Source organism: Quercus robur, chromosome 8 (assembly GCF_932294415.1).
Source record: "Quercus robur chromosome 8, dhQueRobu3.1, whole genome shotgun sequence".
NCBI lineage: Eukaryota > Viridiplantae > Streptophyta > Magnoliopsida > Fagales > Fagaceae > Quercus > Quercus robur.
The window spans coordinates 32040702-32151355 of NC_065541.1; the positions used below are offsets into that span (position 1 = coordinate 32040702).

Here is a 110654-nt window from a genome sequence, read left to right on the forward strand (position 1 = left end):
ATCAGGTTGGATTTTATCCAAACGTAAAAAAAAAAAAAAAACAAAAACAAAAACAAAAACAAAATAACACAAAACAAATCTGAAGCTAGAGAATACATAATCAAAAAGAGGAAGTCATGGACAACACATACTAGTATACTACTGGACTACATGCTATGCAATTATTAAAAAAAATATGTATTATAATAGCACTTCCTATTTTGTATAGAGGAAGTCATATAACATTTATTAAGAATATATATAATTAATAACAACTTCCTATTAATCAAGAATACATACCCTCTAAATGTGTCATTAATTTTTAGAAATCAAGAAAAATCTGAAATTCATAGATTTCTAAATTTGTTCGTATAAAGATCTTTCCTTGAAATTCAAAATTTATAGATTTCTAATTTTGTTTGGCCAAAGATCTCTCCTATATATACATGTATGCAGAAGAACATCCACTTAATTGTTGATTAGTGGATTCTTGGGAGTGATGACCTTAAAATCAGTCGCTAGGGTTTTTGCCTTGCGAGCTTTCCCCATTTATCAACAAATCACCATGTCTAATTTATTTTCTGCTGCACTTAGTATTTTTGGTGATTTATTGGTGCATTCATGAGTTGCATACAATTGAATCTAATTAATCAACTTGGGTAATTGAATTAATTAACGGGATTAAACTATCTTAACCCAATAAGTGGTATCAGAGCAAGCACACTCTTTGCTGTGTGATTTATTGACTCCTGTTGTTATGGATCGTGGGCAATCCCTGATTGTTCCTCCTTTATTTGGTGGTAGTAACTATGCATATTGAAAAGTATGCATAAGAGCCTTTTTTCTGTCTTTAGATGAGAAAGTAAGGCTTTGAGGGATAGTGTTTTGAGGGATGTAGTGAGGTTTTGGTGTCTTTCTTTTCTCATTACATGTACCATGGTGTTGTGACGACTTTTGTTACATACATTGTATTCTTTGATATATATATATATATAAATATATATCAATATAATTACCCATTTGGTAATTGCCCTCTATTCCCAACAAAAGAGACTTAGTTAACAGACTTAGCAAAGCAGTGGTTTTCAGTAAGTTTGACATGAAAAGTGGTTTTTGGCAGATAGAAATTAAAGAGTCTGACAGGTACAAGACAGCCTTCACCACACCCTTTGGCCATTACGAATGGAATGTAATGCCCTTTGGTCTTAAGAATGCACCTTCTGAATTCCAAAACATCATGAATGAGATTTTCAATCCATTCTCCAGTCATATCAATGTGTACATTGATGATGTACTTATTTTCTCAGAATCCCTAAACCAACATTGGAAGCATCTTAGAACATTCTTCCAAACCATCAAACATAATGGTCTTGTTGTTTCAGCTTCAAAGATCAAACTTTTCCAAACCAGTGTCCGATTCTTAGGCTTTGATATAAGACATGGTGTCATCAAACCCATAGATAGAGCCATTCAGTTTGCAGAAAAGTTTCCAGATGAGATCCTAGAAAAGACCCAACATCAAAGGTTCCTAGGATCCCTCAATTACATTTCTGATTTCTCTCAGAATCTTAGGCAACAATGCAAGCTTCTTTTTGATAGACTTCGAACCAATCCTCCTCCTTGGACACCCACTCATACATTGGTTGTTCAAAAAATCGAAAAATATGTCAAAACACTCCCTTGTCTAGGAATCCCCTCAGAAAATTCCTTCAAGGTCGTCCAGACAGATGCCTCTAATTTATATATATGAGTTGATGTATGTTTTCTTTACCTTTGTCTCACATGTGTTGTTTCTTATTGTATACAACTTGTCTATGTTTCACACTTGATCTTGTTTAATCATTTCTGATAAGACAGGTTGCAAGTTTATCATGCCATGATCTCTCTATTTGCAAAGTTTTCAAGAGTTCATTGTAGGGCTAGACTTTTGTACTTTTGTAAATTATGGGATAGTTGTGTTAGACTTCTCTCATAATTGCTTTTTGTGGTTTTATCATGGATTTCCAAAGGGGGAGATTGTTAGAGTCATATTTTATTGTAATTGGCTAATCTTTTGACAAAATGTACTTTAATTGTAATTGGGTAGATATAAGATGGGTTTACTACTTCAAAAAACATGTTGTTCAAGTCAAGTATTAAAGACTTGAAGATTGATCCAAAAAACAAGTGAAGAAAAGCTGTTCACTAAGTCTCGACAGATAGCTCGATAGAAGTCTGCTATCAAGACTTAATGTGAAGCTCGATAAATAGCTCGACAGCAGCTCGATCTATCGAGAACTTTGATTTTAGAATTTCCAAATATGAAATTCGGCCTAGTCTTGTGCAGTCGTTAGGGTCTCTTATCTCATAACCCTAGACATATTTAAGGCTAATTTTAAGAGTCATCACACATGAATATAAAGACTAAGATAATTATTTTCTCTGTGTGAAGCTACTGCATTTGTGCGCCATAGAATTTTGTAACCAAGTGCTTCCCGATCTTCATTATTAATGAAGTGAAGAACTTCGCAGTCAATAACATCTGTTCAAATTGCTGGAGTTAGTCACGTACTCGGATCCATGCAAAGGGTTAGTCACAAATTGGAGGTTTGTGCATCAAAGGGAAAGAAGGCTACTACAAGATCAAGTCCAATTGGGTATTGGAGCGATGGTTCAATTGTAGGTTGGTATTTCGGGATAGGCTACGGTAGTTGGTGTTAGGTTCTAAAGTCTTAGGATTTTATGTATTTAGAACTCTAATTTGTTTTGTTGGCAAACCATGATCAAAATAATGTGTTTAGAAGTGTTTTAGTCTAGCTCAAAGTTGTTCTTTTATGTAAAGTTGGAATCGAGTTAAAGCAGGAAAGCATTGTGCCTTTCGACCTGGCTCGATCAATCGAAAGACAGGCTCGATCGATCGAAGCTCGGGCAGAATGATTTTCTGCAGATTTTTCCAACTCAGCCCTAAGTGTTTTAAAACATTTTTAGGGTTTCTTATTTTTCCTAAGTATAAAAGCCAAACCCTAGCCACTTTTAGTGTTGCTCATAATTACGGTTTGTGTAAATCCCTTGTGAGATCTAAAGGAGCTTTCCTTTACACAAACTTAGGTTTTTCAAGGAGAAGATTTATCTACGCCTTGATGATCAATTCAGTTACTGCCATTGAAGCTTAAAGAAAACACAAGCAGGTGTGCTTGTATCTGGTGGTGAATCCAAGAAAGAAGGAGTCCGTGGATTCGAAGTTTGCACGTGGTTTTGTCAGTAAGTTCTACTGGTTGGTAGCAATAAGAAGTCGAGCGTGGGGGCCTGTAAGTCTTATTGTATGAACTTCGATTCTTTCAAGATAGTGGATTCAAGTTTACCTTGAGGATAGCTAGGTCAAATCCTCCCCAGGTTTTTACCGGTTTGGTTTCTTGGGTAATCATATCTTGTGTTATTTATTTTCCACTGCTTTGCATGATTTGATCTTTATTATTGTGATAACCTAGACTTGTTTAATTGTGTTAGGTTCTAAAGTTTAAGGACTTTGTGTATTTAGAACTCTAATTTGTATTGTTGGCAAACCATGATCAAAACAATGTGTTTAGAAGTGTTTAAAGCTAGCTCAAAGTTGTATGTCAATGTAAAGTTGGAATCGAGTGTAAAGCAGAAAGCACTGTGGCTTTCGGCCTGGCTCGATCGATCGAAGCTTAGGCTCGACCGATTAAAGTTCGGGCAGATCGCTTTTCTGCAGATTTTTCCAACTCAGCCCTAGTTGTTTTAAAACGTTTTTAGGGTTTCTTATTTGTCCTAAGTATAAAAGGTAAACCCTAGCCACGTTTTAGTGTTGCTCATATTGCAGTTTGTGTAAATCTCTTGTGAAATCTAGAGGAGCTTTCCTTTACACAAACTTAGGGTTTTCAAGGAGGAGATATTTTCTACACCTTGATGATCAAAATAGTTGTTGCCATTAAAGCTTAAAGAATATATAAGCGGGGGTGCTTGTAGCTGGTAGGAATCCAAGAAAGAAGGAGTCCGTGGATTCGGAGCTTGCACGTGGTCGTGTCAATAAGTTCTACTGGTTGGTAGCATTAGGAAGTCAAGCGAGGGTGCTTGTAAGTCCTTTTGTATGAACTTCGATTCTTTCAAGATAGTGGATTCAAGTTTACCTTGAGGATAGCTAGGTCAAATCCTCCCCAGGTTTTTACCGGTTTGGTTTCCTGGTTGATCATATCGTGTGTTATTTATTTTCCGCTGCTTTGCATGATTTGATCTTTATTATTGTGATAGCCTAGACTTGTTTAATTGGACTAAGTAACAACTTGTCTAATTACCTAGGTTTAATCAATTGTTTAAGGGGTCTAAAAACTGTTAAGTGGTATCAGAGCAAGTAGCTTTTTTGTTGTTAATCCTTTGATCACTGAGCTGATCCTTGACCCCTGTTGTCATGGAACACGGACACTCTCTAGTTATTCCTCCTCACTTTGATAGGAATAATTATGCTTACTGAAAAGTAAGGATGAAAGATTTCCTGAAATTCATTGATGAGAGGGTGTGGAACTCCGTTGAATACGAATGGTAGAAGCCCACTACTCCTGTTAGTGAGTGGCAAACTTCTCAGAAAGAAGCAGCTTCGTTTAATAGCAAGGCTATGAATGCGATTTTTAACGCTATTTCTATGGAGGAATTTAAGAGAATCTCGAATGTTGAGATTGCTCATACTGCTTGGAATATCCTCCAGACTGTGCATGAAGGCACAAAGACTGTGAAAATAAATAAATTGCAGCAATTGACTTCTAAATTTGAAAGCATTAGGATGTCTGATGATGAATCTTTTGATGAATTCTATGCTAAACTGAATGATATTGTTAATTCTGTGTTTAACTTGGGTGAAATCTATGATCAACCTAAAATTGTTAGGAAGATTCTTAGATCTTTGACTGAGGACTTTAGACCCAAGGTGACTGCCATTACTAAAAGCAAGGATGTGGACTCCATCCCTGTTGATGAGCTTGTAGGATCTCTTCAATCCTATGAGTTGGCTCTACCCAAAACTACCAAATCCAAATCAATGGCTCTTAAGTCAGTTGATGATGTTGATAGTAGTGGATTTGATGATGAGCTCTCTGCTACAGAGATTGCCTATCTTGCCAAGAACTTTAGAAACTTTCTCAGGAATAACAATAGAACGGCAAGAGGCACAAACACTGCTGAACCTAGAAATTTTAGGAAGCATGATCCCACTAAGGTTAATAACAATGATAAACCTAGAGAAAGAGTAGGTCAAACTTCCAACAATTCTCTGGGCTCTCAATGTTTTGGATGTTAAGGGTATGGACACATGAAATCTGAATGTCCAACCTATTTGAAGTCTATGGGTAAGGCTATGGCTGTAACCCTTAGTGATGGTGAAGGTTCTGATCATGATTCTGATTGTGATGAGGATGGAAATTACATTGCTTTCACTGCTACTGCTGTAGTTGATGAGAGCATATCTGTTGAAGAGAACCCTTCTGATGGGGAACTCTCTGAAGATGCAGATTTTCAAGAGGCCTATAACGAACTTTGCAAAGTTGCTGCAAAGGATGCTATGAATGTTGAACTTGGCCTAAAGAAAATTGAATCTCTTGAGCTTAAAAAGAAAAATTTGCTTGTTAAATTGTTTGATGCTAATGATCTTTTGAACAATGTGAAAACTGAAAACATGCTTTTGCTTGATAAAGTTAAATCTTTGGAACTTGATTTATCTGTTGCTAGATCTGCTAGTTCTAAACTTGATCAAATGCTGAGTGTTCAAAAGTCATCTTCTGACAAAACTGGTTTAGGTTATGTTGATAGCATCTGTGTGTCCGCTCCCCATTCCACTAAATTTGTTCCCTCATCTTCTTCTTCTGAACCTTCAGTGAGTGAGATAGTGAGTGAAATTGTCAAACCCCCTGTGAGTGAGGTTGCTAAACCCTTAGAAGGTTCATCATCTAGGAAGATTAGGGTTGATCTGAAAGAATCTAAGCCTAAGAAGCCTACCCTAACTAAGGACAAGACACATGATAAACCTGCATGGGTTTGTCACTTTTATGGAAAGACTAGACACATACATCCCAATTGCTACAAGCTGCAAGCTGCTAAGAAAGCAAACAAACCAAAAGTACCTGTGCCTCAAGCACTTGATCCTATGGTACTTATTGGTGATTTGGTAAAGGCTTTAAACCTTTATTCCAATCCTGGAGTTGGTAATCATTCTCAAGTGAATAAGAACTCCAATGCTCGTGGTGCATCTAAAAAGTTTTGGATGCAAAAGACTCGACCTAACTGAGTCTTTCTGACTTGGTCCTTGTGCTTCATTGCTCTACCCTTTATGACCATTGTTCTTTGGTTGTATTTTTTTTTTTTTTTTTGTCTCTAGGATTTGCATATCATAACATTCATGCATTTCATTCTAGGTGTTTTTATTTGTATTAAAATATATATATATATATATATAAATAAAAATAAAAAAAAAGGGAAAAAGGAAGCACATTTTGTTTTGCACTATTCTTCTTGGTTTTTGAGAACAAGGTTGGTCAATTTATTTTCACATAACATGTCTTTTGTACCTTGTTTAGCTTTGATGAGCTTATTTATTGCACTTTACTAGTTGAAGATTTGTAGTGCATGTTGTGTGGGAAAGATGTGTATAATTTTTGATTACTATGTCTTAATCTTGAAGTCACATGTTTTTAAATGTTGGACTTGAACTTTTAAAGAAAGGCATAAATAACCATCTCACCACTGTTCACTAGCCAATCATGAACACCTTAGTGCATATCATAAGATTTTGTGCTCGAGAAAGTGTAGCACATGCACAAAAAGAACATAAGGTGAAGCCTCGGTAAAAGTGCTTAATTCTTAAAATCTAATTGGTGTGTACTATTAGGCTTGATGCCAAACTCACATAAACTTAAAATTGGAATGTATATTATGAGGCATAAATACAAGAAACTTACATGATTGCAAGCTTATGATCTAGGAGATGTGGGAGTTATATGATGTAACTCTTTAGGTGATAGTCTCTTTTAAATTCTTTGTGATGAATTTTGTAGACTTTGTGATTGATTGTTATTCACATATCACCTCACATGTATCTCAAGTCTTTGCTAGTTGCACACACTACACGAGTTACTCTTTGCTTAACATTGTACATGTTATTGTGTGTGTTTATGGTCTGATCAACCAAGTTTTTTGCAATCACTTTGAATTATGTGCAAACTAAATTTGTTGCTTGAAAATTTGTGAAGAATGCAAAATTTTGTTTGGAAAATCATATCATCTCATACTCATGCATTTTTGGTCTTAAATTTTAATGCTTTGAGTTAAATCAGCTTGTTTTTCAAAAATTGTGTTTTTCCTGAAAAATATGGTAAGCCTCTGCCTGATTCGATCGGTCCATTCTGTTTTTCAACCGATCGAAATTTTTAAAATTTTAAAATTTTTGAGAGAGGGAGTCTCTGTCTGTTTTGACCGGTCGAGGCTGGTTTTCGACTGATCGAAACTCGTGTATCAAGTTTTTAAAAAGCTGAATTGGACTTTTTCAAAGTCACTATTCAAACTTTTTCAAGCTTTTCTCTCTCTCCACGTTGGCTCTTGGCTCCACCATCAAATTTTTGTCGTTTTCCTTCAAGATTTTTGCAAGGTTTTTGTCCTTAGAAGCCGGTAAGACCCTTTTGCCCTTTTTTTTCAAGTTTATTTCTTGTTTTCATGCATTTTTCATGCATTCTCATGGCTATTTTCGGCATCTTCAAAATTATTGGGGTTTTTGATGATTCAAGCCTATTCTTGTGTAATTGATCAATGGGTTTTTGTGCCATGATGTTATATTGATGTTCCCTATAGTTTAATTTGATCAATTTTGTGGTTTTTGAAAAATTGAAAATTCTAGGGTTTTGAATTTGATCCGAATTGGGGATTTTGTCAAATTGGCTTAAATTGATGAAATTGGCTTCTCCAATTGATGTTTTTGGTTATTATTTTTGTTATTATATCATGTATAATGATCAATTCGTCAATTTTTTAAAATTGATCAAGCGGTTTCTATATTTTGGGGTTTTTGTGTTAAAAACCTTTATATGCTAGCCAATTTTGTAATTTGAATCTTTTTGACTTAATTCACTGCATTAGCACATGCATCATGACATTTAAACTTGTTCATGCATCATATAGATTTTGATTCTATTTTTTGTTTTTGTGCTAACTTACAGTCTGCCCTTGGTTTTTGGTTTGTGGTTTTGTTCTTTCGCTCTGTGTTTTGATCCTTATCTTAGCACCATGCCTAGGAAAACTAGAGCTCATAGGACCACTTCCACTTCTTCTGAGTCTCCACCTAGAGTAGAGCTGTTTAAGAATGATAAGTGTAGAGAAGCCTATGACACCTTGAACTGTAGGCGTAAGATCTGGTCTGAGCGAGCCGTTGTGTTAGATGCGCTTGATCCGGCCATTAGGGCCAATTTTGAGTCTAGGGGTTGGTTGCCTCTCGTAGAGATAGATCATCCACCTCCGACCGCCCTGATTAGAGAGTTCTACTCGAACCTCTCTTGCCACATCTATGATTCCAACACCCTAGTTAGGAGTTGGATACGAGGTGTAGAGTTCACCATTACCCCTCGGGTGGTGGCTGAGGCTCTTGGGGTGCCGGTTGTTCGGGATGCTGACTATCCCTATGATGAGTCACCCTCTTTAGATATTGTCATGTCTTACATCACTGGGTCATCTATCCAGTGGGGTTCTGATCCTTGGATCACGTCCGCTGAGCTTACCGAGACTGCTTATCTCTTCTTTAGGATTGCGTGTTATTCCTTGTGGCCTATCTCTCACTTCCACACCATCCCTTTAGAGCGATGTGTGTTTTTGTACGCCTTTGCTTCTGGAGCGTCCATCAGTTTTCCTCACTTGTTCCTTCGTTCTTTGAACGAGGTTCATAGGAGTTCTGCCGTAGGGCATGCGCTAATTCATCTTATTTTCATTCATAGGATTCTGCTCTATTTAGGTCTAGATGGTTTTCCGTCGGGTGAGCCTGTTCATGTGATAGCTCCCATAGGTGCCACCTTTCTTCGTCAGAGGGCTACTTAGTTGAGAGTTCCTCCTTCTCGTCCTAGAGGTGCGTCATCTTGTAGTGTTCCCCCTCCTCCCTCTTCTACAGGTACAGCTGCTGCTGAGACTTCAGGTGCTGCTGTTGATGCTGATGCTGTTGTTCCTCCACCGACTGCTACGGATGATTCAGACATTCGTCGCACGTTAGATCATGTCTTGACCATTCAGGCGGCTCAAGGACAGATTTTGGTGGACGTACTTGATGAGATCCGTGCCTTGCGTGTGGAGTTGGCGCAGTTTAGACCACCTCCCTTTTGATGATGGATATCTTGTTTGCCCTTTGGCATTCCGTCACAAAAAGGGGGAGTACTTGTAGGTTTTTGTTTTCAGGGGGAGACTTTTTGTTTTTGGTTGGAGCTTGTGGAGTTTTAGATTGTATCTAGGTGCTTCACTGTGTACTTAACATTTGAAAGTTCAAATATGTGTATAAATACCCTTGAACATTTAGACCCTCAAATTACAACTTAACCAATCCAAGCATTATGTCAAACAACTAGTGTGCGGAAAATTAACATAAGCTATAATATGGAATTAAAAAAAAAAAAAATATATATATATATATATATCTAAGCCAAATTAAAATCACAACCCACAACAGATAAAAAGGCAAAGATAAAAGGGAAGGAAGATGCAAACACAAAGACAACACGCGATGTGTTATCGAAGAGGAAATCGAAGCCCTCGGCTTAAAACCTCTCCGCCGCCCTCCAAGCGGTAAACAATCCACTAGAAAATATAGTTGGGATACATGGACAGCAATAGTCCCTCCAAGCCTAATCTACCCAGTGCACCTAAGCCCTCCAAGCTTCTTGCTCCAACGAGGTTGCGCCGAACCTTTTTCTTTCCAAGCTTCCCGGATTCCGCTACTAGACCGTAGCATCAACCAATGTAGATTGGTTCCTTCCTAACTGCTTCCCAGAAATCCAAACAGCTCTCTCACAGTGATGAATTTGGTGAGAACGAGGTTTGGTAAAATGCCTCTCAAGGATTTGACAATGGAGAGGAAGAGAGTTGAGGAATTTGAAGAGACTCTAATGTATAGATTGTGGGTGAATCAATCTTGTTTTTCTTTAGGGTTTCTCTCTTAAAATTCTCTCTGGAAGCTCTCTTACATTTGTGGGTAAAAGGGGTATTTATACTGGAGTGAGAGAGAAATGTGAAATGTCAGGATTTACAAAATAGGGGTGGCTCGCGGCTTGACCTCGCGACTTGACTGAGTCGCAAGATCCAGTCGCGAGATAACCGTATGGCCAGTTGTCCTGTTTTTTCCTATAGTGCTCCAGCTAGCATGACTGTTCACCTTCTAGTATGCTTGGTACGTGTGCTGCATCTGGCGGCTTGCAGCCGCGAGTCACCCGCGAGGCCAAGCCACGAGTCTCTGTTTTCTTGCACACTCTTGAGCAAACTTCACTCTATCTCACTCACTACCCTTACAACAAACCCACCTAAATACAGGGTTACTAAATGCTGAAATACAAGCAAATTTGGCATGGAATAAAGCCAATAAAATGGTTGATTAAATTCAACCTTACAATCTCCCCCTTTGGCTATTCCGTGACAAAACCCTAAAACAAACTCTAGACTTAACATGTGAGTTGGGAACAGTTGAACAAAACTCACTCACACCTAACTCTAGAAGTTGTGAAGCACTTGAATCATAAGAACATGAAACTCCTGAAACACAACAATACACCATGATCATTGTATGCAGAAAAAACATGAAATGTATATGAAACAAGCTTAAGGTGATCAAGCAAAGATGAAGTGAAGATTCAAATCAAGGCTTGATCAACCAAGTAATCACCACAAGGTAGTGATCACAGTGCTCATTCACACTTGGAATGAACACTTGAACATACAACTTAACAAGAACAAGGCAAGATACTTGTATGCTCAACACTCAACCAATGCATAATACACTAAGTAGATGCATCTAGGAACAATCCTACAAGGGCACAAGAGTGACAGTACATAAATCAAAATGCAAGACATTTAGATAGAAGTATTGATTTCAACATAGCATAAAAGGCTGCATTAAGCAAGGTACAAACCATAAAGCCTACAGACTATGCATAAAAACATTAACCCTAAAAGCTTACATAACCACATGGGTACAAATAGGTACAAAACACAATATATCAACTTAAACTGAATAAAATATAACAACTTAAACTGAAGAAGAATGCAAAAAACACTCCCCCTTAGGTAATATCCTCCCCCTCTGATCAGGCCTATCACTCAACAGTGAGAGAGTTGTGAGTTTAATTATGGAAATGCCATTGAAAACATAGTTATGGAAACTGAAAACACTTAAAATGTGTTTTCAGTTTCCATAACTCATCACTCAAAAATCAAAGAATTAAGTGATGGAAACAAAAACTGGAAAAAAAATCCAAACGGACTTCTCAGCCATGGGTCCCTTCATTTTTGAGTTATGAGTTATGGAAACAACAAATCCAAACAGCCCCTTAGTCACCCATGTAAGTTCTTGAATTGCTTTCTCATCTTGAGAAATCAAATTTGAATTATGCAGGATGCTTTTGAACAAAAGCAAGCAACAATGTTTCTTGCTTTAGATAAGCTGTTTGTCTTGCACAATGCCTTATTGCTCGAGTCACGATTAATCAAAGTTGCCTTTATGTACTCTATATCAATATTTATACTCGTGCTCACTAGTATAAAGCCAACTTACAATGATAGGACCTGGCTTTATATTGGTAAGTTTATTTACCTTTGTATTCTGAGGTATGTAAAAGTATATATATTTTCTTACAAGAGCTCTAATGTTAATGAATTTTTCTTATAGGTCTATGTGCTGCATTAATTCTTAATTGAATTTGCTATACTTCGATTTGTGCCAATGGGTATTGACCAACAAACATGGTTGATCAATCAAATAAGATCGTTCTTCGTTATTATTGCTTCTGTTCAGATTCTACATGCCATTTTTACATACAGGTACGTCAAAAAGGATTTGATGCAAGAAAAATTTAGGTTAATCCAAATTTTTGTTATGCATGTAAAGCAAGTGTCATCACCATTTTTCAGGGACTTTGAGAGGTTGAATTATGAGATGCTACATGATCTGATCAACAAGGATAAGTCTTGGGATGCAGATAGCAATGTTGGCTGGTCTCAATGGATTGACACTAAGATACTAAATGGCATAGACAATCTCAAGGATTCTAACTGATAGTTTTTAGACCCCTTAAAACACAATTAAATTAACCTAGGTAATTAGCCAAGTTGTTACTTAGTCCAAATTAACAAATCTAGGTTATCACAATCACAAAGATCATATCATGCAAAGCAGCGGAAAGATAAATAACACAAAGATATGATTACCCAGGAAACCAAACCGGTAAAAACCTGGGGAGGATTTGACCTAGCTATCCTCAAGGTAAACTTGAATCCGCTATCTTGAAAGAATCGAAGTTCATACAATAAGACTTACAAGCCCCCACGCTCAACTTCTTATTGCTACCCACCAGTAGAACTTACTGACATGGCCACGTGTAAGCTCCGAATCCACGGAATTCTTCTTTCTTGGATTCACTACCAGATACAAGCACACCCGCTTGTGTTTTCTTTAAGCTTCAATGGCAGCAACTGAGTTGATCATCAAGGTGCAGATAATATCTTCTCCATGAAAACCCTAAGTTTGTGTAAAGGAAAGCTCCTCTAGATCTCACAAGAGATTTACATAAACAGCAATATGAGCAACACTAAAACGTGGCTAGGGTTTGCCTTTTATACTTATGACAAATTAGAAAACCCTAAAGAGTTTTAAACAACTAGGGCTGAGTTGGAAATCTACAGAAAAAAAAACATTATGCCCGAGATTCGATCGATCGAGCTTAAGCTTCGATCGATCGAGCCAGGCCGAAATGCATAATACTTTCTGCATTAGCTCAATTCCAACTTTACATAAAATGTACAACTTTGAGCAAGACTAAAACACTTCTAAACATATTGTTTTGATCATAGTTTACCAACAATACACATTAGAGTTCTAAATATATAAATACCTAGTTTTCTTTGTTTTGAGTATGGATTTCTTCCACATGCTTCTTGTCTGTCTGTAGGGATCACCGAAAATGCCTCTTCCTTGTCGATGACTAGGGGTCGCCTCTGAGTCCTCACCACCATCACCATCACTAGCATCATCATCATCATCATCATCATCATCATCATTATCATCACCGAGATAAGCCAGTCCTCTAGGGTCGTACAAGTCCTTTGAATACTGAGTCACCTCCTACTTGAGGTTCCCAGCCAGCCCAACCAACTCCTCATGCTGCTTGATAGTGGGCTGAAATGTGAAGGGAAACAGATTAGAATGAGCAATTGAAAGTTGCAAGAGAAGAAGATACAAAGAAGAAAGAAATAGGAGAGAACTCACCGCTCGTGTGCTATCTGGAAAAGGATAGCCCATGACATTTGTGTTGCGAGGCACAGGACGCTCCCTAGCAAAGCCATCAGGGTCATAAGCATAGACGTCCAAGGCAGATAAGGAAGGTCAATAGGAACACTAGGAGCAGGGGCATCCTGGTACAAGCATTTTAGTTCAATATCACCATGTACAAGAATGCAAAAGAAGAGAGTGGGAATGGAAAGAATGGGAAGAAAGGACACTACCTCGATGGTAAGAATGGGTTAGTCACAAATTGGAGGTTTATGGATCAAAGGGAAAGAAGGCTACTACAAGATCAAGTCCAATTGGGTATTGGAGCGATGGTTCAACTGTAGGTTGGTATTTCGGGATAGGCTACGGTAGTTGGTGTTAGGTTCTAAAGTCTTAGGATTTTATGTATTTAGAACTCTAATTTATTTTGTTGGCAAACCATGATCAAAACAATGTGTTTAAAAGTGTTTTAGTCTAGCACAAAGTTGTTCTTTTAAGTAAAGTAGGAATCAAGTTAAAGCAGGAAAGCATTGTGCCTTTCGGCCTGGCTCGATCGATCGAAAGATAGGCTCGATTGATCGAAGCTCGGGCAGAATGAGTTTCTGCAGATTTGTTCAACTCAGCCCTAAGTGTTTTAAAACGTTTTTAGGGTTTCTTATTTTTCCTAAGTATAAAAGCCAAACCCTAGCCACGTTTCAGTGTTGCTCATAATTGTGGTTTGTGTAAATCTCTTGTGAGATCTAAAGGAGCTTTCCTTTACACAAACTTAGGTTTTTCAAGGAGAAGATTTATCTACGCCTTGATGATCAATTCAGTTACTGCCATTGAAGCTTAAAGAAAACACAAGCAGGTGTGCTTGTATCTGGTGGTGAATCCAAGAAAGAAGGAGTCCGTGGATTCGGAGCTTACACGTGGTTTTGTCAGTAAGTTCTACTGGTTGGTAGCAATAAGAAGTTGAGCGTGAGGGCCTGTAAGTCATATTGTATGAACTTCGATTCTTTCAAAATAGTGGATTCAAGTTTACCTTGAGGATAGCTAGGTCAAATCCTCCCCTGGTTTTTACCGGTTTGGTTTCTTGGGTGATCATATCTTGTGTTATTTATTTTCCGCTGCTTTGCATGATTTGATCTTTGTTATTGTGATAACCTAGACTTGTTTAATTGGACTAAGTAACAACTTGGTTAATTACCTAAGTTAAAATGAATTGTTTAAGGGGTCTAAAAACTATCAGTTGGTAAAATTCCTTATACTTGTAACCGCTTGATTGTTAATTAGTGGATTCTTGAGAGTGGTGACCTTAAAATCACCTGAGGGGGTTTTTGCCTTGCGAGGTTTTTCCCATTTGTTAACAAATCACCGTGTCTAATTTATTTTCCACTGCACTCAGTATTTTTGGTGATTTGTTGGTGATTTTTTGGTGATTTCACGATTTGCTTAAAATTGAACCTAATTAATCAACTTGGGTAATTGAATTAATTAACCGGGGTCAAACTATCTTAACCCAACAAATGAGACCTATGAATAGTAGCAAAAATAAGCTGAATACTTAAAAAATGTGGCTTTTAAGCAATCCTAAACGCACAATTAATGCATGAGCCTGGACTCACTAAGTTAGGGTCCAACCGATTCTTCAGCTCCTTCAAAACCTCTATATCCCCCTAAAATGTTTTTGATTCTGTTGTAAACGAATATCGGTAGGTGAAAGTAGAAGAAAGGGGAATTTTTAGGTAATAATTGTGCAATAATTGTTTAAAGATTTAGTTGAGCAATTATTGCGGTCAATGGTAAGCTTCAAAAAAAGGGCTCCAACTAAGGATGATCAAACCCATTGGGTAATGGGTATCCGACCCTACCCAACCCGAAAGTTTCAGCCGATATTATTTATTCAGTTTTTAATGAGTATAACATAATCAGGTTGGATTTTATCCAAACTCAAACCAAAAAAAACACACACACACACACACACACAAAAACACAAAAACAAAAACAAAAACAAAACAAAATAACACAAAACGAATTTGAAGCTGGAGAATACATAATCAGATAGAGGAAGTCATGGACAACACATACTAGTATACTACTGGACTACATGCTATGAAATTATTAAAAAAAATATGTATTATAATACCACTTCCTATTTTGTATAGAGGAAGTCATATACCATTCATTAAGAATATATATAATTAATAGCAACTTCCTATTAATCAAGAATACATACCCTCTAAATGTGTCATTAATTTTTAGAAATCAGGAAAAATCTGAAATTTATAGATTTCTAAATTTGTTCGTATAAAGATCTTTCCTTGAAATTCAAAATTTATAGATTTCTAATTTTGTTTGGACAAAGCTCTCTCCTATATATACATGTATGCAGAAGAACATCAACAGTAAGGGTGCAAAAGTAAACAAAAAAAAAAGCTTAGCAATTGTATACACAAAGACATAAGAGATGGAGAAATATTCCATCAAGTTGGCTTTTTTAATTGCCCTCTTAGTTCTTGGCTCTTGTAAGAATCTCATCCTATATTTTTACTTAATTTTTTTTTCTTATATGTATATAGTACTATATGGCCTTATTGTTCTTGCAAATAATTATAAACTTTGAAATAATTCAGTATTTTTAATAGGTTTGGTACCTCTAATATGATATAAATTTATGTAAAAATTAAGAAATATATACTTCTATTCATCACAAAAAATGAATGGTAATTTTAATGTTCTATATATATATATATATATATGCAAAATTATTCATTATTCAAGTCTGTGTCATAGGATAAAAAATTTTAATTCATTCACTCAAGTAAAATTTAGATTCCCTCTTACTCACATTATTCTACATTTAGGTAAACAATTTTGTATACAATTATTTAATCTTTATTCATTTAAGAGAGAAAATGAACATTAGTGTTTCTAACAAAGATTTGAAAAATGCATAATATTTGGATTAAAAAAATTAACATTAGTTATATCATTCACATAAGTGATTAATTTTTTGGATTTTACTTATTCATTTTTTTTTATGTACAACGGTACCTTGTTTTATATATATATAACTAGTATAATGGCACCATTTTATAATTTTAATGATTTTAAATGTTTCCTAGTTAAATAAAATTTATATAACGCAATCATTAACAAATACAATAATTGCAGGTTTTAAGTTGGATGTTGAAGGACTTAAACAAGTAAAATGCAATACTGTTAAAGAGTGCAGTGATCCACGATATTGTTATTGCCACCAGGTTTTGAAGTTGTGTTTCTGTGATCCCCCCGCTAAACAAGAATTTGTAGATAAAGTCTTCAATAATCACTTGGAAGGACAAAATGAAAACTTGTTGCATTAACTTCAACCCTTTAAGTTGTATTTCGGAATATATTGTAATTCTCAGGATATCCTATTATACAAGAAAAATAAATCAAGGATCCTGTTAATAAATGTAATAAGGGCACAATTAAAGATTAGTAAATCTTCAATTATTCAAACAGCTAAAAAATTAGCATTAAACTCTATATATTTGCACATTTTCTTCCATACTCTTTTACTTTAAATCATTGACATAATATGATGAAATTTGTTGATTTATACGATATAAGTTTTTATCTATACTAGGATCATGCATGTTCTAGAGAACGATCAAGCTAATTTCCCTAACAACCCCTCCCCCCTCCAAAATGGTAGATATATGAAATTGAATCATCAATTTCAAGTATCGTTGTTCAAAATAACAAGAAAACTATAGTTTAAAAAGTGTTGTTCAAACACGTGTTTAAAGTATTCATAATGCAAAAAATGTGTTTGGCACCTTGTTTTAAATAACATATTTTAAAATATAAAAAAGGATAATTATGTTTGGTATGAGTTTGCTTTTTTTTAAAAAAATCTTACAAGCAAAGTAAAAGCATATTTATTTTATTGGAAGAGAGAGAAACTCCCTCATTACCAATGCAAACCCTTTCCTTCTCTCCTTTCTTTTCTCCTCTATTGCTCCATCTTTCTTTTCTTTTCTTTTTTGTGTCCTCAAAACCCATTGCTCGACCCTCCCTCTCGATGGTTCTAGAAAATAAAACCCCGTTGAAATTTCAAAGGAGAGAAATTTCTTGGGTTTTGTTTTCACTATTGACATGCCATTTTCTCATTGATTTTTCAAATAAAATCTCTTCACTGATACAGGAAAAGAAACCATGTGAAATTTCAAAACGAGCTGTGAGATGTGGAACTTTTTCATGGGTTCTAATTGAGTGGAAAATATCCTTACTTGTTCAGTTTGTTCTTTTGTTCTCCTTGTTGACATGCCCTTTCCTCTTAAATTTTTTTAAATAAAAAGATCTTCACTAATACAAGAAGAAAAAATCATTAGAATTTTCTAGAAGAGCTATGAGATGTGGAAATTTTCTTGGGTTTTGTTTGTTTAGATCGATGGAAGAATTCATTGACTTGAGACGTTAAGGGAAGCAAGTGTGAATTGAAGGAGATAGTGAGAGAAAGGAGTGCTAGAGACGTGACAGATAGAGAAGACTGTTTAAGTGTTTTCTAATCAAGTGGGACCTGTGGGTTCCAGTTAGCTCAACTGGTAAAGTCTCTGATGGTTGAATAAGAAATCTGGGGTTTAATCCCCGTCTACACCAAAAACCAATTGGTGTCTTGGTCTAATGATAAAAGAGTTATTATTAGAAACAGACGTCATAGGTTAAAACTATCTAAAAAAAAATAATAAGTAGTTCCCATGGTTTTTAGCATATTTACAAAAGTGCCAATAAGTAATGTTATTTTAAAATTGAAAACTGGTAAGAGTAGGTTTTTAAATTCAGTGTTTAAACACCGCAATATGAGAAATGTAACTCAAACATTTCAGTAAAAAACACCCTTACCGAACGCTTTTTTTTTTATTAGGCCCACAATTCAGTGTTTAAATACTAAAAACTGTTAGGAAACCAAAAGTTGGGCATCCTTATTGGCCTAGAAACATATCCAAAAGAAAGAACTTGAAATGAGGAAGCCAAATCATGTAACATTGTCTCTAAGCTGATGGAAATTTCAAGTGTGTTTGTATAAGGTCATGGAAAACGGTGTTTTCAATTTAAAATTAGTGTTTGTAAAAAAAAAAAGAATTATAAGGAGTTGTGGTTGTAAAACAGAGTCTTGGATTTTAAAAATGTTCTTTTAAGCTCTCAAAACGCCTAACCAAACGGACCCTTCAAGAGATGATGTTTCTATTGATTGTAGCACAGTGGCGTTCTAGGATTATTATTTAGGGTGATCAATACGAAACATAAATTATACAAAATTTAAAACAAAAGAGAACTTGAATATATTGACATCACAACAAAAAAACAAAAACAAAAACTGAAATACATAAAGTTTTTACATTTGCTTTCTATGATGTTTTATATTTTGCATTATCAATCTTACAAGCTACATCTCTCTGGGATTATTGTTCCTTCTAAGCTATTGTTTCTCATGGAGATTTGAACCAGCGAAGATGGAAAAACCCATGGGATTTTGCTAGAGATGGCATAGCTGCTAGCATCTAAAAAGGAAAACTTTTTCAAAGAACCCAATTCAGGAAACTTGTATGTGATCTTGTTTGATTGGAATTCGAGTCTTTTTAAGCCCACAAGGTTGTTGAAATTTGTTGGAATTTCTCCCTCCAGCTTGTTGTTAACGAGGTAAAGCTCCTCAGGCTCAGTGAGTGAGCTAATCAAGGTAGGTATTTTATCGAAGAACAAGTTCATTGAGAGACCGAGTCACCACAGACGAGTCAGGTTAGGGAGTGAGTCAGGAAATGGATTAGAGAAGAAGTTGTTGGAGTGGTCAAGGGTGTCTAAGCAAGGGATGTTCCAAGAAATGTGATAGGCTAAGAATGTATTGGTCCCTTGTGATGAATTAACCAATTAATTTAGCCAAGTGAATTAATTAAGTTAATTAACATGCAAAGCGCGTGGTAGCACAAACAAATCACCAAATAACTAAATGCAGCGGAAATTAAATTGACATGATGATTTCTTTACAAATGGGGAAAACCTACACGACAAAAACCTCACCAGGTAATTTTAAAGTCACCATTCCCGAGAATCCACTATTATCAAAACAAACGGTTACAAGTAAGGGAATCACAGTAACTTATAGCAACCTACAGTTGAACCTTTACCCCAATACCCAATTGGACTCGTTCTGTAGTGACAATCTCTCCTTTTAATGCGCGGATTCCAGTACGCGACTTAATTACCAACTATAGAAGAATGTTGGCTGTAAAGTTCTTTAGTTCATCACACGATGAAGATCGCGAAGCTCCTTGGTCACAAAACCCTACAGTGCACAAACACAGCAGCTTCTTCAAGAGAAAGATGAATTTGGGAAAAGTTTTGTCTCTGTTCACAATTTGCATAAGCAAGACTTTGCTTCACACTTGTGCAACTTGTATAACCTTTGATGGCCCTTAAAATAATCCTTATATATGTTTAGGGTTGTGAGAAAAGAAAGCCTAAACAAATACTCATGGATTGGATGTAAAACAACTTTGAGAAACTGAGTCTCATAAACCTCGATAGATAGCCATCTATCGAGCTAGCTGTCGAGCCACGGGCTTCAACAGCTTTTAAACCTCGATAGATGCTAGCTATCGAGTTTTAAATTACAGCACTTTCTTACTTGATTCTTGGACAGACTTGCATGGCTTTAACACTTGAATTTGAAACCTTGGTCCTTGAATTATTAAACAAATCCTAGATCTATACAATTACAAGTAAAGTGCATTTTGTCAAAAGATTAGTCAATTACATAAAATAGTGACATATGTTCCTAACATTGAATCACATATGTCCTAACAAAATGGAAGAGAGTGAACCGTTGTAACCTGCCTGGTCATGATGATTTCGGTGACTCAGCTCATTTATGAGACATTGAGGTCGAAACGAAACCCACACATGAACCAGTTGTTGAAGAGGTTGTTGCATGGGTCAACATTGAAGTCCCAGGAGTTAGTGTCTATTTGGGAGTCTTGAAACTGGATCTCGCGACTTGCAAGTCGCTAGAATGGCACACGTGTAAAGCATGCAGGGGGAGCTGAAGGGTCACACTATTTGTTGCACTACAGGACAAAACTTCTAGTCTGGCCAGGCAGTTAGTTCATGACTCAAACTCGCGACTCGTTCCAGTCGCGAGCACGAGTTGCCAGAATGCCCTGTTTGGTTGTAATTGACTCTTCGCAATCCTCATACACCCTACTATAAATACCCTTATACCCATGAAATGCAGAGAGCTTCCAAAGAGAATTTTGGATGGGAAACCTTAGAGAAAAACAAGATTGACTCATCCACATTCTTCATCTTTTGATTCTCCAAATTCCTCAACTCTCACCCTCTCCATTGATATATCCTTGAGAGGTACATTAGCCAAATCCTTATCTCATCATACCCATATCTGTGAGAAGCTATTTTGGTGCTAGGGAAGTAGTTCAGAAGGGACCAATTCAATTTGGTTGATGCAATGGGCTATTGTGGGATCTGCTAAGATAGGGAAGACAAGGTTCGGCGTAACCCTGTTGGAGCAAGAAGCTTAGAGGGCTTAGGTGCATTGAGTGGATTAGGCTTAGAGGGTCTTCTACTATTCATATATCCCAACTTCATTCTCTAGTGGATTATTGACCGCTTGGAGGGCGGCGGAGAGGTTTTACGCCGAGTACTTCGGTTTCCTCTTCGATAAAACATCGTCGAGTTATATTTGTGTTTGCATCATTCTTCCCTTTCTCTTTACCTTTTAATTACTACTGTGATTGTGATTAATTATGGTTTAGAGTGTGTTACATGTTGGGTTTAGCTTATATTCATATTCCGCACATATACTGTTTGATTATAAGGTTGTATTGGTAATTTGTAAATTGGGAGTCTAAATGTTCATTGGTGTTTTCTACACTATTTGAACATTAAGGAGTGAAGGTTCAACTGTAGGTTGATATTTCGGGATAGGCCAAGGTAGCTGGTAAGATTCCTTATACTTGTAGCCACTTGATTGTTGATTAGTGGATTCTTGGGAGTAATGACCTTAAAATCACCTGCTAGGGTTTTTGCCTTGTGAGGTTTTCCCCATTTATCAACAAATCACCATGTCTAATTTATTTTCCGTTGCACTTAGTATTTTTGATGATTTATTGGTGCATTCATAATTTGCATACAATTGAACCTAATTAATCAACTTAGGTAATTGAATTAATTAACGGGATCAAGCTATCTTAACCCAACAAGTGGTATCAGAGCATGCACACACTTTGCTGTGTGATCTATTGACTCCTGTTGTTATGGATCGCAGGCAATCCCTAATTGTTCCTCCTTTATTTGATGGTAGTAACTATGCATATTGGAAAGTATGCATGAGAGCGTTTTTACTATCTTTAGATAAGAAAGTATGGCTTGCAGTTGACGTAGGTTGGACGTAGCCTGAAAAGCCACCAGCCATCTGGGATGATGCAAAGATCAAAGCTGCAAATTTTAACAGTAAAGCACTGAATGTTCTGTTTAGTGCTATGACCAATGAAGAATTGAAGAAGATCTCTTCCACTGACAATACGAAAGAAGCATGGACTATTCTTCAAAAAGATCTCTTTCTGTAGACTTCGCATCACATATGACAGAATCTATTATATATTGCTATCGAGACACTACCACATGTGATAAGCTCATCTTTCCATCAACTATCACGCACATTCTCACTCACTTGCACGTCACCATTCCTTTTTCTCCCCTCTTCTATGTCATAGGTGCCATGAGCAAGAAGTCTATTCGGAGGAGTGCAGCGCAGCTTGCTGTGAAGCAGCCTTGTGTGGAGCCTTCAAATGTAGCCCCTACAAACCTTGCAGCCCCTTCCTCTCAATCCTCTTCCTCATTTAGGGCACCTGTCTCCCTTGTGGAAGTCATGGAGCAACTTCATCATATGCATGCTGATTTTGGTAGTCATCTTGACCATCTATCCAATGAGATGTGTCAAATGAACATCAAAATCGGTCGCATCACTTGCCCGCTAGTCTCGCCATGGTGGTTTCGCACCCTCAGCTTCACCTGAGCATGTTGAGGAGTCCTCTTCTTTGGATGGTGGAGATGATGATGGTGATGATGCTTTTGGCTCTGAGTATGATGATGAGATGACGAACTCTCAGTGATACACCCTTTCTCACTTGTGACAAAAATGGGAAGTAGTTTTATAGATGAGAGTAGTCTTGTTGTTAGGGGGAGAGCTCGCATAGGATATACTAGATAGTGGGATAGTGTTTTGGGGGATGTAGTAAGGTTTTGGTGTCTTTCTTTTCTCATTACATGTACCATGGTCTTGAGACCACTTTTGTTACATTCATTGTATTCTTTGATATATATATATATATATGAGTTGATGTATGTTTTCTTTACCTTTGTCTCACATGTGTTGTTTCTTATTGTGTGCAACTTGTCTATGTTTCACACTTGATCTTGTTTAATCATTTCAGATAAGACAGGTTGCAAGTTTATCAAGACATGATCTCTCTTTTTGCAAAGTTTTCAAGAGTTCGTTGTAGGGCTAGACATATGTACTTTTGTAAATTATGGGATAGTTGTGTTAGACTTCTCTCATAATAGCTTTTTGTGGTTTTATCATGGATTTCCAAAGGGGGAGATTGTTAGAGTCATATTTTATTGTAATTGGCTAATCCTATGACAAAATGCACTTTACTTGTAATTGGGTAGATCTAAGATGGGTTTAGTACTTCAAGAAACATGTTGTTCAAGTCAAGTATTAAAGACATGAAGATTGATCCAAGAATCAAGTGAAGAAAAGCTATTCACTAAGTCACGACAGATAGCTCGATAGAAGCCTGCTATCAAGACTTAATGTGAAGCTCGATAAATAGCTCGACAGCAGCTCGATCTATCGAGAACTACGATTTTAGAATTTCCAAATCTGAAATTCGGGCCAATCTTGTGCGGTTGTTTAGGGTTTCTTTTCTGATAACCCTAGACATATTTAAGGCTTATTTTAAGAGTTGTCACACACGAATATAAAGACCAAGATACTTATTTTCTCTGTGTGAAGCTATTGCATTTGTGCGCCATAGGATTTTGTAACCAAGTGCTTCCCGATCTTCATTATTGACGAAGTGAAGAACTTTGCAGTCAATAACATCTTTTCAAATTGCTGGAGTTTGTCACGCACTAGGATCCATGCAAAGGGTTAGTCACAAATTGGAGGTTTGTGCTTCAAAGGGAAAGAAGGCTACTACAAGATCAAGTCCAATTGGGTATTGGAGCGATGGTTCAACTGTAGGTTGGTATTTCGGGATAGGCTACGGTAGTTGGTAAAATTCCTTATACTTGTAACCGCTTGATTGTTAATTAGTGGATTCTTGGGAGTGGTGACCTTAAAATCACCTGGTGGGGTTTTTGCCTTGCGAGGTTTTTCCCATTTGTTAACAAATCACTGTGTCTAATTTATTTTCCGCTGCACTTAGTATTTTTGGTGATTTGTTGGTGCTTTCACGATTTGCATAAAATTGAACCTAATTAATCAACTTGGGTAATTGAATTAATTAACCGGGGTCAAACTATCTTAACCCAACAAATGAAACCTATGAATAGTAGCAAAAATAAGTTGAATACTTAAAAAATCTGGCTTTTAAGCAATCCTAAACGCACAATTAATGCATGAGCCTGGACTCACTAAGTTAGGGTCCAACCCATTCTTCAGCTCCTTCAAAACCACTATATCACCCTATAATGTATTTGATTCTGCTGTAAAAGAATATTGGTAGGCGAAAGGTGAAGAAAGGGGAATTTTTAGGTAATAATTGTGCAATAATTGTTTAATGATTCAGTTGAGCAATTATTGCGGTCAATGGTAAGCTTCAAAAAAATGGGCTCCAATTAGGGATGACCAAACCCGTTGGGTAATGGGTATCCGACCCTACTCAACCCAAAATTTTTCGCCGATATTATTTATTTAGTTTTTAATGAGTATAACATAATCAGGTTGGATTTTATCCAAAAAAAAAAAAAAAAAAAACACACACACACACACACAAAAACAAAAACAAAAACAAAACAAAATAACACATAACAAATCTGAAGCTAGAGAATACATAATCAGATAGAGGAAGTCAGGGACAACACATACTAGTATACTACTGGACTACATGCTATGCAATTATTAAAAAAAATATGTATTATAATAGCACTTCCTATTTTGTATAGAGGAAGTCATATACCATTTATTAAGAATATATATAATTAATAACAACTTCCTATTAATCAAGAATACATACCCTCTAAATGTGTCATTAATTTTTAGAAATCAAGAAAAATCTGAAATTCATAGATTTCTAAATTTGTTCGTATAAAGATCTTTCCTTGAAATTCAAAATTTATAGATTTCTAATTTTGTTTGGCCAAAGATCTCTCCTATATATACATGTATGCAGAAGAACATCAACAGTAAGAGTGCAAAAGTAAACACACACACACACACAGACACACACACAGTAAAAAGAAAAAAGAAAAAAAAAAAGAGCTTAGCAATTGTATACACAAAGACATAAGAGATGGAGAAATATTCCTTTAAGTTGGCTTTTATAATTGCCCTCTTATTTCTTGGCTCCTGTATGAATCTCATCCTATATTTTTACTTAATTTTTTTTCTCTTATATGTATATAGTACTATATGACCTTATTGTTCTTGCAAATAATTATAAACTTTGAAATAATTCAGTATTTTAAATAGGTTTGGTACCTCTAGTATGATATAAATTTTTGTAAAAATTAAGAAATATATACTTCTATTCATCGCAAAAAATGAATGGTAATTTTAATGTTTTATATATATATATATATATGCAAAATTATTCAGTATTCAAGTTTGTGTCATAGGATAAAAAATTTTAATTCATTCACTCAAGTAAAATTTAGATTCCCTCTTACTCACATTATTCTACATTTAAATAAACAATTTTGTATACAATTATTTAATCTTTACTCATTTAAGAGAGTAAATGAACATTAGTGTTTCTAACAATGATTTGAAAAATGCATAATATTTGGATTACAAAAAATTAACATTAGTTATCATTCACATAAGTGATCAATTTTTTGGATTTTATTTATTCATTTTTTTTTATGTACAACGATACCTTGTTTTATATATATATATAACTAGTATAGTGCCACCATTTTATAATTTTAATGATTTTAAATGTTTCCTAGTTAAATAAAATTTATATAATGCAATCATTAACAAATACAATAATTGCAGGTTTTAAGTTGGATGTTGATGGACTTAAACAAGTTAAATGCAATACTGTTAAAGAGTGTAGTGATCCACGATATTGTTATTGCCACCAGGTTTTGAAGTTGTGTTTCTGTGATCCCCCCGCTAAACAAGAATTTGTAGATAAAGTCTTCAATAATCACTTGGAAGGACAAAATGAAAACTTGTTGCATTAACTTCAACCCTTTAAGTTGTATTTCGGAATAAATTGTAATTCTTAGGATATCCTATTATACAAGAAAAATAAATCAAGGATCCTGTTAATAAATGTAATAAGGGCACAATTAAAGATTAGTAAATCTTCAATTATTCAAAAAGCTAAAAAATTAGCATTAAACTCTATATATTTGCACATTTTCTTCCATACTCTTTTACTTTAAATCATTGACATAATATGATGAAATTTGTTGATTTATACGATATAAGTTTTTATCTATACTAGGATCATGCATGTTCTAGAGAACGATCAAACTAATTTCCCTAACAACCCCTCCCCCCTCCAAATTGGTAGATATATAAAATTGAATCATCAATTTCAAGTATCGTTGTTCAAAATAACGAGAAAACTATAGTTTAAAAAGTGTTGTTAAAACACGTGTTTAAAGTATTCATAATGCAAAAAAGGTGTTTGGTACCCTGTTTCAAATAACATATTTTAAAATATAAAAAAGGATAATTATTTTTGGTATGTGTTTGCTTTTTTAAAAAAATCTTACAAGCACAGTAAAAGCATATTTATTTTATTGGAAGAGAGAGAAACTCCCTCGTTACCAATGCACACCCTTTCCTTCTCTCTTTTCTTTTCTCCTCTATTGCTCCATCTTTCTTTTCTATTCTTTTTTGTGTCCTCAAAACCCATTGCTCGACCCTCTCTCTCTCTCGATGATTCTAGAAATAAAACCCAGGTGAAATTTCATAGGTGAGAAATTTCATGGGTTGTGTTTTCACTATTGACATGGCATTTTCTTATTGATTTTTCAAATAATATCTCTTCACTGATATAGGAAAAGAAACCATGTGAAATTTCAAAACGAGCTGTGAGATGTGGAACTTTTTCATGGGTTCTGATTGAGTGGAAAATATCCTTACTTGTTCAGTTTGTTCTTTTGTTCTACTTGTTGACATGCCCTTTCCTCTTAAATTTTTTTTAAATAAAAAGATCTTCACTAATACAAGAAGAAAAAATCGTTAGAATTTTATAGAAGAGCTATGAGATGTGGAAATTTTCTTGGATTCTGTTTGTTTAGATCGATGGAAGAAATCATTGACTTGAGACGTTAAGGGAAGCAAGTGTGAATTGAAGGAGATAGTGAGAGAAAAGAGTGCTAGAGACGTGACAGAGAGAGAAGACTGTTCAAGTGTTTTCTAATCAAGTGGGACCTGTGGGTTCCAGTTAGCTCAACTGGTAAAGTCTCTGATGGTTGAATAAGAAATCTGGGGTTCAATCCCCGCCGACACCAAAAACCAATTGGTGTCTTGGTCTGATGATAAAAGAGCTATTATTAGAAACGAACGCCATAGGTTAAGACTATCTAAAAAAAAAAAAAAAAATCAAGTAGTTCCCTTGGTTTTTAACATATTTACAAAAGTGCCAATAAGTAATGTGATTTGAAAATTGAAAACTAGTAAGAGTAGTTTTTTGAATTCAGTGTTTAAAAACCCTAATATCAGAAGTGTAACTCAAACATTTCAGTAAAAAACACCCTTACCAAACGCTTTTTTTTTTTTTTTTAGGCCTACAGTTCAGTGTTTAAATACTAAAAACTATTAGGAAACCAAAAGTTGGGCCTCCTTATTGACCTAGAAACATATCCAAAAGAAAGAACTTGAAATGAAGAAGCCAAATCATGTAACATTGTCTCTAAGCTGCTGGAAATTTCAAGTGTGTTTGTATAAGTTCATGGAAAACGGTGTTTTAAATTTAAAATTAGTGTTTGTAAAAAAAAAAAAAAATTATGAGGAGTTTTGGTTGTAAAACAGAGTTTTGGATTTTAAAAATGTTCATTTAAGCTCCCAAAACGCCTAACCAAACGGACCCTTCAAAAGGTGATGTTTCTATTGATTGTAGCACAGTGGCGTTCTAGGATTATTATTTAGGGTGATCAATAAGAAACATAAATTATACAAAATTTAAAACAAAAGAGAACTTGAATATATTGACATCACAACAAAAAAACAAAAACAAAAATTGAAATACATAAATTCTTTACATTTGCTTTCTATGATGTTTTATATTTTGCATTATCAATCCTATAAGCTACATCTCTTTTAGTGTACATGGCCAAACAATCATTCATCCATTGATCTCCCATTTGATTGATTTATTTCAAATTTGTTAAGATTTGAATGAGTTCTTTTTTTTAAAAAAAAAATTTAAGATTAACAAATTTCTACTTTTGTTGTTAGGCTTTTTAATTTTTATTTTCCAAATTTTAGATTAAATTAGTTTATTATTAAGTTTTTTTTTTTCATTATTAAAAAGGCCAAGATATTGTTCAGAGGATCATATTCAAACTTGTGGCTGTCGAAAACTCAATAAAAGAAACACAGCTTGAAATCAGGTATGGCTTGCAGTTGACGTAGGTTGGACGTAGCCTGAAGAGCCACCAGCCATTTGGGATGATGCAAAGATCAAAGCTGCAAATTTTAAAAGTAAAGCTCTGAATGTTTTGTTTAGTGCTATGACCAATGAAGAATTCAAGTAGATCTCTTCCACTGACAATACGAAAGAAGCATGGACTATTCTTCAAAAACATCTCTTTCTATAGACTTTCCATCACATATGATAGAATCTATTATAGATTGCTATCGAAACACAACCACATGTGATAAGCTCATCTTTCCTTCAACTATCACGCACATTCTCACTCATTTGCACGTCACCATTCCTTTTTCTCCTCTCTTCTATGTCATGGGTGCCATGAGCAAGGAGTCTATTCGAAGGAGTGCAGCGCAGCTTGCTGTGAAACGGCCTTGTGTGGAGCCTTGAGATGTAGCCCCTACAAACCCTGTAGCCCTTTCCTCTCAATCATCTTCATCATTTGCCCCTTCTTCCTCATTTAGGGCACCTATCTCCCTTGTGGAAGTCACGGAGCAACTTCAGCATATGCATGCTGATTTTGGTAGTCATCTTGACCATCTATCCGATGAGATGTGTCAAATGAACATGAAAATCGGTCACATCGCTTGACTGCTAGTCTCGCCGTGGTGGTTTTGCACCCTCATCTTCACCTGAGCATGTTGAGGAGTCCTCTTCTTTGGACGGTGGAGATGATGATGGTGATGATGCTTCTGGCTCTGAGTATGATGATGAGATGACGAACTTTCAGTTATACACCCTTTGTCACTTGTAACAAAAAGGGGGAGTAGTTTTATAGATGAGAGTAGTCTTGTTGCTAGGGGGAGAGCTCGCATAGGATATACTAGATAGTGGGATAGTGTTTTGAGGGATGTAGTGAGGTTTTGGTGTCTTTCTTTTCTCATTACATGTACCATGGTGTTGTGACGACTTTTGTTACATACATTGTATTCTTCGATATATATATATAAATATATATCAATATAATTACCCATTTGGTAATTGCCCCCTATTCCCAACAAAAGAGACTTAGTTAACAGACTTAGCAAAGCAGTGGTTTTCAGTAAGTTTGACATGAAGAGTGGTTTTTGGCCGATACAAATTAAAGAGTCTGATAGGTACAAGATAGCCTTCACCACACCCTTTGGCCATTACGAATGGAATGTAATGCCCTTTGGTCTTAAGAATGCACCTTCTGAATTCCAAAACATCATGAATGAGATTTTCAATCCATTCTCCAGTCATATCAATGTGTACATTGATGATGTACTTATTTTCTCAGAATCCCTGAACCAACATTGGAAGCATCTTAGAACATTCTTCCAAACCATCAAACATAATGGTCTTGTTGTTTCAGCTCCAAAGATCAAACTTTTCCAAACCAGTGTCCGATTCTTAGGCTTTGATATAAGACATGGTGTCATCAAACCCAAAGATAGAGCCATTCAATTTGCAGAAAAGTTTCCAGATGAGATCCTAGAAAAGACCCAACTTCAAAGGTTCCTAGGATCCCTCAATTACATTTCTGATTTCTATCAAAATCTTAGGCAACAATGCAAGCCTCTTTTTGATAGACTTTGAACCAATCATCCTCCTTGGACACCCACTCATACATTGGTTGTTCAACAAATCGAAAAATATGTCAAAACACTCCCTTGTCTAGGAATCCCCTCATAAAATTCCTTCAAGGTCGTCTAGACAGATGCCTCTAATTTATATATATGAGTTGATGTATGTTTTCTTTACCTTTGTCTCACATGTGTTGTTTCTTATTGTATACAACTTGTCTATGTTTCACACTTGATCTTGTTTAATCATTTCAAATAAGACAGGTTGCAAGTTTATCATGCCATGATCTCTCTTTTTCCAAAGTTTTCAAGAGTTCATTGTAGGGCTAGACTTTTGTACTTTTGTAAATTATGGGATAGTTGTGTTAGACTTCTCTAATAATTGCTTTTTGTGGTTTTATCATGGATTTCCAACGGGGGAGATTGTTAGAGTCATATTTTATTGTAATTGACTAATCTTTTTACAAAATGCACTTTACTTGTTATTGGGTAGATATAAGATGGGTTTAGTACTTGAAAAAACATGTTGTTCAAGTCAAGTATTAAAAACATAAAGATTGATCCAAAAAACAAGTGAAGAAAAACTGTTCACTAAGTCTCGACAGATAGCTCGATAGAAGCCTGCTATCAAGACTTAATGTGAAGCTCGATAAATAGCTCGACAGCAGCTCGATCTATCGAGAACTACGATTTTAGAATTTCCAAATCTGAAATTCGGCCCAGTCTTGTGCAGTTGTTTAGGGTCTCTTATCTCATAACCCTAGACATATTTGAGGCTAATTTTAAGAGTCATCACACATGAATATAAAGACCACGATAATTATTTTCTCTGTGTGAAGCTATAGCATTTGTGCGCCATAGGATTTTGTAACCAAGTGCTTCCCGATCTTCATTATTGATGAAGTGAAGAACTTTGCAGTCAATAACATCTGTTCAAATTGCTGGAGTTAGTCACGTGCTCGGATCCATGGAAAGGGTTAGTCACAAATTGGAGGTTTGTGCATCAAAGGGAAAGAAGGCTACTACAAGATCAAGTCCAATTGGGTATTGGAGCGATGGTTCAACTGTAGGTTGGTATTTCGGGATAGGCTACAGTAGTTGGTGTTAGGTTCTAAAGTCTTAGGATTTTATGTATTTAGAACTCTAATTTGTTTTGTTGGCAAACCATAATCAAAACAATGTGTTTAGAAGTGTTTTAGTCTAGCTCAAAGTTGTTATTTTATGTAAAGTTGGAATCGAGTTAAAGCAGGAAAACATTGTGCCTTTCGGCCTGGCTCGATCGATCGAAAGACAGGCTCAATTGATCGAAGCTCGGGCAGAATGATTTTCTGCAGATTTGTCCAACTCAGCCCTAAGTGTTTTAAAACGTTTTTAGGGTTTCTTATTTTTCCTAAGTATAAAAGGCAAACCCTGGCCACGTTTTAGTGTTGTTCATAACTGCGGTTTGTGTAAATCTCTTGTGAGATCTAAAGGAGCTTTCCTTTACACAAACTTAGGTTTTTCAAGGAGAAGATTTATCTACGCCTTGATGATCAATTCAGTTACTGCCATTGAAGCTTAATGAAAACACAAGCAGGTGTGCTTGTATCTGGTGGTGAATCCAAGAAAGAAGGAGTCCGTGGATTCGGAGCTTGCACGTGGTTTTGTCAGTAAGTTCTACTAGTTGGTAGCAATAAGAAGTCGAGCGTAGGGGCCTGTAAGTCTTATTGTATGAACTTCGATTCTTTCAAGATAGTGGATTCAAGTTTACCTTGAGGATAGCTAGGTCAAATCCTCCCCAGGTTTTTACCGGTTTGGTTTCTTGGGTGATCATATCTTGTGTTATTTATTTTCTGCTGCTTTGCATGATTTGATCTTTGTTATTGTAATAACCTAGACTTGTTTAATTGGACTAAGTAACAACTTGGTTAATTACCTAGGTTAAAATCAATTATTTAAGGGGTCCAAAAACTATCAGTTGGTAAAATTCCTTATACTTGTAACCGCTTGATTGTTAATTAGTGGATTCTTGGGTAAATAATTGTGACCTTAAAATCACCTGATGGGGTTTTTGCCTTGCGAAGTTTTCCCATTTGTTAACAAATCACCGTGTCTAATTTATTTTCCACTGCACTCAGTATTTTTAGTGATTTGTTGGTGCTTTCACGATTTGCATAAAATTGAACCTAATTAATCAACTTGGGTAATTGAATTAATTAACCGGGGTCAAACTATCTTAACCCAACAAATGAGACCTATGAATAGTAGCAAAAATAAGCTGAATACTTAAAAAATCTGGCTTTTAAGCAATCCTAAATGCACAATTAATTCATGAGCCTGGACTCACTAAGTATGGGTCCAACCCATTCTTCAACTCCTTCAAAACCTCTATGTCCCCCTAAAATGTTTTTGATTCTGCTGTAAACGAATATCGGTAGGTGAAAGGAGAAAAAAGGGGAATTTTTAGGTAATAATTGTGCAATAATTGTTTAAAGATTTAGTTGAGCAATTATTGTGGTCAATGGTAAGCTTCAAAAAAAGGCTCCAACTAAGGATGATCAAACCCATTGGGTAATGGGTATCCGACCCTACCCAACCCGAAAGTTTCAGCCGATATTATTTATTTAGTTTTTAATGAGTATAACATAATGAGGTTGGATTTTATCCAAACTCGAAAAAAAAAAAAAAAAAAAAAAACACAAACACACACACGCACACAAAAACACAAAAACAAAAACAAAAACAAAACAAAATAACACAAAACGAATTTGAAGCTGGAGAATACATAATCAGATAGAGGAAGTCATGGACAACACATACTAGTATACTACTGGACTACATGCTATGCAATTATTAAAAAAAATATGTATTATAATACCACTTCCTATTTTGTATAGAGGAAGTCATATACCATTCATTAAGAATATATATAATTAATAGCAACTTCCTATTAATCAAGAATACATACCCTCTAAATGTGTCATTAATTTTTAGAAATCAGGAAAAATCTGAAATTTATAGATTTCTAAATTTGTTCGTATAAAAATCTTTCCTTGAAATTCAAAATTTATAGATTTCTAATTTTGTTTGGCCAAAGCTCTCTCCTATATATACATGTATGGAGAAGAACATCAACAGTAAGGGTGCAAAAGTAAACAAAAAAAAAAAGCTTAGCAATTTTGTACACAAAGACATAAGAGATGGAGAAATATTCCATCAAGTTGGCTTTTTTAATTGCCCTCTTAGTTCTTGGCTCTTGTAAGAATCTCATCCTATATTTTTACTTAATTTTTTTTTCTTATATGTATATAGTACTATATGGCCTTATGGTTCTTGCAAATAATTATAAACTTTGAAATAATTCAGTATTTTAAATAGGTTTTGTACCTCTAATATGATATAAATTTATGTAAAAATTAAGAAATATATTCTTCTATTCATCACAAAAAATGAATGGTAATTTTAATGTTTTATATATATATATATATGCAAAATTATTCATTATTCAAGTCTGTGTCATAGGATAAAAAATTTTAATTCATTCACTCAAGTAAAATTTAGATTCCCTCTTACTCACATTATTCTACATTTAGGTAAACAATTTTGTATACAATTATTTCATCTTTATTCATTTAAGAGAGAAAATGAACATTAGTGTTTCTAACAAAGATTTGAAAAATGCATAATATTTGGATTAAAAAAAATTAACATTAGTTATCATTCACATAAGTGATTAATTTTTTGGATTTTATTTATTCATTTATTTTTTTTTATGTACAACGATACCTTGTTATATATATATATATATATATATAACTAGTATAGTGGCACCATTTTATAATTTTAATGATTTTAAATGTTTCCTAGTTAAATAAAATTTATATAATGCAATCATTAACAAATACAATAATTGCAGGTTTTAAGTTGGATGTTGATGGACTTAAACAAGTTAAATGCAATACTGTTAAAGAGTGCAGTGATCCACGATATTGTTATTGCCACCAGGTTTTGAAGTTGTGTTTCTGTGATCCCCCCGCTAAACAAGAATTTGTAGATAAAGTCTTCAATAATCACTTGGAAGGACAAAATGAAAACTTGTTGCATTAACTTCAACCCTTTAAGTTGTATTTCGGAATAAATTGTAATTCTCAAGATATCCTATTATACAAGAAAAATAAATCAAGGATCCTGTTAATAAATGTAATAAGGGCACAATTAAAGATTAGTAAATCTTCAATTATTCAAAAAGCTAAAAAATTAGCATTAAACTCTATATATTTGCACATTTTCTTCCATACTCTTTTACTTTAAATCATTGACATAATATGATGAAATTTGTTGATTTATACGATATAAGTTTTTATCTATACTAGGATCATGCATGTTCTAGAGAACGATCAAGCTAATTTCCCTAACAACCCCTCCCCCCTCCAAAATGGTAGATATATGAAATTGAATCATCAATTTCAAGTATCGTTGTTCAAAATAACAAGTAAACTATAGTTTAAAAAGTGTTGTTCAAACACGTGTTTAAAGTATTCATAATGCAAAAAATGTGTTTGGCACCTTGTTTTAAAAAACATATTTTAAAATATAAAAAAGGATAATTATGTTTGGTATGTGTTTGCTTTTTTTTTTTTAAAATCATACAAGCAAAGTAAAAGCATATTTATTTTATTGGAAGAGAGAGAAACTCCCTCGTTACCAATGCACACCCTTTCCTTCTCACTTTTCTTTTCTCCTCTATTGCTCCATGTTTCTTTTCTTTTCTTTTTTGTGTCCTCAAAACCCATTGCTCGACCCTCTCTCTCGATGGTTCTAGAAAATAAAACCCGGTTGAAATTTCAAAGGTGAGAAATTTCTTGGGTTTTGTTTTCACTATTGACATGCCATTTTCTCATTGATTTTTCAAATAAAATCTCTTCACTGATACAGGAAAAGAAACCATGTGAAATTTCAAAACGAGCTGTGAGATGTGGAACTTTTTCATGGGTTCTGATTGAGTGGAAAATATCCTTACTTGTTCAGTTTGTTCTTTTGTTCTCCTTGTTGACATGCCCTTTCCACTTAATTTTTTTTAAATAAAAAGATCTTCACTAATACAAGAAGAAAAAATCATTAGAATTTTCTAGAAGAGCTATGATATGTGGAAATTTTCTTGGGTTTTGTTTGTTTAGATCGATGGAAGAAATCATTGACTTGAGACGTTAAGGGAAGCAAGTGTGAATTGAAGGAGATAGTGAGGGAAAAGAGTGCTAGAGACATGACAGATAGAGAAGACTGTTTAAGTGTTTTCTAATCAAGTGGGACCTGTGGGTTCCAGTTAGCTCAACTGGTAAAGTCTCTGATGGTTGAATAAGAAATCTGGGGTTTAATCCCCGTCTACACCAAAAACCAATTGGTGTCTTAGTCTGATGATAAAAGAGCTATTATTAGAAACTGACGCCATAGGTTAAAACTATCTGAAAAAAAAAAATCAAGTAGTTCCCATGGTTTTTAACATATTTACAAAAGTACCAATAAGTAATGTTATTTGAAAATTGAAAACTGGTAAGAGTAGGTTTTTAAATTCAGTGTTTAAACACCGTAATATGGGAAATGTAACTCAAACATTTCAGTAAAAAACACCCTTACCAAACGGTTTTTTTTTATTAGGCCCATAATTCAGTGTTTAAATACTAAAAACTTTTAGGAAACCAAAAGTTGGGCCTCCTTATTGACCAAGAAACATATCCAAAAGAAACAACTTGAAATGAAGAAGCCAAATCATGTAACATTGTCTCTAAGCTGCTGGAAATTCCAAGTGTGTTTGTATAAGTTCATTGAAAACGGTGTCTTAAATTTAAAATTAGTGTTTGTAAAAAAAAAAAAAAGAATTATAAGGAGTTGTGGTTGTAAAACAGAGTTTTGGATTTTAAAAATGTTCATTTAAGCTCTCAAAACGCCTAACCAAACGGACCCTTCGAGAGGTGATGTTTCCATTGATTGTAGCACAGTGGCGTTCTAGGATTATTATTTAGGGTGATCAATACGAAACATAAATTATACAAAATTTAAAACAAAAGAGAATTTGAATATATTGACATCACAACAAAAAAACAAAAACAAAAACTGAAATACATAAAGTTTTTACATTTGCTTTCTATGATGTTTTATATTTTGCATTATCAATCCTACAAGCTACATCTCTCTGGGATTATTGTTCCTTCTAAGCTATTGTTTCTCATGGACATTTGAACTAGCGAAGATGGAAAAACCCATGGGATTTTGCTAGAGATGGCATTGCTGCTAGCATCTAAAAAGGAAAACTTTTTCAAAGAACCCAATTCAGGAAACTTGCATGTGAGCTTGTTTGATTGGAGTTCGAATCTTTTTAAGCTCACAAGGTTGTTGAAACTTGCTGGAATTTCTCCCTCCAGCTTGTTGTTAACGAGGTAAAGCTCCTCAAGCTCAGTGAGTGAGCTTCAAGGTAGGTATTTTGTCGAAGAACAAGTTCATTGAGAGACCGAGTCACTGCAGACGAGTCAGGTTAAGGAGTGAGTCAGGAAACGGATTAGAGAAGAAGTTGTTGGAGCGGTCAAGGGTGTCTAAGTAAGGGATGTTCCAAGAAATGTGATAGGCTAAGAATGTATTGGTCCCTTGTGATGAATTAACCAATTAATTTAGCCAAGTGAATTAATTAAGTTAATTAACATGAAAAGCGCGTGGTAACACAAACAAATCACCAAATAACTAAATGCAACGGAAATTAAATTGACATGGTGATATTTTACGAATGGGGAAAACTTACACGACAAAAACCTCACCAGGTAATTTTAAAGTCACCATTCCCGAGAATCCACTATTATCAAAACAGACGGTTACAAGTAAGGGAATCACAGTACCTTATAGCAACCTACAGTTGAACCTTTACCCCAATACCCAATTTGACTCATTCTGTAGTGACAATCTCTCCTTTTAATGCGCGGATTCCAATACGCGACTTAATCCCCAACTACAGAAGAATGTTGGCTGTAAAGTTCTTTAGTTCATCACACGATAAAGATCACGAAGCTCCTTGGTCACAAAACTCTACGGTGCACAAACACAGTAGCTTCTTCAAGAGAAAGATGAATTTGGGAAAAGTTTTGTCTCTGTTCACAATTTGCATAAACAAGACTTTGCTTCACACTTGTGCAACTTGTATAACCTTTGATGGCCCTTAAAATAATCCTTATATATGTTTAGGGTTGTGAGAAAAGAAAGTCTAAACACATACTCTTGGATTGGATGTAAAACAACTTTGAAAAACTGAGTCTCGTAAACCTCGATAGATAGCCATCTATTGAGCTAGCTGTCGAGCCACGGGCTTCAACAGCTTTTAAACCTCGATAGATGCTAGCTGTCTAGTTTTAAATTACAGCACTTTCTTACTTGATTCTTGGACAGACTTGCATGGCTTTAACACTTGAATTTGAAACCTTGGTCCTTGAAGTATTAAACAAATCCTAGATCTATACAATTACAAAGTAAAGTGCATTTTGTCAAAAGATTAGCCAATTACATAAAATAGTGACATATGTTCCTAATATTGAATCACATATGTCCTAACAAAATGGAAGAGAGTGAACCGTTGTAACCCACCTGGTCATGACTGATTTCGGTGACTCAGCTCATTTCTGAGACATTGAGGTCGAAACGAAACCCACACATGAACCAATTGCTGAAGAGGTTATTGCATGGGTCAACATTGAAGTCCCAGGAGTTAGTGTCTATTTGGGAGTCTTGAAACTGGATCTCGCGACTAGCAAGTCGCTAGAATGGCACACGTGTAAAGCATACAGGGGGAGCTGAAGGGTCACACTAGCTGTTGCACTACAGGACAAAACTTCTAGTCTGGCCAGGAAGTTAGTTCATGACTCAAACTCGCGACTCGTTCCAGTCGCGCGCACGAGTTGCCAGAATGCCCTGTTTGGTTGTAATTGACTCTTCGCATTCCTCATACACCTTGCTATAAATACCCTTATACCCATGAAATGCAGAGAGCTTCCAAAGAGAATTTTGGATGGGAAACCTTAGAGAAAAACAAGATTGACTCATCCACATTCTTCATCTTTTGATTCTCCAAATTCCTCAACTCTCACCCTCTCCATTGATATATCCTTGAGAGGTACATTAGCCAAATCCTTATCTCATCATACTCATATCTGTGAGAAGCTATTTTGGTACTTGGGAAGTAGTTCAGAAGGGACCAATTCAATTTGGTTTATGCAATGGGCTATTGCGAGATCTGCTAAGATAGGGAAGACAAGGTTCGGCGTAACCCTGTTGGAGCAAGAAGCTTAGAAGGCTTAGGTGCATTGGGTGGATTAGGCTTAGAGGGTCTTCTACTATTCATGTATCCCAACTTCATTCTCTAGTGGATTATTGACCGCTTGGAGGGCGGCGGAGAGGTTTTAGGTCGGGTACTTCGGTTTCCTCTTCGATAAAATATCGCCGTGTTATATTTGTGTTTGCATCATTCTTCCCTTTCTCTTTACCTTTTATTACTACTGTGATTGTGATTAATTATGGTTTAGAGTGTGTTACATGTTTGGGTTTAGCTTATATTCATATTCCGCACATATATTGTTTGATTATAAGGTTGTATTGGTAATTTGTAAATTGGGGGTCTAAATGTTCATTGGTGTTTTCTACACTATTTGAACATTCAGGAGCGAAGGTTCAACTGTAGGTTGGTATTTCGAGATAGGCCAAGGTAGCTGGTAAGATTCCTTATAATTGTAACCATTGATTGTTGATTAGTGGATTCTTGGGAGTGATGACCTTAAAATCACCCGCTAGGGTTCTTGCCTTGTGAGGTTTTCCCCATTTATCAACAAATCACCATGTCAAATTTATTTTCCACTGCACTTAGTATTTTTGGTGATTTGTTGGTGCTTTCACGATTTGCATAAAATTGAACCTAATTAATCAACTTAGGTAATTGAATTAATTAACCGGGGTCAAACTATCTTAACCCAACAAATGAGACCTATGAATAGTAGCAAAAATAAGCTGAATACTTAAAAAATATGGCTTTTAAGCAATCCTAAACGCACAATTAATGCATGAGCCTGGACTCACTAAGTTAGGGTCCAACCCATTCTTTAGCTCCTTCAAAACCTCTATATCACCCAATAATGTTTTTGATTCTGTTGTAAACGAATATTGGTAGGTGAAAGGTGAAGAAAGGGGAATTTTTAGGTAATAATTGTTTGATGATTCAGTTGAGCAATTATTGCGGTCAATGGTAAGCTTCAAACAAATGGGCTCCAATTAGGGATGACCAAACCCGTTGGGTAATGGGTATCCGACCCTAACCAACCCAAAAGTTTTCGCCGATATTATTTATTTAATTTTTTAATGAGTATAACATAATCAGGTTGGATTTTATCCAAACGTAAAAAAAAAAATTATAAAAAAAAAAAAAACACAAAAACAAAAACAAAAATAAAACAAAATAACACAAAACAAATCTGAAGCTAGAGAATACATAATCAAAAAGAGGAAGTCATGGACAACACATACTAGTATACTACTGGACTACATGCTATGCAATTATTAAAAAAAATATGTATTATAATAGCACTTCCTATTTTGTATAGAGGAAGTCATATACCATTTATTAAGAATATATATAATTAATAACAACTTCCTATTAATCAAGAATACATACCCTCTAAATGTGTCATTAATTTTTAGAAATCGAGAAAAATCTAAAATTCATAGATTTCTAAATTTGTTCGTATAAAGATCTTTCCTTGAAATTCAAAATTTATAGATTTCTAATTTTGTTTGGCCAAAGCTCTCTCCTATATATACATGTATGCAGAAGAACATCAACAGTAAGGGTGCAAAAGCACACACACACACACACACACACAAAAAAGAGCTTAGCAATTGTATACACAAAGACATAAGAGATGGAGAAATATTCCATCAAGTTGGCTTTTATAATTGCCCTCTTATTTCTTGGCTCCTGTATATAGTACTATATGACCTTATTGTTCTTGCAAATAATTATAAACTTTGAAATAATTCAGTATTTTAAATAGGTTTGGTACCTCTAGTATGATATAAATTTTTGTAAAAATTAAGAAATATATACTTCTATTCATCGCAAAAAATGAATGGTAATTTTAATGTTTTATATATATATATATATATATGCAAAATTTTTCAGGATTCAAGTTTGTGTCATAGGATAAAAAATTTTAATTCATTCACTCAAGTAAAATTTAGATTCCCTCTTACTCACATTATTCTACATTTAAATAAACAATTTTGTGTACAATTATTTAATCTTTACTCATTTAAGAGAGTAAATGAACATTAGTGTTTCTAACAAAGATTTGAAAAATGCATAATATTTGGATTAAAAAAATTAACATTAGTTATCATTCACAGAAGTGATTAATTTTTTGGATTTTATTTATTCATTTTTTTTTTTATGTACAACATACCTTGTTTTATATATATATAATTAACTAGTATAGTGCCACCATTTTATAATTTTAATGATTTTAAATGTTTCCTAGTTAAATAAAATTTATATAATGCAATCATTAACAAATACAATAATTGGAGGTTCTAAGTTGGATGTTGAAGGACTTAAACAAGTTAAATGCAATACTGTTAAAGAGTGCAGTGATCCACGATATTGTTATTGCCACCAGGTTTTGAAGTTGTGTTTCTGTGATCCCCCCGCTAAACAAGAATTTGTAGATAAAGTCTTCAATAATCACTTGGAAGGACAAAATGAAAACTTGTTGCATTAACTTCAACCCTTTAAGTTGTATTTCGGAATAAATTGTAATTCTCAGGATATCCTATTATACAAGAAAAATAAATCAAGGATCCTGTTAATAAATGTAATAAGGGCACAATTAAAGATTAGTAAATCTTCAATTATTCAAAAAGCTAAAAAATTAGCATTAAACTCTATATTTGCACATTTTCTTCCATACTCTTTTACTTTAAATCATTGACATAATATGATGAAATTTGTTGATTTATACAATATAAGTTTTTATCTATACTAGGATCATGCATGTTCTAGAGAACGATCAAGCTAATTTCCCTAACAACCCCTCCCCCCTCCAAAATGGTAGATATATGAATTTGAATCATCAATTTCAAGTATCGTTGTTCAAAATAACGAGAAAACTATAGTTTAAAAAGTGTTATTAAAACACGTGTTTAAAGTATTCATAATGCAAAAAAGGTGTTTGGTACCCTGTTTCAAATAGCATATTTTAAAATATAAAAAAGGATAATTATGTTTGGTATGTGTTTGCTTTTTTAAAAAAATCTTACAAGCACAGTAAAAGCATATTTATTTTATTGGAAGAGAGAAAAACTCCCTCGTTATCAATGCACACCCTTTCCTTCTCTCTTTTCTTTTCTCCTCTATTGCCCCATCTTTCTTTTCTTTTCTTTTTTGTGTCCTCAAAACCCATTGCTCGACCCTCTCTCTCGATGGTTCTAGAAAATAAAACCCAGGTGAAATTTCAAAGGTGAGAAATTTCATGGGTTTTGTTTTCACTATTGACATGCCATTTTCTCATTGATTTTTCAAATAATATCTCTTCACTGATATAGGAAAAGAAACCATGTGAAATTTCAAAACGAGCTGTGAGATGTGGAACTTTTTCATGGGTTCTGATTGAGTGGAAAATATCCTTACTTGTTCAGTTTGTTCTTTTGTTCTACTTGTTGACATGCCCTTTCCTCTTAAATTTTTTTAAATAAAAAGATCTTCACTAATACAAGAAGAAAAAATCGTTAGAATTTTATAGAAAAGCTATGAGATGTGGAAATTTTCTTGGATTCTGTTTGTTTAGATCGATGGAAGAAATCATTGACTTGAGACGTTAAGGGAAGCAAGTGTGAATTGAAGGAGATAGTGAGAGAAAAGAGTGCTAGAGACGTGGCAGAGAGAGAAGACTGTTTAAGTGTTTTCTAATCAAGTGGGACCTGTGGGTTCCAGTTAGCTCAACTGGTAAAGTTTCTGATGGTTGAATAAGAAATCTGGGGTTCAATCCCCGCCGACACCAAAAACCAATTGGTGTCTTGGTTTGATGATAAAAGAGCTATTATTAGAAATGGACGCCTTAAGACTATCTAAAATATATATATATATATATATATATCAAGTAGTTCCCATGGTTTTTAACATATTTACAAAAGTGCCAATAAGTAATGTGATTTGAAAATTGAAAACTTATAAGAGTAGTTTTTTGAATTCTGTGTTTAAACACCCTAATATAAGAAGTGTAACTCAAACATTTCAGTAAAAAACACCCTTACCAGACGCTTCTTTTTTTTTTTTTTTTAGGCCTACAGTTTAGTGTTTAAATACTAAAAACTATTAGGACACCAAAAGTTGGGCCTCCTTATTGACCTAGAAACATATCCAAAAGAAAGAACTTGGAATGAAGAAGCCAAATCATGTAACATTGTCTCTAAGCTGCTGGAAATTTCAAGTGTGTTTGTATAAGTTCATGGAAAACGGTGTTTTAAATTCAAAATTAGTGTTTGTAAAAAAAAAAAAGAATTATGAGGAGTTGTGGTTGTAAAACAGAGTTTTGGATTTTAAAAATGTTCTTTTAACCTCCCAAAACGCCTAACCAAATGGACCTTTCGAGAGGTGATGTTTCTATTGATTGTAGCACAGTGGTGTTCTAGGATTATTATTTAGGGTGATCAATAAGAAACATAAATTATACAAAATTTAAAACAAAAGAGAACTTGAATATATTGACATCACAACAAAAAAACAAATACATAAATTGAAATACATAAATTTTTTAGATTTGCTTTCTATGATGTTTTATATTTTGCATTATCAATCCTACAAGCTACATCTCTTTCAGTGTACATGGCCAAACAATCATTCATCCATTGATCTCCCATTTGATTGATTTATTTCAAATTTGTTAAGATTTGAATGAGTTATTTATTTATTTTTTTTAAAATTAAGATTAACAAATTTCTACTTTTGTTGTTAGGCTTTTTAATTTTTATTTTCCAAATTTTAGATTAAATTAGTTTGTTATTAAGTTTTTTTTTTCATTATTAAAAAGGCCAAGATATTGTTCAGAGGATCATATTCAAACTTGTGGCTGTCAAAAACTCAATAAAATAAACACAGGTTGATTTTAAAATGGTTAAATCCCTAGGTAATTGACTAGCACAATTTATTTATCATAAGAACATGGGAAAATTTCACAGTGGGAAGCTCAAACAACTGACTTAATAAAGAAAGATTACAAAATGAGAAGCTGAGTAGCACAACTCATTTTTTTTTAGGTTTAGGGAGTTAGCAAAAAAAGAAGAATATAATATATCTCACACTCTCTCTCTTCTCTAGGCTTTTTACCTAATATTTCTCAACACCCTCTTTGTTACAACCTCATCTCCTTTTATAGGTATTTTCCCTTCCCTTATCTCTCCAGCTAGCCTACTCCTAGTCGGATTTTTTACGGATACATGTCCCCCCTTTCATTGGTTTCCCCCCTTTTTATCCTAAAACAAGACTTTGGGGCGGGGCGGGGGGGGGGGGGGGGGGAGGGGGTGTCTGTACTGTTCAAGTTGTCTTATATGTATTTAATGTAGAAGGGAGTGGGTAAAGAACCTTTCATTAATGCAGAGTTGATAGTCTCTGCGATCCTTATTCCTTCAGGGAGTTTCCCAAGGGATATCTGGTAAGAGTGGTATCTCGGCTAAAAGAGGGATTAGTTCCTCAGGATCCTTCCTTTGCCTACTATAAGGTCACCAATGTTTACGACCTCGGACAAGAGTTTCAATGTTGGTGGCATATCTAGAACTTCACGGGAATCGTCTGGGGATAATTTCCCTTTATTACCATTAATATTAGATGTATTGTAAAATATGGTAAAAAAAGATATAAGCATTAATATATTCTTCTAAAATATAAACGAATCTAGGAGCAAAAATAAGAGTCATAAAAAACACAAGAAGATCAATTACATGTCATATTATTTGTTTAAGGAATTACAGGAACAAAGCTCCTACATTCTGTCAATGATTTTTGCTGACCACCTTGACAGAAAAAGAAAGTTACCGGACACTATTACAAGTAGTTATCAACCAACCTCACGTTTACAGAACCGGGTTGGAGCCCCATTAGAGGATCCGGTTTGGGTCCGAATAAGTAGTTCCCTCCAAGCAACAGCCTCCTTAATGGTGAAATTTCGGGTCCCGGCATTATCGCTTTGAAGGTGTACTGGGTCGGTATCATACCCGTGAACTTGTTGTTCTCCCAGGACAAAGCGGAGAGCCTTGGCATTAACGCCATGAATGAAGGTAAAAAGCCTCAGAGCTTGTTTTTGCTTAGATTGATAGCTATGAGCTCGCTTTGTGTGCCTAAAGAAGCTGGGGCTTGTATGGAGGAGAACTGGTTGAATGAGAGAGTGAGTTGTTGCAGTGATAGGAGGTCGTAGAGAAGGGATGGTACTGAGCCACTGAGTCGATTGTGACTTATATTGATTACTTGTAAATAACCCAAAGTTCTGAAATTCTCTGGGATTATTGTTCCTTCTAAGCTATTGTTTCTCATGGAGATTTGAACCAACGAAGATGGAAAAACCCACGGGATTTTGCCAGAGATGGCATTGTTGCTAGCATCTAAAAAGGAAAACTTTTTCAAAGAACCCAATTTAGGAAACTTGCATGTGAGCTTGTTTGATTGGAGTTCGAGTCTTTTTAAGCTCACAAGGTTGTTGAAACTCGCTGGAATTTCTCCCTCCAGCTTGTTGTTATCGAGGTAAAGCTCCACAAGCTCAGTGAGTGAGCTAATCAAGATGGGTATTTTGTCGGAGAACGAGTTCATTGAGAGACCGAGTCACTGCAGACGAGTCAGGTTGGGGAGTGAGTCAGGAAATGGATTAAAGAAGAAGTTGTTGGAGCTGTCAAGGGTGTAAGTAAGGGAGGTTCCAAGAAATGTGATAGGCCAAGAATGTATTGGTCCCTTGTGATGAATTAACCAATTAATTTAGCCAAGTGAATTAATTAAGTTAATTAACATGCAAAATGCGTGGTAGCACAAACAAATCACCAAATAACTAAATACAGCGGAAATTAAATTGACATGGTGATTTCTTTACGAATGGGGAAAACCTACACGACAAAAACCCCACCAGGTAATTTTAAAGTCACCATTCCCGAGAATCCACTATTATCAAAACATATGGTTACAAGTAAGTGAATCACAGTACCTTATTCCAACCTACAGTTGAACCTTTACCCCAATACCCAATTGGACTTATTCGGTAGTGACAATCTCTCCTTTTAATGAGCGGATCCCAGTACGCGACTTAATCACCAACTTCAGAAGAATGTTGGCTGCAAAGTTCTTTACTTCATCATACGATGAAGATCATGAAGCTCCTTGGTCACAAAACCCTACAGTGCACAAACACAGTAGCTTCTTCAAGAGAAAGATGAACTTGGGAAAAGTTTTGTCTCTGTTCACAATTTACATAAACAAGACTTTGCTTCACACTTGTGCAACTTGTATAACCTTTGATGGCCTTTAAAATAATCCTTATATATCTTTAAGGTTGTGAAAAAAGAAAGTCTAAATACATATTCATGGATTGGATGTAAAACAGCTCTGAAAAACTGAGTCTCATAAACCTCGATAGATAGCCATCAATCGAGCTAGCTGTCGAGCCACGGGCTTCAACAGCTTTTAAACCTTGATAGATGCTAGCTGTCGAGTTTTAAATTCCAGCACTTTCTTACTTGATTCTTGGACAGACTTGCATAGTTTTAACACTTGAATTTGAAACCTTGTTCCTTGAAGTATTAATCACATCTTAGATCTATCCAATTACAAGTAAAGTGCATTTTGTCAAAGGATTAGCCAATTACATAAAATAGTGACATATGGTCCTAACATTGAATCACATATGTCTTAACAAAACGGAAGAGAGTGAACTGTTGTAACCCGTCTGGTCTTGACCGTGTTCGGCGAATCAGCTCGTTTCTGAGACATTGAGGTCGAAACGAAACCCACAAATGAACCAGTTGCTGAAGAGGTTGTTGCATGGGTAAACATTGACGTCCCAGGAGTTAGTGTCTATTTGGGAGTCTCGAAACTGGATCTCGCGACTAGCAAGTTGCCAGAATGGCACACGTGAGAAGCATGCAGGGGGAGCTGAAGGGTCACACTAGCTGTTGCACTACAGGACAAAACTTCTGGTCTGGCCAGGCAGTTAGTTCATGACTCAAACTCGCGACTCATTCCAGTCGCGAGCTCGAGTTGCCAGAATGCCCTGTTGGTTGTAATTGACTCTTCGCATTCCTCATACACCCTGCTATAATACCCTTATACCCATGAAATGTAGAGAGCTTCCAAAGAGAATTTTGGATGAGAAACCTTAGTGAAAAACAAGATTGACTCATCCACAATCTTCATCTTTTGATTCTCTAAATTCGTCTACTCTCACCCTCTCTATTGATATATCCTTGAGAGGTACATTAGCTAAATCCTTATCTCACCATACCCATATCTGTGAGAAGCTATTTTGGTGCTTGGGAAGTAGTTTAGAAGGAAGCAATTCAATTTGGTTGATGCAATGGGCTATTGCAGGATCTGGTAAGATAGGGAAGACAAGGTTCGGCGTAACCCTGTTGGAGCAAGAAGCTCAGAGGGCTTAGGTGCATTGAGTAGATTAGGCTTAGAGGGTCTTCTACTATTCATGTATCCCAACTTCATTCTCTAGTGGATTATTGACCGCTTGGAGGGCGGCGGAGAGGTTTTACGCCAAGTACATTGGTTTCCTCTTCGATAAAACATTGCCGTGTTATATTTGTATTTGCATGTCTCTTCCCTTTCTCTTTACCTTTTAATTACTACTGTGATTGTGATTAATTATGGTTTAAAGTGTTTTACACATTTTGGTTTAGCTTATATTCATATTCCGCACATATATTGTTTGATTATAAGGTTGTATTGATAATTTCTGTAAGGTTGAATTTATTCAACCATCTAATTGGCTTTATTCCGTGCCAAATTTGCTTGTAATTCAGCATTTAGTAACCCTGTATTTAGGTGGGTTTGTTGTAAGGGTAGTGAGTGAGATAGAGTGAAGTTTGCTCAAGAGTGTGCAAGAAAACAGAGACTCGCGGCTGGGACTCGCGGATGGACTCGCGGCTGCAAGCCGCCAGAAACTGCACACGTGCCAAGCATGCTGGAAGATGAACAGTCATGCTAGCTGGAGCACTACATGACAAAACAGGACAACTGGCCATACGGTTAACTCGCGACTGGATCTCGCGACTTGGTCAAGCCGCGAGCCACCCCTGTTTTGTAAAATCTGACGTTTCACATTCCTCTCCCACTCCAGTATAAATACCCCTTTAACCCACGATTGAAAGAGAGCTTCCGGAGAGAATTTTGAGAGAGAAATCCTAAAGAAAAACCAGATTGCTTCACCCACAATCTATACCTTAGAGTCTCTTCAAATTCCCTTACTCTCTTCCTCTCCATTGTCAAATCCTTGAGAGGCATTATACCAAACCTGGTTCTCACCATTATCATCTTCGTGAGACAGTTGTTTGGAGTTCTGGGAAGCAGTTAGGAAGGAGCCAATCTTCATTGGTTGATGCTACGGTCTAGTAGCGGAATCCGGGAAGCTAGAAAAGAAAAAGGTTCGGCGCAACCTCGTTGGAGCAAGAAGCTTGGAGGGCTTAGGTGCACTGGGTAGATTAGGCTTGGAGGGTCTATTGCTGTCCTTGTATCCCAACTGTATTTTCTAGTGGGTTGATTACCTCTTGAAGGGCGGCGGAGAGGTTTTTCGCCGAGGACTTCGGTTTCCTCTTCGATAACACATCGCGTGTTGTCTTTGTGTTTGCATCTTCCTTCCTCTCTATCTTTGCCTTTACATTATCTGCTGTGGTTTTATTTTGTTATGGCTTAGATAGTTTATAACCAATTTCATATTATAGCATGTGTTAAGTTTCCGCATACTAGTTGTTTGACATATTGCTTGAGTTGGTTAAGTTGTATTTTGGGGTCTAAACGTTCAAAGGTGTTTTATACACGTTTTTGAACTTTCAATTTGTAAATTGGGGGTCTAAACGTTCATTGGTGTTTTCTACACTATATGAACATTCAGGAGCGAAGGTTCAACTGTAGGTTGGTATTTCGGAATAGGCCAAGGTAGTTGGTAAGATTCCTTATACTTGTAACCACTTGATTGTTGATTAGTGGATTCTTGGGAGTGATGACCTTAAAATCAGTCGCTAGGGTTTTTGCCTTGCGAGGTTTTCCCCGTTTAATAATAAATCACCATGTCTAATTTATTTTCTGCTGCACTTAGTATTTTTGGTGATTTATTAGTGCATTCATGAGTTGCATACAATTGAACCTAATTAATCAACTTGGGTAATTGAATTAATTAACGGGATTAAGCTATCTTAACCCAACAAGTGGTATCAGAGCAAGCACACTCTTTGCTGTGTGATCTATTGACTCCTGTTGTTATGGATCGTGGGAAATCCCTAATTGTTCCTCCTTTATTTGGTGGTAGTAACTATGCATATTGGAAAGTATGCATAAGAGCCTTTTTTCTGTCTTTAGATGAGAAAGTATGGCTTGCAGTTGACGTAGGTTGGACGTAGCCTGAAGAGCCACTAGCCATTTGGGATGATGCAAAGATCAAATCTACAAATTTTAACAGTAAAGCACTGAATGTTTTGTTTAGTGCTGTGACCAATGAAGAATTCAAGTAGATCTCTTCCACTGACAATACGAAAGAAGCATGGACTATTCTTCAAAAACATCTCTTTCTATAGACTTTCCATCACATATGATAGAATCTATTATAGATTGCTATCGAGACACTACCACATGTGTTAAGCTCATCTTTCCTTCAACTATCACGCACGTTCTCACTCACTTGCACGTCACCATTCCTTTTTCTCCTCTCTTCTATGTCATGGGTGCCATGAGCAGGGAGTCTATTCGAAGGAGTGCAGTGCAGCTTGCTGTGAAACGGCCTTGTGTGGAGCCTTGAGATGTAGCCCCTACAAACCCTGCAGCCCTTTCCTCTCAATCCCCTTCATCATTTGCCCCTTCTTCCTCATTTAGGGCACCTGTCTCCCTTGTGGAAGTCATAGAGCAACTTCAGCATATGCATGCTGATTTTGGTAGTCATCTTGACCATCTATCCGACGAGATGTGTCAAATGAACATCAAAATCGGTCACATCGCTTGACCGCTAGTCTCGCCGTGGTGGTTTTGCACCCTCATCTTCACCTGAGCATGTTGAGGAGTCCTCTTCTTTGGATGGTGGAGATGATGATGGTGATGATGCTTCTGGCTCTAAGTATGATGATGAGATGATGAACTCTCAGTTATACACCCTTTGTCACTTGTGACAAAAAGGGGGAGTAGTTTGATAGATGAGAGTAGTCTTGTTGCTAGGGGGAGAGCTCGCATAGGATATACTAGATAGTGGGATAGTGTTTTGAGGGATGTAGTGAGGTTTTGGTGTCTTTCTTTTCTCATTACATGTACCATGGTGTTGTGACGACTTTTGTTACATACATTGTATTCTTTGATATATATAAATATATATCAATATAATTACCCATTTGGTAATTGCCCCCTATTCCCAACAAAAGAGACTTAGTTAACAGACTTAGCAAAGCAGTTGTTTTCAGTAAGTTTAACATCAAGAGTGGTTTTTGGCAGATACAAATCAGAGAGTTTGATAGGTACAAGACAGCCCTCACCACACCCTTTGGCCATTACGAATGGAATGTAATGCCCTTTGGTCTTAAGAATGCACCTTCTGAATTCCAAAACATCATGAATGAGATTTTCAATCCATTCTCCAGTCATATCAATGTGTACATTGATAATGTACTTATTTTCTCAGAATCCCTAAACCAACATTGGAAGCATCTTAGAACATTCTTCCAAACCATCAAACATAATGGTCTTGTTGTTTCAGCTCCAAAGATCAAACTCTTCCAAACCAGTGTTCGATTCTTAGGCTTTGATATAAGACATGGTGTCATCAAACCCATAGATAGAGTCATTCAGTTTGCAGAAAAGTTTCCAGATGAGATCCTAGAAAAGACCCAACTTCAAAGGTTCCTAGGATCCCTCAATTACATTTCTGATTTCTATCAAAATCTTAGGCAACAATGCAAGCCTCTTTTTGATAGACTTCGAACCAATCCTCCTCCTTGGACACCCACACATACATTGGTTGTTCAACAAATCGAAAAATATGTCAAAACACTCCCTTGTCTAGGAATCCCCTTTGAAAATTCTTTCAAGGTCGTCCAGACAGATGCCTCTGATTTATATATATGAGTTGATATATGTTTTCTTTACCTTTGTCTCACATGTGTTGTTTCTTATTGTATACAACTTGTCTATGTTTCACACTTGATCTTGTTTAATCATTTCAGATAAGACAGGTTGCAAGTTTATCATGCCATGATCTCTCTATTTACAAAGTTTTCAAGAGTTCATTGTAGGGCTAGACTTTTGTACTTTTGTAAATTATGGGATAGTTGTGTTAGACTTCTCTCATAATTGCTTTTTGTGGTTTTATCATGGATTTCCAAAGGGGGAGATTGTTAGAGTCATATTTTATTGTAATTGGCTAATCCTTTGACAAAATGCACTTTACTTGTAATTGGGTAGATATAAGATGGGTTTACTACTTCAAAAAACATGTTGTTCAAGTCAAGTATTAAAGACATGAAGATTGATCCAAAAAACAAGTGAAGAAAAGATGTTCACTAAGTCTCGACAGATAGCTCGATAGAAGCCTGCTATCAAGACTTAATGTGAAGCTTGATAAATAGCTCGACAGTAGCTCGATCTATCAAGAACTACGATTTTAGAATTTCCAAATCTGAAATTCGGCCCAATCTTATGCAGTTGTTTAGGGTCTCTTATCTCATAACCCTAGACATATTTAAGGCTAATTTTAAGAGTCATCACACATGAATATAAAGACCAAGATAATTATTTTCTCTGTGTGAAGCTACTGCATTTGTGCGCCATAGGATTTTGTAACCAAGTGCTTCCCGATCTTCATTATTGATGAAGTGAAGAACTTTGCAGTCAATAACATCTGTTCAAATTGCTGGAGTTAGTCACGTACTTGGATCCATGCAAAGGGTTAGTCACAAATTGGAGGTTTGTGCATCAAAGGGAAAGAAGGCTACTACAAGATCAAGTCCAATTGGGTATTGGAGCGATGGTTCAATTGTAGGTTGGTATTTCGGGATAGGCTACGGTAGTTGGTGTTAGGTTCTAAAGTCTTAGGATTTTATGTATTTAGAACTCTAATTTGTTTTGTTGGCAAACCATGATCAAAATAATGTGTTTAGAAGTGTTTTAGTCTAGCTCAAAGTTGTTCTTTTATGTAAAGTTGGAATCGAGTTAAAGCAGGAAAGCATTGTGCCTTTCGGCCTGGCTCGATCGATCGAAAGACAGGCTCAATCGATCGAAGCTCAGGTAGAATGATTTTCTGCAGATTTGTTCAACTCAGCCCTAAGTTTTTTAACACATTTTTAGGGTTTCTTATTTTTCCTAAGTATAAAAGGCAAACCCTAGCCACGTTTTAGTGTTGCTCATAATTGCGGTTTGTGTAAATCTCTTGTGAGATCTAAAGGAGCTTTCCTTTACACAAACTTAGGTTTTTCTATGAGAAGATTTATCTACGCCTTGATGATCAATTCAGTTACTACCATTGAACCTTAAAGAAAACACAAGCAGGTGTGCTTGTATCTGGTGGTGAATCCAAGAAAGAAGGAGTCCGTGGATTCGAAGCTTGCACGTGGTTTTGTCAGTAAGTTCTACTGGTTGGTAGCAATAAGAAGTCAAGTGTGGGGGCCTGTAAGTCATATTGTATGAACTTCGATTCTTTCAAGATAGTGGATTCAAGTTTACCTTGAGAATAGCTAGGTCAAATCCTCCCCAGGTTTTTATCGGTTTGGTTTCTTGAGTGATCATATCTTGTACTATTTATTTTCCGCTGCTTTGCATGATTTGATATTTGTTATTGTGATAACCTAGACTTGTTTAATTGTGTTAGGTTCTAAAGTTTAGGACTTTGTGTATTTAGAACTCTAATTTGTATTGTTGGCAAACCATGATCAAAACAATGTGTTTAGAAGTGTTTAAAGCTAGCTCAAAGTTGTGTGTCAATGTAAAGTTGGAATTGAGTGTAAAGTAGAAAGCACTGTGGCTTTCGGCCTGGCTCGATCGATCGAAGCTTAGGCTCGACCGATCGAAGTTCGGGCAGATCGCTTTTCTGCAGATTTTTCCAACTCAACCCTAGTTGTTTTAAAATGTTTTTAGGGTTTCTTATTTGTCCTAAGTATAAAAGGCAAACCCTAGCCACGTTTTAGTGTTGCTCATATTGCGGTTTGTGTAAATCTCTTGTGAGATCTAGAGGAGTTTTCCTTTACACAAACTTAGGGTTTTCAAGGAGGAGATATTTTCTACACCTTGATGATCAAAACAGTTGCTGCCATTAAAGCTTAAAGAATACACAAGCGGGGGTGCTTGTAGCTGGTGGGATTCCAAGAAAGAAGGAGTCCGTGGATTCGGAGCTTGCACGTGGTCGTGTCAGTAAGTTCTACTGGTTGGTAGCATTAGGAAGTCAAGCAGGGGTGCTTGTAAGTCCTTTTGTATGAACTTCGATTCTTTTAAGATAGTGGATTTAAGTTTACCTTGAGGATAGCTAGGTCAAATCCTCCCCAGGTTTTTATCGGTTTAGTTTCTTGGGTGATCATATCGTGTGTTATTTTTTTTCCGCTGCTTTGCATGATTTGATCTTTATTATTGTGATAACCTAGACTTGTTTAATTGGACTAAGTAACAACTTGGCTAATTACCTAGGTTTAATCAATTGTTTAAGGGGTCTAAAAATTGTCAAGTGGTATCAGAGCGGGTAGCTTTTTGGTTGTTGATCCTTTGATCACTGAGCTGATCCTTGACCCCTGTTGTCATGGAACACGAACACTCTCTAGTTATTCCTCCTCACTTTGATGGGAATAATTATGCTTACTGGAAAGTAAGGATGAAAGCTTTCCTGAAATCCATTGATGAGAGGGTGTGGAACTCCGTTGAATACGAATGGGAGAAGCCCACTACTCCTGTTAGTGAGTGGCAAACTTCTCAGAAAGAAGCAGCTTCGTTTAATAGCAAGGCTATGAATGCGATTTTTAACGCTGTTTCTATGGAGGAATTTAAGAGAATCTCGAATGTTGAGATCGCTCATACTGCTTGGAATATCCTCCAGACTGTGCATGAAGGCACAAAGGCTGTCAAAATAAATAAATTGTAGTAATTGACTTCTAAATTTGAAAGCATTAGGATGTCTGATGATGAATCTTTTGATGAATTATATGCTAAACTGAATGATATTGTTAATTCTGCATTTAACTTGGGTGAAATCTATGATCAACCTAAAATTGTTAGGAAGATTCTTAGATCTTTGACTAAGGACTTTAGACCCAAGGTGACTGCCATTACTGAAAGCAAGGATGTGGACTCCATCCCTGTTGATGAGCTTGTAAGATCTCTTCAATCCTATGAGTTGGATCTACCCAAAACTACCAAATCCAAATCAATGGCTCTTAAGTCAGTTGATGATGTTGATAGTGGTGGATTTGATGATGAGTTCTCTGCTACAGAGATTTCCTATCTTGCCAAGAACTTTAGAAACTTTCTCAAGAATAACAATAGAAAGGCAAGAGGCACAAACACTGCTGAACCTAGAAATTTTAGGAAGCATGATCCCACTAAGGTTAATAACAATGATAAACCTAGAGAAAGAGTAGGTCAAACTTCCAATAATTCTTTGGGCTCTCAATGTTTTGGATGTCAAGGGTATGGACACATGAAATCTAAATGTCCAACCTATTTGAAGTCTATGGGTAAGGCTATGGCTGTAACCCTTAGTGATGGTGAAAGTTTTGATCATGATTCTAATTGTGATGAGGATGGAAACTTCATTACTTTAACTGCTACTGCTGTAGTTGATGAGAGCATATCTGTTGAAGAGAACCCTTCTGATGGGGAACTCTCTGAAGATGTAGATCTTCAAGAGGCCTAGAGATCCAGTCGCGAGATAACCGTATGCCCAGTTGTCCTGTTTTGTCCTGTAGTGCTCCAGCTAGCATGACTGTTCACCTTCTGGCATGCTTGGCATGTGTGTTGCGTTTGGCGGCTTGCAGCCGCGAGTCACCCGCGAGGCCAAGCCACGAGTCTCTGTTTTCTTGCACACTCTTGAGCAAACTTCACTCTATCTCACTCACTACCCTTACAATAAACCCACCTAAATACAGGGTTACTAAATGCTGAAATACAAGCAAATTTGGCACGGAATAAAACCAATAAAATGGTTGATTAAATTCAACCTTAAAATCTCCCCCTTTGGCTATTCTGTGACAAAACCCTAAAACAGACTCTAGACTTAACATGTGAGTTGGAAACAGTTGAACAAAACTCACTCACACCTAACTCTAGAAGCTGTGAAGCACTTGAATCATAAGAACATGAAACTCCTGAAACATAACAATACACCATGATCATTGTATGCAGAAAAAACATGAAATGCATATGAAACAAGCTTAAGGTGATCAAGCAAAGATGAAGTGAAGATTCAAATCAAGGCTTGATCAACCAAGTAATCACCACAAGGTAGTGATCACAGTGCTCATTCACACTTGGAATGAACACTTGAACATACAACTTAACAAGAACAAGGCAAGATACTTGTATGCTCAACACTCAACCAATGCATAATACACTAAGTATATGCATCTAGGAACAATCCTACAAGGGCACAAGATTGACAGTACATAAATCAAAATGCAAGACATTTAGATAGAAGTACTGATTTCAACATAGCATAAAAGGCTGCATTAAGCAAGGTACAAACCATAAAGCCTGCAGACTATGCATAAAAACATTAACCCTAAAAGCTTACATAAGCACATGGGTAAAAACAGGTACAAAACACAATATATCAACTTAAACTGAATAAAATATAACAACTTAAACTGAAGAAGAATGCAAAAAACACTCCCCCTTAGGTAATATCCTCCCCCTCTGATCAGGCCTATCACTCCCCCTTTTTGTCATGGAATAGGCTATACATCCTCTTCTAGCCTTCTCTGAATTTGATCCAATTGAGTTTGAAGTGAAGTAAGCTTCATATCCCATCGAGTGCTGTGATGGTGTAGAGTAGATGTGAGACCAGACATCTTTGTATTCAACTCGTGTATAGAGGATACAATGTGATCAAGTTTTTCATCAAGGGAGAGAGTGCTGAAATGAGAGCCACTATGAGATGCGGAAGTTTCTGGTTTGGCTCTCTTCCGACTATGTCCAATGCTTGCATTGAATGTACGCATGTTGATTGGACTCGGTTTCGAGAGAGGAGATTCATCTGCCGTTGGATAAATTCCCTTGAGCTTCAAGATCCTTGAAATGAGACAGCAGAAAGGAATGCATGTTCGGGACTCAGTTCGTAGAACCGTTTTGCGCAAAACATGAAAGATATGAGCACAGATGTCAATTTCTACATCAGAGATTAGATCATAAAGAAACAAAGCACGTCCGAGGTTCATATACCCAGTGCTTGATAAAGGGTACAAATTATGAAACATCACAATTGTAAGCACACTCAGTTTTGGAGGAAGAGAGGAAACACTGATGGATTTTCCATTGGGTGAGAACTCCAAGTCTTGTCCAAGACTTTCCTTGAGAAGCTCCTCATCAGGACAAAGATCATCATAAGCCGATGAGTGTCGGAATATTGGTCTGTTGATGTGAAGGATTTCTGCCAAATATGCAGGAGAGACTGAAAAGCTCTTTTTCCTAACCCAGCACTTAAGTTCATCTTCTTCCACAATCGCGTTGGCATAAAATTCGTTTACCAAATCTTCATACGCGTCATCCAGATTAGAGAAAAGGTAATTCCAGTCATTGTGAGCAAACCATTTCGGAATGTCAGTGTCATAAAGTGATGATTGATCCACAGTTCTTTCTAGTAATGGTGTAGCATTTTGGAAATAATTCTCATTAGACTGATAGGCTTCATAGGATCTGAACTTGTTGGGATCGAATCTCTTTGATGAAGAACGAGTCTCTTTTGTTTGAGGTGGATAGTCATCAACATCAATGACGTGTTCCTTCCCTTTGGAACTGCCTCCTTTCACAGTTGCTTTCTTGAATGGTGACATGTCTAGTCTGAATCATGAATAGAGGAAATGACAGAACACAATCCAACAGACATTATTAGCAGTGGGTTAGTGGTAATTTAGGGATAATGAATAAACCCTAATAGCTAGATGAAAATGACCAGAAAATAGCAATGAGGGACAAAAATGGCCCAAATGTAGCTACATAGTAGAGTGGGTCAGATTAAAACCACACAATCAGCTTAGAAAGACACACAGTCAACACAGGAATATTTTGAATCAACACATCAACAACAGATCAGACAAGATGAGAAACCAACAAATAACAAACCCTAGCTAATCACATGATGAAGAACAAAACCAACAACTTAATAAAGCTCAAAACTGAAACAATAGCTTCCACAGGCTAAGCATGGACAAAGAGTAACTGCCGAACTAAAAACCCATCTCAAAATCACAAACAAATGCGAATAATCAAAGGGGAAAAACACAAAATCAAGTAGAAAGGAGTTCAAGAATGAAAACCCATACCTGTTACTTGAAGATTTTGAGCAGAAAATACGCAACAATGGAGTTTGGAAATGGGAGCACGGAGTGTTTGGGAAGGAGACAGTTGAGAGAGAAGATGAACAGTCACAAAAGTTCGAGGGAAAACTGAAAAAGATTTAAAAACTGCCCCTATTTTTGCCAAACACGCGTTTTTCGCGACTGAAGTGAGTCGCCACTAAGTCGCCAGTTCAAGCCCCCAAAACACTCAAAGACAAAAGTTTGAAAAAAATTTTCTAAGTGTTTTTCGCGACTGGAAGGTCTACCCGCGAGAGAGTCGCGAGCTGAGCCGCCAAAATCTCTGAGTAACCCTCGTGACTAAACCTTCCACTCCCGAACAAGTCGCCAAAAATGACCCGCGAAGACGCGACTGAGGCTCGTGACTTGACTTACCTGCGACTGAGTCGCCAAAACAGGGCAAAAAAAAGGATTTTTGAAATTTTCAGATTTTTTAAACAAAATACTTTCCAAAAACACCTAAAACACTCAAAAATCTTTTTGTGCTTGAATTAACAAAGATTGAGCATGTGAAAACACATTTCATCAAGTACAATTACACAAATGATTATGGCATTTATTGAACATAAACTTGTGTGTTGTGTGTGGATATTAACAATGAGATAGTCCTTAGTCTAATGTGAAATTTCAATGATCAATTCAACCAAGACATACACAATTAGCACTAGATCATGTGATCCATCTCAATTATAGAAATATGTATATATGACCTCCCACAAAACTTGATAACATATTTTGGAGCTTTACATTTGACTCCACTTTCAATCATAACATTTGATCATTTTGATCTTTTGAGACAATCACCTCTCATTGTGAGAGTGATATTTGATATTTCACTTTAATGAACTAGCCTTTGGTTTTTTGAATAAACAATCACTTTAATTTTAGGTCGCTTACCCTTTTTCCTAGTCGAATACTAGAGTGTGCGATAGGTTTTTGCAGCTCAATATCTCTTTTCATTTGGAGATTTACATTTGGTGAGCTCTTTTTAGCAAAAACAAAAATAAAGAGTGGGAAGATATATAGACACAAGTCTATGCATGTCTCAAGATCATCATAACCATTCACTAATCATTCATGACAAGTTTGAAGATCTATTTACAACAATCACATAGATTTCGAGATTTCTCCCACAGTGATATGAGTGCAAAGAAACAAGCAATGCTCGAAAATGCACAAAGCCATTAGCACAAAGGTATAAGGCAAAACAAGTTTTGAGACAAAAGCTCAACAATGTCAATCAAACTTTTTGATTTTCTAATTTTTTATGTGATTTTTGGATTTTTGACATAAAAGAAGAAAAAGATTGATCAAAAATAAAAAGAAAAACAAAAATATGCATAAGAAGGCAAACAAACAACCATCAACATAAACAACAAGCAATCAATCAAACATCGTCACCAAGCATAGGAAGTATTAATGCATGGACATGTTGTAATGTTTATGCATGAGTACCCTTTTTCACCCACACGTCACTTGCGTTTGGGGTGATTTCCTTATAGGATTGGGTACGGGAGTTAGGGCTTTCAAACCTTCGTGAGAAGCTTTCCAAGCAGTTTGTGAATGCACCAATCATCTTCATCACGTTCATCATTCCTGGATCACCATTTTGATCTATAGATTGTTCACCTGCCCAATTTCTTCTATCATTTCTAGGTCCTCGTGACCTTTGAGGAGTTGCACTATTCTTTACTCTCAGCTTTTGGCAATTTGGTCGAGTATGCTCTTGAAGTCCGCAATGATGACACACATAAGTTGATCTAGGACCTCTTTGTGGTCGTGGACGAGACTTGGCACGAGATTCAGACCTGCCCACATACTGATTAAGGGGATTCAACAACCGTTGGTTCTCCACATTCTTCTTCTCCTCCATCTTGAGCTTCTCAACAGTAAGGTCAACTTCAACTGGATCTTTAGCCTTTACAAACTTCACTTCTTTAGTGACAGTTCCAGATGAGCTACTTCCTCCGGTATATCCCAATCCGAATTTGTCTGAAAAACTCTTTTGAGATGAAATAACGTCATCTAGCTTCTTGGTGGTGACCCTCTTTATTTTAGCATTTGCTTACACAACTTCTTGCTCAAGAAATCTCACTTTTGTGTAAGCTTCTGATAGCTCACCATTCAGTGTTTCTATCTCACATTTGGCCTCCCTATATCCTCCTATGCCTTCTTCATTTTTCTCATAGCAGCCTTGGCCACCCTTGTGTACTCACCCGACTTCTCCAAGAGTGAGTTATAATTCTCTTGAAGATTGGCTGTACTTTCATCTTCTTCAGCATCTGATTCTTCAACAATTCCCAGTGATTCTTCGTCAATATGTTCTCCAAGGTCTCGTACAAGCAGATTCAACTCATCTGAAAACTCAACATGAGCAATAGTCATAAAAGCTGAGTAGTTTCCCTCTCCATCACAGCTTTCCTCAGATTCTGAGTCAGATGAATCCGAGTCACTCAATGTTGTGGCATACACTTTGCCTTTCGATTTCAAGTAATTCGGACATTCTTTCTTAAAGTGTTCATGCCCATTACATTCGAAACAAGTGACACCTTGTGTAGGTTGGGATTTTTTTCCATCTTTCTTTTTGAATTCCCTTTTCTCCCTTCCTGAACTTTGGAATTTTCCTTTATCACCAAATTTGCCATTATTTTTGAATTTCAAGAATTTTCTGAAATTTTTAACAAGGTATGCAACATCTTTGTCAACCATATCTTCTCCCGATGAGTCATGATCTTCCACCTTCTCATTAATCATCTTAAGAGCAAGAGATTTACTCTTCCGTTGATTGGGTAGCGACATCTCATAAGTTTGAAGAGAACCAACCAGCTCCTGGACTTTGATGTCATCAAGGTCCTTGCTCTCTTCAATCGCTGTCACTTTAGCACGAAAACTTTCCAGCAAAGATCGAAGGATTTTCCTTACAATTTTAGAGTCCTCCGTTTTCTCTCCCAAATTGAACTTGCTAACAATTACTTCATTCAGCTTGCTATAGAAAGAGTCAAAGGACTCATCCTCACTCATTTTTAACTCCTCAAACTGAGTGGTTAGCATCTGCAGCTTGGTGTCTTTTACCTTCTTCGTGCCTTCGTACGTGGTCTCCAATATCTCCTATGCTTCTTTAGCAATGGTAATGTGAGAGATCCTGTGAAATTCATTTCGAGACACACCACAGAAAATAGCATTGAGTGCTTTACTGTTAGCATTAGATGCAGCGAGTGGTGCCTTATCCCATGTGGATTTGGCTGCCTCAGGTCTGGTCCAACCAATCTCAACAGCATCCCAAACAGATTCATCAATTGAGCAAAGAAAAGCTCTCATGCAAACCTTCCAAAAAGCATAATTACTACCATCAAAATATGGAGGTGCATTTAGGGATTGAGACCAATCCATCTCAAAAGAGAGTCAAGGATCACACAATGGTATTGAAACCAATAAAAGTGTATCCGCTCTGATAGCAATTGAAAGTTCAAATATGTGTATAAACACCCTTGAACGTTTAGACCCCCAAATTACAACTTAACCAATTCAAGCATTATGTCAAACAACTAGTGTGCGGAAAATTAACATAAGCTATAATATGGAATTAAAAAAAAAAAAAAAAAAAAAACTATCTAAGCCAAATTAAAATCACAATCCACAACAGATAAAAAGGCAAAGATAAAAGGGAAGGAAGATGCAAACACAAAGACAACATGCGATGTGTTATCGAAGAGGAAACCGAAGCCCTCGGCGTAAAACCTTTCCGCCGCCCTCCAAGCGGTAAACAATCCACTAAAAAATATAGATGGGATACATGGACAACAATAGACCCTTTAAGCCTAATCTACCCAGTGCACCTAAGCCCTCCAAACTTCTTGCTCCAACGAGGTTGCGCCGAACCTTTTTCTTTTCTAGCTTCCCGGATTCCGCTACTAGACCGTAGCATCAATCAATGTAGATTGGTTCCTTCCTAACTGCTTCCCAGAAATCCAAACAGCTCTCTCACAGTGATGAATTTGGTGAGAACAAGGTTTGGTAAAATGCCTCTCAAGGATTTGACAATGGTGAAGAAGAGAGTTGAGATTCCCTCTTACTCACATTATTCTACATTTTAATGTTTTATATATATATATATATATATGCAAAATTATTCAGTATTCAAGTCTGTGTCATAGGATAAAAAGTTTTAATTCATTCACTCAAGTAAAATTGAGATTCCCTCTTACTCACATTATTCTACATTTAAATAAACAATTTTGTATACAATTATTTAATCTTTACTCATTTAAGAGAGTAAATGAACATTAGTGTTTCTAACAAAGATTAGAAAAATGCATAATATTTGGATTAAAAAAATTAACATTAGTTATCATTCACATAAGTGATTAATTTTTTCGATTTTATTTATTCATTTATTTTTTTTATGCACAACGATACCTTGTTTTATATATATATATAACTAGTATAGTGGCACCATTTTATAATTTTAATGATTTTAAATGTTTCCTAGTTAAATAAAATTTATATAATGCAATCATTAACAAATACAATAATTGCTGGTTCTAAGTGGGATGTTGAAGGACTTAAACAAGTTAAATGCAATACTGTTAAAGAGTGCAGTGATCCACGATATTGTTATTGCCACCAGGTTTTGAAGTTGTGTTTTTGTGATCCCCCCGCTAAACAAGAATTTGTAGATAAAGTCTTCAATAATCACTTGGAAGGACAAAATGAAAACTTGTTGCATTAACTTCAACCCTTTAAGTTGTATTTCGGAATAAATTGTAATTCTCAAGATATCCTATTATACAAGAAAAATAAATCAAGGATCCTGTTAATAAATGTAATAAGGGCACAATTAAAGATTAGTAAATCTTCAATTATTCAAAAAGCTAAAAAATTAGCATTAAACTTTATATTTGCACATTTTCTTCCATACTCTTTTACTTTAAATCATTGACATAATATGATGAAATTTGTTGATTTATACAAAATAAGTTTTTATCTATTCTAGGGTCATGCATGTTCTAGAGAACAATCAAGCTAATTTCTCTAACAACACCTCCCCCCTCCAAAGTGGTAGATATATGAAATTGAATCATCAAGTTCAAGTATCGTTGTTCAAAATAACGAGAAAACTATAGTTTAAAAAGTGTTGTTAAAACACGTGTTTAAAGTATTCATAATGCAAAAAAGGTGTTTGGTACCCTGTTTCAAATAACATATTTTAAAATATAAAAAAGGATAATTATGTTTGGTATGTGTTTGCTTTTTAAAAAAAATCTTACAAGCACAGTAAGAGCATATTTATTTTATTGGAAGAGAGGGAAACTCCCTCATTACCAATGCACACCCTTTCCTTCTCTCTTTTCTTTTCTCCTCTATTGCTCCATCTTTCTTTTCTTTTCTTTTTTGTGTCCTCAAAACCCATTGCTCGACCCTCTCTCTCGATGGTTCTAGAAAATAAAACCCAGGTGAAATTTCAAAGGTGAGAAATTTCATGGGTTTTGTTTTCACTATTGACATGCCATTTTCTCTTTGATTTTTCAAATAATATCTCTTCACTGATACAAGAAACGAAACCATGTGAAATTTCAAAATGAGCTGTGAGATGTGGAACTTTTTCATGGGTTCTGATTGAGTGGAAAATATCCTTACTTGTTCAGTTTGTTCTTTTGTTCTCCTTGTTGACATGCCCTTTCCTCTTAAATTTTTTTAAATAAAAAGATCTTCACTAATACAAGAAGAAAAAATCGTTAGAATTTTAAGAAGAGCTATGAGATGTGGAAATTTTCTTGGATTCTGTTTGTTTAGATCGATGGAAGAAATCATTGACTTGAGACATTAAGGGAAGCAAGTGTGAATTGAAGGAGATAGTGAGAGAAAAAAGTGCTAGAGACGTGACAGAGAGAGAAGACTGTTTAAGTGTTTTCTAATCAAGTGGGACCTGTGGGTTTCAGTTAGCTCAACTGGTAAAGTCTCTGATGGTTGAATAAGAAATCTGGGGTTGAATCCCCGCTGACACCAAAAACCAATTGGTGTCTTAGTCTGATGATAAAAGAGCTATTATTAGAAATGGATGCCATAGGTTAAAACTTTCTAAAAAAAAAATCAAGTAGTTCCCATGGTTTTTAACAAGGTACACAACATGTTATGTAAAGATAATAGGCCAACCTTGATTACAAATCCATGATATGTAATACAAAACACAAAAATCTTTTTGGTTTAAAAAAAAAAATTATGACCAAAACTAAAAGCACACATTATGTATATGATTAAAAATGCAATGTATGATAGTGCTTAACTAAGCTATAAAGGGTACATAAACAAGAAATATCAATTTCTTAATTAATCATTGAGTACATGTACAAACTAGTACATACTCATACAAAATCAGAAATAGTTTAGTACTTATATAACACATATTATTTAAGTTTCTCCACAATGTCAAGCATGTTATAAATCAAGAAAGAGATATCATAATTCATGTAATCCTCAAAACAAATAAAACAAGACACAAAATAAAATATTTTTGTCTTTTTGAAATTTTTCAATGTTTTTGGATTTAAAAAAAAAAAAAAAAAAAAAAAGCAACCTAAGAAAATAAAACAACCAAAAATTAAAAGAAAACATGTCCACAATTAATTGAAAGAATTAAATCAGGGACAAGTCAGCAATACTCACCTTAGCAACTTTTTTCTCACCCATATAGCACGAGTCTTCGGCTTTGTAGGTGAAAATCCATGAGAAGCAGAGTGTATTTGAGGGATTACACCAATCCTCTGAGAAAGATTGAAATCCTGCAAATTCCTCCCACAAGCCTCAAAAAGATCAACTGAAACAATAGTGTCCATTTTATTCAAATCATGACAATAAAAAGTAGTAAGACACTTAAAATTATCCATGATAACAGGAATCAAGGATCAACTCTTAGATCAAAAGATCTAACACAAGAGCTAACCTACTCTGATACCACTTGTACGTTTTTAGATCCCTTAAAACACAACCAGATTAACTTAGTTAATTAGCCAAGTGATTACTTAGTCAAATTATTCAAATCTAGGTTAATACAAATAGATCATATCATTGTAAAGTATGGAAAATAAATAACACAAAGATATGATAACCCAAGAAAACCAAACTGGTAAAAAACCTGGGGAGGATTTAACCTTGCTATCCTCAAGGTAAAATAGATCCACTATGAAAGAATTGAAGTTTACACAATAGTGACTTAGACAATTAACATCCTATTGTTACCTCGAGTAGGAAACTTACTACCACAACCACGTGACAGACTTGTGTTCAGGGACTACTTCTTTCTTGGATTCATAGTAAGCACAAGTACTCCCACTTATGTATCTTAAGCTCATTATGCAGCAACCGAATCAATCATCAAGCTCTTGACATAATCTTGATTCTTGATAACCCTAAGTATATGTGAAGGCGAACACCTCTAGATCTCATAAGTGATTCACATACACAGCATAAACAAACCACAACAAAATATGGCTAGGTTTTTCCTTTTATACTTAAGACAAAACATAAAACCCTACACATCAAACGGGCTTGGGATGAGTTGGAAAATTCTGCAGAAAAATAATCTGCACGAGCTGAGTAGCAAAGCATAGATGATACTAAATAACACTCAAAGCACCATAAAGAAATGATAAAACAAGCATAAAGTAAAACAAGGTTTTCTCATAAAAGAATGTCTTCTCCCCCTTGGTATATGCATCTCCCCTATGATTTTCTCCCCCTACAAATGTGCACGAGGTAGAATTACTCCCCCTAAGAGTGTGCACATGAGCCATATAGAAATGATGACACAAACCTGTATACTCTTCGGTATACTCTCCCCCTTTTTGTCACAAATAGACAAAACAATCAAGAGGAAAGAGGGAAAGAGCAGAAGATATGAACAAGGGTAAAGATGATGCATGAGGGGTGCAAGATAAATGAGAAAATGAAGCTCAAACTAAAGACAAAACAAAAAAATGCTACAAAGCATAGAGTAAACATGACATGCGAAGGATGATGGAACATGATATAGACCTAGGCATGAAAAAGGCACAAGAACATGTTATGTGTGCTAAAATGTCTAAAAGGACTTAACTAGCATAAGTGAATGTAAAAACATGTCAAGTGTTAGAGTGTGTGCAACAAAGTGCATCTAGTGTGCAGGTTAGGGAAATAGTCGCGAAACTCTCTGTACAAAGTTTAAAAACATGAAATTTGGACCATTTAACTCCTAGTTGAACTTACATATGAAATGGGTCACGAAAACACCCAGAAAACATGTTTTTCACACAAAAACAACTTGAAAAACTTTGAAAAACATGGGTGATACAAATCACTTCCAAAAGCAAACAAAAAGAACAAAAATCTTTTTAGTTTGAGATTGCTACTATAAATTCAAAAAAAGGGACAATGATGACAAAGACAATCGGGATGATCATTGCACAAAAGAAGGGACAATGATGACAAAGTACCTATCAATGATCAACTGAAAAGGAAAAATCTTTTTAGTTTGAGATTGCTCAAAGACAACCAGGAAAATCCTGATGAAGACAAATATAAATTCAAAAGAAGGGACAATGATGACAAAGTACCTATCAATGATCAACAGAAAAGGAAAAAACTTAACACAAAGTGACCTTATTTTTTGGCTTTGAACATGTTTATTTTAGAAGTTGATGTAAAAACTCTTATGTTTAGGAATTATTTAGGACTTGTAGGTTAGGGATTTTGTTTAAAGTGTAGGTTTTTGGGGTTTGGAATATTTTAAGCTTTGGTTTAGAGTTTGGGCTTTTGGATTTTTTGTAATGTCTTGGTTTAACGAAATGGTTGAATTTTTGGTAATTTTGGTTAATGGGCCAATGGTGGGTTGTGGGGAATTGTGACTGAGCCAATGCATGGTTGCCTACGTACCCCATTGATGGAAAGATCAGGTCATCACATAGTTCATTGATAATGATGATTTTTTTTTATTTGCCTTAACTTTTGCCTAGGTCGCCCTTTCGGGTTTTCAACCTAGCAGGCTCTCTCACTTTTTCTTTTTCTTTTTTACTCTCCTTTTGCATAGATTGCCCTTTTAGGTTTTCAACCTATCTTCTTCTTCTTCTTCTTCTTCTTCTTTTTTTTTTTGGTCAAACCTAGGAAAGGAAATAACATAATTTACAACCAACTCAGACGTGGTATTTCTTCAATTGATCCATGTTGGTTGGCTAAGTAAAAGGGTTTGCATCCAAATCCATTAATCTTACTGCTCCCCCAGAGTATATCTACTTGATAAATGTATGGGTCTGCCCAATTTTGCTTGAACTTACCGTTTTCAACTTGAACCGAGGCTTGGATTTCCTTCAACACTAAATCCTCCAACTTCAAATCTCTGGTTCTCACTTTCTTGTCAAAAGCTTTCCTAAGCTTACTCTTGTAACCTTGAATATGATACAAGGTTTTGAGTCTTTTTTCATCTAACATGCACAACTGATCATGTCTACTTTGCAACCAAGCTGCTTCAGGGATTTCACTTTCCAGTACTGTCTTTTGTGAATGGACACTCATCTCAATGGGTAGGACTGCTTCCATCCCATACACCAATGAATAAGGAGTGGCTCCTGTGGAAGATCGAATTGATGCTCTATGCCCTTAGAGTGCATAGGGCAACTGTAGGTGCCAGTCCTTGTAGTTCTTTATACTCTTCTTCAAGATTCACCCTATATTTTTATTAGTAGCCTCAACTGCTCCATTGGTTTGAGGACGGTAAGGTGAAGACTTGTGGTGCTGAATGTTGAACTATCGTAACAGCTTCTCTGTTTCTCCCTTAAAATGCAACCCATTGTTTGAGATGATTTCATGTGGTACACCATATCTGCAAATGATATTGGTCTGGATGAATTGAGCAACTTTCTTTGAATTTAGAACCTTGTATGAGGCAACTTCTACCCATTTAGTAATGTAGTCAATGGCTACGAGTATGAATTCATGGCAATTGGATGTTGTTGGGTGAATCTTCCCAATAATGTCTATTCCCCATGTAGAGAATGGTCAGGGTGACGTCATAGTATGTAATGGCATGGGTGGCATATATTTCAGATCCCCGTGGACTTGGCATTGATGGCACTTTCGAACATGAGATGCACAGTCGCTTCCATGGTAATCTAGTAATAACCCTGTCTCATTATCATCCTGGGCAACATGTGTGCATTCATGTGTGGCCCATAGCTTGACTTGTGAACCTCTTCAATCTGTGCTTCCTTAGTAGTTACACAAAGGAGATGAATTCCATCATATGATCTTCTGTAAAGCCTCTCGCCACAAATAATGTAATTAGTAGACAACCTCCGGATGGTCAATTGGTCATTCTTATTTGTAGATAGTGGGTATGATCCATCCTTGAGGTATTGTAGGATGTCTAAATACCATTCACCTTCCCCATCTTTCTTTGGTACCGAAACCACATTAGCTAACCACTATGGATAGTTGACTACTCTTAGGAATCCTGTGTTGTACTATTGTTCTACTTCTTCTTTGATCTTGAAAGTCCACTCTGGCTTCATTCTCACTTAGTTTTAAGTTAGAGTAAAATCAATCAAGCCGTAACTTCATTCTTGAAAGTCTTGGTTGCTAGAGAGTTGTATTGTTGCTCATATTGCTGTTTGTGTAAATCTCTTGTGAGATCTAGAGGAGCTTTCCTTTACACAAACTTAGGGTTTTTAAGGAGGAGATTTTATCTACACCTTGATGATCCACTCAGTTGCTGCCATTGAAGCTTAAAGAAACACAAGCGGGTGTGCTTGTATTTGGTGGTGAATCCAAGAAAGAAGGAGTCCGTGGATTCGGAGCTTGCACGTGGTCGTATCAGTAAGTTCTACTGGTGGGTAGCAATAAGAAGTCGAGCGTGGGGACTTGTAAGTCTTATTGTATGAACTTTGATTCTTTCAAGATAGTGGATTCAGGTTTACCTTGAGGATAACTAGGTTAAATCCTCCCCAAGTTTTTACCGATTTGGTTTCCTAGGTGATCATATCTTTGTGTTATTTATCTTTCCGCTGTTTTGCACGATATGATTGTTGTGATTGTGATACCCTAGATTTGTTAAATTGGACTAAGTAACAACTTGGCTAATTACCTAGGATAATCCAATTGTGTTTTTAAGGGGTCTAAAAACTAACAAGTGGTATCAAAGCAGGTTGCTCTTTTGTTTTAGATATTTTGATCTAAGAGCTGATCCTTGACCCTTGTTGTCATGGATAATTTGAAATTTCTTTCTGATCATGTTTCTGCTCATGCTTCTATTGATTTTATTGATGTCTGTGAAACTCTTCGTATGGAATTATTAGAATCTATGAAAATTGCTAAGAAATTCAAGGAAGAGTTAAAATTGGCTAATCTTGAAAAAGAGGAATTGATTGTTAGATTAGATGAATCTAATAAAAAGAATGAATTTTTGGGAAATCAAATTTCCTCTCAAGATGAGAAGATAAAAAGTTTGGAACAAGAGTTAGTTGAATCTAAAGCTAAAATTGAAAATTTGGCTAGTACCAAGCCTGCTGTTGTTAACAAAAGTGTTTCTGATTCCTTTAAGCCTAAAATTGAGAAATTTTATATCCCTCATTTCAAGAGGAATAATAAAGAAAAGGCTTATTTTGCTAGGTTAGACAAAGTTAAAAGTTCTGATGTAGACGCTGAAGTTTCTAAACTTATGTCTAAACCTACTGTTAAAGAGCATAATAAATCTGTTTTTGTGCCTACCTACCACCTTTGTGGTGTTGTTGGTCATATTAGACCAAATTGTTCTTTGTTGAGGCAAGAACTAAAGCCTGTGACCAGAAACCCCACTAGGAATACTAATGTTCCTAAATTTGTTCCTGTTTGCCACTTTTGTGGTATCCATGGTCACATTCGTCCTAATTGTCATAAATTGAAATTTAAGCATTCTGTATATCAATCTAGGATATGTGATGATATTTCTCCTACCATAAGTCCATATAAATTGTTTCATATGTTTTTGAAAAATTTGAGCTTGTTGGCTTGTGAAAGGAATTTGCAGGATTTTAGTCTTTCTCAGAAGATTGGTGTAATCCCTCAAATACATTCTGCTTCTCATGGATTTTCACCTACAAAGCCGAAGACTCGTGCTATATGAGTGAGAAAAAATTCTTTAAGGTGAGTGTTGCTGACTTGTCCCTGATTTAATTCTTTCAATTGTTTGTGGACATGTCTTGTTTTTGTTTTTGGTTGTTTTTTTTTTTTAAAAAAAATCCAAAAACATTGAAAATTTTCAAAAAGACAAAAATATTTTATTTTGTGTCTTGTTTTATTTTTTCTTGAGGATTATATGAATTATGATATCTCTCTCTTGATTTAGAACATGCTTGACATTGTGGAGAAACTTGGATAGTATGTGTTATATATGTGCTAATCTATTTTTGATTTTGTATGAGTATGTACTAGTCTGTACATGTACTCATGGATTAATTAAGAAATTGATATTTCTTGTTTGTGTACCCTCTATAGCTTAGTTAAGCACTGTCATGCATTGCATTTGCATTATTCATTTAGCATAATGTGTACTTTTTGTTTTTGGTCATAATTTTTTTTACCAAAAAGATTCTTGTGTTTTGTATTTCACATCTTGGATTTATAATCAAGGATTGGCCATATTATCTTTACATAACATGTTTATGTACTTTGTTTAGCTTGGATGGGCTTCTTTTATTGCACTTTACTAGTTTGAGCTTTGTAGTGCATGTTGTGTGGGAGATGTTTATAGTTTTTGATCACTTTGTCTTGATCTTGAAGTCACATGTCTTTGACTGTTGGACTTGAACCTTTTGAGAAAAGCATAAATAACCATCCCATCACTGTTTACTAGCCAATCATGAACACCTTAGTGCATATCGTAAAATTTTGTGCTCGAGAAAGTGTAGCATATGCACAAAAATAACATAAGGTGTAGCCTCGGTTTAAACAAATAAAATTGGTGTGTACATTATCCCGGCTATTTTAATAAGTTTTTGATCAAATAAAAATTGGTGTGTACAATATGAGGCAAATCAAGAAACTTACATGATTGCAAGCTTGTTTTCTAGGAGATGTGGGAGCTATATGATGTAACTCTTTAGGTTTTTGAGAACCACTATATAAAGGAAACCCTAAGCCACGTTTTTGAGACTAAAGAGAGAGAGATTAGAGTGTCTCTTGTGCCTCTTTTGGTTTTATGGTTTTGTACCCAAACCTCTCTAAAGTCTTGGTTGCTAGAGAGTTGTATTGTTGCTCATATTGCTATTTGTGTAAATCTCTTGTGAGATCTAGAGGAGCTTTCCTTTACACAAACTTAGGGTTTTTAAAGAGGAGATTTTATCTACACATTGACGATCAACTCAGTTGCTACCATTGAAACTTAAAGAAACACAAGCGGGTGTGCTTGTATCTGGTGGTGAATCCAAGAAAGAAGGAATATGTGGATTCGGAGCTTGCACGTGGTCATGTCAGTAAGTTCTACTGGTGGGTAGCAATAAGAAGTCGAGCGTGGGAGCTTGTAAGTTTTATTGTATGAACTTCAATTCTTTCAAGATAGTGGATTCAGGTTTACCTTGAGGATAGCTAGGTTAAATCCTCCCCAAGTTTATACCGGTTTTGTTTCTTGGGTGATCATATCTTTGTGTTATTTATCTTTCCGCTGCTTTGCATGATATGATTGTTGTGATTGTGATAACCTAGATTTGTTAAATTGGACGTAACAACTTGGCTAATTACCTAAGTTAATCCAATTGTGTTTTTAAGGGGTCTAAAAACCATCACATTGTACCTGCACATGTATCAAGAGTAGCAAAGAATATTGCGTGTTGTGTGTAAAAAACATCGCAAGATTGCATAAGTGTATACATGTTATGACGATTTGATAAATAAGAAAATCACTTTAACTCACACACAATCATAACTGCTTAATGGAGACTATCACCTTCGAGGTACATCCTATAACTCCCACATCTTCTAGAATACACACTTGCAATCATATTTAAAGCATTTTTGATATTTTTGCTTTTTATTTTCTTTGCATATATTTATTTAAGCAAATCATGCATGGGCATATAAGAGATAGAAAAGAAAATACCTAATGATGGTAAGCATTTGACATTCCAATTTTGCTATGCCGAAGCACACAAATGTCATTGACACTGCACTTTTACTATGCTGAAGCATACAAGTGTCATAATATGATTGGCGGGCAACAGTGGTGAGATGGTTATTTATGCCTTTCTCTTAGGATTTTTTAGTCATTCTCATTAAAAAGAGTGATACGAGTGTTAAGTACAGGAGATAACTTAATCTTACTCATCACAAACAAAAGCCATAAAACTCACTTGCTTAGTTGTGCATAGAGTTCACATCTAAGCTACAAAAGATACAAAGTTTAGAAGACTTTGTTTCAATGGCCATCCAAGGTACACAAGTACCAATGTACACAAAACACACACTTTTTTTGTATTTTTCTCTTTTTTCTCTTTTTATTTTGAAAAACAAACAAAATAAAGACTAAACAACCAAACAAAAACAGACAAACAACATGAAAGCATGAAAGAAATATGCATATGCATGAAGGCATGATAGAAGGGTGTAAATGCATGACAGCATGATTCCAAAAGCAAATAAGAAATCAAGCACAGAGCGTCCTACTTTAGATAGAAAAAATTAAAGCAGAGGACAAACATAAAAGACAATTAAGTCTTAGGCTCCTTTCTCACCCACACAGCACGAGTCTTTAGCCGTGAAAATGAAAAGGCACATGTCCTAGTATGTCTACTAAAGGACATAGAAGAATTAGAATTCTCCTGAAATTGAGTTAAAAAGCTCAAAGCTTTTAATAACTCTCCAAACAAAGGTGTAGGTCCTTGAGAGGAAACCTGTGATCGTTTGGACACTTGCTTATGAGGATACAACTTAAAGCAATTAGGATGAATGTGTCTAGAAACACCACAATGGTGACAAACATGAGGTCTAACAAAGGATTTAGAATTAGCCAAAATAGTTTTGGATTTCATACCTTTATCACCTTTCTCATATTGGGGCACAAAGATAGTCCTTGATCCAGAAGCCGTGGAAGAGGATGGGCTAGAGGAAACAGCATATCCTAATCCAGTCTTATCAGAACTAGGCTTGTAAGCACTCAAGACCTCATTAAGCTTTGCACTAGACCTCCTCTTTATTTGAGTTCTAGCTTGACTGAGCTCAACCTTGAGATTCTTAACCTTCTCTTCTAATGAGGTGTTCTCCATAATAAAAGTCTCAACTAACCTTGTAGTCTCATCTAGTTTGACTAACAAATCAGCTTTTTCAGTCTTTACCTCATTAAGCTCTTTTCTACAAAGATGAAAATTCTTCTCATATTTTATAAATTCAATGCATAGCTTATTATAGGCTTCTTGAAGGGTCATCTTTTTGGGTACTTCATTATCAAAAGAATCCTCACTATCACTAGCACTCTCCACAATCACCTTATCGGTTGAGGCAGCATAGGCCATAACGTGACTACATTCACCCATATAGTCATCATAAGAGTCATTCTCAGTATCACTCTAGGTAGCAACCAACCCTTTATCTTTTGACTCCTTGGTCTTTTCCTTCATGAGATAGTTTGGGCACTCTATCCTTATATGACCAAAACCTTTGCACTCATGGCATTGGATGAGGGGTTTCTCATTCTTGCCCTTCCTAAAGGATTTAGATTTCCTAGGAGGTTTACCCTTATCCATTTTCCTGAACTAAAGAAGCTTGATAATCTCATTAGTTATGAAGGTTAGATCCTCGTCCTCATCATCATCTTTATCTTCATCTTCACTTTCATCTTCATCTTCAAAGTCCTTGAAGCTTCCTTAATGGCAGTGATCTTGGCATGGAATCTTTCAGGTAAGGACCTAAGGATTTTCCTAACAATTTTGGATTCCCCAATAGATTCTCCAAGATTGAAAGCAAAATTCACAATATCCTTAAGTTTAGCATAGAACTCATCAAAGGTCTCATTCTCCTCCATCCTTATTTCTTCAAAACTACTAGTGAGTCTTTGAAGCTTCACAGTCTTTACTGCTTTGGTACCTTCATAGGTGATCTTAAGAATGGTCCATGCTTCCTTAGTAACTTCTATGGATGATATTTTCTAGAATTCCTCATTGGTCACCCTACAAAAAAAAGCATTCAAGGCCTTACTATTGAAAGTTTCCGCTATGATTGTTGCATCATCCCAATCTATTGGTGCTTCCTTTGGCATAATCTAGCCAACTTCAATAGCTTGCCATACCTATTCACCTAGAGCCTGCAAAAAAACTTTCATACGAACTTTCCAGTACACATAATTAGTTCCATCAAATAAAGGAGGAATCAAAAAAGATTGCCCATGATCCATGACAACGAGGGTCAAGGATCACACTCAGGAAATTAATCCAATCAGAGTGTACCCGCTCTGATACCACTTGTTGGGAAATTTAGACCCCGATTGATAAAATTAACAAGTTTTAAACTCAAGTTGTTAATTAGATTTATTATGAATAAAACTTGTTAAAACAAACAAACATCATTATCATGTCAAAATCATGCAGCGGAAAAATGAATAAGACAAGATATGATGACCCAGGAAAACCAATGAAACAAACTAATTTCATAGTAAAAAACCTGGGGGGAAACCTTCCCGAAAAGCAATCCACTATAGTAAAGAGAAGTTTCAGATCTAGTACAAAACCTTTGTCCTTAGACTCTACAATCCCCATAGATGAACTCACGCAGAAACATTTTACCACTTCAGAACCTCTGAACTCTTTAATATATGAACGCCACCCTGTTTGTTGCACGAATCCCAATACGTGATTAACTCCTTTGTACGAATCCCAGTACATGACTTACTCACCAACTTGAAGAAGGATGTTGGCTGCAAAGTTCTTCACTACATCAACACAATGAAGATCAAGAAGCACTTGGTTACAAAACCCTAAGGCGCAAAAACGCATTAGCTTCTTTCAGAGAGAATAAGGCATCGGTCACCTTTTGCATATGTTCTACTTGTATTCTCTTATGTGATGGCCTTTAAAATAAGCCTTATATAGGTCTAGGGTTGTGAGAAAAGAAACCCTAAACAAATACAAAAACTTGGGCTGAAAATTAGATCTGAAAATCTGAATTCCCGTAATCTCGATCGATCGGGAGGTGTCAAGCTTTAAATTTCGATAGATACATCTATCGAGAAGCTGTTGAGGAGACAAGAGCTTTCTCGATCGATCCACCTAGCTATTAAGAGGTGTCGAGATTGCGATATCTCTCAACTGAAGAGCTTGATAGATAGCCTAGCTGTCGAGAGGTGTCGAGCAGCTGTCGAGAGGTGTCGAGCAGCTGTCGAGCTATCTGTCCGTAGGTGTCAAGCTATTTGTCCAGCTTTATTGAACAGCTTTTCTTTACTTATTTCTTGGTCCAATCTTCATGGGTTTAATACTAGACTTGAACAACATGTTTCTTGAAGTATTAAACACATTGGTACTCAATGAACCAAGAAATTCCCATCATCCAAAAAGGACATTGGACAACCAAAGTGCCATAAAGGAAGTTGTCAACGCCCAACACAAAACAGAGAACCACTAGGGCCTTCGTTGACCACCCACCGTGGTGATGCTCCCATGCGCACAGGTCCCATTGGAGGCCCCTCTCGATGATTGTGAAATTGTTCATGCGGAGCTTCGGGTGCTCTCTCCTCGGTGGAGGAGGGTATTTGCCTACCTTTGGAGGTGTGATAGGAATCATGGCCAAATTTTAAGGGAATTACCAAAGGTAAGTGAAGTTGCCACCAATCATTGGGTTTTTCTAAGGTGTGATTGGTCACCTGTTTCTAATTGATTTTATTACCAATCCTAAGCTAAGAAAAAGGGCATTCTTCCTAATCTAATGTGGATGAAAAAAAAATCTTGATTCTTGAGTATAGAAGTTTGGTTATATGTGGGGAAGGTATTAGACACCCCACAACGCCTGTCCAAGGACATTCCTTTGTTTTGATAAAACCTTAATTTTTGGAGATTGGCAGTAAAAACATGATTTTGGCATTGGCTTTCGGGGCTTTGCATGCATAGGGCCTTTGAGGTTTGGCTTTTAAATGGGTGTGGTCCTAATCTATGCTTTCTTAAGGCATTCGGGCAAAGTACCAGCTTTCCACAGTAAAAATCCGGCGACATGTCACCTCACTTTTGCAATGGAAATTAGGCATGGCTTCGCCTTAGGTGACATGGACTGTGACAATCATACTGAAAGGGGCAAGCAGGTATATATATACATACATCATGCACAATGCAAGCACACAGAGCAAGAAAGCAAATGCCTAGCATACAAACATGGATGAAAATGAATCCAAGCATATAAGCATGTGAAGACCAGGATCTAACCATATAGCATGGAAATACATACATGAACACATAGATCCAAGCAAGGTATTACCAACAACATCATAAAAGAATGTGAGCATGTAACCCTAACATCAACATAAAGCAAAAAGAGGAATAAAGTATAGGAAAACATGGCATAAAGCATAAAGCATGTAGGCAAGACAAATAGACATGTAAACAAGCATAGAAACATGTGGATCTAGCCATACAACACGTGGGAAAGACAGATCTAGGCGCAAACACATGGTATGAGACACAGAAGCATGTGGATCTAACATAAAAAACATAAGAAAGAGAAGATCTAAGCATAGAAAGCATGGCATAAAGCATAAAGCATGTAGATCAAGACAAATAACATATAAACAAGCATGGAAAAACATGGATCTAAACTAAGAACATGCTAGGAGCAAGATAAACCAAGAAACATGCTAAGGAAAGTAATAAATCATGTTATTAAAGAAAAAATAAGTTAGAAAAAGCTTGGAAAAAGCTTTGGAAAGAAAGGGGTGTGGATTGTAGCTAAAAAGCTATATCCACACCCCTAAACCTTAAGTCCAAGGTATGGAACCAAGGAGAGGAAGATTAAGGGTAAGAACAATACCTTGTGTTTTTGGTGAAGAGAAAAGAATCAAGAATCTTTGGTGTATTTTTTTGTGTGTTTTTGGTGGAGAGATGTGTTGGGAAGAGAGGAAAAATGCCCAAAAAAACCCAAACAGATCCCAAAAACCCAAATTTTCGGTTCTGGTCCAATCTGGGGTGCCAGGGGCTATTTATAGCCCTTGGCACACTTTCTGAGGCATAGTGCACCTTCAGGGTGCACCGGGTTGACCCGGCGGCCTAGCAAGTTGCGCAGGGCTGATGTCATCGTGACATCGACAAATTTGTCCTATTGCACTTTTTGGTTCCAACTTTGGACGTGCATTTGGAGGTGTTCCCAAACTCGGATTGAGGCGATCTTTGTGTCCCTCGAAAGGTACGTAGGCAATCTTTGTGTTCCCAAAGGGTTCGTAGCTTTGACTTCAATACCAAAACCAATTTTATGGCCTACAAACTAGAGGGAATCAAGGCTCTGAGGAATGTGAAGATCAAGTGGGACTTCCTTCGTGCTGATGTGAAATTCTGGGATCCCAAATATCATGTGTTTCAGTTTAACATTGCTAAACTCTATCTGACAATTGAAGAATTTTTTGCTATCTTGGGCTATGATCCAAGCAAAAAATCTGTAGCGGTTTCTTGTGATCCCAGGCATAAGGAATCTTATCTGATGCTCTTGGTCTTCCTACTTCCATTATTGATAGTATGATTGAAGGTCATATGGTGAATCTTCATGCCATTATCTCTCGGTTGATAGACAAACGCACCTATGGAGTGACCGACAATATGCAGAAAAAAGTTCGGTTTGGCTTTATGCTTCATGGGAGAACTTTTGCTTTACCCTGGAAGACGCGGCTTTGTGGATGCTCAAGCTATAAGTGTTGTGAATCAAATTAAGAATGGTGATAATCTTGTTTCTTTGGTCTTGGCAGAAATTCTTCAAGGACTAGATGTTGTATTTCGTGGTGGAGAATCTTAAAACTTCTCAGGGAGTCCTTTGACTTTGCAAGTATGGTTGCTGGAGCGACTAGACATGATTGCGAAGCCTATAATCGGTAATTATGGGCCTGGCAGTTTTCTTAGCTGGGCTGTAATCAAGATTGAATGCCAAACTGAGAGTGATTGGGTGAAATTCTTAGACAATAAATCCAGTACCTTAATTCAATGGGACTATTATTGGTGGAAGTGCCCACCCCCTCTACTGAGGTCTCTAGGATTGGACCACATCTTCCTCGTTAGGTTGTGGAGGGAAACTTTTTACAAGGGAGATAGACTCTTGAGGCAATTCAAATATGAGCAAGGAATGCCTGGAGGCAAAAGAAGATGACCTTTCTCTCCTGTGGACACAAATCTTACTTCTGTACAAAACATGCTATTGGGTTTAGAGATGGCTGACTGGGTGGACCAATCTTTTGTCAAGGTTCATTTTCATAAGATGGCTACAGAGTACTCTAACTAGTTGGTGATCAAGATAGTTGACAAGGAAGCTGAGATGATTGCTATGAGAAAACAATTCCTCAAAGACAACCGGGAAAATCCTGATAAAGACAACAATAAATTCAAAAGAAGGGACAATGATGACAAAGTACCTATCAATGATCAACAGAAAAGGAAAAAACTTAAGACAAAGTGACCTTCTTATTTTTTGGCTTTTAACATGTTTATTTTAGAAGTTGATGTAAAAACTCTTATGTTTAGGAATTATTAAGGACTTGTAGGTTAGAGATTTTGTTTAAAGTGTACGCTTTTAGGGTTTGGAATTTTTTATGGTTTGGTCTAGAGTTTGGGCTTTTGGATTTTTTAATGTCATGGTTTAATGGAATGGTTGAATTTTTGGTAATTTTGGTTAATGGGCCAATGGTGGGTTGTGGGGAATTGTGACCAAGCCAATGCATGGTTGCCTATGTACCCCCTTGATGGAATGATTATGTCATCACATAGTTCATTGATAATGATGATTTTTTTTATTTGCCTTAACTTTTGCCTAGGTCGCCCTTTTGGGTTTTCAACCTAATAGGTTCTCTCACTCTTTTTTTTTTTACTCTCCTTTTGCATAGATTGGCCTTTCAGGTTTTCAACCTATCTTCTTCTTCTTCTTTTTTTTTTTTTTTTTTTTTTTTTTTTGTCAAACCTAGGAAGGGAAATAATATAATTTACAACCAACTCAGACGTGGTATTTCTTCAATTGATCCATGTTGGTTGGCTCAATAAAAGGGTTTGCATCCAAATCCATCAATCTTACTACTCCCCCAAAGTATATCTGCTTGATAATGTATGGGCCTGCCCAGTTTTGCTTGAACTTCCCATTTGCATCTTGAACCGAGGCTCGAATTTCCCTCAACACTAAATCCTCCAACTTCAAATCTCCGGTTCTCACTTTCTTATCAAAAGCTTTCATAAGCATTCTTTTGTAACCTTGAATATGATACAAGGCTTTGAGTCTCTTTTCATCTAACATGCATAACTGATCATGGCTGCTTTGCACCAAGCTGCTTCAGGGATTTCAATTTCCAATATTGTCCTTAGCAAATGGACACTCATCTCAATGGGTAGGATTGCTTCCATCCCATACACCAATGAATAAGGAGTGGCTCCTGTGGAAGATCTAATTGATGTTCTATGCCCCTAGAGTGCATAGGGTAACTGTAGGTGCTAGTACTTGTAATTCTTTGTGCTCTTCTTCAAGATTCACCCTATATTTTTATTAGCAGCCTCAACTACATTATTGGTTTTAGAATAGTAAGGTGAAGACTTTGGTGCTGAATGTTGAACTATTGTAACAACTTCTCTGTTTCTCCCTTAAAATGCAACCCATTGTTTGAGATGATTTCATATGGTACACCATATCTGCTAATGATATTAGTCTGGATGAATTGAGTAACTTTCTTTGAATTTAGAACCTTGTATGAGGCAGCTTCTACCCATTTAGTAAAGAAGTCAATGGCTATGAGTATGAATTCATGGCCATTGGATGTTGTTGGGTAAATCTTCCCAATAATGTCTATTCCCAATGTAGAGAATGGTCAAGGTGATGTCATAGTATGCAGTGGCATGGGTGGCATATATTTCATATCTCTATGGACTTGGCATTAATGGCTCTTTCAAACATGAGACGCATAATCGACTTCCATGGTAATCCAGTAGTAATCCTATCTCATTATCTTCCTAGGCAATATGTGTGCATTCATGTGTGGCCCATAACTTGACTTGTGAACCTCTTCAATTATCTGCTGTGCTTCCTTAGTAGTTACACAAAGGAGATGAATTCCATCGTATGATCTTCTGTAAAACCTTTCGCCACAAATAATGTAATTAGTAGACAACCTCCGGATGGTCAATTAGTCATTCTTATCTGTAGATAATAGGTATGATCCATCCTTGAGGTATTGTAGGATGTCTGAATACCATTCACCTTCCCCATCTTTCTTCAGTACTGAAACCACATTAACTAACCACTCTGGATAGTTGACTACTCTCAGGAATCTTGTATTGTACTATTTTTCTACTTCTTCTTTGATATTGAGAGTCCACTCTGGCTTCATTCTTCTCAATTTCATCTTGACTGGCTTCATGGTTGGATTTGTTGGGATGTAGTGTCGTACTATATCGGTATCAATCCCAGGCATGTCCTCATATGACCAAGCAAAGATCACTTTGAACTCTGTCAACAATGCTACTAATGCATCTTTCTCTGAAGTGGTTAGGGTATTGCCCACTTGGATCATTTTGGGGTCATCATCAGTTCCCAGGTTAATAGGTTGGGTTTTTTCTTTCATAGGTTCTAGGTATCCATGTTTTAATTCCTTATTATTAAGAGTTTCTTTACCAATTTTAGAAATAAAAACATTCAAAGCCAGCAAATAAGCAGAACCAGAAATCATATTAAAAGGGAAAGAGTTTTAGCAAAATCTACCAACTCAACAGACTCAACTGGAAAACTATCACAAACAAATTTAAGAAGAATAGAAACACTAGCAGAAATAGACTCAATAGGAACGAAAACAATGTTCTTGGCAGGAGTGATTGGCTCGGCGGTCTTGATCTTCTTGGCAAAAGTGACTAAATTGATGGTCTTGATCTTCCTTACAGAGTCCTCCATAGGGTGGGCGGCTTCCTCCCACACCCAGTTCTTCAACTCGGTCATGGCTTCCACAATGGCAGGTGGCTTCTAGTAAGCTCTTTCTTCCCTCAGCATTAGTACTATGGGATCTACATCCGTATAATCCGTAACTTCTTCTTCAACCTCCATGACTGTAGGATTGTCGATCATAAAAGCATCCTGACACTCTATGCTATTCATCCATTCATCAATGGGTTGAGGGAGATGCTTTGACTCACTTTCTTCCATTCTTTCCTCATTACATTCATCATTCTCAAGTGTCATAATTCTAAGACCGTGGACCATCAGTTTTTGATCTAGAGCGACTAGCTTGGCATCTATGTCATCCTCCTCTCCAGTATGTGGGGTTGGTGAACTCGGTTCGGAATCATAATACGACCCCAATTCTGGAACCTCTCTTCCATGCTTGTCATACCTAGGGCCAGACCTTGAACTAACATTAGTGATATCGCTCCAATTTGAAAGGTGCCCATAGGGATATTTATCATGATACATTTGGTTGGCTTGTGTATTCTCCTTTATTACATTCTTTAACACATTTATCAATTTGTATTGATCACTATCAGTGTCACTCCACCTATTAACTTCAGCATCATCTTCTATATCATGATCATAATAATCCATATCACTATCATATTCCTCATAGAATAGGTCTGCATCTTCATCTTCTCTATCATTAGCGGGTTCACCCAATCATCACCGATGTACGGGCTATCATAACTTCTACTACAGTTGTCATCACTATTGGTGCAGCTATCATCATCATCATGTCCACTATCATTGCTACTACCATCACTATTACTATCACTCTTGTCTTTACTTCCATCTTCATCATCACTAAGGGCTGCTCCCCTTTCCTCATCTTTATCACTAGTTCTTCCTATGTCATCATGAAGCACTCGGGTACGTCATAGATCAAGTCAAACGGGTCTTTCTTATTTCCTTCTTCGATCATCAGGAAATTAATCCTCGGTCCTTTCCCAAAGTTGTGATTGGGCAAAGGATTGTTAGTGATGTTAGGCTTTGTAAGCAGCGCAATCACTTTGTTGTCTATTAAGTCTTGAATTGCATGACGAAGGGTGAAACAATGGTCAGTGTCATGACTAGGGTCTTAGGTCTAAGGGTTTCAATAACCCTTTTGCTTTTAGCTTATCAAACACTTGGCTTATGGACATGTACAACTCATGAAATTCTCTCTTGGGTCTAGGCCCTTGGGGTACTTGCACAGGTGCAATGGGTGCAATCAATTGATAAGGATCACTTTTATAGATGTTGGAGATTTTGGCAGCTTAGAATTAGACCCTACATTCTTTCTAAACCTTGGAAGGTCATTAATCTTTATAGTGCCATTGTTTATAGCATCCTCAATTTGGGTTCCAGCAGCAATTAAAACTTTAAAACTGGGAAAATACTATGCAAACAAATACCTGTGGTATACAGGTAATAAATTCTTTACAACCATGGCTAATTGTTCTTCCTCACTCGACCTACTCATCATCTGTGTGGCCTTAGCTCTACACTTGGTAATGAAAGTAGAGAAGGACTCTTTCGGCCCTTGCTTGGTAGTCTCAAGGTCTCTTCTTGTGATATCCACTTCCATATTGTACTTGTATTGCTTGTGAAACTTTCGGCAGATTTCCTCCTAACTTCTTGCTCATGCATTATCTAGGTTGAGGAACCACCTTAGAGAGACTCTAGTTAGTGTGTTTTGGAACATCTGAGCAAGTACTTCCTTGCCTAAGGGCTACGTAGCCCTCATATACATCTTTAGATGGGACTTTGGGCAACCGGTCCCATCAAACTTGTCTAGGGTTGTCATCTTGAACTTAGGTGGCAAACTTGCATTGGGGAACAGGGAGAGAGAATCGTAGTCCATAAGTTCCTCCATCTTATAGGCTCTTTTAATCATCTCCTCCATTCTATTCATCCTTTCATTGATCTTCTTCTCACTTTCTAAGGCTGGTGCATCATGATCAGTCTTGTCCCCCTCTTGATTACTTTTCGAATTCTGAAATTGTTGCATTATACGGTTCATGTCTTCCCTGAGCTGAATCTAACTAGCTACCATGGTGTCAAGTAGCTCTTGGGTGTTCATGGGTTCCTTTGTATTTAGGTGTTCTCCCTCTTCTGCCATATTGTTAGGAGATTTAAACTTCTTATGGCTTGAACTATCTTGGAGGTCAATGATGGGGTTGTGATGCTATAGCAATGAAGTCTCTTTCATCCAAGTCATTCTCCTTGATTAAATCATGGGTGAAAAATTGAGTGTCTACACAGTAGGAGTATGGTTCAGCAAATTGGAACAATCTTCCATGAACGAATCCGAACAGCTGAGTAACCTGTTTTTGTGCCACTTTGTTGGTGGGCAATCCCAAAAAAGGCCAGTGGATCATCTGCTCATGGTTAGGCAAGAGGAAGGGGAATCATTGAGATCATATTTGAAGTGATTTAACAGGGAAGTGCTAGAAGTGGACAAGGCCGACAACAAAGTACAACTAACTACATTCAAAGTCGGGTTGAAGTCCAAAGAGTTTGTAGTGGCGCTTATAAAAAGCCCTTTGGAGTCGATGATAGAGTTACTATTAAAAGCCCAGAAGTACATGAATGCAGAGGACGCTCTTGCTGCAATTAAAGTAAAAGAACCCTGGAAGGGCAGGATAGGTGCTCAAGATGTTCCCAAAGGGAAAAAGAGGGAAAGAAAAGATCACTCGTCCAACCACGATCGCGTTAAGTAGAGAGACGATAAGGTCCGAAGAATGGTAAATTTCACACCCCTAGTAATTCATGTTGACAAAATTTTGATGTAGATTAAGGACAACCACCCACTTAAATGGCCAAAGCCATTGAATTCTTTACCCAATGCTCGTAGCAAGAAGAAGTATTGCCATTTCCACTGAGATCACGGACATTACACAGACGAATGTAAAGACTTGGAAGAACAAATAGAAGAACTAATCCAAAAAGGAAAGTTACAGAAATTCATGAAGAAAGATACATCAGGACGATATAAGCAAGAACATTGAGCAAAATCAAAAGATAAGCCCAAGGACAAAGAAAAATAGCAAAATCATCCAAAGAATGCAATAGGAGAAATAAGAATGATTAATGAGGGTCTAACAGCAAGGACATCTTCAAGTCCCTCAAGAAGTCACAATAGAGACAGGTCAACAACGTTCACATGATACTGCCATCAAAGCATAGAAAAAGAGAAACCATGGACATGGTTTTCTCGGAGGAAGACGTTATAGGGGTGAAACAACCACATGACGACCCACTAATCATCATGCTTATGATAGAAGGATTCAACACTAGGCGAGTCCTTGTGGATAATGGGAGTTCTGCTGACATCATTTACCTTTTAGCTTTTTAGTAGCTGAAGGTAGGTCTATGGAAACTATCCATTCAAATCTCCCCTTATCAGTTTCAGCAGAGATAGTGTACCCGAAGGGAACAGTAACCCTATTGGTCATGACTGGTTCATACCCTCTCCAGGTGAACAAGCAACGTAATTTTCTGGTGTTTGATTGTCCCTCATCCTATAACGTAATCATAGGATGACCAACTCAGCAATTGGAAAGTAGCAACATCGACATACTACCTGAAGGTGAAATTCCCAATAGAATATGAGGTAGGAGTAATCAAGGGAGACCAAGTTCTAGCTTACGAATGCTATCAAGCAGTACTAGCCTCAAAGGAGAACCACACATGGATGATTGAGGAGAAGAGTTCAAAAGCAGTGGAGGCACTAGAAACAATTAAGCTAGTAGAGGGGGAGTCGATGAAGGTAACAAATGTGGGGACAAGCCTTGACCCCTCGATGAAGGAAGAAATAGTCAAGTTCCTAAAGGAAAACTTATACATCTTTGCCTGGAGTCATGAAGATATGCTTGGCATATCCAAAGATGTTATTAAGCATCACCTAAATGTGAACCTCGAAAGAAAACTAGTCCAACAGAGGAGAATGATTTTGCACCGGAGCGAACATAGAGCCATAATGGATGAAGTAGACAAGCTGCTCTCAGCCAAGTTTATTCGAGAAGTTTACTACCCAGAGTGGTTGGCCAAGGTCATCATGGTAAAAAAGGGAGACCAAGTTCTATCTCACGAATGCTATCAGGCAGTACTAGCCTCAAAGGAGAATCACACATGGATGATTGAGGAGAAGAGTTCAGAAGCAGTGAAGGCACTAGAAACAATTGAGCTAGTGGAAGGGAGCCGATGAAGGTAACAAATGTAGGGACAAGCCTTGACCCCTCGATGAAGGAAGAAATAGTCAAGTTCCTGAAGGAAAACTTATACATCTTTGCCTGAAGTCACAAAGACATGCCTGACATATCCAAAGATGTTATTAAGCATCACCTAAATGTGAACCTCGAAAGAAAACTAGTCCAACAAAGGAGAATGATTTTGGACCTGAGCGAACACAAAGCCATAATGGATGAAGTAGACAAGCTGCTCACAGCCAAGTTTATTTGGGAAGTTTACTACCCAAAATGGTTGGCCAAGGTCATCATGGTAAAAAAGGGGAATGGAAAATACAGAATGTGTGTAGATTTCACTGACCTGAATAGTGCCTGTCCAAAAGACAGTTTCCCATTGCCAAGGATTGTCTAGCTCATCGACTTAATGGCAGGACATAAACTCCTAACGTTCATGGATGCTTTCACAAGATACAACCAAATCCAGATGTTAGTACAAGATTAGGATAAAATGACATTCATCACCAGTCAAGGATTGTACTATTACAAGGTCATGCCATTTAGACTGAAGAACGCAGGAGTTATATACTAGAGATTGGTAAACCAAATGCTCAATAAGCAAATTGGAAGGAACATGGAGGTTTATGTTGCTGATCTTCTCATCAAGAGTAAGGAAGAAAGAAGTCATCTCGATGACCTTAGGGAAACCTTTGAAACACTAAGACAATACAAGATGAAGTTGAATCTGATGAAATGTGCATTTGGAGTCTCTTTTAGGAAATTCGCCAGATTCATGGTGTCCTAACGAGGAATTGAAGCTAACCCCGAAAAGGTGAAGGCCATACTAGAGATGTCATCACCCAAGACTTGCAAGAAGGTATAGAAACTGACAAGGAGAGTCACGACTCTTAACATGTTTGTCTCTAAGGTAACGGACAAGTGTCTACCCTTCTTCAAGACTCACAAGCAGGCTTTTGCTTAGACGGACGACTGTGAAGCAGCATTCTAGGAGTTGAATGTTATCTAAGTAACCCGCCACTTCTAAGTCCATCTATAGAGGGTGAGGACCTATTCTTATATTTGGCGGTATCAGCCACTGTCGTAAGCGCTGCATTGATTTGGAAGGAATCTAAAATTCAACATCCAGTATACTACATCAGTCAAGCCTTTCAAGGAGTTGAGGCAAAATACCCATGCATGGAGAAGATCACCTTTGTCCTAATCATCGCTTCTCAGAAGTTACGTCCATACTTCCAAGCAAACCCTATTCTCGTGATAACTGAGTAACCAATCAAAAAGACGATGAACAAACTAGAAGTAGTAGGATGAATGGTGTAGTGGGTGATTGAATTAAGTCAGTTTGACATAGAATACAAACCCCAGATAGAGAAAAAGCTCAGGTATTAGCTGATTTTATTACTGAGTTTACCTTGCCAGAGGATGAAAATACGCGGGATACATCAACAGTAAAAAATAGAGGCGGAGTTGGAGTTGTTATTACTTCCCCAGAGGGGGATATCCTCAAGTATGGGGTACAGCTCCAATTCCCCACCACCAATAATGAAGCCAAGTACGAGGCAATACTAACAGGGCTCAAAGTGGCAAAATCCCTAGGAGCCAGGAATGTACTTTTAAAAAAGTGACTTAAAGTTGGTGATAGGGCAAATCAATGATGAATATGAAGCAAAAGAAAATAGGATGCAAAGATAGTAATCGAAGAATTGGAGCAGCTGAATCCCATGCAAGTCCTATGGAGCCAAAACTTTAAAGCAGATGAAGTGGCTAGGTATGCATTGTCAGAGGATGGAACAAGCTTACCAGATTTAAAGTTGGAAGTACAAAAGTTCCCTAGAATCGAGGAACTCTACACGTCTTCAATACAAGGAAATGCCAGCTGGACAACCCCAATCCTGTCATACCTTAAGGATGGACAAATGCCTTTGGACTCAAACGAGGCAAGAAAAATTAAGAAGCGATCTACTAGATTCACACTCCCAAATGATGTACTCTACAAAGGGGCTTCTCACTCCCCTACCTAAGGTGCATTGAACAGGACGAAACTAGATATATCTTGGAAGAAGTTCACAAAGGTATATGTGGAGATCACTTGGGAGTAAGATCTCTAGTAGGAAAGATCATCAGGGTTGGTTATTTCTGGCCTAAGATGTAGAAAGAAGTGATGGAATTCATTAGGAAATGTGATAGATGCCATAGGTATAGGAACGTCCAATGAATGCTAGGGGAGAAGATGACAACCATAGCTTCACCATGGCCATATGCACAATGGGGAATTGACATAGTGGGTCCCTTGCCCTAAGGTAAAAAACAAGTAAAGTTCTTACTTGTAGCAATTGACTATTTCATTAAATGGGTAGAAGCAGAGGCCCTAGCAACAATCACGGAGGTCAAAATATAAAACTTTGTGTGGAAAAACATAGTTTACAGGTTCGGTATACTGAGGGCGATCATCTCAAACAATGGCCACCAATTTGACAGCCAAGGCTTCAAGTCATTTTGCTTGGGCCTCAGAATCAAGAACCAATTCTCTTCACCAAGACACCCTCAAGCCAATGGATAAGGAAGCTTAGAAGATTTAGCATAGGAGACCTCGTCCTACAGAAGGTCACACTAGCGACAAAGGACCCAACACATGGCAAACTAGAACCAACACGGGAAGGCCCTTACAAAATCATCCACTACTCAAGACAAGGAAGCTACCATCTTGAGTCTATGGATAGTATCAAATTGCCTTGTCCATGGAATGTCAAACACCTCAAAAGGTATCATCAGTAGGCGTCAAATTTTGTAATCATTGACAATTTTTTCTTTTGCTTTAAAGCAGCTCAATAAAATAATTATTCTATCAAACTCTTCATAAAACGTATTCAAATGATGAACCATCAAGTCAGTGATAAAAATCCTTAACCAAAAAGGATATAAATCACATGACGAGGTCAATGATGAAAATCCTTAACCAGAAAGGATGTAAATCACATAACGAGGCTAGTGATAAAAATTCTTAACCAAAAAAGGATATAAATCACATAACGAGGCCAGTGATGACAATCCTTAACCAAAAAGGATATAAATCACATGATGAGGCCAGTGATGAAAGTCCTTAACCAAAATGACATAAATTCTCTTAAGGAGCATGCAACTCGCATAACGAAACAATACTCAATAGCAATGCAAGTCTTAGGATGAAGCAAAACTTTGAAACAAAAGGGTACAAAATCACCAACGAAGAGTATAAGTTATTTTAGAGAAGAACTCATGTCACATGATGACCAAATATGACTCATGCAAATCAAAAGACGATCCTAAAATATTACTCAGGAAAACAAACACGCAGCAGGCAAACAAGGCAAAGGAAAAAAAGGAAAATTAAATTTCTACATATAAATGAAATAGTGTTCAAAGCATATGAAGATATTGTTCAAAGCATATGAAAATATTGTTCAAAGCAAACTCCCAAAAACAGGGCAAATAGAGTATCTGAAAAAAGCTTAAAAATAAATAGGGCACCCAAAAAAAAAAAAAAAATAAAAAGAAGAGTTTAAACAACTGGGTTGTCTTGTCTAACAACAAGTCTAGAGCCGTCACCTGCAACTTCAGGCGCATCACCTTCAACAACAGCAACCTCGTCAGCTTCCATTTCCTTATCCACCATCTCAAAGTCCAAACCTTCCAAGTCAACTCCAGGGTTATGCCTCATCAAATACCTCCTTAGAAGTTTAAAACCCTTGAAGCACCAACTAAATAGGATGCCATTATACTCGTCAATGGGCTGGAAGGCTTGCAGGGCCTTAGCTCCTGCAGAATTGTTCTCCTAATTAGCAGCTTGGAGTTGCTTATCTTTTTGCACTGTTAACAGCTTCTCTGCCCATAGATCGTCTAACAAGGCCTTAATCTACTATCTTATCTTGTTCCCCCCTATCCATGATTGCTATCAGATCCTTCCTCAGCCTAGAACTATTGGCCTCCAACGCCTCAACTTTGGAACCAGCCATGACAACCTTTACCTTATTAGTTAGGTATTTAGTGCTAATGTGAATTGTTTCCCCCAACACCTGACAAGGAAAGGGAAAACCATTTTCATAAACAACTAATGAAGGGAAGAAAAGAAACACATGTAAATTCTTACAAAAGTGTATCTAGATGAAGAATACCTGAACGAGCTTGTGGATATGACGATTCATCCTTTTTCCCTTTTCACTACCTTGTGTCCTCTTTGGACAAGGGGTAATTTCCTTGAAAGAAATGACAAGGGAAGCAACCAGTATGGACAAGGTCATCTCGACGACCTCCTTCGTCACCCTTAGCCTTTTCTAACTAATACTAGATAAAGGTTCGTTCTTCCTAGCCCTCATCTTCACATACATCCCCTGGTTGAACTTGGATGTCATTGATATGCCAAAAATGTATTGACCCCTTGTAATGAATTACTTGATTAATTAGCCAAGTTTATTGATTAATCAAATTAACATGCAATTGTACGTGGCAACATAAACAAATCACCAATTAACTAAAGTATGCAGCGGAAAATAAATTGACATGGTAATTTGTTTACGAATGGGGAAAACTTACATGGCGAAAACCCCATCGGGTGGTTTTAAGGTCACCACTCCCGAGAATCCATTATTATCAAAACAAACGATTACAAGTAAAGGAATCCCAGTACCTTATTCCAACCTATAGTTGAACCCTTACCCCAATACCCCAATTGGACTTGTTCTGCAATGACAATCTCTCCTTTTCAATGCACGACTCCTAGTACGTGACTAACCAATTGCACAGATTCCAGTACGCGACTTGATCACCAACTTGAGAAGGATGTTGGCTGCAAAGTTCTTCAGTTCATAACACGATGAAGATCATGAAGTTGCTTGGTCACAAAACCCTAAGGGGCACAAACACAGCAACTTCTTCAAGAACTAAGGCAAACTAGGTTTCTGATCACACTATTCTTCACACTTGTGGAATTGTGCTCTTGTGCAACTTGTATCACCTTTTACAGTCCTTAAAATAATCCTTATATATGTTTAAGGTTTTGAGAAAAGAAAGCCCAAACATACATTCACGGATTGGATGAAAATCAGCTTGAAAAACTGAACTTCATAAATCTCGACAGATAGGGTATCTATTGAGATCGCTTTCGAGCTTTGGGCTTCACAGCCTTTTAAACCTCGATAGATGGTAGCTGTCGAGTTTTAATGAATAGCATTTTCCCACTTGATTCTTAGACAGACTTCCATGACTTTAACATTTGAACTTGAAAACTTGTTTCTTGAAGTATTAAACACATCCTAGATCTACCCAATTACAAGTATCTGTCAAAGGATTATCCAATTACATAAAATAGTGATATATGTTCCTAATATTGAATCACATATGTCCTAACAGTCATCTTTGAAGCAAGCATCATAAGTAAAACATCAGGATAAGCTAACATGAGCATAAAAATTTCCATTACAAAGCTTACTTTTCTCTTCTTTATTTATGGCTCGGAGAATGAAGAGGGAAGGTTCAAGACCCAAGAAATGGCGAGACAAGGTTCGAGGATCAAGGAGCTCATCAAAATCCTCAATGGTCCTTACGTAATTAGAAGTGACCTTGACATGCCCCTTATACCTACTTTTCAACTTTGGACGAGCTTTAGTTGTAAAAAAAGAAAAAAGAAAAAAAAAAGGTTAGAACTAGGGTTGGATGATAAAAAGATCTTTACTAAAAGGTTACTTGCAAAAGATGACGCACCAAGTTTTGGGGTCCCCCATCTATGCTACAGCCTGGGAACATCACCCTAAAGGTTGTTAGAAAGGGTCTCCTAACCATTACCAGGCACAAAGAAATATCTGGACTTCCAATAATGGAACAATGAGGGGAGATCAACAATAAGCCTAGCTTTCCTATCCCAAGGTACAAGCTCATAATACCTAAATTCTTTCGACCCTTTTAAATGGTACAGGTAAACAAACTCGTCTAGCTAAATCATATCCCTGTCAGTAACGATCATCCATATCTCCATACAACTAATGATGATTCGTCATGAGTTTAGCATAAGTGCCCAGGAGCAATACCTAGATGGTGAATGAGCTCCCTTATAAAAGGATGAACGGGGAACCTAAGGCCACTTAAGAATGCAACCTCGTAGAAACACACCTCGCCAGGAACAAGGCACTGGCTTTTTCACCAAAACAAGGGAGGCGAATCCTAGTCTCATTAGGAAATTGAAATCTATCTCTAAACCTAAAAAGGGCATCCTCGTCTAAGAAGCACTCTTCCTTGAAAGCATGAAAAGCCCTAGATTTCGTTTTTGAAAAAGAAGGTTTTGAGGATGAAGGTACCGAAACAGTAGTATCAACCTCCACCTCCATAGGGTTATTGCTAGACTACAAACCCATTTCTTACTCACTAGACCTCACTTCAAACCCCACTCCTAATTCCACCGACATTTCTTGAAGGGATTGGAACCAATCCAAGGAATGACATAACAAGGGGTACAGGTCAGCCAAAACCAATCCTAAAGTACTACTCCTGGAGATGAAAAGCTCAACTTAGGGACAACCACCACCAAAAGACTCAAAGGAAGCCCTTAAACGAGCAAAGAAAAAAGAGATAGAGGGAGAAAGGCACCTAACCTCAGAATAATCAAACATCAAAACACAGGAAAAGGAAAAAAAAAAAAAAAATTCAGGCAAAAGAAGAGAGGATCGTACTAGAGAAAAATGAGCAAATCGGCCTGAGCTCAAAGGAGGGAAGAAAAGCAGAAATGGAGGAAATAGGAAAAATGAAGAGGAAAGAAGAAAGAGAAAGGCTTATAAATGCCTCCAGAAAATTAAGGCATGGGAAAACCAAGAGCCTTGTCGAGAAACATGCCCACATCCAACCTATCAATGTGTGACACATGGCCACAATGCGTGCAACACCATCACGTCATATTAATTGCGAAAGAAATAGAATCCTAGGAGCCACGCTTAGCGCAAGGCGACCCTTCATACTCCTAAGATCGTCATTACATGTGTAATGACGATTACGGAACAGGGGCAAATAATGAACCAAGAAATTCCCATCGTCCAAGGAGGACATTGGACGACCAAAGTGCCATAAAGGGAGCATTTAATGCATGAGCCGTTACACATAGATGAACTTGGAGACATGACCGTTGGAGGATCTTCATAACACTCCATTAATCACCAAAGTTGTTACAAGGGTGGCATTTAAGCCACCATTGAAGGCCTCCAACGACTAGAAAGGCAAAGGCCTATATAAACTACATCAAACCTAAAACAAAGGTACAAACACACCATAATATTCCTAGTCCTCAACATTTTCTCTCTAATACATTTGACTTTGCCATCAGAGGCTCATTGGCTGGCACCACGCTAGTGACCTTCATGACCCACTGTCAATCTTGTGCAGGGATATCAAATTAATCCTCCACACTCCGTCTAGACGAACCTATCAATTGATGAATTTGGCTTCATCAGTACCTATTAGTGTTTCTAATAGAGACATCCAGATTTTAAATCCCCCAACCCTAACTATCAATACAATCTAAGTTACAACATATTCCAAATAAATGGTAGGGCTTCACACACCCATATTTGCATGGCTCAAAAGTTAGAACTTAAAGCAAAGCAAGCAAATTGTGTGGCTTCTTTGTTTGAAAACTAAAAAGGAATGTTGTGCCACTCAATGTGTGTTAAAGATCATTAAGGAAGTAGGGTTGGAAGACGATTCATGAATTTAAACTTAAAAGACATAAAGATCAAAGAAACTCAATTAAAATATATTATGCTTTTATCTAATACTTCTAACTTATTTAAAATTATTTTAACTCTATCGAAAATTGATTATTAGTTATAAACCATTTATTAAAATTCAATTTAAAACCACTCCCAATTCATTTAAAATTAATCTAAATTTTATTAAAAAAAAACTTTTTTTAGTTCAAATATAAATGTGAATAATAATTTTATCGTGTTCTAAAAAATAGATTATTCATTTTCAAAAATTTATGCAAATAACTCTTTTTTTTAATTATAAATTATAAAATAATTGTAAACATAAAAAAAAACTTATCACATCATAATAACAAAACTTAAGTTGAGAAATAACAAACTATATATACACTCATGAATAAATCAGTTTCATACTTTACCAAATAATTAATATCCATACAAAACTTTTTCAAGCGTACAAAAAACTATAAAAAAGACTATCTATACTAATATTAAACTTAGGTTATAATTTAAATATACATTTATTTATATGTCTTTTTAAATGCATCCATTTGTATGCATGTGGTTATAAATTAGTGTTATTTATAATAGGAAGCATGACGGCTAATAATAGGACAAAAGTTAAACTAGAACCGTACAATTCCTTAGAGATAAAGATAAATTTAGCTAACTATTAGTTAAAATTTTTGTTGGTGTTGAGCTTCTGTGTTGCATTCTCTCATTTCAATTATAACGAAACAAAGAACAAAATAATTAAAGAAGTCAAAAAGAAAATATGGGTTTGAGACTGGACATTGCAATGATATTAATGCTATTCTTGCTAAAATCCACTGGCAACGTCCAAGCCAGTATCTTTAATGTGAAACAGTATGGAGCATAAGTTAATGCGGATATCACCCAGGTATAAATGCACAATGTGATTCAACTGAAGATATAAAATATGCTTACCAGAATTGTTAGCTAAAATAACTTTTGTTATTCATTTTGTCTTTAGGCTTTGACAAAAGCTTGGAAAGCTGCATGCGCATCAACGGGTCAGAGTAAAGTTGTGGTTCCAGGAGGGACATACAAGTTGGGCGCAGTGCCTTTGGAAGGTCCTTGCAAGGGTCCTATAGAGCTTCAGGTTATAGGCACTTTACAGGCCCCAGAACAACAATCTGGGGATAGTTGGGTCAGTTTTAACCATGTCGACTTTTTTACTTTGTCGGGCAGTGGAACTTTTGACGGCCAAGGGAAAATCGCTTGGGGTCAAAGTGAATGTTCCAAAAATTAAGTACTGCAAGCAACTTCCTATTGTGAGTTTATTTCAATCTTACCCTGTACAATTCCCACCAATTTTAATAAATATCAACTTTATCACACGCGTTCTTTGCACTGAAATTTCCTCCAAACTGGCTTGAAAGAATTTCTCCCAATCCATTACATGGTTTCTCCCAATTTCTAAGCTTGCATGTGGCGGTGTTAGTAAGTTACTACTGGAGGTAGCAATAGATTTAAGATTAAATCTGATTGTAAAAACTTCAATTCTCTTATAGTGGATGTGTTTACCTTGAAGATAGTTAGGTTAAATCATTTCCAGGTTTTTACCTTGAAACAGTTCGTTTCATTGGTTTTCTTGGGTCATCATATCGTGGTGTTATTTACTTTCTGCTACATTGCATGATATGATTTATTGTTGTTTAACTTAGATCTGAATAATTAACCTAAGTAACTACTTGGCTAATATATTAAGTTAAACAATCTGCTTTAAGGGGTCTAAACGAACAAACAACAATGATTCATGAGTATCACAATAACCTTGGTATGGGAATACATAATCAATAAAATGAGACTGGTGAAATTGAGAAGACAATAAACAAAGTGGGAGACGCAATGTATATGAAGATGACTAAGCTACAAAGCAAAGCTGATGATATTGGGAATGTATCTAGAATCTCCTTAGATAAGCAAAATAAACTTCTGGAGGGGCAATTTGAAGTGCTTCAGGGGCTTCAGTTGCTATCCGAATTTCAATCTCAAGCACTAGAAGAGAGCAGGTAAACACAAATCAGGCAGTAGAGTCATGTAGGTAAATTTATATTGGATTTGAGTAATTTATCTACTGACTACTAAGTCATTTGATATAAAATTTGCAGAACTATCTTGCAAAAGTTAGCTAAATTTGGACATGAATAGGAAGAAGAGCTTGTTTGGCAACAAGAACAGATTCAACAAGCCCATGACCATCTGTTTGAAAAATCAAAGTCTATATTGGCAGCTCAAGTGTGTTTGTCTTTATCTTGTATTTTTTAAGAAATTTAGGGGCTGTTTGGATTTTTTTTTTTGTCATCACTCATCACTCCTCACTCAATTTTCGTCACTCATCACTTATCACTCATCACTTAAAATACCCCAATTTTCCCAACCCCACCTATTTGGCACTCATCACTCAGTTTTGCCATTATTTTTTGTTTCAAAAAAGAAAAGAAAAAAAAAGTCAAACATTGCAACTCAACAGTGAGAGAGTTGTGAGTTTAATTATGGAAATGCCATTGAAAACATAGTTATGGAAACTGAAAACACTTAAAATGTGTTTTCAATTTCCATAACTCATCACTCAAAAATCAAAGAATTAAGTGATGGAAACAAAATCCAAATGGACTTCTCAGCCATGGGTCCCTCCATTTTTGAGTTATGAGTTATGGAAACAGCAAATCCAAACAGCCCCTTAGTCACCCATGAGTTATAAGTTTATTTACCTTTGTATTCTGAGGTGTGTAAAAGTATATATATTTTCTTACAAGAGCTCTAATGTTAATGAATTTTTCTTACAGGTCTATGTACTGCATTAATTCTTAATTGAATTTGCTATACTTCGATTTGTGCCAATGGGTATTGACCAACAAACATGGTTGATCAATCAAATAAGATCGTTCTTCGTTATTATTGCTTCTGTTCAGATTCTACATGCCATTTTTACATACAGGTACGTCAAAAAGGATTTGATGCAAGCAAAATTTAGGTTAATCCAAATTTTTGTTATGCATGTAAAGCAAGTGTCATCACCATTTTGCAGGGACTTTGAGAGGTTGAATTATGAGATGCTACATGATCTGATCAACAAGGATAAGTCTTGGGATGCAGATAGCAATGTTGGCTGGTCTCAATGGATTGACACTAAGATACCAAATGGCATAGACAATCTCAAGGATTCTAACTGATAGTTTTTAGACCCACAATTAAATTAACCTAGGTAATTAGCCAAGTTGTTACTTAGTCCAAATTAACAAATCTTGGTTATCACAATCACAAAGATCATATCATGCAAAGCAACGGAAAGATAAATAACACAAAGATATGATTACCTAGGAAACCAAACCGGTAAAAACCTGGGGAGGATTTGACCTAGCTATCCTCAAGGTAAACTTGAATCCACTATCTTGAAAGAATCGAAGTTCATACAATAAGACTTACAAGCCCCCACACGGACTCCTTCTTTCTTGGATTCACCACTAGATACAAGCACACCCACTTATGTTTTCTTTAAGTTTCAATGGCAGCAACTGAGTTGATCATCAAGGTGTAGATAATATCTTCTCCTTGAAAACCCTAAGTTTGTGTAAAGGAAAGCTCCTCTAGATCTCACAAGAGATTTACACAAACAGCAATATGAGCAACACTAAAATGTGGCTAGGGTTTGCCTTTTATATTTATGACAAATTAGAAAACCCTAAAGCGTTTTAAACAACTAGGGCTGAGTTGGAAATCTGCAAAAAAAAACATTCTGCCCGAGATTCGATCGATCGAGCCTAAGCTTCGATCGATCGAGCCAGGCCAAAATGCATAATACTTTCTGCATTAGCTCGATTCCAACTTTACATAAAATGTACAACTTTGAGCAAGACTAAAACACTTCTAAACAAATTGTTTTGATCATGGTTTGCCAACAATACACATTAGAGTTCTAAATACATAAATACCTAAGTCTTTAGAACCTAACAAGGGGTCATTCAGTTGAATTTGAAATTCTGAAACAAGGGGTCATTCTTATCGTCGTCCCCTTGTCCCATAATATTGAAATTCTGCACTTAAATGATTCGAATGAATTTGAAAATGAAATTAATAAACAATTGGAAAAGAAAATTGAAGCTACTGAACCAACTTTTGAAACTCTTAATTTGGGCTATAATGAGAATCTACATTTAATTAAAATTTGCTCAACACTAAATGAAGAAGAAAGGAAAGATCTCAAAGATCTCCTCAAAAAATTCAAAAAAGTTCTTGCATGGTCCTATGAAGATATGGCCGGAATTGATCCCGAGATAGCCCAACATCACATTGATACCCATGCCCACACGGTACCCGTTAAGCAAAAGTTAAGGTGCATTAGAACTAAATGGCTCTTAAAGATCAAAGAAGCGGTCACAAAACAGTTGAAAGTATTCAATTAAACCCGCACACCAAGCCAAGTGGATAACCAATATTATGCCCATACCTAAGAAGGATGGAAAGGTGAGGATGTGTGTGGATTTTAGGGACTTGAATAAGACTTAACTTAAAGATGATTTTCCCCTTCCCTACATAGATGTCTTAGTGGATAACACGGCTGGTAATGCCTTGATGTCTTTAATGGATAGCTTTTCAAGGTATAACTAAATCAAGATGGCTCTTAGGAACATGACTAAAACCATTTTCACCACGAAATAAGGGATCTATTGCTACACAGTAATGCCATTTGGGCTCAAGAATGCAGGTGCAACTTATCAAAGGATGGCCACAGCCTTGTTACATGATATGCATAATGAGGTTGAGGTATATGTCGATGACATGATTGTAAAATCCAAGGATAGAGGAGGTCACATCATTAACTTAAGGAAGTTCTTCGAAAGGATCAAGGAGTACAGATTGAGGTTGAACCCCTAAAAGTGTACCTTTGGAGTGACAGCTGGGAAGTTGCTAGGTTTCCTAGTAAGTGATAGAGGGATAGAAGTAGATCCATTCAAGATTAAAGCCATATTAGAGACGCCTCCACCCAAGAATGAGAAGCAAATAAAAGGATTCCTAAGTCAACTACAATGTATCAGTCGATTTATTGCCAAGCTCAACTCCACTTGGGAGCCCATCTTCAAACTCCTAAGGAAGAATGAATCCCACACATGGAATGATGAATGTCAAGAAGCTTTTCAGCTCATCAAGGAATACCTCCTCCATCCACCCATCTTGGTACCCCCAATACATGGAAAACCATTACTCTTGTGTCTCTCTATCATAGGAGATGCGATTGGAAATATGCTTGCACAAGAGGACGACGATAAGAACGAAAGGGCAGTGTACTATTTGAGCAAAAGATTCCATGATTATGAGACTAGGTACTATTGGAAAAACATGGTTTGTATCGCTTACAAAATATACGTAGTGGAAAATTAACGGATCTACTTCATTCGCAATTGATAACATGTACTATGTAAATTTCAGAATTTAAGAATAAGATAGCGTACCTTGGTGCGGTGAAATTCAAAACCAAAGATTAGAAGTACTTGGGAACACTTTTAATCTTCACTCCAATTCTATTTATGCTCAAGAAGTGTGGTCTCTCAATCAGTTTATACGTATGTGTTCAAGGGAGAATAAGAGAGTGGCTTACACTGACATACACATTATTTCATTCATCTGAAAATTCTGTATGTTCCTCTCCTTATATATATATATATATAACTAATTATCTAATTAGGCTAGCCTTTTGGGCCATACTAATTGGGCTTTAGTATGTGGCCTGGAGTGGGACCAAAAGGGACAAATAAGACACTAGCTCCAATGGGTTTTGGGCCTTTCTATCAACTCTTGACAAGCCCAAAATTACCACTAATTATATTTAATACCATTATATAAATATAATTGCACTCTAAACCTAATTAATAAATTATGTCCCAAGACTTTATTATACATTCAATCCCTTCATTAAAATATTCGTAGTATTACAAAGTCATGAATGTTGACTACCACTTTGAAGATTACTACATCTTAATCCTTGAGTACTCGGTTTAATCCTTTAAGTTATTCATCATATATTTATGAAATCCAATTTCATAAATATATACTTTAGTAAATTCTTATTAAAGTGGTTAGGCCTAACACTCTAAATAACCAAACCCATTAAACTTATCTCAAGGGAATATTTTATATCTCTGTTAAGAGATTACGAATTCTATCTTGAAAATATATGTTCCTTCAACATTAAATGTGACTGCCCAACATACTAAGGTTTTGATCATGACTTTAGAGACCACAAGGAACAATAGCCTCTTTAAAGCTAGGGCCAAGCTTCCTAATCAAAGGGAGAGAATTCTACCATTGGGAAACCTAAAAAGAGTGTTCTCTAGTAGCAAAATACGTTTGGTAATATTTGAGAGCCCCCAACGGCTATTTTATACTAAGGAGGGACAGTTATGGTTTTTCTGACCCATGGCAAATGTACGCATAGTCAAACCTATGTATGCAGGGTCAAGGCTTTGTATGCAGGCTCCTTTACACGTATGCACTACGAGAGGCAAAACCCTAGTTTTCTTTGTTTTGAGTATGGATTTCTTCCACATGCTTCTTGTCTGTCTGTAGGGATCACCGAAAATGCCTCTTCCTTGTCGGTGACTAGGGGTCGCCTCTGAGTCCTCACCACCATCACCATCACTAGCATCATCATCATCATCATCATCATTATCATCACTGAGATAAGCCAGTCCTCTAGGGTCGTACAAGTCCTTTGAATACTGAGTCACCTCCTACTTGAGGTTCCCAGCCAGCCCAACCAACTCCTCATGCTGCTTGATAGTGGGCTGAAATGTGAAGGGAAATAGATTAGAATGAGCAATTGAAAGATGCAAGAGAAGAAGATACAAAGAAGAAAGAAATAGGAGAGAACTCACCGCTCGTGTGCTATCCGGAAAAGGATAGCCCATGACATTTGTGTTGCGAGGCACAAGACGCTCCCTAGCAAAGCCATCAGGGTCATAAGCATAGACGTCCAAGGCAGACAAGGAAGGTCAATAGGAACACTAGGAGCAGGGGCATCCTGGTACAAGCATTTTAGTTCAATATCACCATGTACAAGAATGCAAAAGAAGAGAGTGGGAATGGAAAGAATGGGAAGAAAGGACACTACCTCGATGGTAAGAATGGGTTAGTCACAAATTGGAGGTTTGTGGATCAAAGGGAAAGAAGGCTACTACAAGATCAAGTCCAATTGGGTATTGGAGCGATGGTTCAACTGTAGGTTGGTATTTTGGGATAGGCTACGGTAGTTGGTGTTAGGTTCTAAAGTCTTAGGATTTTATGTATTTAGAACTCTAATTTGTTTTGTTGGCAAACCATGATCAAAATAATGTGTTTAGAAGTGTTTTAGTCTAGCTCAAAGTGGTTCTTTTATGTAAAGTTGGAATCGAGTTAAAGCAGGAAAGCATTGTGCCTTTCGGCCTGGCTCGATCGATCGAAAGACAGGCTCGATGAATCGAAGCTCGGGCAGAATGATTTTCTGCAGATTTGTCCAACTCAGCCCTAAGTGTTTTAAAACGTTTTTAGGGTTTCTTATTTTTCCTAAGTATAAAAGGCAAACCCTAGCCACGTTTTAGTGTTGCTCATAATTGCGGTTTGTGTAAATCTCTTGTGAGATCTAAAGGAGCTTTCCTTTACACAAACTTAGGTTTTTCAAGGAGAAGATTTATCTACGCCTTAATGATCAATTCAGTTACTGTCACTGAAGCTTAAAGAAAACACAAGCAGGTGTGCTTGTATCTGGTGGTGAATCCAAGAAAGAAATCGAGCGTGGGGGCCTGTAAGTCTTATTGTATGAACTTCGATTCTTTCAAAATAGTGGATTCAAGTTTACCTTGAGGATAGCTAGGTCAAATCCTCCCCAGGTTTTTACCGGTTTGGTTTCTTGGGTGATCATATCTTGTGTTATTTATTTTCCGCTGCTTTGCATGATTTGATCTTTGTTATTGTGATAACCTAGACTTGTTTAATTGGACTAAGTAACAACTTGGTTAATTACCTAGGTTAAAATCAATTGTTTAAGGGGTCTAAAAACTATCAGTTGGTAAAATTCCTTATACTTGTAACCGCTTGATTGTTAATTAGTGGATTCTTGAGAGTGGTGATCTTAAAATCACCTGATGGGGTTTTTGCCTTGCGAGGTTTTTCCCATTTGTTAACAAATCACCGTGTCTAATTTATTTTCCATTGCACTCAGTATTCATGTATCCCAGCTTAGAGAGGTTTTACGTCGGGTACTTCGGTTTCCTCTTCGATAAAACATCGCAGTGTTATATTTGTGTTTGCAACATTCTTCCCTATCTCTTTACCATTTAATTACTACTGTGATCGTGATTAATTATGGTTTAGAGTGTGTTACATGTTTGGGTTTAGCTTATATTCATATTCCGCACATATATTGTTTGATTATAAGGTTGTATTGGTAATTTGTAAACTGGGGGTCTAAATGTTCATTGGTGTTTTCTACACTATTTGAACATTCAGGAGCGAAGGTTCAACTGTAGGTTGGTATTTCGGGATAGGCCAAGGTAGCAGGTAAGATTCCTTATACTTGTAACCACTTGATTGTTGATTAGTGGATTCTTGGGAGTGATGACCTTAAAATCACCCGCTAGGGTTTTTGCCTTGTGAGGTTTTCCCCATTTATCGACAAATCACCATGTCTAATTTATTTTCCGCTGCACTTAGTATTTTTGGTGATTTATTGGTGCATTCATAATTTGCATACAATTGAACCTAATTAATCAACTTAGGTAATTGAATTAATTAACGGGATCAAGCTATCTTAACCCAACAAGTGGTATCAGAGCAGGCACACTCTTTGCTGTGTGATCTATTGACTCCTGTTGTTATGGATCGGGGGCAATCCCTAATTGTTCCTCCTATATTTGATGGTAGTAACTATGCATATTGGAAAGTATGCATGAGAGCGTTTTTACTATCTTTAGATAAGAAAGTATGGCTTGTAGTTGATGTAGGTTGGACGTAGCCTAAAAAGCCACCAGCCATCTGGGATGATGCAAAGATCAAAGCTGCCAATTTTAACAGTAAAGCACTGAATGTTCTGTTTAGTGCTGTGACCAATGAAGAATTAAAGAAGATCTCTTCCACTGACAATACGAAAGAAGCATGGACTATTCTTCAAAAAGATCTCTTTCTATAGACTTTGCATCACATATGATAGAATCTATTATAGATTGCTATCGAGACACTACCACATGTAATAAGCTCATCTTTCCATCAACTATCATGCACATTCTCACTCACTTGCACGTCACCATTCCTTTTTCTCCCCTCTTCTATGTCATGGGTGCCATGAGCAATAAGTCTATTCAGAGGAGTGCAGCGCAGCTTGCTGTGAAGCATCCCTGTGTGGAGCCTTCAAATGTAGCCCCTACAAACCCTGCAGCCCCTTCCTCTCAATCCTCTTCCTCATCGGCCTCTTCCTCCTCATTTAGGGCACCTGTCTCCCTTGAGGAAGTCATGGAGCAACTTCAGCATATGCATGCTGATTTTGGTAGTCATCTTGACCATCTATCCAATGAGATGTGTCAAATGAACATCAAAATCGGTCGCATCACTTGCCCGCTAGTCTCACCTTGGTGGTTTCACACCCTCAACTTCACCTGAGCATGTTGAGGAGTCCTCTTCTTTGGATGGTGGAGACGATGATGGTGATGATGCTTTTGGCTCTGAGTATGATGATGAGATGACGAACTCTCAGTGATACACCCTTTGTCACTTGTGACAAAAATGGGGAGTAGTTTTATAGACGAGAGTAGTCTTGTTGTTAGGGGGAGAGCTCGCATAGGATATACTAGATAGTGGGATAGTGTTTTGAGGGATGTAGTGAGGTTTTGGTGTCTTTCTTTTCTCGTTACATGTACCATGGTCTTGAGACCACTTTTGTTACATATATTGTATTCTTTGATATATTTATATATATATATATATATATGTGAGTTGATGTATGTTTTCTTTACCTTTGTCTCACATGTGTTGTTTCTTATTGTATACAACTTGTCTATGTTTCACACTTGATCTTGTTTAATCATTTCAGATAAGACAGGTTGCAAGTTTATCATGCCATGATCTCTCTTTTTGCAAAGTTTTCAAGAGTTTGTTGTAGGGCTAGACATATGTACTTTTGTAAATTATGGGATAGTTATGTTAGACTTCTCTCATAATAGCTTTTTGTGGTTTTATCATGGATTTCAAAAGGGGGAGATCGTTAGAGTCATATTTTATTGTAATTGGCTAATCCTTTGACAAAATGCACTTTACTTATAATTGGGTAGATCTAAGATGGGTTTAGTACTTCAAGAAACATGTTGTTCAAGTCAAGTATTAAAGACATGAAGATTGATCCAAGAAACAAGTGAAGAAAAGCTGTTCACTAAGTCTCGACAAATAGCTCAACAGAAGCCTGCTATCAAGACTTAATGTGAATCTCGATAAATAGCTCGACAGCAGCTCGATTTATCGAGAACTACGATTTTAGAATTTCCAAATCTGAAATTCGGCCCAATCTTATGCAGTTGTTTAGGGTTTCTTTTCTGATAACCCTAGACATATTTAAGGCTTATTTTAAGAGTCGGCACATACGAATATAAAGACCAAGATACTTATTTTCTCTGTGTGAAGCTATTGCATTTGTGCGCCATAGGATTTGCAGTCAATAACATCTATTCAAATTGCTGGAGTTTGTCACGTACTAGGATCCATGCAAAGGGTTAGTCACAAATTGGAGGTTTGTGCTTCAAAGGGAAAGAAAGCTACTACAAGATCAAGTCCAATTGGGTATTGGAGCGATGGTTCAACTATAGGTTGGTATTTCGAGATAGGCTATGGTAGTTGGTAAAATTCCTTATACTTGTAACCGCTTGATTGTTAATTTGTGGATTCTTGGGAGTGGTGACCTTAAAATCACCTGGTGGGGTTTTTGCCTTGCGAGGTTTTTCCCATTTGTTAACAAATCACTGTGTCTAATTTATTTTCCGCTGCACTTAGTATTTTTGGTGATTTGTTGGTGCTTTCACGATTTGCATAAAATTGAACCTAATTAATCAACTTGGGTAATTGAATTAATTAACCGGGGTCAAACTATATTAACCCAACAAATGAGACCTATGAATAGTAGCAAAAATAAGCTGAATACTTAAAAAATATGGCTTTTAAGCAATCTTAAACGCACAATTAATGCATGAGCCTGGACTCACTAAGTTAGGGTCCGACCCATTCTTCAACTCCTTCAAAACCTCTATATCACCCTATAATGTTTTTGATTCTGCTGTAAACGAATATTGGTAGGTGAAAGGTGAAGAAAGGGGAATTTTTAGGTAATAATTGTGCAATAATTGTTTAATGATTCAGTTGAGCAATTATTGCGGTCAATGGTAAGCTTCAAAAAAATGGGCTCCAATTAGGGATGACCAAACCCGTTGGGTAATGGGTATCCGACCCTACCCAACCCAAAAGTTTTCGCCGATATTATTTATTTAGTTTTTAATGAGTATAACATAATCAGGTTGGATTTTATCCAAACGTAAAAAAAAAAAAAAAAAAAAAAAAACAAAACAAAAAAAAGAAAAAAACAAAAAAAAAAAAAACAAAAACAAAAACAAAAACAAAATAACACAAAACAAATCTGAAGCTAGAGAATACATAATCAAAAAGAGGAAGTCATGGACAACACATACTAGTATACTACTGGACTACATGCTATGCAATTATTAAAAAAAATATGTATTATAATAGCACTTCCTATTTTGTATAGAGGAAGTCATATAACATTTATTAAGAATATATATAATTAATAACAACTTCCTATTAATGAAGAATACATACCCTCTAAATGTGTCATTAATTTTTAGAAATCAAGAAAAATCTGAAATTCATAGATTTCTAAATTTGTTCGTATAAAGATCTTTCCTTGAAATTCAAAATTTATAGATTTCTAATTTTGTTTGGCCAAAGATCTCTCCTATATATACATGTATGCAGAAGAACATCCACTTAATTGTTGATTAGTGGATTCTTGGGAGTGATGACCTTAAAATCAATCGCTAGGGTTTTTGCCTTGCGAGCTTTCCCCATTTATCAACAAATCACCATGTCTAATTTATTTTCTGCTGCACTTAGTATTTTTGGTGATTTATTGGTGCATTCATGAGTTGCATACAATTGAATCTAATTAATCAACTTGGGTAATTGAATTAATTAACGGGATTAAACTATCTTAACCCAATAAGTGGTATCAGAGCAAGCACACTCTTTGCTGTGTGATTTATTGACTCCTGTTGTTATGGATCGTGGGCAATCTCTGATTGTTCCTCCTTTATTTGGTGGTAGTAACTATGCATATTGGAAAGTATGCATAAGAGCCTTTTTTCTGTCTTTAGATGAGAAAGTATGGCTTTGAGGGATAGTGTTTTGAGGGATGTAGTGAGGTTTTGGTGTCTTTCTTTTCTCATTACATGTACCATGGTGTTGTGACGACTTTTGTTACATACATTGTATTCTTTGATATATATATAAATATATATCAATATAATTACCCATTTGGTAATTACCCCCTATTCCCAACAAAAGAGACTTAGTTAACAAACTTAGCAAAGCAGTGGTTTTCAGTAAGTTTGACATGAAAAGTGGTTTTTGGCAGATAGAAATTAAAGAGTTTGATAGGTACAAGACAGCCTTCACCACACCCTTTGGGCATTACGAATGGAATGTAAAGCCCTTTGGTCTTAAGAATGCACCTTTTGAATTCCAAAACATCATGAATGAGATTTTCAATCCATTCTCCAGTCATATCAATGTGTACATTGATGATGTACTTATTTTCTCAGAAATCCCTAAACCAACATTGGAAGCATCTTAGAACATTCTTCCAAACCATCAAACATAATGGTCTTGTTGTTTCAGCTCCAAAGATCAAACTTTTCCAAACCAGTGTCCGATTCTTAGGCTTTGATATAAGACATGGTGTCATCAAACCCATAGATAGAGCCATTCAGTTTGCAGAAAAGTTTCCAGATGAGATCCTAGAAAAGACCCAACATCAAAGGTTCCTAGGATCCCTCAATTACATTTCTGATTTCTCTTAGAATCTTAGGCAACAATGCAAGCTTCTTTTTGATAGACTTCGAACCAATCCTCCTCCTTGGACACTCACTCATACATTGGTTGTTCAACAAATCGAAAATATGTCAAAACACTCCCTTGTCTAGGAATCCCCTCAGAAAATTCCTTCAAGGTCGTCCAGACAGATGCCTCTAATTTATATATATGAGTTGATGTATGTTTTCTTTACCTTTGTCTCACATGTGTTGTTTCTTATTGTATACAACTTGTCTATGTTTCACACTTGATCTTGTTTAATCATTTTAGATAAGACAGGTTGCAAGTTTATCATGCCATGATCTCTCTATTTGCAAAGTTTTCAAGAGTTCATTGTAGGGCTAGACTTTTGTACTTTTGTAAATTATGGGATAGCTGTGTTAGACTTCTCTCATAATTGCTTTTTGTGGTTTTATCATGGATTTCCAAAGGGGGTGATTGTTAGAGTCATATTTTATTGTAATTGGCTAATCTTTTGACAAAATGCACTTTACTTGTAATTGGGTAGATATAAGATGGGTTTACTACTTCAAAAAACATGTTGTTCAAGTCAAGTATTAAAGACTTGAAGATTGATCCAAAAAACAAGTGAAGAAAAGCTGTTCACTAAGTCTCGACAGATAGCTCGATAGAAGTCTGCTATCAAGACTTAATGTGAAGCTCGATAAATAGCTCGACAGCAGCTCGATCTATCGAGAACTACGATTTTAGAATTTCCAAATATGAAATTCGGCCCAGTCTTGTGCAGTTGTTTAGGGTCTCTTATCTCATAACCCTAGACATATTTAAGGCTAATTTTAAGAGTCATCACACATGAATATAAAGACTAAGATAATTATTTTCTCTGTGTGAAGCTACTGCATTTGTGCGCCATAGAATTTTGTAACCAAGTGCTTCCCGATCTTCATTATTAATGAAGTGAAGAACTTTGCAGTCAATAACATCTGTTCAAATTGCTGGAGTTAGTCACGTACTCGGATCCATGCAAAGGGTTAGTCACAAATTGGAGGTTTGTGCATCAAAGGGAAAGAAGGCTACTACAAGATCAAGTCCAATTGGGTATTGGAGCGATGGTTCAATTGTAGGTTGGTATTTCGGGATAGGCTACGGTAGTTGGTGTTAGGTTCTAAAGTCTTAGGATTTTATGTATTTAGAACTCTAGTTTGTTTTGTTGGCAAACCATGATCAAAATAATGTGTTTAGAAGTGTTTTAGTCTAGCTCAAAGTTGTTCTTTTATGTAAAGTTGGAATCGAGTTAAAGCAAGAAAGCATTGTGCCTTTCGGCCTGGCTCGATCAATCGAAAGACAGGCTCGATCGATCGAAGCTCGGGCAGAATGATTTTCTGCAGATTTTTCCAACTCAGCCCTAAGTGTTTTAAAACATTTTTAGGGTTTCTTATTTTTCCTAAGTATAAAAGCCAAACCCTAGCCACTTTTTAGTGTTGCTCATAATTGCGGTTTGTGTAAATCTCTTGTGAGATCTAAAGGAGCTTTCCTTTACACAAACTTAGGTTTTTCAAGGAGAAGATTTATCTACGCCTTGATGATCAATTCAGTTACTGCCATTGAAGCTTAAAGAAAACACAAGCAGGTGTGGTTGTATCTGGTGGTGAATCCAAGAAAGAAGGAGTCCGTGGATTCGGAGCTTGCACATGGTTTTGTCAGTAAGTTCTACTGGTTGGTAGCAATAAGAAGTCGAGCGTCAGGGCCTGTAAGTCATATTGTATGAACTTCGATTCTTTCAAAATAGTGGATTCAAGTTTACCTTGAGGATAGCTAGGTCAAATCCTCCCCAGGTTTTTACCGGTTTGGTTTCTTGGGTGATCATATCTTGTGTTATTTATTTTCCGCTGCTTTGCATGATTTGATCTTTGTTATTGTGATAACCTAGACTTGTTTAATTGGACTAAGTAACAACTTGGTTAATTACCTAAGTTAAAATGAATTGTTTAAGGGGTCTAAAAACTATCAGTTGGTAAAATTCCTTATACTTGTAACCGCTTGATTGTTAATTAGTGGATTCTTGAGAGTGGTGACCTTAAAATCACCTGATGGGGTTTTTGCCTTGCGAGGTTTTTCCCATTTGTTAACAAATCACCGTGTCTAATTTATTTTCCACTGCACTCAGTATTTTTGGTGATTTGTTGGTGATTTTTTGGTGATTTCACGATTTGCATAAAATTGAACCTAATTAATCAACTTGGGTAATTGAATTAAGTAACCGGGGTCAAACTATCTTAACCCAACAAATGAGACCTATGAATAGTAGCAAAAATAAGCTGAATACTTAAAAATTGTGGCTTTTAAGAAATCCTAAACGCACAATTAATGCATGAGCCTGGACTCACTAAGTTAGGGTCCAACCGATTCTTCAGCTCCTTCAAAACCTCTATATCCCCCTAAAATGTTTTTGATTCTGTTGTAAACGAATATCGGTAGGTGAAAGTAGAAGAAAGGGGAATTTTTAGGTAATAATTGTGCAATAATTGTTTAAAGATTTACTTGAGCAATTATTGCGGTCAATGGTAAGCTTCAAAAAAAGGGCTCCAACTGAGGATGATCAAACCCATTGGGTAATGGGTATCCGACCCTACCCAACCCGAAAGTTTCAGCCGATATTATTTATTTAGTTTTTAATGAGTATAACATAATCAGGTTGGATTTTATCCAAACTTGAACAAAAACACACACACACACACACACACACACACACAAAAACACAAAAAGAAAAACAAAAACAAAACAAAATAACACAAAACGAATTTGAAGCTGGAGAATACATAATCAGATAGAGGAAGTCATGGACAACACATACTAGTATACTACTGGACTACATGCTATGCAATTATTAAAAAAAAAATATGTATTATAATACCACTTCCTATTTTGTATAGAGGAAGTCATATACCATTCATTAAGAATATATATAATTAATAGCAACTTCCTATTAATCAAGAATACATACCCTCTAAATGTGTCATTAATTTTTAGAAATCAGGAAAAATCTAAAATTTATAGATTTCTAAATTTGTTCGTATAAAGATCTTTCCTTGAAATTCAAAATTTATAGATTTCTAATTTTTTTTGGACAAAGCTCTCTCCTATATATACATGTATGCAGAAGAACATCAACAGTAAGGGTGCAAAAGTAAACAAAAAAAAAAAGCTTAGCAATTGTATACACAAAGACATAAGAGATGGAGAAATATTCCATCAAGTTGGCTTTTTTAATTGCCCTCTTAGTTCTTGGCTCTTGTAAGAATCTCATCCTATATTTTTACTTAATTTTTTTTTCTTATATGTATATAGTACTATATGGCCTTATTGTTCTTGCAAATAATTATAAACTTTGAAATAATTCAGTATTTTAAATAGGTTTGGTACCTCTAATATGATATAAATTTATATAAACATTAAGAAATATATACTTCTATTCATCACAAAAAATGAATGGTAATTTTAATGTTCTATATATATATATATATATATATATGCAAAATTATTCATTATTCAAGTCTGTGTCATAGGATAAAAAATTTTAATTCATTCACTCAAGTAAAATTTAGATTCCCTCTTACTCACACTATTCTACATTTAGGTAAACAATTTTGTATACAATTATTTAATCTTTATTCATTTAAGAGAGAAAATGAACATTAGTGTTTCTAACAAAGATCTGAAAAATGCATAATATTTGGATTAAAAAAATTAACATTAGTTATATCATTCACATAAGTGATTAATTTTTTGGATTTTACTTATTCATTTTTTTTTATGTACAACGGTACCTTGTTTTATATATATATATATAACTAGTATAATGGCACCATTTTATAATTTTAATGATTTTAAATGTTTCCTAGTTAAATAAAATTTATATAACGCAATCATTAACAAATACAATAATTGCAGGTTTTAAGTTGGATGTTGAAGGACTTAAACAAGTAAAATGCAATACTGTTAAAGAGTGCAGTGATCCACAATATTGTTATTGCCACCAGGTTTTGAAGTTGTGTTTCTGTGATCCCCCCTCTAAACAAGAATTTGTAGATAAAGTCTTCAATAATCACTTGGAAGGACAAAATGAAAACTTGTTGCATTAACTTCAACCCTTTAAGTTGTATTTCGGAATATATTGTAATTTTCAGGATATCCTATTATACAAGAAAAATAAATCAAGGATCCTGTTAATAAATGTAATAAGGGCACAATTAAAGATTAGTAAATCTTCAATTATTCAAACAGCTAAAAAATTAGCATTAAACTCTATATATTTGCATATTTTCTTCCATACTCTTTTACTTTAAATCATTGACATAATATGATGAAATTTGTTGATTTATACGATATAAGTTTTTATCTATACTAGGATCATGCATGTTCTAGAGAACGATCAAGCTAATTTCCCTAACAACCCCTCCCCCCTCCAGAATGGTAGATATATGAAATTGAATCATCAATTTCAAGTATCGTTGTTCAAAATAACAAGAAAACTATAGTTTAAAAAGTGTTGTTCAAACACGTGTTTAAAGTATTCATAATGCAAAAAATGTGTTTGGCACCTTGTTTTAAATAACATATTTTAAAATATAAAAAAGGATAATTATGTTTGGTATGTGTTTGCTTTTTTTTTAAAAAATCTTACAAGCAAAGTAAAAGCATATTTATTTTATTGGAAGAGAGAGAAACTCCCTCGTTACCAATGCAAACCCTTTCCTTCTCTCTTTTCTTTTCTCCTCTATTGCTCCATCTTTCTTTTCTCTTCTTTTTTGTGTCCTCAAAACCCATTGCTCGACCCTCCCTCTCGATGGTTCTAGAAAATAAAACCCCGTTGAAATTTCAAAGGAGAGAAATTTCTTGGGTTTTGTTTTCACTATTGACATGCCATTTTCTCATTGATTTTTCAAATAAAATCTCTTCACTGATACAGGAAAAGAAACCATGTGAAATTTCAAAACGAGCTGTGAGATGTGGAACTTTTTCATGGGTTCTAATTGAGTGGAAAATATCCTTACTTGGTCAGTTTGTTCTTTTGTTCTCCTTGTTGACATGCCCTTTCCTCTTAAATTTTTTTAAATAAAAAGATCTTCACTAATACAAGAAGAAAAAATCATTAGAATTTTCTAGAAGAGCTATGAGATGTGGAAATTTTCTTGGGTTTTGTTTGTTTAGATCGATGGAAGAATTCATTGACTTGAGACGTTAAGGGAAGCAAGTGTGAATTGAAGGAGATAGTGAGAGAAAGGAGTGCTAGAGACGTGACAGATAGAGAAGACTGTTTAAGTGTTTTCTAATCAAGTGGGACCTGTGGGTTCCAGTTAGCTCAACTGGTAAAGTCTTTGATGGTTGAATAAGAAATCTGGGGTTTAATCCCCGTCTACACCAAAAACCAATTGGTGTCTTGGTCTAATGATAAAAGAGTTATTATTAGAAACAGACGTCATAGGTTAAAACTATCTAAAAAAAAAAAACAAGTAGTTCCCATGGTTTTTAGCATATTTACAAAAGTGCCAATAAGTAATGTTATTTTAAAATTGAAAACTGGTAAGAGTAGGTTTTTAAATTCAGTGTTTAAACACCGCAATATGAGAAATGTAACTCAAACATTTCAGTAAAAAACACCCTTACCAAACGCTTTTTTTTTATTAGGCCCACAATTCAGTGTTTAAATACTAAAAACTGTTAGGAAACCAAAAGTTGGGCATCCTTATTGGCCTAGAAACATATCCAAAAGAAAGAACTTGAAATGAGGAAGCCAAATCATGTAACATTGTCTCTAAGCTGAT

The 110654-nt window shown here is 36.2% G+C and overlaps 3 pseudogenes; all 3 read right to left on the bottom strand.

Annotated features, from left to right (window-relative positions):
• LOC126696162 (receptor-like protein 35) overlaps positions 1–999 on the bottom strand; it is a 14060-nt pseudogene extending 13061 nt beyond the window's left edge.
• Positions 1000–36046: 35047 nt separating this feature from the next.
• Positions 36047–39586, bottom strand: LOC126696163 (receptor-like protein 35; annotated as a pseudogene).
• Positions 39587–43902: 4316 nt separating this feature from the next.
• Positions 43903–103612, bottom strand: LOC126696164 (MDIS1-interacting receptor like kinase 2-like; annotated as a pseudogene).
• Between the last annotated feature and the right edge of the window lie 7042 nt (positions 103613–110654).